The sequence below is a fragment of the Suricata suricatta genome, chromosome 2, assembly GCF_006229205.1.
Source record: "Suricata suricatta isolate VVHF042 chromosome 2, meerkat_22Aug2017_6uvM2_HiC, whole genome shotgun sequence".
In the NCBI taxonomy this organism is placed as follows: Eukaryota; Metazoa; Chordata; class Mammalia; order Carnivora; family Herpestidae; genus Suricata; species Suricata suricatta.
The window spans coordinates 21,599,265-21,740,911 of record NC_043701.1 but is presented as its reverse complement, the minus strand read 5'-3'; the positions used below and the strand labels follow the sequence as shown (position 1 = coordinate 21,740,911).

Genomic DNA, 141,647 nt, shown 5'->3' with positions numbered 1-141,647 from the left:
AGTCATTTATTCATAATGATGGTAATAATCACCACTGAAATTTATTTAGTTATTTTTTAAATGTTTTAGTTATTTTTGAGAGAGAGAGAGAGAGAGAGAGAGAGAGAGAGAGAGAGAGAGCGTGAGCAGGGGAGGGTCAGAGAGAGAGGGAGACACAGAATCTGAAGACAGGCTCCAGGCTCTGAGCTAGCTGTCAGCACAGAGTCTGATGTGGGGCTCGAACTCACAAACCACGACAAGACCTGAGCCAAAGTTGGACACTTAACCAACTGAGCCACCCAGGCGCCCCTCCACTGAAATTTATTGAATGCTTATTCTACATACTTTATCCCAGCTCCCTCATTTAATTTCTCAGAAACTCAGTTTCCTCCTTTGTAAAATGGGAATAATACTAGTGTTTACCTTGTGACCCATGTGGGGATTAAATCAACCAATTTGGCATAGTACTTAACACATTTAGTAAGTACTCAATAAGTGTTGGAATCATACATATAATATTCTCCCATTTAATATTCACTGTGAAATAAGTACTGTAGTGTTATGCTTGTTTGACAGATGAAGCCCTTGGGAGTCAGAGAGGTTACTGCCTTAGGTCACGTCTCCGATGATCTGCAGGATCAGAATTCAATTTGCAGCCAGTGTTCTGTCCACTGTGGACCTCTTAGTGGGATAGGCTGTGTCATGTAGCATCAGTTAGTAATTTTGGCACTCAGGAAGATTTAGTTCACATCAACAACCATTTGGGTGAAGGCAAAGACACAAATCACAGGTATTTACAGTGTTAATTCACAATATTAACCACTAATTCTGCTTCTCCCTAGTACAACACCCTGGTCTCCTTCTCTGTCCAGCCCCACTTTTTAAAATATAAAGCAATGTTTTATACATTTATTTTGAGAGAGAGAGAGAGAGAGAGAGAGAGAGAGAGAGAGAGAGACAGAGCGAGCGTGAGCACGAGCGCAAGCGCCTGTGTTCATGAGGAGGGGCAGAGAGAGGGTGAGAGAGAATCCCAGGACGCGTGGCTCGAACCCATGAACTGTGAGATCATGACCTGAGCTGAAAGTAAGAGTTGGACACTTAACCGACTGAGCCACCCTGGAGCCCGTGTCCAGCCCCATTCTTAGGGGCTAGGTGACTTCTTCCATCCCTGTCCCATCCATTTCTTCCATTTGACCTCTACCTACCTTCCCTGGGAGGAGCCTCAGAGCTCATCCATTGCTCCGATCTTCTGAGTCATGACTACCATAAATCTTCCGTAGGCTAATGCCACCTGCCTTCATCATGTGTCACGTCAGCGGCCACACGTCACACAGGTGCACATTACTCTACTGGTGTAACCCGTCACGTACAGGTGCTGGGCATATTATTTGGTATCAGAATAAAACCCACTCCACCCTTATGCTGAAAGTTCCCTGAGGGCAGGGGCCAAATCTCTTGCTCTGTTTGTAATCCTTCCTCTTCTGTAAGAGAAAATAATGTCTACACCTAGGACTCCTCTAAAGAAGGAATGGTGTGGCCTCCGTAATGTAGAAGATGCCAATTAGGAGAGCAGGCAGGATTCCAAATGGGTAGATGAAGCCAGAGGCTCCTACAAATGCCAGAGAAAGGCTAAGTATTGTCCATTTAAATGACACTTTTTGCTTTTCAAATTAATCTTGTAATTTTTCATAAGCGTGAACCCCTACTAAGCTATCTCTGCCCTCAAGGTCCGTGAAGATAGGGGTCTGACTCATCTTTGGTGATGGTGAAACTTTATGTGAAGGTCTCCAGCTGGAGAGGCCAGCGGGAATAGCATAACCAAACTTTATTCTCATTTGCCCTTCAGACCAAGCCAGTGGAGGAAGCATTGACTGGGCATATGACTATGGCATCAAATACTCATTTGCCTTTGAACTGAGGGACACAGGCCGATACGGCTTCCTCCTGCCAGCCAATCAGATCTTGCCTACAGCTGAGGAGACCTGGCTTGGCTTGAAGACAATCATGGAACATGTGCGAGACCACCCCTATTAGGGCTCCAGGGGACCCACACCATTAAAAGTTCTTTGGTTTAAAGCAGAGTTGGGTTGTGATTATTCCTTTTTCTAATCCTGATCTAGGAGCATTAGTTCTTTGATTTATTTTGCCCTGAAACATAGTAAGCCGCTGAAGTTACCCTTTCATAAAAAAAAAAAAAGAAAATCCATCCTGAGTAAAAGGCTCCCAACATCCTTTAAATTTTTTTTAAATTGTAAAATATAAGGATCATAAAATTGACCATTTTCACCATTTTTTAAAAGTTTATTTCTTTTAAGAGAGAGAGAGAGAGAATGAGCGAGAGAGGGGCAGAGAGAGAGGTGGGGAGAGAGAGAATCCCAAGCAGGCTCTGTGCTGACAGTGTGGAGCCCAGTGCGGGGCTCTATCCCACGAACTGCAAGATCGTGACCTGGGCTGAAATGAAGAGTTGGAGGCTTAACTGACTGAGCCACCCAGGCACCCCCATTTTCACCATTTTTTAAGTGTGCAATTCAATGGCATTAAGTACATTCACAAGGTTGTGCAGTCGTAATCACCATCCATCTCCAGAGATTTTTCGTTATCCCAAACTGAAACTCTGTCCCCATTGAGCAATAACTCTCCATTCTCCCTCCCCCCAGCCCCTGATAACCTCCATTCTAGTTTCAGTCTCGATGAATTTGCCTATTCCAGGTACCTTATGTAAATGAAATCATACAGGATCTGCCCTTCTGTGATTGGCTTATTTCACCTGGCATAATGTCCTCAAGGTTCAAGCATGTTGTGGCACGTGTCAGCCCCTTCATCTTAGTAGAGTAGTGTCTTGGAGCTAGCAAGGGACTTTCACGTTCACTTTTTCAATAAAGACTAATTAAACAACTACATTGGGCCTAGCATTATCCTAGGTGCTCTATGCCTTTTCCTTTTTTCCATTTCTAGTGTGCTGCATTATAAAAACACATAGGGTCTCAAATCAATGACACTTATTCTTTCTGGTTGTCCAATCAAACCTGGGTCTCAGATTCTATATACGTTCTTTTTAATTTTTTATGTTTTTTATTTATTTTTGAGAGACAGAGACAGCGTAAGCAGGGGAGGGTCAGAGAGAGGGAGACATAGAATCTGAAGCAAGCTCCATGCTCCAAGCTAGCTGTCAGCACAGAGCCCAATGTGGGGCTCGAACCCACGAACCATGACATCAAGACCTGAGCTGAAGTTGGATGCTTAACCGACTGAGCCCCCCATGTGCCCCTATATATGTTCTTTTTAGACATTCACTTCCATTAGGGATTGGGATTTTCTTGTTGATGGTTTTCTCTGGGAGAAAGGGTAGGAAATGAATTTCAGCTTGCCTAGAATTCTGGGTACTTGATTCTTTAGTTCACATGTCTTGCCTCAGCTTCTCTTTTTACCAATTTCAAAGCTGAAATCTATCTTGGAGCCCAGCGTTTGATATGGACCAGGGTGGGCGTGGGGGTTCAGGTTCAGTCCTGGAAGGACAAGAGTCCTGATGAAGCCCTCAGCTTCCCGACAAAGACTCCTTGACCCAAATTTACTTAGGCTTCTCTGAGCCCTCTTTTTGACTAGGCCTTGTCCTTGGGCCCTATCTAAGTCAGTCTCAGCAAAGAATCCTGCTAAGTCATCCCCCCCGTCCTTGATATCTGATTGAGTGCCTCAGCCTCCGCCTTTGATGACCAAGTCCTTGGTCTGCCTTTGGCAAGAACCCTGCTAGTCCACTTAAAAAAGCAGCCCCCCATCCTTGATGTCTTCCCTTATCAGTTTTCCATCTACTGACCCCCCTCACTCCACTGTCTTTACTGTGCTCGAAGTTGAACACAATTACTGTCTTCTGTGGCATGCGCCCTATTAGAATAATCTTGAATAAAGTCTCCTTATAGTTTTAACAAGTGTCAGAACAATTTTTCTTTAACACTCCCAACCGTGATCTTTGGGTGTAGCCACTCCCCTTGAGCAAGAGCAGAACAAATGATGTAGACCATAGGGAAGGTGGGATGGGGGAGGCGGTGGGTGTGGGGCTCCAAATTTGAGGATTTGGAGCTCCAAGGACAGTCTCGAAGGCCTCAAAATCCCTGAAGAAGTTGTGGAGGTCATGAGTGCCTTTCATATATTCTGACGTGATTTGGTGGAATCACTGAGAGTATAGCAAATGTAAGAAAGTCTTATTATCACTTTTTTAAAAATTGTTTTAATGTTTTTTTATTTATTTTTGAGAGACAGAGACAGCACAAGCAGGGGAGGATCAGAGAGAGAGGGAGACACAGAATCTGAAGCAGGCTCCAGGCTCTGAGCTGTCAGCATAGAGCTCGACATGGGGCTCGAACCCACGAACCGTGAGATCATGACCTGAGCCAAAGCCGGACGCTCAACCAACTGAGCCACCCAGGTGCCCCAAGAAAGTCTTATTATTAACAATACCTTTAAGCCTTACCTTTATTCAGACCCCAAAGAAGACTGACATTTTATCCAGACTGACAACACTTCTTCCTATCCCTGTATTTCCACATTTTTAGGGGAGTCATAAGAATTAGGTGTCAGACTCATAACAGAGGTCACAAATTATCATCATTATGACCTGTTATGGTGAAATTCTCTGACAGGGCTTATCAAGTGTGTGGTCTTGGAGTTGACTGGGGGTTCTTTGATGGTCTTCACTTTCTTTCTTACTCCAGAGGTAACTTCATTTCAGGTTTACAGTTTGGCCTCTCCTATGAGTATAAATTCTTTACAGCACCGTGGGACTTCCCTATTTATTCAAAAACCACTATTTAAATACCAAGTGATGAGCAACATGGCACCCTTGGCACAGACTTTTCCAGCCTGAGGAGCAAGTTCCTGACCTTGTAAGTCAAGAGGCTTGGCCTTTATCACTCGAAAGGAATGGAAGAGGCAGCGGTAGGTGCCCACCTGACCTACTGTCACAGTTGCAAGGGTGATTGGGAATCACATTAGCATTTTTGAGGACATGAGTTCTACCTCAGACTATAAATACAGCTTGACTCAGTCACTCTATGACTGACACCCTTGGGACATGAAGTGGATACTATTCTTTGGGGCCCTTATTGGGCTCAGCATCTGTAGTCGAGAAACATTTTATGGGTAAGTTCCTTTTGGACTTATTATTTGGCTAGTTCAGAGATATAGGAGCCAAGTGGATTTTGAAAATGGCTGATTATATCTCATGCAGAGTGGCATTGGGAAAGAAGACATGAGCTCCTGTCCCAGTCCTGCTCTGTGTCATTCTGGGCAAGTTCCTTCTCTCTCAGGCTCAATTTATTTGTGAAATCAGGACTAGGTGGGCTCCACAGCCCTTCCCCAGCTCCCTAAGCTCCCGTCAGCTCTTTTACTTCCTAGCTCTTATTTGAAAGGTCAGTTCCAGGCATTTCTTACTTTCTTACTTATATATTATGAATTATCGAGAATTATCAGAAAGTGTTTCTAATTTCTGCCATGCTTAGGGGGAAACCATGGTTCTTAGGCTTTTTGGTTTCACCTCTTTGTGAATGGTGAAGGCTTTGTAGAGCTGGTCTTTTCTCATCAGCCTCTGGGACCTGAAGATTGGCTAGGTCTTGCCTAGCCACAGCTGTGAAAATTGACACGGAAGGATACACCTGTATACCGCATGTGTGTGTGTATGTGTGTGCATGTGTACTTGGAGAATGCTTTGCGCTTTGCAGTGGAGGGGACATCTGGAAGGTAGGCGAGGTGAAAGGGTGCCTTGGTCCCCCGCTAGAAGATTGAATTCTAATAACTCATTACTGCATAATGCTTTGCCATTTGCAAAGAGCTTTCGTGTGCATTATCTTTTTGATCACGCAACAACTCTGCCAGGCAGGGGTATTATTTTCCTCAATTTAAACATGAAATAACTCAGCCTTGGAAAGATTAAGGAACCGGCCCAAGGCCACTTAGCTGGTAAGCAGGGGAGCCGGAACTCTGGAGGCCAAACCCATACCCTTTTGCTGTCACACAAGTTAGTCTCCAGACAGAATCCTGTGTCTCCCAGATATATCTTTATGTGTTAGTTTAGTCTCTAATATAGTGGTTGGCTGAAGAGACTTTGGGGTTGTTTATTGAGGTAATTACTTATATGAGAATGAGTAATTTTATGGCGATGATTTCTTTTCACACCTGCTGTCTACTGTCAAGTAGCTCAGAGGGGTTAGGCGTAGCAGGTGGCCACAGAAGGACATATTTCCACAGGCAGCTCAGCAGTAGGTGTGTCATAACTATGCTTGCTGCCGTGCGGGCTGACGCAGAGAGCTGTCAGCCTCACCACCGCTCTTCACGGGGCCAGAACAATCTTCGTTTCTCTGGATACAGACTTCTCTGACGGTGCAGCGGGTCCCTGAGTTGAGACAGCTGGGCCCGGTGCTGAGCTAATGGCAGATGTTTTCCACGGCTGGTGTCATCCTCACCCCCAAATCTGTCCTCACCCTGGAGTACAGGGAGCCCAGCAAGGGTGGCGAAATCCTTCCTGGGGTCCGCAGATATGTCCCAGATGCCTGGCTCCGTGAACGTTTCTAGCAAGGGGCAGCTGGCCTCTCTGGGCGTTCATGTGGTAGGAAGCCAGAACCCAGGCTGGCTAGGAGGGTGTGGGGGCAGTACTGGTGGAGATGACGATGATCGTTGCTCTCTCCGCCCCCCCCGCCCCCCCCCTCACCCCCTAGCTTGTGTTTCTTCCACCAACTCCCTACTTCCCCGGTGTGTCTCACTCCGCCAGTGTCTTCTGGCCTGGCCTTCAGTCATCTTAGGGATGGACGGTGGCCAGGATGCCTAGAGGTGCAGGGCAGGCGGAGAACAGGAAGTGGTTGCAGAACCGGTTGTGGCATCAGCAGTAGCTGGCAGGCACTGAAGAGTTCTGTGAAACTGTGTCCTGTGGTGGCTGCTAAGCCTGGCTGGGGATACGGGTGAGAAAGGCACAAGGACCAGGCCTCTTGGCTTGCCCTCATGGGAATGGGGGAGGGAGGGAAGCTCCGTACTAGGGTGTCCAGAACATGGGATGGGCGTGAGGGTGAGGGAGAGGAGGTCACCGGCCACTGTGTTGGTGGCATTGGACAGCCCGAGGTGTGGGAGAGGACCAGGGTTAGCGAGAGCGCAGAGAACACCCGTGGGGAGCAGCAGGGATAAACATGGCGACTTGTAAAGCCCAGTATATCCCATCTCCCGGACCAGTCTTCCCATTTTCAGAAAAAGTTTGAGGCCTTTGCCTGGATTTACGGCAGATCTAGGTTGTGTTCAGCTACCCCCTCTCTCAGGACTGGGAAGGAGGACTTTGTAAATAGAGACAAGGACACTTAGGGCAAGAAAATGGCCGCCCTCCACCTGGCACCTGCTTATGTTCTCTCTGCTTCTTGGTACTGACGGACTTACGCTCATGAGAATGAGATTAGGTCCCCCCAGCCCCCCACTTTTTAGCACCATCTGAGACCATCCCTAACATTGCCCCTGGGTTAGAGAGAACCTCATGGGTGATGACCTTTGGTTCTTCAAGCCTGGGTGTGAGATTGCCAGGCAAGGAACAGGGCCAAGCAGCCAGGTAGAGGGAACAGCATGTGCAAAGGCAAGGAAGGGCAAAGTACATGGCGAATTTGGGATTTCTGTGAGGCTGGTGCTGAGAGCGTGTACGAGGGGAGGTGGAGGAGAGACAGACGGGGAAGGGCTCCGCTCCGCACCAGCCCTTCCGCTCTCCCTCTGCACTCTTCAGCTGAGCCTTTACCCTTTGTAGCTTGGCCCAGAGGGTATGAAGAAATGTGCTGTGCATTTACTCCGCTCAGGGCCAGTTTGATTCGCTGTGTTCCACTGTTGTGGACTATGCCCAGGAATGTGGAAGTTCTGTTGTGATGTTACCACTCCAGAAAAGTAAAACACACGTTCTGGGTGCATGTGTAACAGGACTTTCATACTCCTGAGAGTGCCTTGTTCCTGTGTTCTTCCTTTTTTTTCCCCCTCTTCCTGTTCCTTCTCTCTCTACTCTTTTTTTATGATTGTTCTCATCGTGTTGTGTTGTACAGGATGCCAGATTTTGCCACTAGAGATGTCAGTGCACAGGTGCTTTCTAGAACACTCATTTTAAAGACTCCTCTGTTTCTGGAATGTTGGGGGTGGATTGTGATAGAGCATAAGTTCAGCAGATGGGTCCTGGTACTTAGCCAGGAGTAAGGATTTCCCTTCTGTCTTAAACCTGTTCTTTTTTTTTTTTTTTGCAAGGCTGCTTGCCTGCATCAGAGAAATGGTAGTCTGATTCCCCATCTTCCCAGGGCCACAGTTCAACTCCGAGCAGGCCTGTTGGGCTCAGTCTGAGACCTGCCTGGCCCACCCAGTGGCTTCTCTCCTGTGGCCTCAGCAGCTCCAGGGGTATGTGCTTAGCTGCCCACCTCCAAGGACCCTGTGGGGACTGGATGAGTCTGGAGAAAGTGAGCCCTTGGCACTGGCATTTCCCCCAGACCTCCACCTGCAGCGGAAGCAACTCTTGCCTCCTTGGGGCTGGACTAGACGACCCCCTGGAGATTCTCCAGAACCTCCCAGAACAAAGTCGAACCCTGAGAGCCCCATCTGGATTGAGCCGGTTTTCTGATGAGAAGATGTGGCTCCGCCACGTGAGCCTGCACATTTAGCTCCCTGTGACAGAACCATTTTCTCTGTCAACAGGTCCTTCAGCCCACAGCCCTCTCCAGCAGCTCTTCCCGCATTCATTCGTGTAAAGGGATGACGCATGTGACAGCGTTGAGTGCGGATTCATTCGGGCCGTTCCCTAGCAACGGCCTAATGGCTCCCCTGGCTCCCAGAGCCGGCTGAGGGCACAAAGGCAGCTTTTCAGGCCCGGCCTTCTCCCGCCCACACACAGGACTTCGGGGGGCCTCTGCCCCTGCCGCTGCTGCGGAAGCTAAATGGTGTACACGAAGCGAGTTCAGGACAGACAACAAAGGGGGGCTCGGGACTGGCCGGCTCCCTTCTGGGCGTTCTCAGGGCCCCCGCAGGAGGACTGAATCCCAAGTCCGGCCGCAGCACCCTGGCCCGTATTGTCCTTCGCATTTGTGTAGAGTTCTGGAGCTGGACAGGATTGAGGGACCACCCAGCACATAGCTAACCCTCCAAGGATGGAAGGGCTGTTCTCTTTTCCAACTCTTTCCAGCATGGACCTTCAGCCAGAGTTTCAGCCGTAGCCCTGACATTGAAGAAGTGCTTCTTTATGTCTTGAGTTAGCTTTGCGTGTAACTCAGGAACATTCCTTTCTGCAAAATATATATGTTTTTCATTATAAAGTAATATGACCACATTACAGAAAACAGATACAAGGGGAAAAAAAGTAAGTCATCCATAATCCCACGACCCGGACATAAGCACTGTCAGCATTTGCTATATTTCCGTTGTCTGTTTTTCTTCCAATGCATCTGCTTTTTCCATACTTGTAATCATGGCATACATACAATTTTGTGTCCTGCTCTTTCACTTAATATTTTCCTTCAAGTTATACTATAAGCACTTTTTCATATTTGCCACGTCGTCTTATTTTTAATGGCTATACATTATAACCAAAGACTAGACCATTTCCTCTCATTCGGCCCAGTTATGTCTGGGATAGTAGGGTTGGGGTTTATTTGCCAGCTGAAAGCTGACCATTATCTCTTGCTTTTCTTTTTTTCTTTCTCCTCCACTCCAGGGACCAAGTTTTTAGGATTAACGTCAGAAATGGAGACGAGATCAGCAAGCTAAGGCAGCTAGTGAATTCGGATGCCTTTAAGGTACCTGCTTCTTCTGCATCCTCTGGGGTGTCTCTGGCTTTGGTGAGAGAAGGGTAGCACCACTGGCATTGTTGCTCCTGTAGAGTGTCTGTGCATAGTCCTGTGTCAGTCCACGTGCCTCTGCGTGGCTGGGAGGGCTGTGGGCCACGGCACCTGCCGTCCTGGGAGACGGGAGGCCTTAGCAGTGCGCGCCACCTTTCTATCTGCCATCGACTTTCTTCCTTCTTGGACTTTGCCAGGTATTGCCTTCTGGGTAGGCCTGACCAGATACGGCTGTGAAATGGGCAGTGTTTGCCCTTGGGCGGAGCCCAGCTCCCCAGGGATCACCCTGGCTTTTGGCAGTTGTTCTAGAAGAATGAGCTCATTGTGCCTTTTACCTGAACTGTCCTTTAACCTGGTTTTATTTCTGTTCTCTTCAGCTCAATGTTTGGAAATCTCCCTCCACCTTCAGTCGTCTTGTGGATGTCCTGGTCCCGTCTGTCAGCCTGCAGCCAGTCAAATCCTTCCTGAAGTCCCAGGGCTTAGACTACTCGGTGACAATTGAAGACCTGCAGGTGGGTAGACCAAGGCCCCTAACTGGTCTTGCAGAGGACAAAGCATCCAGAGTGGATCAGAGATCCGTACAAGTCCTGGGCTTATCTTTCTCCATTCTCTAGATGAACTCATTGAGGCCTAGGGAGGTCAAGAGCAATGACTTGTTAGTGGAACATGTTGTAGTAGAAAAGGGCATCTGTAGGTTAGGGGAATGGACAGATCTGGATCCAAATCCTAATTTTGTTAACTACCAGCTGTGTGACTTTGGACATGCTATTAATGTCTCAAGCCTCCATTTCTTCCTCAGTAAAATGGTAACAGTAAGGACCTTCTTCATACAATTTGTTGAGAAAATTAAGGGATTAAGTGTATGTAAAATGCCCAATAGTGCCTGATCTGTCGTAGGTGCCCCACAAGTATTAAGCATCTGTCTCTGTATTTGAAGTCAGGAGGGAAGAAAAGTGTGTGTGTGTTTATGTGTTGTAGAGGGTTTGGGGAGACCAGTTGTAAAAAGCGTCCTTTGAGAAAGAGGGAATGTCACCAACAGTTCTCAGCAGAGGGGACATCACCACCCAAGCCAGACACCAGCCTCATGACCTGTATCTCAGCAGCAGGACAGTGTCTGGCTCATGTTCTCTCTTTCACCGAGGTGGGTTATGGACTAATTGGTGATTTGGCCCGGGAGTTTCCTGATGGCGTGAGCAGCTGTGAGCTTATTAATCATCCTCACATGTCACAGACATCTGCCAGGAGCCTTCAAAGTATGAGTGGTTATAAGAATTTCTTTGTTTCTGAATGGTTTCCCAAGCTGTGTATTTCACAGGCACTGGATACCAGATGCGGGCTGATGTCTAGAGAATTCACAGTGTAGAATCACCAAATAGCACATATGTTGCTTTTGGGGAGTAAGCGGGTTTTGAATGGGGTGACGTACGTTGGGTGCCAAGAAGTAAGCTTTTATAGATATGCAGAAAAAAATCTGACCCCTTTGACACCTTGCCATTTGTGTGACAGGAGTGCTGCCATCTTGGCCAGCTCGTGCCAAAACATGGCAGAAACAACACGAACTTCCATCTCCAGTGGGTCACTTCACACCATTGCCGTGTCTTTTTCAGGCCCTTTTAGATCATGAAGATGAAGAAATGCAACACAATGAAGGGCAAGAGCGAAGCGGTAATAACTTCAACTATGGGGCCTACCATTCCTTGGAAGCGGTAAGTATCTGAGAGCAGGTTAAGATAAAGGTCATGAGCGTCCTGGGGTTTGTAACCCCTTTTCTTACTTCCAGGAGGTAGGTGTTAGTCTTTAGCTTCAATGTCTTTGTAATTCTTGGGTTGTGTATCTCCCACCAGCACCTAAGAGCACAGTGAAACACAACTGAACATTTTCTCCCACATGCTTCCTTCTTTTCTAAGGCAACCCCTTAAAGAAAACCATGAATTAATTACAATCATTTCCGTCCTTGTAATTCAACCTTCTTATACCCCACCATAATTCCTGTATTTTACACACCCAGATTAAAATGTTACTTATTCCAGGCAAGTAGACAAGCGGTTATTTCCAAGGTTGACCAAATATTTCCACTCATTTATCATGATTACTTGTAATGTATATTTGTTCCCTAATGTGTTTTGGTGCTGTGTTCAGTTAAACACCACTTTATATAGATGACTGACTTTCAAGGTAAGCCAATCCTTCCAATATAAAACTTGGAGCAGAAAAATTTAATATGCTGTTAGAACTCAAAGAATCAAGAGGGACTACAGAAGGGACTGCATCACATATAAGAGTTTTCTTATGACTCTCGATGTCTTCTCCATGAGACTGGAAGCGCTCTTCTAGCTCAGAACAACACCTCAAACCAAAATTGTGAATCTCCTTCCTATACCTGTGTGCATGTTGTTCTTTCTATCCAAAGATGGTGTTCCTGGCATGCTTTTCATGAAGCATATACTTTGAGTTGTTTTTCTTCTAGATGAGGGGTTATTTCCAAGGTTGACCAACTGTTTTCACTTCTTTCCCATGATTGTCAGTAGCTTTGTTTATTGTGTACGTTTCCAACCGCACTGGCCCTTGATCCCTCTTGTGACCAATGACATACATCTGCAAATCAGCTGGATAAAGTTAGGAGTTCAGTCCCGGGCCATGGACAAAGGCAGAGCTCAGGGCTCACACAGGGATCAAACCCGTGAGGTTAGCCTCGTGAACGTGGGGCACTCACTTGCCAAGCTAACCGGTTGCAGGTGTCACCCAGAACTCCAGGGGACCCCAGGAACTCCATCCCCTCGCCTGCCTGCTATGGGATCCTCACTTTCTCAAGCACTTGCGTTTGCCCTCTGGCTCTAGGTGTCCCCCTCTGCTGTGCATTGATGTGGCACCTCCCTCTTGACTTGATCCATGCGGTTCTTTCTAAAAACAGCTTTGAAGGGTTCTCATCCTGTAACCACTTAGGCCTTCTTACGTCTCTGGTGGGATTCTCAGGTTTGTCTCGTCCAGGGTTTCCAGTTTCAGTTTTACTGTGTGTTGCAGTGGTTGCCGTTATTTCTGTTAGTTGCTCCGCTGAATTTCCCCTAATGTTGACAGTGTGAACTTGGACCCCTCCCTCCGGATATGGCTAGGTATTTTGACTTTACCTGGGCGACTTTCTTGCCTGTCGTGGCTCAGGGTGGACATCTGGCTTTTGCTTCACTTTCTGGGGTCAGTAGGTAGAGTTTCCAGGTCCTTGTCATGGCTGGCATGGCCAGTTCCTGGCTCTGAAGTTCCTGCACCTTGCCCACACCCGGTCCTATGCCCTCTATTGCTATTCCTGGTTGCAGACGTCTGGTCCCTGTGCTCCGTTTTCTACCTTCCACCCAGCTGGCTAGTTGTTCCCTTTCATTTCTTGCCCCTGCAGTTTCTACTTTCTTGATTTTTAAACTTGGCTGTGGGTTCTTTTCATTGTAGTTTACCTGGCTTGCCGTGATACATCTGGGGGGTGGTTTCTTGCTTCTGCTGTGTCCACCATATTGACTGCAACTGTGATAAACCAGTTAAATGTGATTTTATTCTATAATGATGGCATGTTTTTCTCCTCTATAAAGCTCACCCTTCCATTTTAAGGTCTAAATATAAATTTATTTATTTCCTTCTTTTGACCTTCAAGAGATTTGATCAACTAAGATGGATGAACTCTATTTAGGTTAAATTAAAATAGAAATGGAAAACAAATGGCAGCATCTGTAACCGTGTTTTACAGTGCTTCACTTGTTCTCTTTTTTTAATTTTTAAAAAAAATTTTTGAGACAGAGAGAGACAGAGCGTGAGAGGGGGAGGGACAGAGAGAGAGAGAGAGAGAGAGGAAGGCACAGAATCCAATGCAGGCTCCAGGCTCTGAGCTGTCAGCACAGAGCCCGTCGTGGGGCTTGAACCCACGAATGTGAGATCATGACCTGAGCCAAAGTTGGAGGCTTAACCGACTGAGCCACCCAGGTGCCCCTCACTTGTTCACTTAAGGCCATCAGAGGACTCTCCAAAGTAGGGTGCTTGTAGTACAGGGTGTGAGGAGGATGCCTCACTGGGATGGAGGAAGAAACCTGTTACAACTTCTGTTTACATTCTCCATACATTTATGTTTATAATTAATGCAACCGTGTTTGTTTCTTTTTGTTATTTTATAATGTACATATTTGTGTGGTGCATTATTCCAGTGGCATAACATATATAATATATGGTACACATGTAGTATACATAACATATGTACACTATAAAGCGCACACGCGCACACACACACACACACACACACAGATTGTGTATGGTAATTTTTTTAAAAGAACCTCATGGAGAAAGTGATCAGAAAGTTTGGAGAGGATCGGTTTTCAAGAACCTTGGCTAAATGGGGCAATTGCTGATTTATCCAGACTAGTATGGTACAAGGCACCGAACTGCTGGAGAAGTATCCACACAAGTCTCTCTAGGTGCATGGCCTATAATTTTATGAACAAATAAAATGTGGTATTTTCTAGAATGTTGTTTAAAAGGACCCTTTAGGCAGTTCTTCAACAATAAGTATTCCAGGGCAGCAATATTGCCAACCCCAAGATCACAGGGCTGGAAGAAATCAGTAAGATCAGTAAGATGAAATTCACAGATACCTACCCAGAGCTGAACAAAATTCTTAAAGGCCCCTGAGTTCCCTTTTTCGTGCTTCAGATTTACCGTGAGATGGATAGCATTGCTGGAGATTTTCCAGATTTGGCGAGCAGAGTGAAGATTGGGCATTCGTTTGAAAACCGGTCCATGTATGTACTGAAGGTGAGACCCCAGGCTCTTCAAGGGGCAAGGCTGGACTCAGGCTCCTGGTCCCTTGTGTCCAGGACGCCAGCCCTCAGCCCCCTGAAGAAGGTGGCTTTTTAGGATCTCCTTGACTTCAGGGGTTTGGGGAGATATCTATTGGGGTTCAAAGTTGGTCTGATGGAAAGTCTTCTGCTTTTGCCTAATGTGCAATGAGCTAGAACTTGGAAGGAGTCCATCCCACTGCAAGTTGTGACTGAAAGGCAGGGTCAAGGGGAGTGGGGGTGAGGGGTAGTAGGGGTGGGTGTGGGGTGGGTTTGGTTAGTATTCCAGAGAGCTCTCAGATGGGCCACAATCTTTTGCCTTCATTCCTAACTCTGTAAAGCAAGACAAATGGGGATCGTTCTACAAATTCTATTCTGCTTTTAGGGGTACTTATTGGAAAAGCAATCTAGGAGGCTAATTTTAGGGTTGATGTAATTTTAAGCTCAGCCTATGCTCCTTGGCTGCACAAAGCCTAATTTCTAGATATTTCTAACAGATTCAGGTCTATATTGGCAAAAGAGGTAGAGAATTTATGGCAGGGACATAAATTACATAAATAATCCAGCCAAATGAATAAAAGGAATTTGGAGATAGGAACCACGGAACAACTGATGGTGCTAAAAATTTGTCAAGTCCTGAGCTTTGTGTAAGCCGTGAAGGACCCCAGCCCAGAGCAGTGCTTGAATTACCAGCTGGAGGAGATTTGCCACTGAACTGGTTGCTCTAAAATCATCCACATAAATTTAGATTATTTGCCAACCTGATGGAGACTCTAGCTTCATTAACACCCGCACTCTGACCCAAGGCGGCCCAGCCCCATGCTAAAAGGCAGGAGCCGGAATTCATTTAATGCCATTTACGAAGAGCTATCGTGAACCCCTCTCTCTTCTTCCTTTTAAAATCGAATTCATTTATTGCATCAACTAGGACAGGCTGGTTCATGCACTCTTGTGTCTCTCTCTGTTGGGATACCATTTGAGGTCTTTCAAGAGACATAATATTATCTCTAATCACACTGGCATTATAATTCACAATAGCAATTGTTTCCCCTTCCCATTTGCTTCCAACCCGGGGGCAGCTGAAGCTGCCCAGAGCTGCAGCTGGGCGCTGCCAACCAACCAATTAAGCTCCCTGGTCACGGAGAAGCCTGATAAATAGATGGTGCCCTCAGGAACATTTGGTCTCTGAATTACCTTAAATGGATTAAATGAATAGGGGTGAGCTGGGGAGAGGAGAGGTGAGTGGAGACGTGGGCAGGAGGGTCATTTTCTGGCCTCTCTCTCCTTCCACAGTTCAGCACTGCAGAAGGCAGGCGGCGGCCGGCCATTTGGCTGAACGCAGGCATCCATTCCCGGGAGTGGATCTCGGTGGCCACAGCGATCTGGACTGCGAGGAAGGTCATGTCGCCCGGTATTAGCTGAGAATTCCGGTGGGCTGGGGGTGCCCCTTCAGCACCCCATGAGGCTGGGCCTGGGGGACGAGGTGGGAAGGCACTCTGCATAGACACAGTAGGCTGGGGGCCTTTTCACATCAGGGAAGCAAGAGGTCGAAGCCCCTTGGCCAAGCCACTGTGGTTAAATGACAAAGTCCATTCATGAGCTGCAGAGGTGGCCCCCAAACACTGACCCATAGTCAGCCCCGCAGGAAGGGGACTTCTCAGCAGTGAAGCTCAGCCCCATCCTTGCCCTCCAGACCCTCGAGGACCTCATGTCATCTCCATGTCCTTCTGGAGAGTCTGCTTTAAGGCAGCACTAGGGATAGGAAGGGTGCTGTTTGCAGAGGATTTGTTTTCCCTAACCTTTAGCGTGGGGTCCAGATTTCCCAAACCTATCATGATATGTGGCTCTTCCCTGCCCCCACCCCAAGAAGGAGTGAATAAACCAGGCAGCCCTGGACTCATTGCAAATGTTGATGTCATCCTGAAGCCACGTGCCCCCAGGTTTTGAAGTGCTCCAAGAGCTTTGTAGAGGGCCGTGCCTATGAGGGCGGTAGGGAGGCCGCAGAGGGGCATCCGAGGAAGACACACAGGCTTAGACCTAGCACCTCAGCCTGCCCCGCCATTGCTGACGAGCTTGTCTCTGCTTAGATTGCATCTGATTACGGGAAGGACCCAGCCATCACCTCCATCTTGGAGAAAATGGATATTTTCTTGTTGCCTGTGGCCAATCCTGATGGCTATGTGTACACACAAACTCAAGTGAGTAACACTGAGTGGGCCGGGCTTGGGGTTAAGGCGAATTTGTTGAATTCCTTGCTTTGCCACCTAAATCGTTGTATGAACATGGAGAAAACTTGCACACGTGTGCACATTAGGCGCTTCCTTGGGCTCTCATTTTTCAGTCTCTCTCTGAGCCAAGGGTCACCAGGGAATATTTTTGTTAGAATAGTCTAATGAACTCAACTCCCTATCATGGCTCTTGAATAATTATCTACACTTTACCAATCTTCTTTTCATTTCTTCCCTCCCACACTTTTTCCCCTTTTTATTTAAAAGCAAATCCCAGACATCAGGTTATTTTACCCAAAACTTCTTTAGTATGCATCTCTAGTGGATGATCGTTAGAACAAAACAAAAAAAGAAACCAAACAATACGCCAGTGTCACCTTTTAAAAAATGAATGGAAGTTCTTTCATATCATCTAATTCCCCCAATTATCTTAAAAATGTCTTTTGACTCAATTTAATGAAATCACTACCCAAATAAGGTCTGCACCTGTCTTTGGTTGTTACGGCTTTGCAGGCTTTTTAAATCTACATCAGTTACCCGCCCCCACCCCCACCCCGCACACAGCTTCTAAAATGTCATTCCTTTGTTGGAGAAATCGAGTAAATTGTCCTACAGAATCTCACGTTCTGAAGTTGGCTGATGGCTTCTTAGTTGTGTGTCATTTGTTTCCGGATCCCCCTACTTCTTATTTACTGGCAGTCAGATCTTGAAATTTGATTGGATTCAGGTTAGTTTTTTAGGCAAGAACAAAATAGTTGCCGTGCACTTCCTGTCACTCACACCAGTGATCATTTGGGCATATGATGTCTTGTTTGTCCTACTTTTGCTGAAACCAGTTTTCCGGTGGGTTCAGGTTGGCATCAGGCTGGTTCTTGATTTTTAAAGTTCTTATGAGGACACTTTGGGGGAGTCCTTCGGTCTGAGCCAGAAGGGCTAAGCCTCCTTTCTGGGAGATGAGAGGAGATGGCTCAGCCCGTGAGGACCGGAGCCCCAGGGAAACTCCAGAGCGAGCCACCAGCAGCTTGTCCCCCACTGTGGCGCCCCTCTCCATCACAGACCCCCAGAGAACATCTTTGCTTCCTGTGCCCTGACCCATCTCTGGATGTTTGTTTCTTCTTTGGTGGCCTTTTCAGAACCGATTATGGAGGAAGACACGGTCCATAAATCCTGGGAGCTCTTGCATTGGTACTGATCCAAACAGAAATTGGAATGCTAGTTTTGCAGGTAGGATGGGGACATGGTGTTCAAATCCTGCTGCCCCCCCGGGGTGGAGTGGGGCTGGACCACTAGGGCTCCCAGCTGGCGGTGGGGGAGCCAGCTTCCAGGCTGGCTCCACTCCTGCTTCACTGAGAGACTTGGGCCAGGCCCTTTTGTGGGTTTTTTTTTTTTTAATAATAATTTTGAAAGGGAATGACTCTGCAACTCTTGTTCTCCTAAAAGAACACTAACGTTTGGGGCCCCTGGGTGGCTCAGTTGGTTAAGTGCCAGACTCTTGATTTCAGCTCGGGTCATGATCTCATGGTTTGTGAGTTTGAGCTCCGTGTCGGGCTCTGTGCTGACAGCTCAGAGCCTGGAGCCTGCTTCAGATTCTGTGTCTCCCTCTCTCTTCGCATCTCCTTCTGCCCCTCCCCCACTTAAGTGTGCGCTGTCTCTTTCTGTCTCTCAAAAAAAAACAAAAACAAAAAACCAAACCATTAAAACAGGTAAAAAAATCAAAGAATATTAATGTTTGAGAAACTGTTCTAGTCTTAGACATAGACATCCGTGCCTTATACCCTGGTCACTGCACTTCTCCTGGGCAAGGGACTGGGTGGTGGTAACTCAGAAGAGGGCAGCTTGCCTACCGCATGAACCCTCGGCGGGAAGGAGAATAATGTGGCTGTGGGAAAGAAGCTGATAGAAATGTGGGCTCTGAGGGCCTCAGAGTTAAGTCTGCTCTTCCCACCACTGGGCTGGTTTTGCACGCAGGCCTGATACCTCAGGGAGCAATGATGTGAAGGAGTACAGAAGGCAGTATTTCTAAATACCTGTCAAATACGAGACTGTCGCCACAACAATAGATTATTTTTGGCAGCGCTTGGCCATTATGAGCTGAACCAAGAGAATGAGTTGACACCAGAATAAATGGAGTCATTTTCATTATTAATTGGTCTTCATATTAATTATCTCAGATTCTTATTAATTACAACTCATTGTCAAGTATGATATTAATTATTCATGACAACTGTTAGTGATACAATACAAGGTCAACTCTATCCATTTAAAGGAGTCCTCCCAGTTTTCCTCCTCAGGAGGCACATCCAATACCATAACCTCCCACTCCTGTGTCCTCTCTGCAGGGGACCCAAAGCGTGCACTAGGCTCTTGGGTGGGGGGAAGTTCTAGCATTGACCTAGCCACAGCCAGCACCTTCTGCCCCTCCTCTGGGTTGAGTGCCCTGCATTTCTGTTTTCTCGCCTGCCGGCTAATGTTTCTGCTTGGGCCACCTCCTCACCCCTACAGGAGAGGGAGCCAGTGGTAACCCTTGCTCCGAAATATACCACGGACCCCATGCCAATTCAGAAGTGGAGGTGAAATCGGTGGTAGATTTCATCCAAGAACATGGGAATTTCAAATGCTTTGTCGACCTGCACAGCTACTCCCAGCTGCTGATGTATCCGTATGGATACACGGTCAAAAAGGCCCCGGATGCTGATGAGCTGGTGAGTGATGGGCTGCCCCCCTCGCCCTGGGCCTCCTCAACCCTGGGGTGCTGCCACAGCAGTTCTCCAGCTTCTAGGGAAAGTCCAGGAGCCTGGGCTTGCTTCATCAAGGGCCAGGACTTCTCTCTCTGCCCTTTGGAATGTGCCATCAGATCTACTGGGGGCAGGAAGAAGTCAGTTCTCATTATTTCTGTGTTTGTGGTGACTCTCAAGGACCATACCCTGCACCTGTCCTTTCTTTCTCAATTATTTTCTGAGCAAAATGTGTTATGGACCCACTGTTTGCCAAGAACTGTGGTTGGCGTTGTGGAGGGTTGGGGGTGGGGGTGATTCTCAATCTGGTCAAGGTGTAGTTTAAGCAGGGTGCAGGCTACATCCTAGGGGTGCTGCATGTCACATCCAGTGACTCACCCCAGGATGTGAGCAGGCACTTCTGGTGGACGGACTGGGGCAGGGCTGGTGTCTGCAGGGTGTCTGTGGGCTCCTCCCACTGTGCTGGTCGGCTCGAGAGCACCCCCCCCCCCCACCCAGGACCACAGCCAGCCCACACACCTCCCGGACCATGCAGGGCTCATGCTAGGTGTGGACTAGATCCTGGTCTCAGACTAGATTCTGCATACGGCACATCCATATACGGCAGCCCTGTCTCACTTCCACTCCAGAAACACCCAACTCTTAGACGGTTTTCTCTGGGACATAACTTGGCCTTCTCACATGTTCATGAACATGACATTCTCGTCCCTCAGGAGAGGTGAAGATGCTGGTGTATCTCCTCGATTCCAAATGGGTTGGTGAGCAGCCCTCCACACCTCTGCGTGCCAGGCTTTGGCCCTGGTTGGATGGGAAAGAAGGAGACCAGGAGGGAGACTCAGGGGAGGGGCCGAGAATCTTCCATACCATCACAGTGCAGAGTGGCTGGGGCATGTCGGGCTATGGGATCCATTCTTTCTCATCCCTCCAGTTCCTTCTTCTAGGACAAGGTGGCAAGACGTGCAGCCAAAGCTCTGGCTTCCCTGTCGGGCACGACGTACCAAGTGGGTCCCACCTGCACCACTGTCTGTAAGTACTTGCTGTGTTCATTGATTATTTAGAAAATGCTTTGAGAGGAAACTTCCTCATTGGTACCATCACCACCACTGGGCTATTTGTCACGTGCACACGGTGAGCTGGAGTCTGCGTTCCTCAGTTTCCATGAGAGATCCTGACCTAGGTTATTAAAAATTCTGCAAGCCCATCGTTCTGTTTTCAAAGGAAAGCCACCTTTGGACTGGCAGACCAAGGTGGTGGGCCTGAGGGTGGGGAGGGGGGTTCTCGCACCTTCCCGTCAGCAGTGAGCATGTGTTGGAGCACAGCATGCTGGGATCTGGGGTCTTCTTTGCAACAGTGAACATCAAGCCGATCCCTTCCCCAACCCCCCACAAAAACAAACAAAAACAAAACAAAACAACTCTACCAAGACTCCAAACCTAAAGATGGTCTTGAGGCTCATCACCTACAGCTTCAACCTTTGTTTTGGTTTCTCACTGAAGTGGTTCATCTGAGCATTTCAGTCTGTTCCTTCTGAGAACTGAAAACCTTCTGGTCCCCTTATTCTGTGAGCCTGATCTTTAAAGATCAAACTGAAGAATATTATCATTCTCTAAGAGTCTAGCTATCAATGGGCAATAAAAAATTTTTTTTGAGCATTTATTTATTTTTGAGAGACAGAGAGATCGGGGAGGAGCAGAGAGAGAGAGGGAGACACAGAATCTGAAGCAGGCTCCAGGCTCTGAGCTAGCTGTCAGCACAGAGCCCAACGTGGGGCTCGAACCCATAAACTGTGAGATCATGACCTGAGCCGAAGCCGGATGCTCAACCGATTGAGCCACCCAGGCGCCCCTATCAATGGGCAAGAAAAACACAAATACAAGGAGCTGAATTCTGACACCTTTTAAGCTAGTACCATTCTTTCCCCTCCTCGTGTCTCCTCTGTAAGTAACTTTCCAACAGTTGGTCCACCCTCAGAGCGCCTGGACACTTGCCAATGTTTCTGTCCTTTTCCATACCATAACTCTGCCATCCAACTGCTTCACCCTCAGCCAGCGGTTCCCTTCAGCCTTCTTCTTCTGGGACGATACTCCATCCCCCCTGCTGGGCCCTCAAGACTCTGGTCTCAGCCTCTTTTCTGTCTTTCAAACGCCACTGCCATGGCTACCGCGCTGTATTAAGCAATTAGCCTGATGTTGTCATTGTGCGTCTAATTGCGGCAACCATCCATCAATTATTCATGGTTTATTATTATTAGTGTTGTTAAATGGGGACTTCTCAGAGGAGGAGCACATCAGGCGAGTTTCTCCATCCTCTGCATTTCATTAGTGAGAACTGAGTTCAGGACTACAGAGAGCAGAGAGACTAGGTGGGCGTCCTCTGACAGGGCCCTTCTCAAAGAGCTTCGTGGGTCACCACAGTCGGGGCTTTTGGGTCACACTGCAGCTTAAAGGATGGCTGTGGTCCCACATCAAATACGTTTTTCCTCCAGCTTAAGTTCTGCCCAAAGCCGAGACACTCATGAGACCCCCGCAGAAGAGGAAGAAGGGCTCTCCTGCGTGTTGTCGGGGGCACGGTATTTCCGAGTCTTTCAAGAGTCATCTTCTGTATTCTTTAAAGACTTGGTCTGCCCCCACCCCTGGCTTTCCAAAAACGTAATCAACTTTGGTAAAACAACATTACAATTCTATGGGTTGTTATTGCATGTGCTACACGAATAGTGGACATTTGTCCCTTCAAGTGCTGGACCTTTTCTTTGATTAACCATTTTAGCTGAAAACAGTTATCACACGAATCTCACACTTTCTTGCCTTCTTTTTCTTTTTTCTTTTTTCTGTTTTTGAGAGAGAGCTAGAGCACTCGAGCGTGAGCAGGGGAGGAGCTGAGAGGGAGGGAAGGACCAAGAGAAGGAGAGACAAAGGATCCAAAGCAGGCTCTGTGCACCCAGCAGCAGGCCTGATGTAGGGCTCGACCTACCTTGAGATCATGACCTGAGCCAAAGCCAGAGCCACAACTGACTGGGTGCCCTGCTTTCTTGCCTTCTTAAACAGAACATGGACAAGAGATTTAAGCTCCTTTTTTGATGACGGAGTGGCCTTCTGAACGTCATTTGTTATGTCCTGAAGGCTTTCTGTGCCACACTGCGTGTTCAGTCCCTGTGTTGGACAGCCCCAGCCTGCTTTGCTTCTTTCATTCTTGTGTCTGCCTTTATAGAGTTTTCATGCTCCTTCTTCTGGTCACACTGTGCTGCTCTCAGGCCACCTGCCTCTAGCAACCCTGTCCCCTTCCCTTCGCCGATTCTGGTCTTCTCAGGGCTTGGACACAAGTTCTCTGGGCTCCTGTGATTCGTGGAGAGATTGTGAGGATGAAGGATGTTCATGACAGCATTGTTTATAGTCACGGAAGCCTGGTGAGCACCTAAATGTCTGAGTGCAGTACTGAATAAGAACACATTTGGTGCATTCACATGGTGAGACGGTATGCCCCCCTTAATTGAATGAGGTGCATTTATATGTGCTAACAGGGAACAATCTTCCAATGTTAATGAAAAAATAGTGTTTTTTTAAAAAAAATGTTTATTTACTTTGAGAGAGAGAGAACAAGTCGGGGAGAAGCAGAGAGGGAGAGGGAGAGAGAGAATCCCAGGCAGGCTCTGCACTGTTTGTGCAGATCCCGTAAAATGTGAGATCATGACCTGTGCCGAAATTAAGAGTCAGACGCTTAACCGGATGAGCCACCCAGGTGCCTCTGCATTGTGTTTTTAATAGTATGTTAGTAGTGTGTTCCCATTCTTGTGTTAAAAGAGTGGGTACACTTTGAGCAGAGACTCAAATAAAGCAAAGTACATGCACTTGATCACTTTGCTCAGCAGACATCTTCTTGGCCCCTTGCTGAATTCAAAATGTGTTCTGAAATACTTGAGTTTTCCATATACATAACCTCTAGAAATTTCTGCTGCCATTGTCTGTTTTTTATTCAGCATTTTCTCAGGGTAGAGAAGGGTGCGGTAACCGCACAAGGATTTCAGAGAATATAGGAGGGCCTGTTTCATAACCTCAGGGAGCATGTCATCACAGTAGAAGTAGCATCTCTAGAAAAATCACTAATAGTATCATGAGAAACAGCCCTCAGGAATGGTGGGAAAACAAAAGGACCCATGTTTTCATTTAACAGACGTGTACGGTACTAAGTGGGCTGGGAGGAGGCTGAAGCAAGCATGGGCTTTTATCAGCAGAGGGGCTTCAGTTTCAATTCCAGTCCTGCCATTTTCCATCTGTATCTCCATAGATAAATTACCCACCCTGAGCCTCTGAAAAACAAGGACAGTGACACCCACCTTACTGGGGTTTTTAAAGATTAATGAGGTCATATGTGTAAACTTTCCAATATAATGAGGGCTCGTGGTAGATGTCCAGTAAATGACAGCTGTTATTGACATCATTATTCGGTGATTCGGTGTCCTCCACACCTTGTGCTCTTAGCCACTTTCTGCTCCAGTGGAGTTTGGCTTGGAAGATGCAGGAAGGGAGCCTTTCCCCAGCCTTTCGGCAAAGGGAAGTCCCAAGGGCTGTGCTTCTTCTTCTCTGTGTATCACATCTCTTGCTATGTAAAACGTTATCCTAAAATGTAGCAGCTTAAAATAATCAACACTTATTTTCTTCCACTATTTCCCTGGGTTCGGAATTCAGGAATGGCTTAGCTGGGTGGCTCTGGCTCAGGGCCTCTCCCTCGCAGTCAAGATGTTTTCCAAGGCTGGAGTCATTTAAAGGCCCGACGGGGCTGGACAGGTCTGCTTCTAAAGTGGCTCACTCAGGTGCTTCCCAAGTGAGTGTTGCATATTGGCAGGACGCCTCAGTTCTTTGCTACACAGACCTCATCGCAGTAGGACACTTTCTGACTGTCCATGCACCCGGGCGCTCGGCTTTCCCCAGAGCAAATGATCAAGAAAGCACGGTGGGAGCCTCAGTGTTGCGGATCTAGCCTTGAAGGCCACACGCCATCGTTTCTGTAGTCTCCTGTCAGTTACCCAGGTCAGGTCAGCCCTACTCACTGTCAGAGCGCACTATACACGGATGTGAAGACCAGGAGATAAGAATCACTGGGGCCATCTAGGAGCCTGCCTGTCATACTCTGTGAAGGTTGGTTTTGAGTGACCTAAAGGAGTCAACACAATGAATTAGTGACAAGATGGGAATAAGGATTTAAAATCTCTTGGTTTGAGACTAATAAAGATATTCATCAGGCCAGTGTTCATGTGTTGTAGGCCTGATGACCTACATACAAAGGACTCTGGGTCCCTAAGGAATCACAAGCAAGCAGAACTCCTAGCTCCTTCCCTCCCAACTCTGAAAGAACCTGGGCTTCAAAGGCGTTTTCTTTTCTGACTTACAGACCCAGCTAGTGGGAGCAGCATTGACTGGGCCTATGATAACGGCATCAAGTATGCATTCACGTTTGAGTTGAGAGACACTGGGCACTATGGCTTCCTCCTACCAGCTGACCAGATCATCCCCACCGCCGAGGAGACCTGGCTGGGACTGAAGACCATCATGAAGCACGTGCGGGACCACCTCTATTAGATGAAGACCCCCGCTGTGTCTCCAGTTGTTTATCCCCGTGTCTGCATGTCTGCTGAAGCTACTGTTACAGGGCGCTTCTTCTCACACGTGTGAACCAGAGCCCTCTAGCTTTGTGAGGAGTGCACGGCAGCCCCTTCCCGGACCTCATCCTCGAAGTTCATGCGTTCTGACGGTGCACTGTGGAGAAGCGCTGCCGCCACCCTGCTGTGTTCTGATCCTGCTGTTTCACTGGGCCCTCTGTATGCCCTTCCTCTCACATGGTTGGGCAGGCCACACTTAGGGTCACTCCTCGCTGGGTGGCATGCCTTTAACTCATTTTTAGAACATAAAGACATTTAAGATGGTTCTCTAGCCTTATCCAATCTAGCCTAGCTGGTGACCTTGCTCTGCTGGAGCCCCCGAGAGGCCCCATGGGAGAGACAGTGCTTGTCTTTGAGATCAGTCTGTAAGATGACACAGAACTTCCTTTAATTTATCTCACTGCTTCTTGAATATATTTGTCTTTGAAAAATAAATCTTGTGGGGTTATCAGTAGAGGTTATCAGTTATCCTCCTTTTTGTTTTGTTTTTTTTGTTGTTGTTGTTTGGTTTTGGTTTTGTTTGGTTTGGGTCTGAATACAAAGTAATGGATCACTTCTCATCACTGGGCCCCAAATTCCCAGAATCAACAGTTCTGATCATGTTCTTCTCTTTGTTACGCAGTGGAACTGGAATCACAGGAACCCTTAATGAAGTGGTGATCTGACAGCAGGATTGCTAAATTACCCCCATCTGTCCTAATGGGCTCACCTCTACTTTGCCTTTTGAACTTACTTCAAAGATCTTGCCCTCACCCTACAGGTCCTAAATCACTCCTCTGGCCTGGATAATCTCACCGCCCTGGCACATTCCTGTTCGTGTTCTGGTGTACCTTGTATTTCCTTCTCGTGGCTTTTCTTTTGGTCTTTAAAGTCAACTTCTTCTATTCTGCATCCTGGGCCATGAGCATCAAGGTGGAGCAAGGATTCATCAGTCAGGCTTCTCTTGTTCCCTTCCTCCTCAGCACATACCATCTGTCCCTTTCTCCCCCTTTTTTCAAACATGTCTGTAAATCTTATCCTTCTGCCTAGGATTTGTGCAGCATCTGGTGTGTGCTCATAGGCCAATAAATATTCAGTACGGGTCTCATGATCATCTCCTATTCTTCGCCTTCACCTGAATGGAACCAAGCCATGGTTTTGAATATGCAGCTCTTTAAAATGTCAAAAGTCAATTTTAATCCCTGCCCGTATCGCATGACATGTAGGAAGGCCTTCTCCATCAGGCCAAGAGGCCTCCAGGGCAGTGTTACCTTGGTGATTTCACTCTGGTCCTGGGTCTCGTTCTTCGTTTTTCAGCTCAGAAGCTTGCTATTCTCAGTGTCCGTGTTGATTAGACTTGGGGATGCTGACTCACGCCCACAGAGCTCAGATGAAGCAGATGATAAAATCAGAATACGAATCTATTAATTTACATCATGGCATGTAACTGTTCAGTGGATTGAATCCTCACGTCGGTCTGAACAGTACATTCTCTCCCTGTAGGCAAGATACATGGGAAGCCAAATTATAATCAGAAGGTTGTTTAGTGAACGGGGTGTCAGAGCAAGGAAAGTTAATTACAGTCTATGATTAGAATTTTTAATGGTATCCAATGCTAATAGCATGATATATCCAATTCTATAACCAGAACACACCTGCCAGCCAGCCAGCTGGTCGCTTGTGCTGGCTGGTCAGGGCTGCCTTGGACTAGACAATGCCCCAGTGGGCATAGCAGTGCTTGCCTCTGTGACTCGCCTACAGCCTGGCTCTATCTGTGGACCTCCTCACCCCCAAGACTGAGATTATCCTTTGGATTCCTTGAGGGAAAAATTTCTCACACAATACATAAAAGGTCATAAAAAGAATACTTGTGACTATAATAAAATTAAGAGCTTCCATTCCTTAGAAGACACCATAAAGAAAGTGTGAAGTAAGGTTATAAACTAGAAGGTATCCACTGTATTTCTAATACACACAACAGAGGGCATATGAAGAATCCCTACAGATCAATAAGAAAAGCACAAATAACCAATAGAAAAATGGACAAAAGCTCTGAGCAAGCATTTCACAGAAGAGGACGTAGATATATCTGATAAACATATGAAGAGAAGAGGGGCACCTGGATGGCTCATTCTTTGAGTGTCTGACTCTTGGTTTCGGCTCAGGTCGTGTTCTCACGGTTCATGGGATGGAGCCCCACATCGGGCTCTGCACTGACAATGTGGAGCCTGCTTAGGGTTCTCTCTCTCTCCCTCTCTGCCCCTATTCCACTCACTCTTCTGTCTGTCTCTCTCAAAATTAATAAGTAAACTTAAAAAAAAATACGAAGAGATGGTTACTGATTGAGAACATACAAGTTAAGACCTCAATGAGATGCTATTCTACACTCCTTCAGTTCAGTTTACAAAACTCACAACGTTGGCGAGGAGCTGGATGATAGGATTATTGGTGGGCATGTGGATTCATAAAACCGCTTTGGAAAATAGTTTGGCATTATCTTCTAAAGTTCACACGTCATGGTCTAGCTGTCCCACCCCAGGCATAAACCCAAGGAATTCTTGTACACATACAACAGGAGGCACATAGGAGAATGTTCACTGCAGCACTGTTCATAATAGCAAACCCCTAAAAACAACTCAAAAGTCCACCAGTGGGAGAATGGGGGAATAAAGTATGGTATTTTCATGTACTGAAATATTATACAACAGTCAAAACAAAATTTAGTATGATTTCCTTTCTAGAAAGGAAGGGAACAAAATAGAAATAATTCCTTTTAAGGAAGACATGTAAACTTTGACAGAACAGTATAAAAAGGGAAGAAAGACAGGAGACATGCTCAGACCTCTGTTCCTTGGGTTCCCAGCTGCTATGAGTGTTGGCTGCCAACTCTCTATTCCTCCCTGGAGAATTGCCATTAGCCAACTGGGGGCTGACTCACCCAGGAAGCTGTGCACTTGTTTTTTTCTAGATCACCTCCCCAAGTGTAAGCCAATGACTGACTAACTGTGGGGTACAAACATCTAATCTTTTGCCTCAGTGTAGGGTGACGCTGTGGTCCACGCAGTGTGTGCACCAGAGCTCTGACTGCCATTTCCAGCTGATTCCACATCCTTGCTTGGCTTTTTCACTCTGTCCTGTCCTGCTTTCCAAACTCCCCTTTCCCTGAGAACTCCCTCAACAAACCACCTAAACAGCAATCCCATCTCAAGCTCCATTTCCAGGGAAATAGATGTAAGACAACAGGAAATGAAGAGCCTGGGTTCTGAATGATGTACCTTAGATAGGGAGGGGCAGGAGGAGGAGTTAGAGGTCGGAGCCTTACGGTTAAATGCAGGGCCTTAGTTTTTGTTTCAGGTTCTGTTTTCTCCCCCCAGGTATTTATTACCTGATTAAAAAAAAAAAACGAGTTCAATAGTGAAATAAATCAGAAAAGAGGGCCATGCATGGATCAATGATAAACATGCCATTAGCCAAGGATTATAATTCATCTATTTCTGCGGCACCAAAATCCGGTTTTAAAAATGTTTATAAAGATACAGATTTTCACAAAGAAATGTTTGTGTTACAGTCCATCAATATGCATTTATTGAGTGTCTAGTGTGTGCCAGGGACGGTTTTAGATGCTGGCAACGCACTGGCAAACAAGACGAAATCCCTTCTTGCGTGGAATTTCATTGTAGTTGGAGAGACAGAGAGTACTCAAAAAAACGAATTGAAGATTTTAATTTGGCTACTGAGAGCTGTCACAAATGAAAGAAAACTGGCTGCAGTGAGGAGAGAGATGTATAGTGTTGGGGCCTTTAGACTGGGAAAGTTAGAGAAGATGGTTTTGGGCTTGTGTTATAAAGTTATTCTTAACTCTTTTCTTTGTATTCTTTTTGTACTCCCCAAGCCATATAAAAAATGTGGGCTAGATGTTATTATTATCCACATTCTGCAGGTATGTACTCAAGAGAAGTAGGTTTCTAGCCTAAGGTGAATAATATTTTCTGTTCTCTAAGTGAAGACCCCATTGAAAAAGAGAAACCGTAAGCCATTAAACAGTCATGGGCACAACTTAAATTTCTGGAACACACTTATGCTTGAAAGGCTTTCATACCTCATCCAATCAGTCTCAATGGAATTTTCCACTATGAAGGACACCAGTGGGGATGGAAAAGAGATCATCTATGGCTAATGGAAAAAAGTATTTTGAGGTCTCTCTTTTTTTTTTCTTCCTGTACTGGGGTGGGGTGGGGTGTGCCGAGTGAATCCTAAATCTTACACCCAGTCTTGCTGGGGTCCAAAGAAAGACCTCTGTGAAGTAGCTGACAGGGTGAGGGATACAGTTTGTGGCCGTCGATGAGAGTAGCTATTATCCCTGTGCTGCCGGCTTGACCCCAGCACCCCCCATTGAGCATCAGCCCCCTGGGGACTGACAAGCAGACCACATCCGCTTCCGTCTTCGGGGTTGTAGGTGGGGAGGACCAGCAGAGTAGGCCAGCTCCTTCTCCTGGCATCGCGGTCCTGGGGCCTTAGTGTAGTCTCTGTGAGTTGCAGTCTCCTGATCTTTTTTTTTTTAAGATTATTTATTTATTTTGAGAGAGAGAGAGAGAGCGTACTCATGAGTTGGGGAGAGATGCAGAGAGAGAGAGAGAGAATCCCAAGCAGGGCCCACATTTGCAGGCTCAATCTCATGACCCTGGGATCATGACCTGAGCTGAAATCAGGAGTTGGAAGCCAACGACTGAGCCCCCAGACGCCGCCGTTTCTTCATTTTTACAATGAGAATAATGGTAGTATTTACAATAGTGTATCAAGAGATTTCCATAAGCTCACGTATCAAAGTATGGAGAACCTTACCCGGCAGAAGTTCTCAGGCTGTGTTAGCGTGGATGATTATTCTCACTAAGTGGTGGAAATTCATTGATGAATCAGGTCATTGGCATTTCCCCTGACATCCTTTAGATTTTTCATGAGGCTCAAAGACAAAGACCTCAACAGTTCACAGAAAGGCACTAGTTGGATGCTAGGTCATTGTTAGTATTCTATGGGTTTTGTAATACTGGACTTTTTCCTCTGGGAGCTGATTTCTCATGTTAAATAGACATGGATGCCCCTTTATGGGGTTACTACGAAGGATTATTGCTCGAAGCCTTTACAGGTCCAGCTTCCAAGCATAACCATGTCAAGTCTGTGGGGCCACCTTCGATTTTTACAAGTGCTGGGAAGACCCTGTTGTAGCATAAGTCAGTTGCAAGCAAAGCTGAGGGTAGGTTCTGGCTCTGGAATGTCCTATGTAGGCTGCCTATCTTTTAGGTCACTAAACTAGGACTGACTGTGAAGAATCAATTGTATTGTTGTCATCATCATCCTTATCTTTCTGTTTGACGGCTTCTGGAATTTTGCCAAACCAGACAGCTTGTAAAGTAAATTCTCTCTACTGTTTGTATGGGGCCGTAAGTCCTGAACACCAGCTGTTTCTGGTATTTGAAGTAAGGTTCCAGGGGCACAGAGGGCACCCAGAGAGCACAGTCTTTTCCTCCTCTACAATGTATGGGTGCTGTGGTGCAGCTGGGCGGTTTGCTCCTTTAGTCCCCAAAGCAAATCTCATAGTTGTGGGTTTTTGGGTTTTTTTTTAATCTCCTACAAGGTCAAGCTCAGCAGCTAGTAAATATTTGTGGATATGATTTGCTGCAGCAGCAGTGAGTTAACAACTGCATAAGCCACACTCTCCACAGGTTAGGGCAGCAGGAAGGGAGTATTTCTCAAACCAATATTAATCCGTGGACTTCTGGAGACTAGTTTGGAATGTAAGTGCCGAGCTCAGTTCTAAGAGAGGGAGCATAAACTAAACCTTTCAGAGATAAGAAAGACTTGATTTTGGTTAAATTGTTTTCATTCTTGGAATGATTTATACTTTTAAAATGCTTTTCTAGATATTGGATAATTAAATTATCACAACTACCTGGTCATATATGCAGGCTGGTTATTACTCTCCCTGTTTGACTGATGAGGAATCCGAGTTTTAAAGAAGCAACAAGCCCAGACACACGCAGATGACAATGATGAAGCAGCTGCTCAAGACCAGCTCTATAGGTTGTTGCTTAGGCACAATTTGAATACCTTTCAAACACACAGAGTTCCTCCAGCCCTTCTGGTCTCGCAACCCTGTATCATCTGCCTGGCTCCTGAAACCTTTGTTTCCAGTTTTGCAGTGATGTAGGGAGGAAACAGGAGCTAGGTCTCCCTCCCTGGTGTCACAGCTGGCTGGGGATGGCCACCTTAGAGGGGCGTTGTGTGAGTCTGCCCTTCTCCTACCTGCACCCGAGATTGCCATCCAGGAAGACCTTGGGGGTACTTTTCTTTCTTTTTTATTAAAAAAATTTTTAATGGTTTTTATTTATTTTTGAGAGACAGAGAGAGACAGTGTGAAGCAGGGGAGGGTCAGAGAGAGAGGGAGACACAGAATCTGAAGCAGGCTCCAGGCTCTGAGCTAGCTGTACACAAAACCCGACATGGGGCTCAAACCCATGAACCATGAGATCATGACCTGAGCCGAAGCTGGACGCTTAACCGACTACGCCACCCAGGCGCCCCTTGGGGGTACTTTTCAAACGATTATGAAACATCCAGAATGGACCCAAAACTCTATTTCTACCCTTCAGGGTCTTTATGCCCTTTCACTGGGATTCCACAATGCATAGAACCACCAAGCCCTATCTTTAACTATTAGCTCTCAAAGTTTGGATGACAAAATGTCCACTTCTCTCAACAAGCAAATAGATATATTCTGTTTGAATATTTCAACAGCTTGGCCTAACCTTAGGAAAATGTTAACCCAGATTTGGGGCCTGTAAATCTCTCAAGGGCAGAGCCAAGGTTTTGTTCATTTTGGATCCCTAGCGCGGAAGCATCTCCTGGTGCATCATATAGATTGAACAGATACCTGCAAGCACAGTCGGTTTCCCATCTGATCCAAAAGAAGCCCTGCATCTTCTTTCCACTTAGCTAACTGAGGCCACCTCCCTCCTTCCGCTCTGAGTTCATTGCCAGGGCCTTGTTCCTTTCTGATGGATGTGGGAAGCAGAGATCAGGGAAAGCAAAGCCCTTCTCCTTCGATTTCAGCAGATCTCCGCTAGAGAACTCAGCGATGCCAGGCCCCGTGGGGCAGGAAGGATGACCTGTCTCATCATTGTGAAGTGGTATTTCTAAAAGTCTTTCGGAGGCGGCTGGTGGTGGACAGGTGTTAACTTGTTAAGGAGGCACAGTCAAAGGAGAGGGCACCAGGTCTCCCTCCCTCCCTGCCTCTTGCCCCAGGGCCATCAGTAGGATCAATATTTAACAGGGCATGTTTCTCTGTGTCCTCAGGCTCCCTGGTTCCTGGTAGGTCTGGGCCCTCCCATTTGCACTGGAAAAGAAGTGAGAGACTTGTGTAGCCAGAAGGATGTTTGATCAAAGTGGAAAGTGGACAAATTGTTAGATTGGGGAAGGCCAGGTAATGAGTAGCACTGGGCCTGGAGAGGGTGTTTTCCCTCCTTGCCAAGGCTTTAGGATGGCAGAAGGGTTTTGGTGCCTGCTCGGAGGCCTCAGAGGCCAATGCCATCATGACCTTTAGAAATGAAATGAGAGGGGCGCCTGGGTGGCTCAGTTGGTTGGGCATCCGACTTCAGCTCAGGTCATGATCTCGCAGTTTGTGGGTTCGAGTCCCGCATCAGGCTCTGTGCTGACAGCTCAGAGCCTGGAACCTGCTTCCGATTCTGTGTCTCCCCTTCTCTTTGGCCCTCCCCTCCTCATGCTCTCTTTTTCTCTCTGTTTCTCAATAATAAATGTTAGAAAAAAAAAAAAGAAATGAAATGAGATTAGGAAAGGTCAGTCCAGAAATATTTCCTTTGTTCCCAATAGAAGGAGAAACAATAACAAGTTGACCCATGTTTTCCTGAGTTACTCAAACCTGGTATCGCTTTTGCTTCAGCAATATCAGGATTTAAAAAAAAATCTTTTTTAATTTTTAATTTTTATTAAGTAATCTCTGTACCCAAGGTGAGGCTAGAACTTAGAATCCTGAGATCAAGAGTCATGCATCCTATTGACTGAGCCAGCCAGGGAACCCCAGGATTTTACTTTTTATTTCCCTGACACTTGGATCCAAATTTGCGGACCCTGCCCTTTCTGTTACCTTCATCGATATCTGAACAACATAAGGTTCAGAGTAAAACTGTTGCTTAGGATTTAGTGGCCCTGTGTTCTCTGTTTCTCAACACCCTGAGGTATCTGTCAAATAGTTTCTCATGATCTCAACACCCAGGGTATTTCCATGGTCCCGAGAAAGCATAGCCCTTGCTCTAATTTCAAGAACAATATCTAGAGTCAGGCTGCCTTCTTCTTTCATACAGGATAAATTCCTGAACACAGATGTATATACAGTTTAAAAAGTATGAAAGTCTAGTAGGAGACCCAGACTATAATGAGAAGTATATGCCCAGTGAGCCAAAATTTTTCTACTCCAAGTTGAATGCCAACCTCAGGCTGTACCAGGGAGAATGTCAGAATTGTGACTTTGCTCTGACTTACTGAATCAGAATCTGCATTGGACAGGATTCCCAGGTACATATACCTATACCATATACCCAGCAAAGTTTGGGAGGCCCTGAGCGAAAAATAAGTATCACTAATTACTTCTTGCTTCATAATCTTTTGGACAGAGGGGCTCCACCCTGTTTATACGTTTAAATCACTCAAGGGCTTTTGTAAACTACTGATGTTTGGGTTCCGTCCTAGATCGGTTAACACAATCTCTGGACGTTAAAATCTGCCCAGGTGATACTAATGGACAGCCAAGGCAGAAAACTACTGTTTTTGGGGTTTTTTCCCTTAACATTTTATTAATTTTTGAGAGACAGAGAGAGACAGTGTGATCAGGGGAGGGGCATAGAGAGAGACAGGGAGACACAGAAGCCGAAGCAGGCTCCAGGCTCCAAGCTGTCAGCATAGAGCCCGATGTGGGATTCGAACCCACGAACTGTGAGATCATGACCTGAGCAGAAGCTGGACACCCAACCGAAGGACCACCCAGGTGCCCCCTGAGAACTGTTTTAAGCCCGGTTTCCAGTGCCCTTTCCCTAGTGTTTTATACATCAGTTGGGAGACCATTCTCCATGTTTCCACATGCCCGGATCATACCAGATTAAAAAAATAGAAATCATAAAAGGTTTCAGGCTACCCTTCACTCACGGTTTCTCTTCTGTAATTCTGCCCTACTGTGTGTGCAGGCCCCCCTTTGTGGAAAACGAGACAAATACTGGCGCATACTGGCACTCATACTGATATTGCCGTGAATAACAAAGTCCTTTGTCCCTAGCCCCGGGAGTTCATTTCTGCAGCCAGCATCCATGAAATTGTGGCAAGCTAACGTCTTAGCTTGAAGGCAGGGCAGAATCTTCTAGCTTTCACAGCCCTTGACAACATCTTTTATCATTTAGTACTTCTGCCCAAGTCAATACCTCGCTACCCGGGTTAATCCAAAGATTGTCTGACAAGGCTATTTCCTTTGAGAATGTTAATCTCCATCTTCAGTTCGTTGCGCGAGGTTTACCTCCATTGTTTCATCGCGGGCACATTTCCCACTAATTTTTACAGAATATGGGCAAAATGCACAAACGCTGCTGTTTAGATGAAATCCAATAAGTTGAGAAGCTACACTGACAAGCAGTCTCCCAACCACCCGCTTGCAGTCCTATTACTGCACAGAAGTCTGCTGTCGTAGAAGAGACTATTCCGCACACACAGGGAATGTTAGTATATCGTTGGTGTCAGTCAGAGAGAGCCTGAAGTTAACCTGGAGCCAGCAGTAGTTTTAAAATTCTTGACCCCAACGGCCTGCCAGGGGAGGATGGTTCTCACTCTACGTGACAAAAAGAGCAGCAAAGATTAAAATCCCCACCATACGTCAGGTTCCAAAAACCTTGATCATAGCAGTGCTCAAAACATTGTTCCCCCCACCCCCGCCATAATACACTGATTTCAAGGAGAGTGAAATTCTTCAAGATTTGTCCACATTGATTTAAAGAAATTTTAATTACAAAATCAGACTTTGCCATCCAACATAATGTGAAAGGAGAGCTACTTATAGAAACAAAAGCATGATGGAAATAAATGGGTTCCTGATCATTAGGCCAGCATTCTCCAGATGTTTCTCATCCTGCACCCCCATAAAGAAAATTTTTTAGAGGTGCCTGGGTGGCTCATTTGGTTGTGTCGACTTCGGCTCAGGTCATGATCTCAAGGCTCATGGGTTTGAGCCCCATGTCAGGCTCTGTGCTGACAGCTCGGAGCCTGGAGCCTGCTCCTGATTCTGTCTCTCTGGCTCTCTCTTCCTCCCCCACTCGCGCTCTGTCTCTGTCTCTCAAAAATAAATAAACATTAAAAAAATCTTTTAAAAAATTTTTAGTATGTCACACCCCACATACGTAATTACATAGAAATCCAGTGCAAATACTGTTGTACTCACTATGCATTTTACAAAACACAAACAAAAACTGAAATAAAATAGATGAGATAAAAATACACAGAAGTCTTAATAATTTCTTCCTTTCCCCCCAGTAGGAGCAAATGCCTCACTTTAGAGATCATTGGGTTTGATGGGAACACTTCTTTTTTAAAAAAATTTTTTAATGTTTATTTAATTTTGAGAGAGAGAGAGAGAGACAGAGTGTGAGCAGGGGAGGGGCAGAGAAAGAGGGAGACACAGAATCCGAAGTAGGATCCAGGCTCTGAGCTGTCAGCACAGAACCCAACTCAGGGCTTGAACCCACAGACTATGAGATCGTGACCTGAGCTGAAGTCGGACGCTCAACAGACTGGGCTACCCAGGCGCCCCTGATGTGAACACTTGTAACACATGTCTCTGATTTCCCTTGAGCTCCCTCACAGTTTCTCATAGTCTTATAAATGAAGAGCTGTCTCTTTAGTTAGACCAAGGGCAAGCAAACGATAGCCTGCAGGCTAAATCTAGTCTCTACCTATTTTTATATAGCCCCAAACTAAGACTGGTTTTATATTTTTAAATTGTATTTTATATATATATATATAAATTGGATTATATTTTAAATTTAAAATATTTTAAATCTTTTTAAAAAAGACAGTTCAATGAAAACACTTGCTCGCTCATACCTTGTGGTCCCCCCAAACCTATTATTGTTTATTTTGCACCCTTTCTGGAAAGTTTGCTACCCTTTGACAGGAAAGGTGTCTGGGGCACATTCGCCTTCCTTCCACACGGCAGGGTCTTCCTGAACTCCTCACAGGGCCGTAGAGGTGGCTCTCTAGCCCGAGGGGCTGGCCCTGGCTGTAGCCATACCCCTTGGCCTGTAGGCACCCTTCCTCCAAAGAGCAGGAAGTGGCTTCCTCAGTGGTTGCTTCCAACCCTCTGTTGGCTCTTGGGCTGTGGTCCTGGGCACATCACAGTGACCATTAGCTGGGTTCTGGGTGGCCAGACCCTCAGCCACAGGGCAGCCAGGACCGCGGGCTGGGAGCCAGAGCTCGTCACTGGGCACACCCTCTGCTCTGCAGAGACTAGGTAGAAGGAGGCAGGCGCCGGGTGGCTGGACCAGTGGGGAAGACACTGGACGTAGTGCAGTTGGGAGGTGGCCAGCTGGGTGCCCAAATGAAGGCAGCCACGTGGCAGAGGGTGACCTAAGAGCCCGTCACGAACTCCTTGGCCTAGGTTGAGGGATGGACACCGACCCTAGGGGAGGAGAAGGCAAGACCCTGGTATTGGAGGGCTGCCCTTAAGGTGACTCCAGGTGAGGCCTCTGGCTGTGGGTGGTAGGAATGGGGTCCAGGAACTAAAACTGGGGAGCAGAACAGAGCAAAGGTTGGGGAGCTCTGAGTGGATGGAGACGGAACTGGTGGGAGAGTCAGAGGTGAAGGCCTAGGAGACAAGTGTTGGTTCCCCAAGTTTGGGGCAGTGCTCGCTGGGATGAGGGAGTCGGCAGATCAGTCAGTAGGTGGGTCATGGGCAGTGGCCTGGGCTGTATGTAGAACTCCAGGGTCACACAGGTGAAGACGACACAAGGAGACTGTTTCGTGTTTAGACTGATGCTTGTAAACAGGTAGAATCAATACCGTGTGTCACGGTGGAGGGGGCATAAGGTGTGATCAGCTAAATTAATAGTGTGGTGAGTTGGCCATGGCTTCCCCTGGGGGGTGACCCCAGTGTGGGATTTTGAACCATGAAGTGGATTTGGAAACCCCAGAGCGGCATTAACTACCCTTTGGGGGGTTATTGTTTTCTTGGTTTTTCATTACTCAATTTCCTTGGAAAGCGCCTGTCTGGCATGTTTCTTGAAGGTGGGATCAGCCTGTTTTTTGTTAATTAAATCACATTTTGAGTGTCCCCAGGGAAGCTGGCTATAGTTAAGAAACGGTGGTAAATCCTCTTGTTAATCAAAGAATCCTTTTGTAATGTGAATGATGACACTCCTGTTTTTCTGTGTTTTAAGATTACATTTGATAGATTTATTTCCATGAAACACCCAAAGGGGACTTTTGGAAATCAAACATAATTTAGTTTGGGAGTTTTATTTGTAAATATTGGAGCACCTCATGCTATCTCTGGAGACCCTCAGGGAGGTCCCCAATCAAAGTGGGAATTATTACGTTTAATGAAGAGGGATTCAGGGCAAAAATCAGATTTCCTGCAGCCCCCACCCCCCCGCTTGGGCTGGTTAACTCCTTCATACCTTTACCCAACTCAGCTCAAGTGCCACCTTCTGTTTAGCTTTTTTTCGGTCGGAAACTAGCCATCCCGTTACATTTACCACTTTAATCATTTTAAGTTTGTTGTGCGACCATCTGTACCATCTGCTTCCGGAACTCTTTCATCTTCCCAACTGAAACCTTGCCCCAGTGAGACATGACTTCCCTGTTACCCCCACCAGCCTTTGGAAACCACCCTTTTATTTTCTGTCTCAGTGCATTTGACTATTCTAGGTATCCAGTGCAGCTTTTTAAATTAATAATAATAATACTTATTATTATTTTATCTTATTGTTTTCCTAAGTTTATTTATTTTGAGAGAGCATAGCAAGAGTGGGGGATGGGCAGAGGGAGAGGTGCCCCTGTAATGCCATTCTTCAAACTTTTACTTTAATCGATTATACAGAACAGTGTTTAAAGAGTCAAATAGTTTTATAAGACTTGTTCTAAAAAGCAACCAAGCCCTCGCTTGGCCTTCCCATGTCTTGCTCTCCAGTGACAGCCATATTGAATGCTTTTAGATTTGACATTAACCTAGGTAAGGTGCTTAATATTGCTACTTCTTGATTTTTCTGTTTTAGGCATTTTCTATTGATTTCTCACTGTGAAAAATAAGAATTTAGCTTTCCCATAATTTCGTTGAAATAGATTTTATTGGGAAGTGTATCATATATACAGGAGCCTGGATAAAACTTCCAGAGCCTGTTAAAAATAAAATACTGTTACTTGTTCAGCTTCACTGCACTCCTTTCTCTCTTCTAGATGATACCACCAATCTGTGCTAATAATTTCCTTTCTTTTCCTTATAATTATCCTGTGTGCACACATTCCTAAACACTTAATGTTTAGTGTTACCTGTTTGCGAATGTATATAAATGGAAACATACGGTATGTTTTCTGATTTTGCTTTTTCACTCAGCTTTAGGGTTCCAAGTTTCAGCCACTGGAAACATGTTGCTATAGCGGGTTTATTTTCTCTATTCTGTTGTGTTCTGTATGAACACAACTACATCCCCATTTGTCCAGTCTTGTCCATATAGCTCATACCCATGAGCAAGAGTTTCTCCAGGCCACGTAGGTGGGAGGGGAACTTTTAGGGCATAGGGTGTGTGGTACTTTTTCAACTTTACCAGATAATAACTGTTTTCCAAAGTAATCTCACCAAAGTTCCACCAGGAGTGAAAGAGATAGTGCTGCCTCCCTCCCCCACCCCAATCCTTGCTAACACTGGGTATTGACTGACTTCTTAATATTTGCCAGTTTGGTTGGTGTGATGTGGTAATTTTAGTGCAGTTTTCATTTGCATTCCCCTATTACAAATTTTCATATTTTGAAACTATCACTTGTGAGTCATCTTCTGTGAAACGGCCTTTCATATGTTTTGCTTGTTAAAAAAATTAATGCACAGATGTTCTTTACATATCATGGATAGCAATAGTTTACTACCAGTTTTATGTGTTGCAAATAGGTCTTCTCAGTTTGAAGTTGACTTTTTTTTTTTTTTTTTTTTAGTTGAGAGAGAGTGCACCCATGCACCTGTGAACTGGGGTAAGGGGCAGAGAGAGAGAGAGAGAGAGAGAGAGAGAGAGAACTTCAAGCAGCCTCCACACTCACTAGGGAGCCTGATGTGGGGCTTGATCCATCACCCTGGATCATGATCTGAGCTAAAATCAAGAATCACATTTTCCTGGGGCATCTGGGTGGCTCCATCAGTTAAGTGTCTCACTTTGGCTCAGGTCATGATGGTCATGATCTCGAAGTTCGTGAGTTTGAGTCCTACATCAGACTCTGTGCTGACAGCTCGGAGCCTGGAGGCTGCATCAGATTCTGTCTCCCTCCCTCTCTGTCCCTCCCTTCCTCATGCTCATACATAAATGTGCTCTCTCTCTCAAATAAACGTTAAAGAGTCAGACACTTAACCAACTGAGCCACCCAGGCAGCCCCCAAGTTGGCTTTCTACTCTGTCAAGGTCTTAAGAACAGAAGTTCTTAAATTTTAATTTAACATTAATTCTGTTGATTTTATATTTTTTAGTAAAGAATTTTTTTTACTGTTTATTTTTTGAGAGAGAGAGGGAGTGTGAGTAGGGGAGGTACAGAGAAAGAGGGAGACACAGAATCTGAAGCAGGCTTCAGGTTCCGAGCTGCCAGCACAGAGCCTGATGGAGAGCTTGAACCCATGAGCTGAGAGACCATGACCTGAGCTGAAGTCGGCCACCCAATCAACTGAGCGACCCAGGCGCCCCTTGTTGATTTTATCCATGCTTCCTTTTATGGGAAGGTTTATGTTCTATTTTTTTCCCCATTTGTGTCTTCTTTAGAAAAATCATTCCCTGTTCCAGTGTCAGAAAACATTCTCTATGTTATCTTTCAAGTGTATTATAGTTTTGCCTTTTACGTGTAGTATTCAAATCTACCTGGAATTGCTTTTTATATGTGGAATGATAGGGATTGAATTCTAGTTTTTCCATCTGTATCTACTATTGTCCCAGTGACATATATTGAATGGTCTGTCTGCTTCACAGTAATCTGCTGTGCTGTATCTGCAAAAAATGAAGTTTCCAAATACACTTCAGTTTGTTTATGTGCTCTGTTCTTTTTGTCTATTTGTGCCAATACTATACTGTCTCAATTACTAGAGCTTTATAATATGTTTCCATGTCTGGCATAGAAAGTCCTTTGTTCTTCAGGATTGTCTTGACTCTTCTTAGGATGTTTGTTTGTGTTTTTGGTGTACATTTTTATCAGCTTGTGACATTTTGTGGAATGTTGAGCTTTTGACTGGAATTACATTGACTCTCTAGATCTGTTTGGGAGAGCTGTAGAATAAATACATGAAGATAAAACGGCATCAAAGACAAGAAGATCTCCAAAGCAACCAGGGGTAAGAAAAGATCATTTACTAAGGAAAAGTGAATAGATGAATTAATTATCTTTTAACAGTAAAAATGGAAGCCAGCAGACTGTGGGAAGATGTTTCCCATGTACTGACAGCAAAATGCAATAATCACCTAGAACTGATACCCAGTTAAACCCTTTCAAATAGAATGGAAGCAAGATAAAAAATTTCAAACAAATTAACTAAAGGAAAGTTTTAAAAGATATACTTCAAGCAGAAGAAAATGGCCCTAGACTCTAGGTATATTCTTCCAGGAGGAAGATCAAGAATGCAGGTTGAGAGAACTCTTCAGAGGGGAGAATTTGCTACTTCTTCTTCTTTTTGGGGTCTGTACAGTCTTACCTTTGTGCCAACTCAGTGATCTGTTTTAAAAGTTGTTGAAAACATCTAATTTTATCCAGCATTTTAGTTGTTTCACGTGGGCAGGGTTGTTTGAGTATCAAAACTGCCCACCTTACAGGAGAGAAAAGTCCTCCAACAAAACTTTCAGGAAACTCTCCCTGTCTCAGCCTGTCCAGAGTCCTTGTTATCTGTCCTCATGGCAGATGGTATTTTCACCTTGTAGCACGTATACCAGCTGCACTTTTACAATTGTTTGCATGCTCTTTAAATTAATTGTCTACTTACCTCATTAGAAATCTAAGGTCCAGGTCTGTATTGTCCTCCATTTTAGTCCCATTCTTTATTCCGGGTAAGCAAGTGCCTGGCACATTGTAGATATTCAGTAGACGTTTATCTAGTAAATGATTAGATGAATAATTAATTTTTGGTTAGAAGCCAGTATTAGGTATTAAGTCAGCACTGCTGTGTGTCTCTGCTTCGTATCTAGTCATTGAAGGCACTGCTTTAGGGCTAGTGAATTCCATGGAACTGTGCTATGTAATCGGATAGACGTTAGCCACTGTGGGTATTTAAATCAGTGACGTTAATTAAAATAAAATTTAAAAAATTCAATCCCTGATTCGCACTGGCACATTTCACGCGGCTAGTGGCTATCCTATTGGACAGTTCAGACATAGAACATTTCCATTGTCACAGAAAGTTCTACAAGAAGTGATGCCATAGAGTTCTCAAGAATTCTGACGTGTTCTTCTCTCTGTCTCTCTCTCTCTCTTTTGCTCTTGCTCTTGGTCTCTCTCTCATCCCACCCCTAAACCAGACACAGGGACAGTTGTCTTCTTATTAGGGACTTAAATGATGCTTTTGAACAAGAAGATGTTGGGTACTTTTGGTGACTAGCACCATCCCACGTTTTTTCTTTAAAATTCCTGAGCTGTTGTTTACTAGTACATTTCTTTTATTCCTGTTTCTACTAAAGCTGAGTGTTACTTGGGTGGAGAGCCTCATTGCTTTCTTTTCTAGGTCCTTCAATCCTTTGCTAATGTTTCTGTCTGAGAGTTCCCGAAGCCAGGGTTCTAGGAGCGTTTGGCATGTCTGAACAGCTGAACCACGAAATAACGGAGTAGGTCCGGCGGGGTGTGGGAGCAGGGCGTCCTGTCAATAAAAGAACTCCCCTGTCTGCACACATGGCCAGTTCATTGGCCATTCTGGGAAAGTATGGATGGGGAGGGGGCTTCTGAGAATCACTGGTGACAGTTAAGTGGCCTTTTGTTGACATCTTCTGCTGAACAACTTTGTTGGATTTTGTCTCTGCCTTTCCCCACCTCCTGTGGATTTTCTGTTCGGTTCATCATTTACCATTCACGCATCATCTTTCCCTCCTTCCAATATGACCGTTTTGTGTGCTGGCCTCCCGGCCCATAAAGGGGGTTGCGTGGGGCTTCAGCAGGACTGAGAAATTGACTTTGCTGTCTGTTGAGAACTATAATGATTGCAATGACCTTCATGTCGGCAGAAAATGCACTACCTATGCTGGCATAATGGCGACCAGCTGAAGACAGAAGGGAGTCTTCACTGAATTTCTCCTCATGCTATATATATTTCCTTTGTTCCCCTCTCCATTCCCTTCTGTCCGCCTTCTCCCCACTGCGACGGACTACTGACTGAAGATGCAGCTGTGACTCAGGGTTAATACTTGGAAATAATAATACATTCTATTTTGCAGGCTTTGCCAAGCCAGTTCACCTACGTTGTCTCATCTAATATTCCCCCAAACCCCTGTGAGGTAGGGAGGGGAGGTATTATTAACCCCATTTTACTGATGAGTAAACTGAGACTTTAGAGAGATTAGGGCAGTTGCCCTAGGTCTTTTAGACAGGAAGTGAGCACACAGTCTGTCTCTAAACCCTCATTCTTTCAATGGCGTCCACACCCTTCTGTGTAAGGAGGACGTGGCCCAGGGCAAGTGTGAGTGGATGGGGAGGGAGAAGGACAGCAAGAAGAAAAGAACTAAATGTGGAGGGAAGAAAGGAGTGGGTTTCTGGGGCCTTCCAACTCCTCTTGGCTCTCTCCAGAGATGGAGGAGTTGATGTTCACCAGAGGCTGGCCCAGCAAACCTCCAGGGAGGAAAGAAAGCTAAGAGGCTCGTCTTCCTCTTTTCCTCTTTCCTCTTCCCAGGAGGGGATTTGCCTCGCTGTGGGGAGGGGTGGCCCTAGCTCTGCCAAGGCCCTGCATGTGGGAGCCACATGCCGGGTCTCCCTGGAGAGAACCTAATGCCCATTCTCAGGCCGGGCCTGCCGGCCTTTAGGTGCCATGCTGTGCTGAGGCCTCAGCCATGCCCATGCACGAGGAAAGCCCCTGAAGCTCACCCGAAGGAAGAAGCATGCAGGGGACCCCTGGAGGAGGCACGGGCCCTGGGCTGTCCCCCGTGGACAGGTGGATGCTCCTGGTCTTCAGCTTTACTCTGGCAGCAGCTTTGGGCCAAATGAATTTCACGGGGTGAGTGGCGGCTCCGTGGTCGGGGGAAGGGCTGTCGAGAGCTTGGGGACCAGGTGTGCGGGCTGCAGATCAAGAACTCATGTTGGTGGGGGGCGGCCCCTGGGGAAGCTTTCAGGGCTTCAAGATTCCTCCTGATTCTTGCTTATATGTAAAATTGTATATCTATTTTTTTCCTGGGGGAATGGTTTCCTCTGATTTTTTAAAAACTTTTTAAAATGTTTATTTTTGAGAGAGAGAGAGAGAAGCAGAGCATGAGCTGGGGAGGAGCAGAGAAAGAGGGAGACACAGACTCCAAAGCAGACTCCAGGCTCCCAGCTGTCAGCACAGAGCCTGATGCAGGGCTCAAACTCAGGAGCCGCAATACCATGATCTGAGCCAAAGTCCAACGGCCCAACTGAGCCACCCAGGTGCCCCTGGCTTCCCGATTCTTAAAGAAGTTAGTAACCCCCAGAAGACCGTGTAGCCCTGCCATATGGATGCAGTAATGTCCTCCTTTGAATACGAATAAGCATTAGGATGTTACACCAGGCCCTCTAGGGACAGGTGTGTCAGCTTCCCAGACATCACCAGAGGGAACGACCCCATGGTATCTCCATAGTAGTGATGACAGAGGGGGCTGGGGAGGTGGGGTTCATCCTCCCTGATATCCAATCCGGTCAGGGAGGGAGCTGCTGCCATCCCAGGTGGCAGACACCAGAGGTCATGCGGCACAGCCTCTAGCGTGAGGCTCATCTCCCCTTCCATGTCCTCTGGCTCTTGAGAGAAGGCTGGGAAGGGCACAGGGTTTGGACAGACCATGGCCTTTGGCCCTTGTAGGCCCTTGGGGCCACTGTTGCTCTCCCCTGCCCTCTGTGTCTGTTCTTTTCTCCCCTTCATTCCTTTTGTTTCCCAGGCTCCTCCATTCTCTCGTATTCCTTTCCCAAACTTCCTCCCCCGTCTTGGTGCTGGGTTCATCAGTAGCTGTGACGGGCTTTATTTAGTGGCTCGGGTGGTCTGTCCTTGGTCTGGAGTGACCACTGCCTCATGCTGAAGGACTCGCGTGCTTCCCAGAGCTGCACGTCCTTCTGCCCAGGCCTCCCAGCCTTCCTGCCAGGTCCCCTCAGCCTGGTCTTCAGGGTCCCCAGCCCAGCTTTCCAAGGAAACCCTCTCGGCATCTCCCTCCCCACTCCCTGTGTCTTTCCAGAGACCAGGTTCTTCGAGTCCTGGCTAAAAATGAGAAGCAACTTTCACTGCTCAGGGATCTGGAGGGCCTGAAGCCCCAGAAGGTGAGGACCCCTCAGGGCTTGGGAACAAGCTCTCCACTCTCATAGGGTGACCTGTGCCTTCAGTCCCCTCTCCTGCTCCCCCGGCCCCAAACCTGCCCCTGGAAAGCTCTGCCAAAGATCACAGCACTGTGGAAAATCAAATGTGGCTCGTCTTCGGGAAAGGCTGGGAACACTCGCCCGCAAAGTTGGGTGGCCCTTCTTGGCTTTCTTCTCTGTCCTAGATCAGGGGCTGTCCAGCAGACCGTGTCAGGGGCCACCTCACTAATGACTGGAATGTCCTGAAGCCAAACGGGAAGTGCATGTCTCTGGGTGGGATGCCTTGCAGTGTGCAGACTGGACACATCTGTTTCCCCACTGAAATGGCTTAGCTTGGCAGACCTGTGTTTCCTTTGGGTTCGTCCCTGTCAGCCTGAACATTTGTTTCCAAGAACATTTGTCCTCTGCAAGTATTCCGCAATGGAAAACATTTTCTTCAACTGTTACAATAGAAGGGTTTTGTTTGAGGGCTGCTGAAACAACCAGATATTTCTGGATGTGACAGCCCAAAGCCCTCACCCCTATTTGCTTGAGGACCCCCATCTACTAGGACTTGTATCCCTTTATAACAATTCTCTACTTTGTACAAGTTGGAAAATGGACTCGGCATTCGGATGGCGTGGGAATCCAGACCGGGTTCCTCGCACCTCCCCAGGGTTCTTGCCCAGGTGGATGTCCCACGTGATGAACTGTCTCACTTTTAGCACCTCTTTAGGGTTCGTGGGGTCCAGGTGAAGTTGCAGTGAGTGAGTGAGCCTGGGAGATGAAGGAAGAAGGAAACTCAGCTCGGGGATTTTGTTTGCCCCGGTCTCTGTGCTCCCCCTTAGGGTTTTCATGTTGAAACCAGGGCCCTTTACACTGTCTAAGAGAAGAAGACCATCTGTCTACCTAAGGTGCCTACAGGGTCACGTATAAGGACACGTGATGAAACACACCCATTTTTCTTTTCTTTGTGGCCAAGGTGGACTTCTGGCGTGGCCCAGCCAGGCCCAGCCTCCCTGTGGATATGAGAGTTCCTTTCTCTGAACTGAAAGACATCAAAGCTTACCTGGAGTCTCACGGCCTTGCTTACAGCATCATGATAAAGGACATTCAGGTGAGTGCCCCAGCACTATGGCTAGGGTGTCATCCTCCACATGCCTTCACATCTGGACCCAACACAGAGGAGAACAACCCGGGGCGAACAGGGGACAGGTTTCTAGAGTTCCGATGCATTCTTGTGGACCTACTGGAGAAGGAATGAAACCTCACACTTCTCAGAGAATATTTAAAATCTAGGACAGAATCCACCGCGGGGGTGGGTGGTGGGGGACGACGTCGTCTTCATGTGGCAATGGCAGTTACTTGTGGACAAGCCCTCTTGTGGAGGGATTCGCGGTGCTCAGCTGAGGAGGAGGGAGACAGGAGGAAGTAGCTCAGGTCTTCCCAAGACACCGAGGGCGGCAGCTCTGGAAGGCTACCTTTGCTTTTCTGACTGTCCCTGCTGTCCCTGCTGCCCACGACACCTGTGCCTCAAGGCGCTTGGTGCTAGGCAGTGCCGGGCATCCCTCCCAGGCAGGTTCTCCCAGGGGAATAGCGTGGGGAGGGCTGCACACCCACTCTTGGGTAGGACAGAGAGAGCCTTCATCCCGGCTGTGCCAGCCTCCCCGCCCCCACTCGTCAGCGCATCTTACAGCGTCTTCTCTGAACATCCTGCCATTTTATTTCTGTTGTTCTGTCTTCAAGGATATCCCAAGGAGCCTCCTTCCTAAAGCTGTTCTTATGGGCACCACGTGCTGGTTGCCGCTGCACACCCAGAGTCGTACCCATAGAGACTCCCCGCCCCCCCCCGCCAGCCATGGTGCGCTGCCGCTTCTCTCCGAGGGCTCTGAGGGTGGGGGGAGCACAGCCTCTGGGAGCACGCACACTTGACACCACATGCCAAGGATAAGCCCATTAGGCATTAGGGGGATTCATTCCCTGAGGAAGCACAGGGCTGGACTGCTTAGATCCGTTCACAGTCCTTTATTCCTCATCAGGCGCAGGTGCTTGCTGCTCAGTGTGTAGGGATGGGCTCTTTCTCTGACGAATCCCCCACACACCAAGATGGGGAAAGTCCCACAGACAAGACAGGGTACCACATCAGAAGGAACAGCACCCAGCTCTCGTTTGCCAGGATCTTGAAGTTTGCATTTCCTTGCTTTGCCTCCCCCACCCCCAGAAAGATATGAAGAGGTCTCTCAAAACGTTCTGTTGATTTCTTCACATCAGGAACGGCCCCCGAGGCCCCTCTGAACCTACCCACTGGCCCCTCTGGAGCTGTCGACTTTCTGTTCCTCAGCCTGTTTTCCCCTGTGGTCCCCAGCCTGAAATCCCTGGTGGGGGGGGGGCACTTTTTACTCCCTTTTAGTAAGATGCCCTGGGCTGTCTGCCCTAACCCAGCCAGGCAGGATTTCCCCCCAGCAACCCCCTCTGTCTGCCGTGCATCAAGCTCTGATTGTCATACTTAAGATCCCATTTTGGCTTAGAGGGAGCTGGGGGTGAGGGTGGGGGAGAGGCTGCCATGCTGACTTGATTTGTGGTGATGAGGGGGAGGGTGTCCAGGACGAGAAAACCTCAGAGGCGCTAACAGGAGGGGAAGGCTTTGCATCACTCAGGTTTTTGGCCTCTAGCCTTATGTTTCAGTTATTGACGCACAGGCCTAATTTCTTCTGACTCTTCCGGATCTCCTCCGCTGTGGTATTTGGCATAGCGTCTCTTACACGGTGGGCCCTCAACCGTCTCAACAGTTAACTCTGTTGGTACGTTAGAAAGAGTGTGCCCAGACAGAGACCTTGCTATTATGTTGGTCTTTGTCTCCAGGGCCCCCTCGCCTGAGCCCCTCAAGGTCCAGGCTCAAGCCCCTTAGCACCTACCATAGCACCTGCCACCCGGGCTTCATGAAAGTTGAATTAATGGATGTGAGGAAAGGAAAGAAGTGAGGATGTGTTTGCTTGGCGGTAGTAGGCTGAGAGCGAGCGTGGAAAACCTTGGTGCTGGCTTTCGCTTTGGCTGGAGGTGCTGGAGATTTTTGAGGAAGGGAAGTGTCCCCTGCTCCCTCACCCCCGCGCTGTGATCAGAGGGATGCTTGAGATGGAAGAGCTGTGTTCCTTCGTTGCATCTACTGATATGGAGATACCTACTGTGTGCAAGGTGCAGGAAATACAAGGATGGGAACTCAGGTTCCGTGTCCAGGGGAGCCGGGCTCGTGGGGGTGGGGAGTGGAGGGGAGTAAATCGGTGATTACAATGGAGTGGATGCATGCGCTGATGGAGTGCAGCAGGTTGCTATGGGAGCGGAGGACAAGAGGCACCACACATAGCGAGGCTCTGAGAAGGCGTAATTACAGGGCGGCTGAAGAGCAGGCGAGGGGGGACATGGAGGGGAAGCCTGCCATTGGTGATGAGGCCCGACCAGATCACAAAGGGCATCCTCTTTTGGGCGAAGAGGTCGAGATTTATCCCGAAAAATCATGGGGGAGCCATTGGAGGGATCTGACATGATCAGATTTGCATTTAAGAAAAATCCCTCTGACAGTGACAATGTTGAGTTGGGGACAGGAGCAGGGAGCGACTGACAGGCAGGAGGGTGCTGAGGAAATTGCAGTGGGCCAGGCAAGAAATTATCTGATTCCGAGTGAGCTCTATTTGCATTTAATTTTTCTTCACCTCCCCCTTTTTTTCTCAGCCCTTTGGTTTTGGTGTGGTTTTTATTTTTTTCTCTAGGATGAGTCACCATGGAAAAGCTTCACTTGAGCAATCAGCTCTGTGGATTTTAATGGCTTTTTTCTGATTACAAAATTAATAAATATTCATGTTAGATAATTTGGAAAATAGGGAAAAGCACAACGGAGAACACAAAAATCACCCATGCTCTTAGCATCTGGAGCAAAATACAATTTAGTGTAAATATCGCCTTGCCAATTTCCCCCTCTCTACTGGATCATTCTCATTAGCATACAGATGTAGAGTTATTTCTCCCACCCTAAAAAATCCTCTCTTGATCCCTTTCCCCACCTGCAGCTATCCCCCCATTTCTCAGGTTCCCCATACAGAAAACTCTCGGGAATATGGGCTATACCTGTCATCTCCCTCCCTCTCCTTGGGTGGACTGTCCACCCCTCACTTCACCAAAACTGCCCTTGATGTTGTCACCCACAGCTCCCACGTCCAACTCAGTGGCCAACTTTGAGTGTCCATTGTTCTTTCACCTTATTTAGCACAACTGGAAGCATGTTCTATCTTGGCTTCAAGACATTGTACTCTCCTGGGTTATCCCATAGAGCTGGCTCTCCTTTCCTGTTTCCCAGCTCTGTCCTTTGACCCCTCCTGGATCCTCTCATCCACGATCATGGCCTTGAATACCTCAGTCTCCTGAATATTCCCATACTTAGACCTCCGCATCCAACCTGAACTCCAGACTCAGATATCCGACCACCTCTTCCCCATTTCCACCGGCCTGCCTAATGCGTGTCTTAAATGTCACCGTTCCAAACCCTCCTCAACTTGCTCCTCCACAGCCCTTTTCTGTCTCAGGAAATGACAATGCCATCCTTCTGGTCACTCAGACAAGAAGCCTGGAGTCATCCTCAACTCCTCTCCCACATCCCACATTCAGCAAATCCCATCAGCTCTCCCTTTCAAATGTATCTTACCAGGGCCCCTGGGTGGCTCAGTCAGTTGAGCATCCAGCTTCATCTCAGGTCATGATCTCACAGTTTGTGAATTCGAGCCTGCCTTCGGGCTCTCTGCTGTCAGCACAGAGCCCTTCTTCAGCTCCTCTGTCCCCCTCTCTCTGCTCCTCCCCTACTCATATTCCCCCTTTCTCAAAACTAAACATTAAAAAAATGTATCTTACCATTTTATGCTACCACCCTGGGCCAGCACGCCATCAGCCACTCGTCTGGATTATTCTAGTTTTTTAACTGTAGTCCCTAATTCCATCCTTGCCTCCTTGTTGCCCAGTCTCTAAACAGCATTCTGAGGGGTCCTTTAAAATTATTATTATTATATATGTTATATCCGATTATATCACTTCTGTACTTAAAACCCTCAACGACTTCCTACCTCAGAGTAAAAGTCAAAGTCCTTCAAATGACTATAAGGTGCCCCACCCCCACATCACCGACTGCTCTGCCCTTGCTCACTCTGCTCCAGAGACCTGGACCTCTTTACTGTTCCTTGAACTTGATTGACCCACTCCTGCCTAAGAGCCTTTGATTATATTTACATCTCAGGGCCTTTGCACTAACTGGTCCTCATGAGTAGAATGCTGTTTCTGCAGATACCTGCATGACTTATTCCCCGGCTGCTTTCAAAACCTTATTCACAGGTCACCTTGCACCTTATTTTAAACCGTACCCTTCTTCTCCTGCTTTCCCCCATTCCCTCCCTCCTTCCATTGCACCCCTTTTCTCCTTAGCGCTTACCACCCTCTTGTATCCTATATAATTTATGTGCTTATCCTGTCTGTTGTCTGTTTCCCCTGCCAGACTGTGCACTCCATGAAAGCAGGACGTTTTGTTGTGTTGGCTGCCGTGTCTCCAGTGCCCAGCGTGTGCCCAACAGACGTTGTTCACCGAACAGAAGAGATTAGAAAGTGGCAGGGATGTTGGCTGGGGTGGGGCTGAGCGGCAGGAGAGGAGGGCAGGCAGGCATGAGCAGAAGAAGGCAGGGGAGGAAAGGAACAGTTGTGAGCGAGGTCCTAAGGGAGAAGCAGAGCCTGGCTGCACCAGCAGGACGGGGAGAGAAGGGCTGGCTCGTCTGTGGGTCCTGGGAGGGGGGCAGTCACTGCCTGACTCGCCCAAATGACCGTTAAGGGGGACAATCTGCCATCCAGGTCCTATAGATAGCACTTCTTCCTGGAAGAATCCAGATTTCCTGGTCACGCCTGGTAGTGATTTGTTCCATCACAGAGTCCTGTAGTCACCTCGAAATTACTGTTGCCTGCCCCTCTTCCTCTTGCCCCTCCTCATGGCTACCTGCTAGGCGATGTTCCAAGCATTTTACATGTATTAACCCCTCTAATCCTCGCGGGAACTTTAAAAGATGCATTGAAGTGTGTGGTAACATGACCCCCATTTTTTGAAGGCACAGAGAGATGAATACTTGGGTAAACCAAGGCACAGAGAGATTAGTGGCTTGCCCATTAGAGATGGCATCAGGATTTAACCAGAGACAGCCTGGCCACAGTCCCTGCACTGTTTGCTCTTGTGCCATCTACTCCCTCCACAGTTGTCACTGTTGTTTGTGGGTGGTTTTAACTCCGCCTTTTGGGCAGTGAAGCCGCCATTCAGCCTCGACCTCTGAGGGGGTCCATGCTGAGAACCCCGGGTCTGAGCCACCCAGCACATAGGCACGGACTGCACTCGCTACCGGCCACGCAGCTGCTCCTGCAAATGTTAGGCCTGGAAGAGAAGGTGAGGGACACAGGAGGGGACATGACTGCTGCTGTCACAGAGCGGGGCTGGGGGCCGGGGGGTGGAGACATGCTCCCCGTCCACCGTCACCTGGAGCCATGTCCATTTTACGTCTGTGGCTGGAGTTCAGCTGCTGAGTGGCACGTCCCTTCAGGCGTCAGCCTCCCTTGGCCTCCTGCCCTCCTCTGTCCTGGAGATGCTGTTCTCTGCTTCATGTTCTCGTCCTTCCTCACCCCTGTCATAAATTAATTCACACCAAGGTATTACTTTCCTTGTCAGGTTATGGCTTCCAGGGAGGCAAATGGCTTACTTCTGAGTTGTTTCTTTTTTTTTCCCCCCTGAGCAGCCTGACAGGGCTGTAATTAGGCTTCCCCGAGCCTGTGGCAAGACCGCGTTCTCCCCTCTCCCCTCTCGGCCTTGTGAAGGGAGCGAACATCTGTGTATTTTTCAGGCCAGGGTAGATTAGTGTTCTTGGGACTGGGGCCCAGCTGGGAGGGCTGAATAGTCCCCATTTGTGAGAGGGTGTCATATCCATTCACAAAGCTGCGAGGGTGTTTGGAAAGTTATTTGCAGTTTGGTGCCCATTTCCCATTTGCCCCTAAGCTGTTCTGTGGAAGGAAGGATGGCCTCATGGGGGCTGTTTGCTCCTGTGGGTGACCCTGGGCTGTGGGAAGAGCTGGGTCATCTGGTGCTTTCTTCCCAGCTTCTCCTCCCCGTTCTGCACCTTTCTCCACCGCCTCACGTCCTCCACCAGGCCCGAGGAGGTTGGATGTGTGGACCCTTCATTCAGGTGGGGCTGGAGGGGGACTTCTGGGTGCACCCGCCCCGGGCTGCTGGCTCCCTGCGGCTGCTCGCCACAGCTGGTAGCGTCCAGCCCGCAGTGATGGGCACACACTGGTCACAGTGGGCTGCTGAGATTTCTGTTGGTTTCCCGGGAGAAGACAAGTCCCTTTTGTTAGAGCGTCCCAGGATGGTGCCTGTGTCAGCAAGGGTCAAGGCTCCCCTGGGCTTCTCTACTTGCCCAGCAATCCCAGCTTCCCCTGAGTGGGAATGTCCCCCACTTAGCTAGTTCAGCCAGAAAACACTGCAATCACAGTTGCCTAATGTGTGGTTGGTGCTAAAAAAAAAAAAAAGGAAGAAAGAAAAGGAGTCCCAAGCAGCGATTTCCAGTCCCAGTTTTAAATCTGCGAACTTAAGCTTCTGGCTTGCATTCAGGTCACGGTCTCACGGTTCGTGGGTTCGAGCCCCGCATCAGGCTCTGTGCTGATAGCTCAGAGCTTGGAGCCTATCTTCAGATTCTGTATCTCCCTCTCTTTCTGACCCTCCCCTGCTCACGCTGTCTCTCTCTGTCTCTCAAAAATAAATTTAAAAACATTTAAAAAAGGGGCACCTGGGTGGCTCAGTTGGTTAAGCCTCCGACTTCAGCTCAGGTCAGATCTCACATTTGTGGGTTTGAGCCCCGCGTCAGGCTCTGTGCTGACAGGTAGCTCAGAGCCTGGAACCTGCTTCTGGTTCTGTGTCTCCTTCTCTCTCTGCCCCTCCCCCTCTCATGCTCTGTCTCCCTCTGAATCAAAAATAAATAAAACATTAAAAAAAAAAAAGTTTAAAAAAAAAAAAGAAAATTTAAAAAAAAATTTAAAAAAATTAAAAAAATTTTTAATCTGTGAATTTGAGGGTTGTGAGCAAGCTGACTGGGGCAGCAGGGTGAGTGGGCGCTGGGCAGCGGCCTCATCTGCAGGGATAGTGGTGATGCCTCCCTTCCAGCCCCAGACTGAAGAGTCCATGGCTGCAACTTTATTTTAGCCATTGGGCGTTTTTGTTTTTGTTTTTGTATTCTTTATTTGTTAGAAGATTTTACTTACTGAAGTAGTGAAAGCATGCTGCCAAAACGTAAAAACAGAGAAAATTTAAAAATTGCTTGAATCATAATCTTTCTATCCTAACAAGGATTGTTTACATTTTGGTATTTTCTGACATTTTACTGTCCTGGTTTTCTATGCTCAGGGTATTGCTTTTTGGTTATTTTTTCAAATAATTTTTTAAAAATGTTTTATTTCTATTTATTTTGAGAGAAAGAGAGAGAGTGAGCATGAGTGGGGAAGGAGCAGAGAGAGAGAGGGAGAGAGAGAATCCCAAGCAGGCGCTGCACTGTGAGCATGCAGCTTGACGTGGGGCTCCATCCCCTGAACCATGAGATCATGACCTGAGCCAAAATTGAGAGTTGGACTCTCAACCCACTGAGCCCCCCAAGCACCGCGCTTTTTTGTTATTCCAGAACATCTTTTAATTGCAAGAATAGTATGATGGATTTTTCACCTGTTGTTAACATTTTACACATTTTCTTGCCCTCTCTGTACACACACACACACACACACACACACAGATAAACATACAGTTGACCCTTGAACAGTCTGGGTTTGAACTGTGTGGATATACATGGATTTTTTTTTATAAATATAGTACAGTACTCTAAATGTACTTTCCTTATGATTTTCTTTTCTGTAATATTTTCTTTTCTGTAGCTTGTTTCATTGTAAGAAAACAATATATAACACATATGTGTTAATTGTTTATGCTATTGGTAAGGCTTCTGGCCAACAACAGGCCGTGAGTAGTTAAGTTTTGGGGAAGTCAAAGGTTATGTGTGGATTTTCAACGGTGGGGGGTTGGTGCCCCTAACCCTCTCATTGTTCAAGGGTCAACTCTATATACCTATAGATATGTATATCTATCTTTGTGTGTATATATATTTTGTACATTATATAATATGCATACATTTATTATTATTATTCACCTTTAGTTTTGATAGCTAGTGATCCCCAAGGCTAGGAATAGGATATCTAGGTTCTTACCTCATCTTTGCCCCTTGTTGGCTTTGCCAACCTCTCCAATCTGTTTTATCTCTAGAACATGAATAGTTAATTCCTGCCCTGTCATTTGGTCATCTGACCAGAGCAACAGAGATATTGAGGATAAGGATGGTAAAGGGAAAGGCTCGGCCTGAAGCAAGATATCATCAAGACTCATTTGCGCAACTTTGGGTTGCGGTCTTCTGCTTTCCCAGCACCCTTTGTGGCAGAGGGGCTGAGGTCTTTCCCATGCTGCTAGTCAGTGCAGAGTCCTAAGGTGCCTCTATCCCTGGGCGCCAATGTAAGGGTATGAGCTTGGGGTCAAGGGCACTTGCCCACCTCCCTGAATCCCAGGCTGGGAAAAGTGTCCCAGAATGATGTGGGAGGTCAGCCCAATCCAACCGTATGGCCTCCCTATGGTCAGCGGGAAATACTGTGTGAGGACGGAATACCGACTCCAAATGATACCCCGGACATTGCTTTTGGCTCACCTACACTTGTGTTTTAGAGGCAGTTAAGATGGGAAGTAAATGATGGTTGGCATATTAATTCTGTAATTATTTGGACCAGACTGGTCCAAAGCTGGCTTTCCAAATGGCCTGGGGGTAGAGCAGATACTGTGGGTTGGGGGAGCCCTCTGCTCCCCCAGGGGGTCCAGTGTACATGGTTCAACTTGGGCCTTGACTCAGCAGTTTTCATAGAGGGCAAAAGCAATGTTGGCAATAGACCATGAGCACTTTTCTAAAGTACTTTCATATCCCTTACTACATTTTATCCTATGATCTGGACAGGCCAGATATTGCTGTCCTAACTTCCATGCTGAGGAAACTAAGGCCAAGGCCAAGGCTCCACAGCAAGTTGGTGGCAGACTTGGAATGTAGCTCTCCCGACTCCTCGCCCTGTGCTCATTTGGGAAATGGCGGCATGGACACCAGCTGGCCAAGCAGAATCATCTAGCAACCAACATCTCCTCCCATGCGCAGCTCACACCTATGGGGGATCCTTCTCCTGTGTCGGTGCTGTCTTTGTGCACAGCCAGCCGGTGCAGGGCTCAGAAGAGACATGTCTGGCCCAGTTCCCCCTTCCCTTCCAGTACGTGCTCTTGTCTCCTAGGTGCTGCTGGATGAGGAGAGAGAAACCATGGCCAAATCCCGCCGGTTGGAGCGCAGCATTAGTAGCTTCAGTTATTCCTCTTACCACACCCTGGAGGAGGTAGGCCTGCTCGGTTGAGATCCAGCCTCTCTTGTCCCTTCGGGCCCTCAGGGTCTCCAGACTCAGGCAGAGACTAATGAAAGACTCTGAGGTCCATGGAAGAGTGTGAACTGACCCTTGGGGAGTCTCTGGAGAGCAGAGCAGACCCTGGGTGAAGGTCTGTTAGACAGTCAGCCTCAAAGAGGTCCAGAAGTCAGGATTCAGATAGAGACAGAGACAGCTGGGGCTCACAGTACAGCCCAAGGCAGATGGGGAACAGAAGAAAGGTCTACTAGGCAGAGCACTGAGGTAGGGATGCGTCACTGGCCGGAGCAGAGCAGGTAGTGGCATCTCCAAATCCAGCACTGTCGCTGGGGGCTCAGGGCTCTTGTGTTCCCCACAAGCATTCCAGGTGTCACATGGGCCCCCAGCTATGGGTACTGGGGTATAGAAGGGGCAGGAAGCCAGGCACACTGGAGAGCCATTTTGTAGAGTAGAACAGAGTTGCCTCCATTGGAGACAATTCTTGGTCCCAGTTACAGCCAGCTAGGGCAGGCGTGACTGACCATGACCTGTTTATAAAGGAGAGTACCCAAGGAGAACATAGAGACACCCAGTCCAGAGAGAAACTCAAGGCACAGGTCCCATTTTCATGTAAAGGATGTGACGATATTGTTATTGTCCCCTCTCGAATCACTGTTTCCCATGGCCTGTAAGAGAAGATCCATTTTCCCCCATAGATTTGGTAAGTCAGTCGTGTACATTGAAAGAGTGAGGGAGGGGATTAATATGGCCTCTCAGTAGTATCTATTGACATCAGAGATAAATAGCCCTGCCTTCAGAGGGCTTAACATCTCAAAGGGCCGAGAAGACCAAAACAGCTGGGTCTGTGAGGTCTGTCCAGTGCACTGAATGGGCCAAGAGAATGGAAGCAAGAGAAGCTTCCGCCCCGAGAGCCTTGCAGGGCTGAGTAGGCTGAGCATACTCCTCTTCCAGACAGAGACTCAGCTCTGCACGGGGCCAGTTGCCTGCAAACCTTGCCTTGACGAATTTGATGCGTGCCATTCTCCCTCTGGGTTCTTTTAGCCCCTCTAGGGAGGTGGGAGGGCATTAAGGAGGGTGGGATGCGGAAAGGAGGAAATCCAGGGACAGCCTGGGCTCTGCCCCTCCCTGCCTGAAGTCTGACCAAACTTCATTCCTTTCAGATATATAGCTGGATCGACAACTTTGTAGCTGAGCACTCAGATATTGTCTCAAAAATCCGGATTGGCCACAGCTTTGAAAATCGGTCCCTTGTTGTCCTGAAGGTAAAAGTGGGCAGCGGTGACCCCTGGACTCGACAGTGAGAGCCTCTGGCATAAGACTGACCTCATGTAGGGTCATGGCAGAGTGGGAGTTTTAGGGACAGAGAAGATGTGTATACTCCTGCCCTGAGGTGATGCACAGCTTTGGGACTGTGATGTTCAGGGACCTCCCTTTGTAGGTATGGAAGGTGACAGTGCAGTGACCTGGCAGGTCCTAGGACAGGAAGTAGGTGGGAGGGTTACAAAGGAGATGGAATTGCAGGGTGGGGGTCATCAGCTGGGTCTTGGGACCTGAATGTGGGTGAGTCAGCATTCTCCCTATTCCCATGGTTGCTTCATTTGGGAAATGGGAAGGGAGGTAAATAGAGGCCTCAGTTACAAATGATTGAGGTCACCTGGCTTGGGCAGCCCCAAAGATAGGCCTGAGTCTGTGGGGAGACCTCCCAGCCCTTCGCAGGGGCCACTGGAAACAGTTTGAGCAAATTCGGTGGTAGCAATGGCCTTGGTTCATGAATAAGGCAGGATAAGGCAGGAAAGGTAGGAATGTGAAGCCAAGCCAACCCAAAAACAATTCGCAGTATGTGCCCTCAAGGGGGCCTACAGGGCACTTGGTGTCCAGCTCTTGACAGCCCTGGGGAACTCTTCCAGAGGGCCAAGTGTTTTCATCGAACTTGGGACTTGACCTCTTCAGTCCCTGCTTTGATTTCCCCCAGGGGCTGTTCGAATTCTTTCTTCAATGTGGTCTAAGACCTTGCTACTCAAAGTGGGGTCCTGGCACCTGCAGGAGCATCCCCAGGAGCCTGTTAGAAATACCCAACCACAGACCCCTCCCCAGACCTACTGACTGAGAATCTGCTTTTTTGTAAGATCCCGGGGGATCCGTGTGCCTTTTAAAGTTTGAGAAAGCCTAGTCTAAGACACTTTCAAACCTGGGAAGCTCTGTGCTTCTGGCTGGGTCACTTTGCTTCCCAGATGCACTGCGCCCCGCACGTGTGTACTTCGTGGACTCTTGCACAAGCACCTGCATGTACAGCCCCCATCTCAGGCACATAGGGCCACCCCGGGCAGTGTGGAAACACCTGGGGCCTCCTCTGGGGGCCTAGGGACAGCTCTGTAGCTGCCTCAGTTCAAACTGGTTTGGGATCTGGTGTTTTTACCCAGTTTAGCACTGGAGGATCTCAGCGCCGGGCCATCTGGATCGACACTGGAATCCATTCCCGGGAGTGGATCACCCATGCCACTGGCATCTGGACCGCCAAGAAGGTCAGCACGGATGATGGGGGTGGGGTTGGGGTAGGGGCTACGTGACTACTTTGGGGCGCCTCTGGCTGCAAGCTTGCACTTGGCTTGTTTAAACTCAGGGGCTCTCTTGGGGTGCCTGGATGGCTCAGTCAGTTAAGTCTCCAACTTTGGCTCAGATCAGATCTCGCATTTGTGGGTTCGAGCCCCGTATCAGGCTCTGGGCTGACAGCTAGCTCAGAGCCTGGACCCTGCTTCCAGTTCTGTGTCTCCTTCTCTCTCTGCCCCTCCCCCCTCTCATGCTCTGTCTCTCTCTGTATCAAAAATAAATAAAACATTAAAAAATTTGTAAAAAATTAATAAACTCAGAGGCTCTCTACTCTCCTGTCCTTTGGAACAGCTGTCCTGTGCTCTGGCTTTTTTTGCAGCACAGCACCCACCTCTATCCTCCACCTTCTAGTTGTTTAACGTCCGGGCCTTTAGTTCTACACAATGAATGTATCTGATGGTCGGATGCCACCCTGCCTATGGCCACTAGCTGCGCCAAAGTCCTGGTCCACCTCAGAGGAGAGCCTGGCAGTGCCTCCCATCCCTCACTGTGTACCCACTCTGCCCTTGCCTGCAGATTGTCACCGAATATGGCAAAGACCATACCCTGACAAACATACTGAATGCCATGGACGTCTTCATGGAGATTGTCACCAACCCTGATGGGTTTGCATTTACCCACAGCATGGTGAGGGCATCTGGGAGGGAGAGGGCCAGGGGTCAGGGTCAGCTCTGGGGGAGTGGGGTGCAGGAAAGGTCACTGCAGCTTTGGGCAGCCAAGCTGAGGTCCCCTGGGGACTGGCCCCGCAGGGGCTCCTGGTGGAGAGTCTCACTGAGGCAGGCAAGTGACTCAGGTCCTGCAGCTGCTGCTCTTGCCCATCAGCCCCTGTCCTGCTACCCAGGGAAGGCCACTGGTGGCAGCCTGTCCTTGTGCCCCTCCCCACACCACGGCTTTAACCACAAGGTGATCTGTAGTCTTGGCCCAGCAGTATCAAGCCCATCCTGCCCTACACATTCCTTCATTTTGCTCCTCTCTGTCCCACCAGACCCCCCCTTCCTAGGACAGGATGTGAGAGACTCCCCCACCCCTGGGAAAGGAGTGAATGTCACCTGCCCTGGGCTTTTTCAGAACCGCCTGTGGCGGAAGAACAAGTCCACCAGACCTGGAATCTCCTGCATCGGTGTGGATCTTAACAGGAACTGGAAGTCAGGTTTTGGAGGTAGGGCAGTCTGCTGGGCCTGGGGGCGGGGCTGGAGAAGGGCCTGGTCCTTGGCGCGTCTCCCACACAGTCAGGTTATGTGGACACCTAACTTGGAAGGCAGTGTAGTTAGTTAATGCGGATGAGTCATGGCCAGGGACAGGCAAGCACCTGCCTAGGATTGGCTGTGCGATATGGGGAGATGTTGCACATGCGTGGTAAATGTATGCATATGCTCCGGCTTCATGGGAAACACGGGAAACCGTTCCTTGCTGCAAGGGTCAAATCCTAAATATGGAAGCAAAAGGTACAAGAGAGTCTTCAGGTACCTTCAGGAAGTACAAGATAGTCTTGCTGGTTGTTCAAAACTTAAGAGCTTTTGTGCTCCCCAAATCTCTCTCACCCTTCCTTATAGGGAGACCACCACGTAAAGAAAATGTCTTCAAATTCATTTCCTGAGAGTCATGATCTGAAATTTGCCCTTTGGGGAGGCCAGAACGGTAGTTTAAATATAGAATAAGCCAAGTTCTTACCATCAACACTGACTTGAGCCTGGATTTTACTTCTGACCCAATTGCTTTGTAATCCTGGGCTGATGGGCTGGTGCATATGTGCAGGGGCCATATTTTTTCCCAGGCAGAGGTGGGCAGCTTCTCCCAAGTTCCTTGGTGTTCTTCCTGATTATCTCCCTTACCACAACGGGGACATAGGGATTAGATGGGGAAACTGAGGTCTCCAGAAAGCCTAGAGACCAGGACGTGCACCCTGGGAACACAGCAGTTTAATGAGTAGGATGCTGGGTCTAGCCAAGCATCAGGCCAACCACAGCCTTCTGCCTCCACTATAATAGTGTGGCACCCACTATTGTGGGGGTGGGTTGGGTTGGGTTGGGTTGGAGTTTGGCTCCACAGGAGACAGTGCTAGTGCTGTTGAAAAGCAGATCCACAGATGGATGGCCAAACCAGAGACAGAACATTATAGATCTGCCCATCACTTTGAAAATCTAGCTTCTTTCAGTCTGTTTCCATTGAAAAATAAGCATCTAAAGCATCCAGAGCAAGGCCTTCAGCCCTTGGTGTGGGGCAGCCTGAGAATCTGGCCCTCTGGGTGCAACCGCTTGTGTAAGGGAACACAACTGTGTAAAAATGAGTGTTTTCACCTTCAAATGACCTGACACTTCCCCCAAGTTGTCATCCACATGGGCCCCTCAGAACCGGCTGAAGTGAGTACCCACTGACCCCAAGACAGACTGGCTGGTAGAAAGACAAATTACCTCTTAAAGAAAATAACTTTTGTGTGTTTCACTGCAGGGGGCTGGGGGAAATCAGTATATATACAATGTAAAAAAAAGTATGGAAAAACTGTATGGGAAAAAAAAAAGCCCAGAGGGGACAAAAAGCTCCCATAATCCCACTACCCAAAGCTTACTGCTTTTAATAATTTACCATGTCCTTCCAGAGATTTCCCCTTGCTACAAATTACATTTTCAGAGAAGGAAAAATAAATAGCTAATGAATCCATTAGCAGGTACTTGTGACACAGGCAGGCTCAGAGGACTTTGACTATGAACGTCAGAGAGAGGCAGGCAGCTAATTCCCATTTGGTCAGGGGAAGATTAGTTTATGCCGCTTAGCTCAAACCAGAACTAATGGCCTGAAGTGTTTCTCCATATTTGGGCAAAGCCACCTGGCCGTTGGCAGGGGAACCGCTTTCCGTGCGTGGGTTGCAAACGCAGACAAAGCTTTCAGCCTCCCCCGCTCTGCTCATCTGTTGCTGTTTGTCATTCATCAAGTGTAGCAGGTGCAGAAGCTCCCGGCAGACACAACAAACAGGGCCACTGTCCAGCCCGTGGGGCCGCTCCTCACCCTTGCTTCCTGCAGGCACATCCCCTTCTCACCAGGGTCCCTGCCCCAGGCGAGGACCCGCAGACCAAGGGGGTCTGCACTCCTCGGTGATAGAATTGCCTCCGGGCCTGCCTGTGGACAGAAATAGTGTGTGTCTGGGTTGGTGACTCAGGCTGGAAGATTTTGTTTATGGTTTTATCATTGCCTTAATTTAATTGCTGCATAATGAGTAATCTGTAGACCATTCCTCCCACTCACACTGCCCTCCCCTGTGCTCGTGGCGGGGCCTGGTTTGCTGCAATCCAGTGCAGCATCCGAACCAGTCCAGGGGCCAGCCCCCCAGTTCTCTGGCTGGTGCACTGCCCTGAGGGTCTGGGGGTTGCTCTGGCACCCTTGGGAGGCTCCAGAAGTTGGGGTGATCCCTGACCTCTGCACTGGGCTTGAGTGCAGTCATTTCAGGAGCAAGAGGAGGAACAAGGCTGGCTCCTTCCAAATAGCCCACAAATCTTGATCAACCCACAGCCCAGCCCCCCATGACATGGCCCCTGGGCAGGGCAGGCAGACAGAAGAGGAGGAAAAGAAATGGAAAGCAAAGAATCTAGGAGATAGGAACAAATGAAATTTGTGAACAGAATAGAAGATCAGTTCCTCTTTGTCTTCGCCCACACCTGAGGTCCCCAAGAAGAATTGTCAAAGGCTCTTTACATCTGTGGCTCCCAGACCAGCTTCAGGCAGCTATGGGGATCTGTTCTCTCTCCTTTTGGCCCCCAAGTTCATGTTGCTCCTGGGGCCATGAGTGTGGCAAAGCTTGAGCAGATGCTAAGTCTGAGCACTCAAATGACCAAGTTTTCCGTGTGGCAGTGGACAGTTGGCAGAGAAGGGTCAACACAGAGGGGTCGCTGCTCATGGAGGAAGCAAGGGTTGGAGACCTAGAGTTTCTTCTAGGCTCCTGAAGCAGGCGCACTTTTCTAATGGACCAAGTCAGGACTTAACCAAAGGACAAGCCGGGGAAGCTCTCTACAGGCCCACAGAGGTGCTGAGTCATGGTGGAGCTGCCCTCCTCCGATATATTAGACTAGGGTTTGCAGCAGTGATAAATACCAGCCCAACTCTCTGCAGCTTACCACAGCAAACATTTGTTGTTCACGCACATGAAGCTCAGTGTGCGGAGGCGACTCTCCTGGGCAGCTTTTTTCCAGTCGTGACGGAGGGATTCAGGATGTTTCCTCCATCTAGAGGTTTCTGCTTCCAACCATAGAGACTGAAGAGAGAGTGGAGAAGCCATCCCTGCTCTCAACAGCCTCAAACTAGAAGTGACACATCATTACTGCTCACATTCTCATTGGCCAGAAGCAGTCCCATGGCCTCAACCAAACTGCAGAGGAGGCTGGGAAATGTAGAGAAAAAGCTGAGCATGAAGTGTTTTCCCCAAGCTTTGGCATTTGAAGCCTGCGGGTGCTTTTATTTTTCTTCCAGGAAATGGCTCTAATAACAACCCCTGCTCAGAGACTTATCGCGGGCCCTCCCCTCAGTCGGAGCCAGAGGTGGCTGCCGTCGTGGACTTCATCACATCCCACGGGGACATCAAGGCTCTGATCTCCATTCACAGCTACTCTCAGATGCTCATGTACCCTTACGGCCACTCACTGGAGCCTGTTCCAAATCAGGAGGAGTTGGTGAGCTTGGCTGCTTGGGGCGTGGGGGAGAAACCAGGCAGAGTCCCAGAGGGTTGAGGCCCTCCCTCTGAAACAAGGGTCAGTTGACCCCATGGGCCAGTTGACCCCGTGGTAGGAAGGAGAGGAGAGCTTGTTATTCTCACATGTGGTCAAGTTCAAAGCCAGAGGTGCTCTGCTCCCTTCTCATGAGAGTCAGCTCCACATTCAACTCCCAGGACCCTAAGTTCCTGTTTCTCAGCAGCTGGTGAGGGTGTGGGAGCATGGGAGGCCCAGCCTCTCACCCTCTGGATTAATCTCGCAGTACGACCTGGCCAAGGATGCAGTGCAGGCCCTGTATGCGGTCCACGGCATCAAGTATATTTATGGCAGCATCAGCACCACCCTCTGTGAGTGAATGCCCAGCTCCCAATACCTGGCTTCCTGTGATGTTCCTTGTGTGGTGGCCTCAAGGAGCTTTCTCTTTGCCGGGGGGGAGGGGGATGGACGTAGGGGGAGAGGGTGGCCCAGGTTGAGGCCTGGGTCAGGAAGCCTGGTGTGGTCTGGGGTGAGTTGGGGGTTGGCTCCCAGGGCCCACTTACCACTCAGGGGGCCTCTGTACCTTAGAAAAACACCCTATTCTTCCCTTGGGGGACATTTCTTTGCCCTTTTATATCCAGATGTGGCCAGCGGGATCACCGTCGACTGGGCCTATGACAACGGCATCAAGTACTCCTTTACCTTCGAGCTCCGGGACACCGGGCGCTATGGCTTCCTGCTGCCGGCCTCCCAGATCATCCCCACGGCCCAGGAGACGTGGCTGGCACTTCGGACCATCATGGAGCACACCCTGAACCACCCCTACTAGCAACACCACCGAGGGCAGAGCAGGAAGGGTCGTTCCCTTCCCCCAAGGACTGGGGCTCCTCCTGAAACCCAAGGGATGCCTCCTCTTCCCCACGTCCCAACCCTGACCCCTTAGGAAATAAATACAAGTTTCAACAGGCTTGGTGACCTCTGGTGCTGGCCACCAACCCCCTTGGGCTTGCATTGAGGAGGGGAGAGGGGCAGCTCGAAATGCCTCTTCACTCCCCGGGTGTTCGGGAGGATGAGGGGCTGGCAGACCTCCCTCTCGCTCCCCCTCATGCTCTCCAGGCCCGGAACAGACAACTCACCCTCTGGGAGCTCCTAGTACGCACGGTGTCTCCTTGTGTTTACATCCCAAGGTGATCCTTGAGGAGACAACGTTTGACCAAAAGGAGCAGCTCTCCAGTGGTGACATTTCTGGCACCTTGCTGGAGAGGTGGGTACAGGAGGCAGGGTCCTCCTCTTCTGGCTTCATTTCCCATGTTGGCAGGGCTCAGGGGTTCATTTCATGGGATCACTTCGAAGATCCCACTCACCCTCTAAAGGAGCGTGAACAAGTCACCAGTTTGTGACTGGCTCCTCCTGGGCACCCTCACGGTCTCTGCTGGCCGTGGACAGAGTCACAGCCAGGCAGGGCCAGCACAGCGAAGCACCACACATGCAGGGACAGGAAATCCTCGTTCTCCGCCTCTTTACGCGGCCATGACGGTTGTCATGCGCTGAGCGGTTAGTCCTGGCCAGGCATTTACTCAGTAAGCCCTTTATTTAAAGGAAAGAAGGGATAATATTTTGAAGTAGAAACAAGATGCATGCCCCCCATCCTAAGGTTTCCTAATTTTTTAAAATTTTATTTATATATATTATTATGATTTATTTTGAGAGACACAGAGACAGCATGAGCAGGGAAAGGGAGAGAGAGAGAGAGAGAGAAAGAGAGAGAGAGAGAGAGGGAGAGAGAGAGGGAGAGCAAGCATCCCAAGCAGGCTCTCTGCCTGGCAATGCAGAGCCTGACATGGGGCTCAAACTTACAAAACCATGAGATCATGACCTGAGCCAAAACCAAGAGTCAGATGCTGAACTGACTGAGCCCCCGGGCATCCCTCCTGATGTTTCCTATACCTTTTGCCTTCCTTCCACTGGGGAGCAGAGGTAGTGGATCTGTTTGCCCCGCCCTCTGGGCAAGGCAGGTACTCTGAACAAGCTGGAGGTCAAAAGCAGAGCTGAATGAATGGGTCTGTGCGAGTCTAAGGCAGAAAACAAGACTTTCATTTGCAAGGGCCAGACTCCTGATGTTTTTGTTGCAAAAGAAAAGGATTGGGAGTACCTGTGAGTTGACCCCCACAGGACACAGAGTACAGAGGTTTACTATAAATTGCACACACGTCCCTCTTTCCACCCTAAAAGAAGATGGAGGCTAAATGGGTAGAAGGAGGGGATCCGTAGTGATCAAAACTCTAGGTAAGGCCCATGTCCAATAGGCAACAAAGCAGCAGATTAACAATGGCTGAGCAAGGGGTCTAGACAGGTTATGAGAGGGCGTCCTTGGGTGTGCCCGTGTGGCTGGGTGCACCTGAGCTGTGCAGCTAGTGAGAGTTCTGAGCAAATAAATGGTGAGGGGGCCTGGGGTAGAGGCCAGAAGGCCAAGCCCAGAGGCCATGCGGCCAGGGGCCATGGTGGCACCGTGGCCATCGACTGGGGATGCCTGGACCAGCTATGCCGTGAGGAGCCCTGAGCAAGTCAGGGTAATGGATGCCTGAAGAACCCAGACCATCCCCAGGGGAAGAGCCGGCAGAGGAGGAGTGAGTCCTGATTTGGGCTGCAGTTTCTCACGAGAGACAGATTTTTTTTTCAGCTGGAAGTGATTTGAGTGATCTAGAATCTACAAGCTAAAGTTTTCTGCTATTAGTGGGAATATGAGGCCACGGGCTCAACTAGAAAAAGCTATCGATAGATAAAGCAAATTAAACCTTTACACCTGGATGGGTGTGATTATAACGTTTGTACCCTCTGTGCAAATATTTTTATTTCATCCTCTTGGGGAGGATATTACCAGTATTAATATGTGTGTGTTTCAGGTAAGGAAAGCATGATGATGATTTGGACAGGTTTTTTTTTTTTTTAATGTTTATTTATTTTGGGAGAGAGAGAGAGAGAAGCCCAAGCAGTCTCCATGCGGTCAGTGCAGAGCCTGATGCAGGGCTCAATCTCACAAACCATAAGATAATGACTTGAGTGAAATCAAGAGTCAAATTCTTAACCAACTGAGGCACCCAGGTGCCCCGATTCGGAGAAATTTTAAAGGCCACACAAAGTCACATGGATGGGAAGTCGTTGAAGGAGTTTTGAACTTGGGTCTGTCTAACCCCAAAACCACTACGTCTCCATTTGTCCAACTGTGACCTGTGGCCACATCTGCAGCAGAATCCATGGGGAGTAATTGAATGTGAAGATGTTTGGGTTTCATTCCCAGGGTGAAACAGAATCTCTGGGGTGTACCCCCCAAATGTGTGTTTTTACCATCTGCCCCAAGAGTTGGGGCCCCTTAAAGGCTGAGAACCACCTGCTCTCCTGTCTCCCAGAAGAACACATTTGAGTCTTCCTGGGGGAGCAGAGGCTTTGGGCTCCCACCTTCTGCCATTATCTGTCAGGGCTGAGGGTGGTTACCCAGCAGGATGCCGGTCATCCTTTCCAGAATATTCCCAAGGGCTGCCTTAGCCTCACTTAAAGCAATGTGTCTGCCAGCCACAGCACCGGCATCACCTAGGAGCTTGCTGGAAATCAAGCCCTCGGGCCACCCAGAGATCAGGATGGCTCTCTAGGCATGGGACCAGGTGATGCCAATGCCATGCTGCAGAGCACGGCCCCAGAGGGGGGCGTATCTGGACCCTGATGAGCTGCTCAGTAACAGCAGTGAAAATAATGAACGTTTCTAGCACGTACCACGTGCCGGTCATGATTCCGAGTGCATGGCAGGTTTCAGCGCACTGCCTCCTCACGGCGTCAAGAAGTCGGACGGAGTGGCAGCCGAGTCTTGCCCAGAGCTCCTCAGGGCCAGGGGCCAGGAGCTTTGTTCTCACAGCCATGTTGGAAAGACCTCTGTGAAGCCAACAGGCTCACAAAAGTTGGGGCTGAAACTGCTTTACAGATGGGGGTTTTCTTGAAAGGGAACTTTCTCTTGAAAATCCTTCAATGACTGAACCCCACCCCCATCCCCACCCCCGCCCTGTCCAAGGGGCCATGTGGCCCCTGCACACTTCCCCCACTTTGCCCGAACACCTTGCTTATCAGCCCCAAGCTCTCTGACTTCCTCGCAGTTCCTTCAGCTCCTTCCCAACTGGAAGCTCTTGTGTGCTGCTCCTCCTTGACTGGAACATTCTTTCCTCTCACTCTTCCTCCAAATTGGCCCATTCCTCAAATTTTCCCCTTCAGTATACTTTCCTCATGAGTCCTTCTAGAACCCTCCATGAGAAGTAGATCTATTATTCTCTTTCGCAAGGCTTTATGTATTTCCCCAATTACAACAATAATAATTAGTTGACTTCTTTATTGCTTTGTCCCTGCCACAGGTTCAACTGCTCTGTAAGGGTAGGGCCCATGCTTGCGTTGTTCACCCTCAGTTCCTGTCAGGCACACAGTAGGTACTCAACATTTGTCAGAAGAGTGCTTTTCCTCCTCTGTCTAGTACAGTTTAGTACCCGGTTTAGCATTATGTGACAGAAACCCACCTTACTAAGGCTCAATCAGATTGGGATTTTTATTATTCTTATTTTTTTCATGTAACAAGTTGTCTGAGGTGGGCAGACCAGCCCACCTGGCTGAACCCAACTCCTTGGTGCACTGGGGACCCAGACCCTTCAGGCCTGTTCTGCTTTGCCACTCTGCCATCACTTTGACCCCCCGTCTATCTCCATCATGTGCCTGAATTCCAGGCATGAAGGAGGGCAAGGGCAACAAATGTGAGCCAGCAGCTGAGTTGGCCCGTCCACGGACTTCAACTTCTACTTTGTTGGCTGGGACTGTGTCCCTGGCCCTGCTCAGCTGCAAGGAGGCTGGGAAATCGCTTTATCGCTGAGCGCATTCCTGCTCCCAATAAAATTAGAGTTCTATGGGGAAGGAGAAAGGGGAGAATGGGTATTGGAAACACAGCCAGCAGTCTGCTGCAGCTTCTCTGAAGGGGGAGAAGATCTGAAGGGGGTCTCTGAATCCGTTTCTTTGCTCTAGTTAATCAAGTGACCGACTAAGTCATCAAGCCATAGAACTTTCCAGGACCCTTCAGAAGCTTCTAGTCCAACCCCCTCATTCTTCCAGTTATGAAGGCTGGGGGTCTCTGGACTCCCAAGGCCCTACATGAACCTAACATCTGAGAGAAGACTGAGGGGAGGCATCTTCTTCTTACGACCGAGTGGTCTTCTCAGCAAACCCAGGGACGTGATGGCTGGAGGAGGGTCATTTATCAAATAAGAGCTGGAGACTTAACCACGCGAGGTTTAGCGCTATTACAGAGCACTCTCTTTCTCATAAAATCTGAACTTTTTTGTTTTTCATGTCTTAGGTATATAATGCTAAACAGGAGTTTCGTCTTTTGACATGCTGCCTTTTTTTTTTTTTTTTTTTTTTTGCCGTCCACCCCTTCCAACAAACTGCTCTTTTTGGGTATGTTTTTTCACCAGTGAAATTTATGAGCATTGATTTAAAAGAAAAAAACACTGGAAAAACTGAAGAGAGAAAGAGTGATTATACATATGGAAAGCTATAAAGAACCACAGTGAATGTGCTGCGGTTATTGCTTTCTTAAAAAAACAAACCGGGCCGGCAGTTTGGAAGCTGAAAGAGCCCTGTGTGAGGGCAGGCGGGCGGCAGGGGCGGAGAGTGGCGGGCCAGTGGCCGCCGTCCAGGGAGCCCAGTGAGGAGCCTTCAGCGCCTGAGCCCTCCGCCTCCCCTCTGCCATCTCCCCCTGACGGGCCCAGAGAGAAAATGACTGCACCGAAAACATAAAATTAAATTTAAAAAAAATTTTTTTAAATGTCTTTTTTATTTTTGAGAGACAGAGATAGCACGAGCAGGGGAGGGTCAGAGAGAGAGGGAGACACAGAATCCGAAGCAGGCTCCAGGCTCTGAGCATGCTGTCAGCACAGAGCCCGACGCGGGGCTTGAACTCACAAACCGTGAGATCATGACCTGAACCGAAGTGGGACACTTAACCGACTAAGCCACCCAGGCGCCCCTAAAATTAAATTTTAAAACGCTTCTTCAGAAAAATAAGCAGGCCCAGACGGCCACTTGCTACCGGCTGAGAGAATCCAGTGACCGTCGGCCTCTCAGTGCTCCCTCCACGCACAGGTGCGGTCACGCCACGTCTCGAGCTTGGGGGGCAAAGCATGTTCTTCGGGGGGGGGGTCCTGAAGGACAATTTTAGCCTGTTCTGCCTTCGAATGTTCTCCTTCCCCAAGTATGTGGGACAGTCCTGGGAACGACAGAGTGTCTGCAAATCCCTTCGGCCGGCCTGCTCCTCGTTCGCCCCTTGCTGTCCCCTAACCGGCCTGGCCAAGCTCTGCGGCTCCCCGCCCGCCCTCGCGCCTCCCCTCCCTCCTCTCTCAATTCCCCAGAGCAGAGTTCAGACCGCAGGGTAACACGTCTCAAAATATGACTTGGGAATATAGGGAAGTACGAGGTAGAAAGTAAAACTGTGACTCTGACTTTGGAGCTGGTTCGTGTCCCTTTGTGAGACAACCCCTCCTCCTCCTCTGGACCCTGTTCTCACGTTGCTTCTCCCCTCCCCCATTTTCTTTTCTTTTCTTTCTTTTTTTTTTTACACGGTGGGACTTCCCTGCTTAGGCCTTCTCTCTGCCACCTCTCTGTTCAGAGATTTGGGCTCTGACTTGACGCTTCCTGAAAACCCGCTGAGTGCTTCTCTCTTTGGGACACGGATTCTGCCTCCCTTTTGGAGACAAGCACCACTCGCCACTTGGAAGTGAGTTCTGCGGCTTCCAAGCAAACAGATAGGTTCTACTGGGCGCTCTGTTATGAAAGCGAAACTCAAGGAGGCTGCTGCCAGAGCCTTGTCCTCCCCGCCTTCCATGAAGCCCCTGAGCCTCCCCCTGCAGCCTCAGCAGGACGTGACCCCTCTCCACCCACACCGTCCTGGGAACACTCACCCATCTCGAGCCCCAGGGCCCCTGTGGCTCTGCTCTGCTCACAAACCGAGAGAGCCTCTCTCTACCCTACCCAGACCTGTCCTCATGGCTGTGATTTGCTTGGGGGCACCAAATATAAATGTCCTAGAACCATGAAGCGTTACAGCTAGAAGGGACCAAGATCATTCCGTCCTATTCTCTCAATACATCGATGAGGAACCTGAGGCTGAGGGATGTGCAAGAGATCTCCCCAAATCATGTCGTGGGTTTGTGGCAATTTACTTTTGGAAGGCATTCCCTGTGCCATTTTGCTCTCTTCTGAAGTTACAGAATGTGTTAGCTGTGCACTTTTTTTCAGGTACGTGTGACAGAAAGCCAACGTGATAAAGCTGGAGGGGGGGAAATGGAAGTCGTTGGCTCTTTCCTAGAGCTGGGGTGGGGGTGGGGTGGCCAGAACCACCTGAATCTGCTGGTCTCAGAGTTGGGAAGGGCGGTCCTTCGGAAAGAGAAGGATGCTGGGCAGGGAATATGAGACATGTCCATTACAGGCCGCCACTTACCTGCCTCAAATTCTCAGACTTCTCTCCCCATAGGCACAAGTGTACCACATACAGCCTTAAACACATGTGCCGAACAGAGACAGCTGAAGTCACATCCAGCTACTGCATCCAGTCATTTTACCTGTGTCCATTTGTGCTCTCCGCAAGGATCTCTCTTGTCCACTGTCTCCTTTGATCCCCAATATGGACATGAGGGACTGATTCTCCTGCCTTTATAACAACACATTTTCTGGGTTTTAGTTTGGGGGTCTTTAAGCATTGTCTTAGAGCCACTGTTTACCATGCTTGGGCACTCTCTGGCAACAGGGTTGCCATGGATAGTTGTCCAGTTTGTGCACTGCATAAAAACATTCTTCTGAGAGGATGAGGGACTATGTCTGCCCAGAGGGAGAGGGATGCCTTTTCCCATGTCACATAAAGTCTCCCCTAGGCTAAAATTGTATTGTCTTCTGACAACACAAGCACTTTAAAACCTTATTAGGTGCATTATTTAGCAATAAACAAAAAGCAACAATGCTTTTTATACTTAATAAGGAGGAAATGTATATTCTTTCATATTATATTGTCCAAAGGTGGGGCAACAGACTTGTTAATATCCAGAGAAAGGTGATTCCTTCTCGAGAGAGGAGAAATATTTCTAGAAGCTTCCTTACTGGCTTTTCTTTACCTTTTGTTGGCCCAACGGGGTCACATGCTTACCCTCAAACCAATCACTTGAAAAAGACAATGGGATTCCTCAATTGCCTTTCTTTTCTTTAACGTTTATTTATTTTTGAGAGAGAGAGAGAGAGAGCCTGAGAGAGAGAGAGAAAGCACGAGAGAGAGAGAGAGAGAGAGAGAGAGAGAGAGAGAGCGAGCGCACACGAGCGAGCAGGACAGGGGTAGAGAGAGACAGAGACAGAATCCAAAGCAGGCTCCAGGCTCCAAGCCATCAGCACAGAGCTGTCAGCACAGAGCCTGATGGGGGGCCCAAACCCGCCAACTGTGAGTTCAAGACCTGGGATGAGGTTGGATGCCTAACCCACTGAGCCACCCAGGTGCCCCTCTTCCTCCATTGTCTTAAATCAATCTTAACATTGACCCCTGAGCTGGGAATGGGGTGATACCTGCATCCAAGGAACTAGATTTGTTCGGTGAGGAAGAAGGGAGGGACACTGGACTCTGCTCCTTGTGGCCACAGCTGTCCCTCCTCGGTTCGTTAGCATTCAGGCCTCAGCCTTGTGACCTGTCCACGAATCTGCATGCCTGGCTGGTGGCTTCTTTCTCATGCTAATAGGTCTCCCTTGGCCTCTGCTTCTACCCCCAGCTTTCTGCTTACTGGCCTTCCTCTTTGCCCATCTTTGGACCAATGTGAAGCAAGCCCCTGGAGAAGGGCAGCCTGTGGTCCTCTGCCCCAAGTTTCGTTCTAGCAAACTGGTCTTTACCAAGAGGCAATTTTCAGCTTCCTGGGGTGCTTTGGAGGGGCCCAAGGAATTAGGGCTAGCCTCCACCTGAGACCCAAAGTCCTCTCCCATTGTGTTTTCGGCTTCCTGCCAGAGCTGGCCCTAATTTTAGCTCGCAGCGTTGAATTAATCTTTTCCAACCTTGCAAGAAAAGAGATTACATGACTCTTGGACACCTTAGCTTGCTGGCTGGAGGCTTCAAGAGGCCGGCTTGGCAGGGTATGCCCTTCCCCCACCCCTCCTCTTTTCTGCAATGGGTTTGTCTTTTCTAGAAGGAATTCACAGAAGGCCCAAGAATTAACCAACAACCCCCCCCGCAAACTCCCCATCAATATGTGTAGTGTGCATGAAACAAATTATAGGACAGCTTTAGATTTAGAAATACAAAAAGAGATATTGTTTTCATAATGCAAATTGAAGAAAGGCTCTACAAAACCTTTTTTTTCCTGCTAGGGGCCAGATTTGGAAGCTTGAGAATGCTACAGGGTCCTAAGAGCTGAGGGAGAAGATGAGGCAAGGCTAGGAGACTGTTCCTGGTCGGAGGAAACTTCTAGTCTCACTGAGAGACATACATTAAACAGGTGTAAATGTGAGTTTGTGTTTAAGCACTGAATACTGTAATGAACACCCTAGCAAAATCCTGTCATTCAGACCCAGGTCAAATGTCACCTTCTTGGGAAAGTCTTCCATGGACCCTCCTGTGCGGGCCAATAGTGCAGAGTCCATAGCCTTGCTGGTACTTCTCATGCCCGTCAGAGGAAACGCACCACTTGGGGCTCCTGCAGTGAGGAAAGCAGGCCAGTGAGACTTTTTGCTCATCTACTCGGGTCTTGGGGACAGCTTCTTGTAAGATCTCTTGGAGAACCAACATGTTGGTTGGTTCTATATTTCACACTAGACCGTGGGCTCTCTGAGATCAGGGACAGGTCAGTGGGGAGCTGAATCGACCGAGGGCCCCACCACCAGGTTGTGATGAGGCCACACTTCCCATAAGCTGTTTCCAGTTGGTGACTGGGCACAACACAGCACTAGGGCCCCTGTTCCTGACCTGCAGTGCTCCCTCAAAGATTCTATGCTCCTGTCTGAGCATAGAATCCCCCTCTTATCTCCTCCCTTCACCCCCTCCTCCTCTCCTGTCCTTCCCCTTCTGTTTTCCCAGGGGACAGACCCACAGCTTGGTTTGAAGGTTCTCCTGTCTTCTCTTCCCTCTTCCTGATCCTTCCTGGGTACGTCCCCCCATGAATCTCCTGCATGGCCAGTCCTGTCTTGGTGACAGCTTCTTGGAGGACCCGAGAGAACACCAGTGAGTTGGTTACTTCTGTTGTTCCCACTAGACCATGAACTTCCTGCGATCAGGGACCAGAGCGACTTGGGCATCATCCCAGAGCGGAGCACGGTACCTGGGCCAGAAGAACGAACAAGACGAGGGGTGAACATTCGGAGAAGGGGTAGCTACTTTAAAAAGAAGCCACAGGAAGCTCCGGGGAGAAAGACAGTCTTCTCTGGGGCCCGGAGGTCAGGCACGGCTGCTGGAGTGGAGAGGGACAGTCTTCAGGAAGGTGCAGCGTCTGTGCGGATGGAATCAGAGTTGTGCTGTCTTCTCAGAGCTAGGCTCAGGAGAGAGTGGGGGGCAAATCCAGTGGGGTCACTCTGCCCCAGCTATAGGAGGGGAGGCCAGGTAGGGGGTGGGATAGGGAGGTGGAGGGAACAGATGGAAACCAGAAAAGGACTCCTTGGCTGTTGTCAGTGTCCAAGCCTGAGGCTCTGACACAGAACAGGGCCCCCAGATGGTGCTGGGTACCCGCTGGGGGCCCCTGTGGATTAGGGCGGGTTTGTGTTAGATGTTTCTACAATGAGATCAGCATCTAGAGCCCCAGTGAATTCCCCTTAGTGAGTTCCAGTTTCTCCTGTACACTGTGCAGTCCCAACAGGGGTCCGGCCCCACTTCCCACCACCACACTTTCTATTCAGATGACATCTGGTTACAGTTGCCATCGAGGGCAGCCCCGATCCTGAGCCCCGTGGTGGCAGGGGTGGAGGGAAACCCTGGTGAGAGTCGAGCTCCTGCCACAGCTGCTGCTGCTGGGGCTGGACTCCCACAAGGCCACCGAGGGTGGGGGGCGGGGGGAGAGGGGCTAGGAAGTGCCCTTTGGGGGGCTGTAGCCCACAGGGGCATGTGCCTTGCGCAGGGGAGGGGCATCCCTGGACAGGCTGGTGTGGTGAGGAGCCAGCGGGCACAGGAGCTGGAACAGGAACAGAAAAGCTGACCCTCTGGGGCGTGGGAGAAGGGAATGCCCCACATGACGCTCCAGCTGCTCTGGCCGCCCTGGAGTTCTGGCTCCCCCACTCCTGGTCAGCAAATGGGTCCCGGTGCAGATGCCCGCAGCTGTGAGCGAGCAGGCTCCCAGCTGGAGGCCTCGGGCACCCTGGCTGACCCTCAGGCTCAGGCTGGCACTTCATGGCCAAGGGCTGGAGGCCTGGCTTATCTCCCCAGCTGCCCTGTTCCCTGCCACTTTATCAGGGAGGGTGAGAAGGTATCAGAGCTCAGGACTCTCGTCCTCCCTCCCCGTGGGACGGGGCCCAGGTGTAAGGCGGAGGGAGGGGAACAACCCTTGGGCCCAGTCAGAAGGACCAGGGAGACCTGGGAGAGTTTAAAAGGCCCCAGGGCCTTCTCTCGGCCTCAGTTGATGTTCCCAACGGGCGCCAGCATGAGGGGGCTGCTGATTTGGAGTGTGCTGCTAGGGGCTGTCCTTGGCAAAGAGACCTTTGTGGGGTAAGAGTATGGAGAGAAGGGGTGCTCAGACAGGAAAGGGGAGCACTCAGCCCCCAGCCAGCATCTGGAGGAGACCGACGCCCGAGATGACTCCGGAGAGTAGCAGAAGAGCACACCCTGGGAGCCAGACTGACCAGCGACTGGGGCTGCGAAGGGGGCTGGTCCCTCCGGCCAGCTTCCTGAGCCCCGAGAAATCTGACCTTGAAGGAGGAGTTTTCAGGAGAGGAGGTGGGGGGAGGCCGGCTTTCGAGAAAGAGAAATAGAGTCTGTTTATTTTTGAGAGACAGAGACAGAGCATGAGTTGGGGAGGGGCAGAGAGAGAGGGAGACACAGAATCCAAAGCAGGCTCCAGGCTCTGAGCTGTCAGCACAGAGCCCAATGCTGGGCCTGAACCCACGAATTGAGCTGAAGTCAGACGCTTAACTGACTGAGCCACCCAGGTGCCCCCTAGAGAGAAATAGAGTCTAAACCGGGATGGGATAACTCCAAGGAGCCTGGGCCTCCCATTGCTAAGAGCCCTCAGGCTTCCCCCTGCTCGGCCCGGAGGCTCTGGGGCTTCCAAGCCCCTTGATGCCATCCTCCTCCCACCTGGGGAGTGTAGCTGCCCAGTCAGGGTTGCTCAGGCCCCCGGTCTCCCCTCTCTCTCTGCCCAGGCACCAGGTGCTCCGAATCTCTGCAGACGATGAAGCCCAAGTACAGAAGGTGAAGGAGCTCGAGGATCTGGAGCACCTGCAGGTCAGATGAAGTGAGGAGTCCTCCAGGAGGCCCCAGGGGTCCGCTCAAGCCAGCTGGGCCCACCCCAGGCCCCCAACATCCCCGGGGGCCACCTGGGTCCTGGGCCTGCTCTCCTCAACCATCCAGAAGGGACCCACGGGGCTGATCCTGTTAGGAAATGATTTAACCTCCTAGTTCCAGAATCTGGCTGCCCTTGCCCATCTGAGCAAAGGGAGGGCCTTCTTTCTAGCACTTCTCTTTGCTGGCTGTCTTGAGGCTCCTCCATGACGCTTCCTGGACCATTTCCCTGACCACAGCGGACACTGTCCAGGGCCCACGGTCTCCCCTTTGTCCCCTGCCCCTGACACCCATGCCCCAGCCCCAGCTGTACGGGACACTCTGGTGCCAGCACGCCTCCTGGCTGGCCCTTGCCCAACCCACTGTGACAGTGCCCACTCTCGTCCTCCCCAGCTGGACTTCTGGCGGGGCCCTGCCCAGCCTGGCTCTCCCATCGACGTCCGAGTGCCCTTTCCCAGCATCCAGGCTGTCAAAGCCTTCCTGGAGACCCACGGCCTCGAGTACACGATCATGATTGAGGATGTGCAGTCATTGCTGGACGCAGAGCAGGAGCAGATGTTCGCCTTCCAGGCCCGGACCCGCTCCACCGACACCTTTAACTATGCCACCTACCACACCCTGGAGGAGGTGAGGGACCCCTGGGGCCACTCCGCACAGGCACTGAGCTCTGCAGGAGGCTGGCAGAATGCGGCCCACCTGGGTGTGCAAGCACCTGTTCGTTGTCTGGGGGGCCCGGCTGGTCTGGGCTGCGGCCCCCCTACACTGCAGGGCTTGTGGCAGGCTGGCTGAAGAGGCTGCCAAGGGAAGCACCCCAGGTATCTGGCAGCCAATACAGGCAGCCTCCCCTCCTCTCCCTTCTCAGATCCATGGCTTCATGGATATGCTGGTGGCCGAGCACCCACAGCTTGTCAGCAAGCTCCAGATCGGCAACACCTACGAAGGTCGTCCCATCTATGTGTTGAAGGTAATGGGCACCTGTGTGTGAATGCGCTTGGGCACCCACATCTGTGGGTGGGGTCCCATGGGTGAGCCCCGGAGTCACCGAGAATGCTCTGCTGTATGAATTCCCCATGCTGACATTTGGGGAGGTCAGAATTTCTGTGCTGGTCTAGCCATAAGCATATACCAGTACACACATAATTGTTAAACTTTGAAGTGGCCCAGGTGTTTTCAATCAAGTGTCACATTGTGGAAAGAATCCGAGAGTCAGGGTCGTCCAGATCAAATATTTTATTTGCAGCCCCCCGCAGAGAACTGTGTAGGGGCAGCAGAAAAGGGGAGGGCCCAGAGTTCTGGCTGAGTCATATTTGCCCCAAGGCCAACGTGAAGGCTGGAGGCCAAGTTCTGCAGGATTCCTGTGCAGACCCCACCGCCACCCCTCACCTGAATGATGGCTCCACAAATAAAGCCTTAACCTGAGATACCCAGGGAGCAGGTGGCCCCTGGCCTGGGGTGTGCTCTCCTGCAAGGAGGCGAGACAGGACACTGGCTGGATCTCCTTGCTTTTCTTGTTCAGTTCAGCACCGGGGGAAACAACCGTCCGGCCATCTGGATCGACACGGGCATCCATTCCCGGGAGTGGGTTACCCAGGCCAGCGGCATCTGGTTTGCGAAAAAGGTAAGCCCAGGGAGGTAAGGAGGGTTCTCGCCTGGTGGGCTGGTGTTCAAGGCCCACGGGAGCCTGGGCCTCCCCTCCCCATCCAGATGCAGAAGGCGCAGGTGGCTGCTTTAGCATGGCAGATGCCTGGCCTGACCCACCTGCCCGTGTGCCCCCCAACTCCCTGCCAGATCACACAAGACTACGGCCAGGACCTCACTCTCACTGCCGTTCTCGATTCCATGGACATCTTCCTGGAGATTGTCACTAACCCTGATGGTTTTGCCTTTACCCACACCAAGGTACAGCTTTCCTCTCGTTCTTGGGGAAAACACGGTGGGCTTCTGGCCTCTGAGCCCCGCAAGCTGCTCTCCCCTAATCTCAACCCCTAGAAGTCCAGGGAGGGGCAAGTCGACCTGTTCTTCTAGGCCAGGGTTCTTGTCCTTGGCCTTCTTGACATTTGGGGCAGGTGAGTCTTTGTGTGGGGGGTGTTTAGTGGCATCCTGACCTGATACTCAGTAGATGCCAGTTCCAAGCCCTGCATTGAGAGAATCAAATGTCTGGGGGATGCGGGGACAAAATCCCCCGGACCCACTGCCCTGGACCTTATTTTCTAGCTTTATTTTACTTTTATGGCAGGTACAGGGGGAGGGGGACCTCAGGCCTTCTTGATTCCCAACCTCTGGCCAAGTGCCGTCCACTGTTGCCTCTGTTCTCCTTCAACCAAGAGCCCCCTTTGCAGACCTTCCTGACTCCCAGTTGAACGTGGCTTCTGACCCACACCGATGCTCCAGATCAGAGCCCTTGGTGTCGGCCCAGTCTGCTCTCTGGGGGCTCTGGCCCCCAGCCCAGCAGAGTGACAGACAGGTGTCCATTTCTTTCCTCAGAATCGCATGTGGCGCAAGACCCGATCCCTCACGCCGGGGTCCTCCTGTGTTGGGGTGGACCCCAACCGGAACTGGGATGCTGGCTTTGGGAGTAAGGCCCAGTGTGATCTGGGGGCAGGGATGGGAAACCCAGATGGCTTCTTACCCTTGTCCTGTTGCCCTGCCCCTTTCCTGCCCCAGCAGGGAGGGCAGAGTTGGTGGGGGGTGTCAGCCTCTCCGCTGAGGCTCCCTGTGAGGGAGGAGGCGCTCTATATTTCCGTGTGTCTTGTCTGTAGAAACAAACTTCCCCTCATTGGAACTAAGGTCTGAGACCTATGTAGGGGTTTTCTAGAGTAACTTCAGCTCCTTCTCTCTGTGGTCCCTTCACTGCAAGAATGGCTCTGGCTTGGGGAGCCCGCCTTCCCTCTCTGAGTGTGTCCGGCAGCCCTGCCTCCACCTGGCTGGGGAGGGAGGCAGGACCCCCAGGTTATAAAAGGCCTTGGCCTTCATTCCAGGGTGGGGGTGAGCCCTTCTGCATTCCACCCCTATTTCCACGCAAAGAACTCGAAGGTGTGGGAGCCACACGGCTCAGCTGTAAGGAACGCCAGCTACCCTCCACCCCTCTCCTCCCATAGTGGCAGGAGCCAGCAACAACCCCTGCACGGAAACTTACCATGGCAAGTTTGCAAATTCCGAAGTGGAGGTCAAGTCCATCGTGGACTTTGTGAAGAGCCACGGGAACATCAAGGCCTTCATCTCCATCCACAGCTACTCCCAGCTCCTCCTGTATCCCTATGGCTACAAAGCAGATCCAGCCCCCGACCAGGATGAGCTGGTATGCGCTGACCCCTCCCTGCTTGCCGGGCTGAGCCTGGCACCCCTTTCTCCCACGGACACCTGGTGGCTTGGGAAAACCAGCAAAGCAGACTAGTCTCACTTTGTGTCTGGGAAACTGAGGTACGGTGTGGCCAAGTCACTTCTGTTCCATGACAGAGCAAGAGGCAGGGCTAGGCTTTGAACTTGTACCACCAAGTTCGATCTGGAGCCGCGATGTGATCAAAGGACAGCGACTTAAGCGCCAGCCAGACATCCTGGGGGGTTAGAGGATCGTGGGGCCGCTGAGCTCCTGCTCTGCCCTGGGCTTCTTCCCAGCAAGAAGCTGGGCTTCCCTAGCCCTGCTGTTGCTGGCCATCAACAGGTGGTATCACTTGGCATTTTCTCCAGGATCAGCTGGCCAAGTCTGCTGTGACAGCCCTGGCCTCTCTGTATGGGACCAAGTTCAAGTATGGCAGCATCATCAAAACAATTTGTAAGTGGGTGCATGGTCTCTGGGGTGACACTGGGAGGAAACTCAGCTGTTTTTTCCCGCCTGGCGCGGTGCCCTCCTGGAGGAAGCAGACAAGGGAGCCTAGATCTGGGAGAATGGGGGAGGACAACAGCCCTCAGTCGTGCCTTGGGGGGCAGTGGGGCCCTTTCCTAAATGAACTCTGCCTTCATTGGTCCCTCTGAGAACTTTTGTCTCCTTGTCTTGGGTTAAGTCCAGCTTCCGGAGGGGAATAGAGGGTGCTGCTGGCCTTTGTAGATCGCCAAGAAATTCCACTTAGAAAAATACTCTTCCTCCAGTGCCTTCCCACTAGAGAATACATCCTGTCTTTCCCCAGCGAGGAGCATGGTTACGTCAAAATGGACTTCAGTCAGCAAATGTTTACTGAGCACCTGCTCGGTACCAGGCCTTGTTTTCTGGGCTTGGGACGTAGTTGGAAATAAGCAAAGATGAGGAAATGTATGTCCCAGTCAGGGAGAGTGACAACAAACATGAATGAGTAAACGATACAGTGCGTCAGGTGATGAATGCTAGGGAGAAAAAAACTAGAACATGGTGAGGGGAATCAGGAATATTGGGCATGGGTGTTGGCATGGATGGGTGGAAGGGTGGGCCTCATTGAGATGGTAAAATGCGGGCCAGTGTTGGAGATGAGGAAGGGAGCCATGAGGCTATCTATCTGGGGAAGAGCCTTCCAGGCAGAGGAACCTTCTAGAACAAAGGTCCTGCCATGTGATCTGGACTGGCGTGTTGGGGGGATAGCAGGAGCTGCAGATGAGAGCACATGGGGGTTGTTGGGGACAGGTGCGGTGGGGGCAGATCCTGCCGGGCCCTGAGGAATGCAGCAGGTTTGCTGGCTGGCGAGAGACAGAGGCACTGAGTCAGAGGACACCCCTCACGAACCTCCGGCCCCAAGCGCCCAGGGCTTGGTAGGTGAGTGGGCCACAGTCTTACCTAGGGCTGGCCTTGCTTTTGGACCTCAGGCCACGTTTGGAAATGGTTTCAAACCACATCGGAGGTTTTTGCTTCAATCAATGTCAGGTTAAATTTGGGCATGCAGCCCACCTTCCACACCCCTACCCAATTCAAAAGCCACTTCGTTACCCACTGTTACTTGCAAATCTGGGCAAAGTTTCCTCCCAAAAGACAGACAAGGGGCCTCTACTTTGCCTCTGGCCTTCTGCACTCTCTCCTGCAGACCAGAGCCCCAGGGGACAGATCCTGGTTACTCAAGTGGGTAACTCTGGTATATTTGGAGGTTTGACCAAAGCAGTGTTGGAGGGAGATGGTTTTCAGTGGGGCTTTTGCAATTGCAAGAACTTTCTTGCATTTCCCTGTGACAGGAGATCCATTGCTGGTCCTCCTCTCTGGGCCTCTTGAGCTGAGACCCCTTGGGGAACTTCCTTGGGAGGAATCCAGGCTGCTCGGTCAACTGCGCGCACTTAGTAGAGGCCGCCTCCAGTCAACCCTGCATGAGCCTCCCGGGTTAGGACCACTGGCCCAGCCCATAGCAGTGTTTCTAAGTGATTGACCTTTGCTTTCTGGCCTCTGCTCCTGCCCCAGACCAAGCCAGTGGGAGCACCATTGACTGGACTTATAGCCAGGGCATCAAGTACTCCTTCACCTTCGAGCTCCGGGACACCGGGCGCTATGGCTTCCTGCTGCCGGCCTCCCAGATCATCCCCACGGCCCAGGAGACGTGGCTGGCGCTTCGGACCATCATGGAGCACACCCTGAACCACCCCTACTGAACTGGCCCTTTGACACTCTTCTTCCTCCTCTCTGGCCCCACCCACGCAACCAAATAAAATTTGAGTGTACGTGGAAAGGAATCTTGGGGCCTACATGTGGGAATGGACGTGGCACGTCTGCCTTTGCAAGCTAGGGCAGAAGTGATTTAGTTCCTGCAGGCCTCGCTGGAAACGCGTGGGTGGCGGGACTAGATGACCCCTGCATTCCCCTGCATTCCGAGGTCCTCTGAAGTTGTATCCAAGTGGTGTCTGTTTTAATTAGACCACCCTGAGCTTAGCTCATCAGTGGGGTGATTCGTTCATAACTCAGTAGCAAGCAGCAGCCACAGCTGCTAACCAAATGCCTGGCGCCCTGCAGTGGTCAGGAATTCAGCTCGTGCAAGAGTATTGCCAGTTGGATCCGTTTGTCTACAAAGGCAATAACTCTTGAGTATGAAATAGCATAATCCTGGTGGCCACTGCTGTCCCAAATAGACATCGCAGCCAGGCAAAGCCCATTTCTGAAAAGCAAGATCCGGTCTCCTGCTCCTGAATTAAATCGGAGGAAAACAATTAGGTTTTAGGAGGAAATAATTTTACTGAAGATAAAGAACAAACACCAATCCCAGAACCTTTTATTAAAGGTAGTACATCATGAAGACTTCGCTTTTAGGGACGGAAGTGGCTTTATTTTCATACATCACCTCCTTTCTAGCATCCTTCGGGTCTCTGCTTCCTTTTCTAGTTCACCCACAGCTACTCGTTATCATTTGCAAAATTTCTCAGCCATAAGACCCTCCTTCTTGATGCTCTCCAGAGGTGCTAAAACTCAGTGGGTTTCCTCCTGTGGCAGGGTGATTCTGCCGGCAAGGATATCACCCTTAGTGCCTAGTGCCACAATACCTAGGGCATCTCAACTTTGTTCACAGCAAGAATCTAATTTCTGTCCTTCCAAATCTTTTTTTTAAATGTTTATTTATTTTTGATACAGAGAGAGACAGAGCATGAGAGGGGGAGGGGCAGAGAGAGAAGGAGACACAGAACCGAAAGCAGGCTCCAGGCCCTGAGCTAGCTGTCAGCACAGAGCCTGACGCGGGGCTCAAACCCACGAACGTGAGCTCTGACCTGAGCCAAAGTCGGAGGCTTAACCGACTGAGCCACCCAGGCGCCCCTTTCCAAATCTCTTCTGATGTGAACGTGGAGCAGGGGGTGACTCCCACGGAAGTCACTGGGGAGCGGGGGAGGGTGGATTGGTAGCTCCCCAAAGACGGAAGCTGGGGGTGAAGATGGCCACCTTGTCCTGCAACAGCCATTTGAGGTGTCACAGTGCATCCAGTTCTAAGATCTTAAAAGTCTTGTCTTTTCCACAGAAAATGGCTTGTAGGTAAAATGCCTTTTTTTTTGCTACCAAATATTCTGAAAAGCAAAATGTATGAGGCAGAATGGATATTTATATATCATACATAAACTTATACCCATGTAAGTTTATGAGGCAAGGTAAAATGGTGTTTTAGTCTTTACAGAAAAATGATCTAAAGATTTTATAACACTTCCTTCAAGTTACCTTTTGGGAAACATTTCCATTCAACCTGTGTAGATAAGCTGAAACCCATTTTAGTGGGTTTGGGCAACGAGAAAGCCAATCTTGTTTTTTGCTTAATAAAGATGGAGAGGCCCCCCAAAAATACTAAGTTAGCAAGGACAGTAAATCTACAAAATTGGATTTTTTAGACTTCAAAGATAGAATTGTTTAAGATAATTGTGCTTTCTTGTAGCAGGCACCACTTTAGCATTCAGTCTCCAAAGCCACCAGTAATAGCTGATGTACAGATGCCCAATAACTCTGTTTTGTGTGAATGTTCTCTACTCTTACTAAGGAATGAACTTATGAGTTTTATAAACTGTATAGTGTAGGCTCATGAGTTATTTTGAATTCCCCGAGTTGTAGTTTAGAAAGTGAGGCTCTAAGCAAGAAGTCTTAGGAAACTTGATAAGGCAAGGAATGAAGCACCAGAAAATTCCATTGAGGGGAGAGAGTGCACTGGTTTGCTCAACACATAATCCCTACTGGTTTGCCAAATGCAATGGCACGGAGCCGGCACTTAATATACTTGTTAAATGGAGATAGGGAAATTGTTAATACTTTATTTTTCATATTTTCAAGTATAGGAGGAGGTTTACATTTTGTTTACAGATACACAGTTTACAAATTTGTGGGTAAAAAATTTATTTCTAAATAAAAGCATGAAGCTAAAAGAGAAATAATTCTTTTAGAAAATATTGCAGCATCTATGAAAAAGTTTTAATAACCTTGAAGGGAAAAGAGTTCTTATAAGTAAAAGGGGTTAAAGAAAAAAAGGACTAACACTTCAAAAGAAAAATAAACAATTCCCAAAAGAAGCAACACAAAAAGCCAATACACATATGAGAGATACTGATCCTCTGAGTGATTTTTTTGTACATTAAAGAAAAGCAAATAAATCATTTTTCTTCCATCAGATTGACAAAGAATAAAAGACTGACAACTCAGTGCTATCAAGGGTATGAAGAAATAAGACCTGTCATATCCTACTGGTGTGAAGATAGATGTCCACCTTCCTGGGGGCAGAAGGTGGGGTACAATATAAATCAAAATTTCACGTGTATTGTTGCTTTAACCCCGAAAGTCCACTTGGAGAAATTTATTTCATAAAAATATTCAGACAAATTCAGATGCGTGCATGTACAAGGCTGTAATAATAAAAAATTAATACAAAGGAAAAGAGCCTAAATAGAAACCAGTATTGATACCCACATGACATGTTTAAACAATGGAGTCTTGGGAAGCCATTGCAGTCCGTGTAGATGTCGGGAAATGGGTCACACAATACTAAGGGAAAGAAGCCAGTTACACGATGGAGAGGTTAAAAAATAGGGTTGTGGTAATGGTTGCACAACTCTGTGAATTTGCTGAACATCACTGAATTGTATGCTTAAAGTGCGTGGATTTTATTGTGATTTATACAGTTGCTTTAAGAAAGTAGCTACAAAATATCTTTTGTATGAGTTTCATTTTTGAAACACACACACACACACACACACACACACACACACACACACACATACACACACACACTATCCCTGGAAAGATATACTCTTCAATGATAATTGAGGTTGCCATGAATAGTGATGATGGTTTTCCTCTTTATACCTTTTTGGATTTCTTGCAGTAAACTTCTATAATCAGGAAAAAAACCCAAACTAGTTCAAACGCACCAAATAACCTGTGGATAAAGTCATCTAAAACCAATTTAATGTCAACATTAAGCATCTACGTGGTCATCTTAATTTGGGCCCAGATTCTTTTTTATAATCTGCCTACACTCATTTCTTCTGCTCCGCAGCCTACTTCACCACCTTGCCCAGACAGAAGTATCCTATCATTGGAGACACTTGCACCGCCGGTAGAGCTGGGAGCAGCTGCGCTTCCACCAATGGCAGGGTTTTCTCCCGCCCCCAGTTGGGAGCTGTTCCCTCAAGCGCTCTGCCATAGCTCAGATGAAAATCCCCAGGAGTCCTTTTTGCTCACATTTAGTTCCTGTAGCAATCCAGGGAATTGATCACACTAATGCCTATTCTCCAGGGCTTTTCAAAAATCTTTATTTTTCAAAGAACTCATCTGACTTTTTTCTGAGACCCTTATATATGGTTCTCAGTGTGGCCTGGGGGAGCCATTGGAGGTCCATGAGAATTCTTCGAGTGCTCTCTTGAATTAACACTCAGATGTGCATGTGGAGCTTCCTGGGTTTGGCTTGAAGTTAAAATAGAAATGTCACTGAATACAATCCAGATATGACCTCACTGGTCCTTCATCCAGTGCAGGGCCATTCATCATCTCCGCAAGTGTTTTGGAAGGGCAAGTGGGGGTCGGGGGGCTTGAGGCTGCAGAAGGACTCTTGCTCTAAGGACTCTAAGGACAGAACCATCCTTCTGCGAACATACTCGGACCCAGATGCTACTTACAGGAAACTGATATGACCAGCCATAGCGTTCGGATTGGCCACACGAAGAACTCAGAAAAAAGGCACGAGTGCCCGTCAAATCTGAAAAACCGTCAACGGGTAATGAATTTTCCCCAGAGCTTTCAAGATCTGCATTAATTTGGCAACTCAAATTGCGAGCATCATCTAACAGCCCCAGAGACTGAGACTGCCAAGTGTTTATTGCCAACCACAAGGAAGAAAATTGAAAGTCTCTTGCTTACCCATGGCAGTGGGATTCTGCTGCAGTTTCAGAAGAGTGCGGTGTAAAAAGCACCCCAGGGAGGACTGAGGCAGAGGCTTACCAGGCAGCCTCCCGGGAGGCCCCGGCCTGTGGCCATGAGCGAATTCATGCACCCTGTGTCTCCACCCAAATCTGAGACATCCCCACAAAAGAAAGAGAAGATCAGACACGAAGTCCTACCAGGTTGGTTTATTACATGAATAGTTCAAGTTACGAAAACAGCCGACTTCTTTTCCAACGGTCTGGTTAAAAGTTTTTAAGTCCCGTTCCTTAAGTGAGACCTCCTTAGTGTTCATTCAGGAACAAAACAAATCTCAGGACAGCACCTCTCCTCAAGATCGGTCACTCGATGCAGACAGTGGATGTATGGAGACACATATTCCAGGAGCAGATGTGCCGTCTCTGAATTCCTGTCTCCTTTTGTGTGGACGGTGTGTGGGGGGGGGGGGGGGGGGAAACAACTTTTGGGGGAGGGAATCTCTGGTGACCAAGAGGGAAGGGAGGCCAACAGCCAGAGGAAAGTTGTGTTTGCGTGGGGAAATTGGGAGGCATCGCGGAGGGACCGCGTGGCCGTGTCTACCCGGAGTGAGAAGCAGAGCGGAGTGGACGAGCGAGAACATGGCCTGAAGCCACCGTTCTCAAGCTGGCTCCTGGTGGCTCAGTGACTCAGGGCCTCAAGGTGAGTTGCTTAATTTGCACCTATTCCTCAGTCTCCTCTCCTGACGCTGGGGCACCCATCTCACGGGACTGATGTGACAATAGTCAGAACACGTAGAATTCTGGGAACACTGCCTCACAGAGTGGGCACTCCATGCGTTTGCTGGGATTATGATCCCATGAGCTTCAAGGTTTTGAAAGAAAAAAGAAAAAGGACCCACTGTCAGATGGGGATGGTATGCACCTGTATGTGATGAACTCTGGAGGCTACGCTGAGCCTAAGGGACCGTGCAAACAGGCCTGGCCGGCTGCAGACAGCCAGGGTAAGAGCAGCACCCCCAACAGCTCCCAGGGTGCCCCCTGCAGTAGGTCATCCACAAATCTCAGGATCGTGAATGCCTCGCCTACAAAAGCAGGACATACACAGAGACCAAAGACAATGACCTTTCTGGGTCTCCAGAACGGCAGACCGGCATTGAGCGGTCACCACCATGGGCACTGCATCCCAGATTTCAGTCTTGACGGGTTCAATTCATTTATTCGTGGATGCTGACTAAGGGTCATTTTCATATCATTGGTGATTCTCACCCTCTGGGAGCTTACAGTCAAAATAATTTCGAATAGAAGACCTATTTGCGTCCTTTAAATAATGCAGTCTATCCGTCAACAGCACTTAATAAGTGGCTTCTGTCTGCCACACGTTTTTACCAGGTGTCTCAAGATGTGACACTGGCAAAGAGAATTTGCTTCCGTATTCCGAACAAAAAGAGGATCAGCTTCAGAGAGGGAGACCATGAGGGGATCGCGGGGTGACAAATATTGTTTTGTAAACACACATAAAATCAGGCACTGAATCCTGTTTTTTGTCAGAATTCAGTGCTGACAAATTTCCACCATTACCTGTCTTTGTGCTGTAACTGACCTATGTATCAATTTAAGGATACCACGATAACAATTTCAATAAAAATTACTACACTTTTAGGAAAGTATTAATAACCAAATGTATTCTGAATGCTTTGGAATCACAGTGTGTTATATTTCCTGTTTGTACAGAAGACACGTGTTTGTTAATAAAAAAATTAATTGAATGGCATATCAGCATATCATCCTGCCCACATGATTGAATTGATGAATTGTAATCTATGTTTCTGAGATTTCTTGTAAAGAAAGAAAGGTATTATGGGAATCATACCTTTGAAAGAATTGTGAAGAAAATAAACGCATGTGAAAGACACAGAGAACATTTTGCCAGCGGGGAAAGAAAGTTTCTCACTGATAATCATCAGAGTTGGGCAAGAAGGGGAGTTATGAATGCAAATCCAGGTGGACAGAAATTAATTACCTCCCCCGCCAAAATGTCGGATAACGTAAAGATGAAATCTATAACCAATATGTAACATGACAGAACCCAAAACCAACACAAGAAAAATTACCTACATCTTTCTTCCTAGCCTCAGATTCTGATTTCACTGATATTCCACCAGGGAATTAGGGAAAAGAAGGTTTTTGTTTTGTTCTGTTTTCTCGGTGAGTGGCCTAGAGTCTTAAGAATTTTTGTATAACCTTGATAGCACCACAGGTAAAATCCCTCAGCAACTAATGAACACTGTTTGTTCTCTTAACAATTCTGATTTACGCTGAGTCCAATGTGACTGTGTTGACTCTGGTTTTCTACTAAAGGTAAAAAAACAAAAAAGACTTTAAGCCGTTTGCATCATTCTATACCTTTCAATAGATTAAACCTGACATATTTACAGCCCAAGATGTTCTGTTTGTTTTCAAATGAGTAATGCAGGTTTCCTTTCCAGTCCTCCCTCCTCCTTTTCTTGCTCCCTTGCTTCTCTCCTTTCTTCCTTAAATACACACCCCTTTAATGCACGACCATCACCGTTGCTCAGGTGAAGCAGTGGTTACACATCAATAAAGCACCCGCCATCATGTAGGGGGGTCGCAGGTTCCCAGGTTGGGGCCGCCTGTCAACCCTTGAAACACTGACCAGGAAGTCCTGCTGTGATGGGCTTAAGGGACAATGGGTCCCTGCCAAAGCATGAGGCCTTCTGCCTAGAGAGCTAAGTACCCTAATTGGAATGACTTCCTGATTTTCTACACAAAGAGTATGTGCCTTCTTGGGAGTTGCAATGAGAGGAGGTATGCTTTCAAATCCCCTCCGTCTCGCGTGGCTCCCCCAGATCATCACCACAGAGAGTCAGAGAGAAGTGGGCAGATCTCAGCATATTAATAGCAAACAACAAATTAATAACTATGCACTTTAATCTTCAGCATTCATAATTGCACAAAGTGTCACTGATCACTTAAATAATACATGTCCGTTCATCTAATGAAGAAACCGGTAAAGCGGAACATTTGGAACAGTCACTGGAGCATGTTAAAACTGCGAGTGACACTTAACACACAAAAAGCAGAATCAGAACAGGTCGTTGAGGGGTCGTTATTTAGAATCCTTACCAACAGGTAAAGCACCATGGAGAAACACATGTAAATATATTCAACCGCCAGACGCCTCAGCTAAACGCACAGCGATTCTAATAGGTTTGGCTACTGTGACTTTCCACATGTATACAGTAGGTTCTAAAACGCTAGGGGGGTCGGGGATGGGAATGCAGAGTAGGAACAAAGGGAAACTACCGTCACTTTCCAAACAGAATTGAGTGGGGAAATCAAAACTCCTGACCAGTTAACTTTCAAACGGCATAAACAGAACTTTGTTACGGAGAGAGACGGTACCCCCCCCCCCCGTTGAAAACGTATATGTGCCATAAAGGGCTGAAAATCCTGTCCATGCTAGGGGAAAGTTGAGGGTGGAAAAACTGGCATTTAAAAAAAATCTATGCTGTAAAGAAAATAAAAAGCCAGAGCATTCTGGCATTAGCAAAAGGCTGAACTAAGTTCTCAGGCAATAAATTTATGGGGAAACATGACAGGCTCCTCATTAAAGCTATGTGTATGTTGGCTGAATTTTATACAAGATTCTTGAATCTTGTGGAAAATTGGGCACGGCTTGACATTTGAACAATGTCCCCGGTTTGTTTGATTTCTAAAGTATCGGAATATGTTGCACTTTGGAAATCAAGTAGAGAAGAATAAACACACTAAAACAGAACTGGGCTGAATCTGAAAGTTATTTTTCCATATGTCTCTATGAGATATTTATTACCTTTATGTCTCTTACAAACTACGCCCGGCCCACCCCCCCACCCCCACACTAGAAATACTGCAGTACGTTCTCTTTTTCCTGGGGTTTTTTTTTTGGTGGCGAGAAAATAGTCCCGTTAAGACAAATCTTACCCGGCAGCAGTAACCACCTAAGGATAGGCAATTTTCAGTTGGCTTTTCAGAAGCTGGTTGCCATGACAAAGAGGACAATTTATTCCTTGGTCCCTTATCACAGCTACAGATCACAGACCATAAAAATTAACAAGGCTCTTTCCCCTTTTCTGATGATTTCGGAGTTCCTCATCCTTACCTGAGGTCTTTTGTTCCCCCAATTAAATGGAATGAATGTCAGTCATCTACCAATTCAATTAATGCTGATTCAAAATTCTGGCCCAAACCAGAATCTATAATCACAACCTCCTAATCACAGCTCAGTCCGTGAGAATGAAAAGTAAGCAGGAAATTGCACTAATTACTCAATTAGACGAATACTGTATTTTTAAGCTGGGGCTTAGAGGGGCTGTAGGCTCTGACAAAGGACCGCAGAGTCGTCCTCACCATGTGTGCCTGCAGTGGCCGAACTGAGGCTGATGTTTTCAAGTGGCCACAATTTCTATCCATCTAAGACGGATGGGCCCGAGCCGGGGAATGGAAATTTACAACCAATACACCAACCGCGAATGAGGGACGGGTCAGGGTGGGCAGGGGGGGGTTGGACGGCTCTTCACACAGGCCGGGACAATGGACGAGGCTCTCCTGGAGGAAGGCGGTGACCCCGTGCGAAGGTGGCTGGGCACACGTTATCACAGCGCTGGTTCCAGGAAAACATCTAGTGGGGCGGGAGCACTCAGGAAGTGTGAGGGTTGTTCTAATAACCTTAGGGTTGAACAATGCTCCAGGTGCCAGCCCCCGAATCAGCACGGAGCAGACAGCTCCTTGGGGCCCACCCGTGGCTGGCTGAAAGCTAAGAATCATCCCCCCCCTCCCGCTCCCCATCCAGGGACAGCTTCTGGGGCTGCAAAGCCCACCTGGACAACCTTCATGAGGCCAAGAACAGCGAGTGGTTGGGAAGAACATGCCAGAGGTGCCCAAAGAATTTACAAAAACCATGCAGGAAATGAACTGATACAAGCTGGGCCTTATTAAAAAAAAAAAAAAAAGCCTACAAAGTTAGACACTTTTTACCTACTCAGTTTCAGGAACTTAAATGTTCTGTAAACAACAGGGAAGATGCTAGAGCCTGTCATGCCTCTGGGTTTTGTAAAACTCCTTCCGAGTTGGATGCAGGGCGGGAGCCGGACGCAGGGAGAGGAAGGAGGGCCCATCACACATGGTGTCGTCTCTCCTCTGCAGCAGTTGCTGACAATGACCACCTTGGGAACTGCTCAGGGGTTCCGGACGGAGACGAAGTATTTATTTGACTGAGACAGACAAAGTCTTTACTTCCAGGGTTTGCCTTGCAGGTGGCCACTGCTGAGCGAGCGGGGGTTCGGGGGGCCGCTAGGGCCCCCGGCGGGCAGGCTCTGGCTGCTGCGGGCTCCTGAACCCTTGGAGTCTCTTCCGGAGGCGTTAGCTTGGCTCAGGCGGCCTGAAGGGGGCAAGCAAGCAGGGAGCAGAGCTGCGAGAATGACTCCAGGACAATCTGCCAAGGATCTTTTAAGCTAATGGAGTCCTTGGGTACAATCACTCTCAAGCTAATGCAGCCCTCTTCAGCATCTCCTCTAGGCTAAAACCTTCATCCTAGAGATCAGCCTGTAAGTAGGGAAGGGGCAGGGATGAAAGGAAGCCCAGAGAGCTTTCTTTTTTTGTCCCCTTCCTCTCCATTATCCCAACCAACCTAGTCTGGCCTCCATTTCTTCCTGGTAGAGACGGTACAGGAGTGATTAGGGGAAAGACAAGAGAAAGTAGAGTGCTTAAGGGAAGGTTGGACATGGTTTTAAGGTGACCAGAAGCTACAGAGGAAACAAAATCCGTGGGAGAGGAAATCCAAGTGCCTCAGCTTAACCTCTCAACTCAGCCTGAAACACACACCTTACTTGAGTGGTAAATCCTTTCTCTGTCTATATTCGGATGCCTCATTCTTCCCACAACCTCCCCTTGGCCCCACCCATTCCCACACGCTACCCGCACACTCCCCGTGCCCTGCAAATATTGTAAGCATCTGAATATAAGAGAGCAAGCTTTTCATATGATGAGGTGATACTCAAACCCGCAAATCTCAAAGTTTTACACGCCACGTTATCTCTAAAGGTCAAAATATCTTACTAGGATTGTCCGTAGGACCCTGCTCCTCTTCCAGGTAATATTCTATCTTTTTTAAGTCTTCCGGGGTAAATCTCCATTTATTCTCAGCTGGTGGAGGCGGCACCTTGGGGCTGGATCGTTTCCGGGCAGAGCCAGAAGGAAGGGCCTGCTGGCAAGACGCTGGCAGGGAACCTGTAACCAGTCCTTCTGGGAATTTCTGAGCTAAGACTTTTAGACCTAGGTGTGGAAGAGCATCAGAAAAAGCAGCGTTAACACAGTGAGGCTAAGGCAAAAACCTGGAAGGTAGCTTGCACGGCTCCTAGTCTTTGGTCTTCTAGTCTAAGCCAACACAAGGACGTGAAATCGTAACCTGCTTCACCACGAAGCAAATTACACGAGAAAAATGGTGGTGGTTAGGTGGAATTCTGTGAATTCCACCAGAAACCCTTTTGCTCCCGTCTCTAGCATCAAGGCTTTCTTTCCGAGCCCTAAAGCAAAAGCATTATTTCAAGAATTAAAAACATGTACTGATGGGGGCACCTGGGTGGCTCAGTCAGTTGAGCGTCCGACTTCGGCTCAGGTCATGATCTCACGGTTCGTGGGTTCGAGCCCCGCATCGGCTCTGTGCTGACAGCTCAGAGCCTGGAGCCTGCTTCGGATTCTGTGTCTCCCTCTCTCTCACCCTCCCCTGCTCATGCTGTCTCTCTCTCTCTCTCTCTCTCTCAAAAATAAATAAAACATTAAAAAACCAACAACAGCATGTGTTGATAGAGCTAACGGAAGTTTCACAGAACTCCTGACCCCCTGCAGCCGACGTGGTGGTCTTTCTCTCCAGAATTCTTAATTCCGAGCATGGAGAGGAAAAGGGTGACAAGAGAGGAATTGAAGGACTTTAAGTCCAACTACCTTGGCTTTTCAGTCCCCAGCAGCACACAGCCCCCTCACCTCCGGAAAGCATGAAGAGGTTTTCAAACCCCCGCTCGCACATGGTGGTGGCCGCCTGGCTGGCCAGCCTCTCGTCCTCATCGTACAGAATGATGATCTTGCCGTGAGCGTTTTTCTAAGAGTCACATGAGTCAAGGTTCCACCACACTGAGCTAGTGCTCTTAGACTACAAAGAAACCCCCAAGGAACAAAGACCTGTCAAGGTTCGCCTTTCTGAGTTCAGAGAACTTCGAAGGATCCTGTCACACCAGAAGTTACTGGATTTTCTCCTCTCGTGGAAACCACACAAGCTGGGATTCTTGTCTTTTATAAACTAATATTACCACGGTCCAAGGCAGCACTAGCTTCCTGCTTTATACCGTTTGATTCTTGTATCCTCACAACCTTGAAAAGTACTACAAACTCCGCCCCATAGGTGTGGAAATAGAAAAAAACTTGTGTGTGGGGAGCCTGGGCGGCTCACTCGGTTAAGCATCTGGCTTCGGCTCAGGTCATGATCTCAGGGTTCTTGGGTTCGAGCCCCGCATCGGGCTCTGTGCTGACAGCGAGTTCAGAGCCTGGAGACTGCTTCAGATTCTGTATCTCCCTCTCTCTCCGACCCTCCCCTGCTTGCGCTGTTTCTCTCTCTCTCTCTCAAAAATAAATAAAAACGTTAAAAAGAAAAAACCTGTGTGCCCCATGTGTCCACCGCGGCCTTATTTATAAGAGTAAGACAATGGGACCACAGAAAGCCCACTAGAGAGGAACAGTTTAGTAAATCAGAGTGTAGGATATAGGAAGATGAGATCCTGTGGTACAGCCCAAAGGGCGTTTACAGAGAGCCTGTGTTAGCATGGGAAAAGATGCTGCACTACGTTGAGAGGAAGAGTCAAAATACTAAATTATAGATACCGTATGATTGCTGCTTTGTTAAGAAAAGAACGCATAGAGGGCAATCTGAAATAAAATATGCAAAAAACGTAATCAGAGTCGGTCAGTTGTGATTATCAATATTCCTTTTTAGATCTTTCTGTGGTTACATTATTTTCTATTGTTATAACTTTTATAAGCAAAAATAAAAGTAAAATTTTAAGAAGGGAAAAATTTTAAACAGAAGGAAAAAAATTTACTTAAGTTTTCCTTGGGAAAGTTTTCTGGGATTAAAAAAAAAAAAGTCTTAGGCCTAAATTTCAGTAGATCACAGCCTTTAACCTAATGTTTTTTTGGCCCACGGCAGGATGGCCTGGAAATGTCTGCCAGGACAGTCAGGATACTGGGAAAGAGCTAAGAACCCACATTCTAAAATATGCTAAGTAAGCTAATTAATATCAAAGGTCCTTCACAGAGGGTTTTTTTTTCCCTAGGAGTGAGATTCAGGATAAGTTCAACTCTAAAAGTCCCCAAACCACCCAACTCCATAAAATGCAACAAAGGATACGTATTCAAGAATGTCATTTGAATAAGGGTTCATTGTTCTAGACAGCGTTGCAATTGGGTAACTGTAAGCTGTAGAGAGAAGAAAAAACGGATTCAGGGGCGCCTGGGCGGGGGGCTCAGTCAGTTAAGCGTCTGACTTCGGCTCAGGTCATGATCTCACGGTTTGTGGGCTTGAGCCCTGCGTCGGATTCTGTGCTGACAGCTCAGAGCCTGGAGCCTGCATCAGATGCTGTATCTCCCTCTCTCTGACCCTCCCCTGCTCACGCTCTCTCCTCTTAAAAATTAAAAAAAAATTAAAAAAAATTTAAAGTCTAAGAGTTCAAAGAAATATAGTTTCAAAATCAACAAGCCTGGATACGTTTCGAGAGAAAAGAAACAGGACGCTATGAACAAAATACGAAGCTTCATGTCACTGTTTCTGACATTTAGCACTGGCCCCCAGAGTCCCCAGAGCCATCCAAGAATGTCCCAAGACCCTTTCAGAGCATTGTGGTAGGGCCAACTTACAGATTCCCATGATGGATTTGGTTAACACGTCATTTCTGCAACTGCGGAGCCTGGGATGCGGCTCAGGCTGGCCTGGACTAAAGAAGGGGCTCTGTTCTTGGCAGTGAGACACGAGAACGCCCTCTCTCTCTCTTACCTCCGACGATGTGGCACTGCTGGTAAGAATCTCTGTCTCGCACGTCTAGTAGCAGGAAGGGGCAGTCGGGATAAGGTCGGTCTTTGGTGTTGGGCTCTGCTTTCTTTACCAGCCCTTTGTCTAGATCCAGTTCCCCAACACCACTGATGACGCTGCAAGTGAAAAGTAGGTCGGCAGAAACCAGTCAGGGGTGAGTGGCTTCAAGGTCAAATGCCATTCTTCAGAATGGAAAGATGAGTGCTCAATGTCCTTTCAAAGGGCATGTCCAAGAAAAAGGAAAATGGATATGGTCTCAGTTCTGCCTCTGAATGCATGACCCCCTGGATTCCTACTCTATCACGCTGGACCCTGAGGAAGGGAGCCATGTGCCCATACTCGCTTTCGGAGAACGCATTTTAGGTCATTAGAGGGGACAGAGACTGTAGGGCGCACACTGCCTCCAGCAATAAGGGCAGCATTCAAAGAAAGAAAGAGGTTAACAGTTAATCTGATGGGATTGTGAGGAGTGTAAGAAAGCAGAGCAAAAGGGGAAAAAATAAGGTTGATCGGGCAGGAAACACAATATAAACCAACAACAACATTTTAATGTGTTTCATCTACTTATACGGTGACCTATCCAATACGTATCTTGAACCTTAATGTTTTCAGTAGTTATCTGTACTTAGTTCCAGTTTATAGGTTACAAGTGTTGAGGTTGAAGAGGCTTTCAGATTTGGCGGCACTCATATAATGAAATAGAGGAAAAACTAGGATTGAAATGAGAGAGTTCACTACTCATAGCTGTTTCTAAGGTCCTAAGATTGATTGCCCTATTAAAATGATAGGAAATATGTAGGAAAAACCCGAATCAAAGGAATAAGGGGAGTTGGGGTTACGCATGAGCTGGCAGGTGTATTAGAATGAGGAGGGGACTCCTTTTCCCGGCAAATCTGAAGGCCCGTATGCCGGACCACACACCAGTCCGCCTTGACGGCTCCTCTCCCGGCACAGCACATCAAATTCTGCATTTAAACCTGACAGATGCTCTAACTAGATGCCACAGAGCGCGTGTTTTGTTGAACTGAAGGAGAAGAAAATCTATTTCACACGACACTGCATCCTCAACGGAAGTCTTGGTCTATCTCGTAAATGCAATTTTCGAGTTCTTGCCTGAAGGTAGTTCTAGAAAAATAACGGCGGTACTGATGACAGCCATTCTTTCTCTAGCAGACTTAGTTTCTAGATGACAGTTGTTTTGCCTGTGCAAGGGAGGGCTCTGTGCGGACAATCAGCACCGTCTTATAATCAACACCTAATGTTTATGAGAAAGTGTTGCGTCACAGTAAGAGGGACTCGTCACACGCAGCTTGCAAATGGACCCCGAGGGCTGCTTTCCAGCTCCTGTGCACCTGTGTAAGAGCGGACCACAGTGCATGGCACTCGGGGTTTCTTCTGATCCCAGAGAGGGTAATTATAAGTTGCAGCAGACAGAAAAGGGGGTGGTGAAAGTGGGAATTGAAAGAGTGGATGCAAAGCTGAGTCCTGATAGCAAACCTGCATGCAGGAAGGCTGAGAAGAATGGAATTAACGAGTGAAAATTCATGCTCTCCTATCAATACAGTCTTATCTGAATGCATCCGAGATGCTGTGAAAAGATTTGGGCGATGGCATTTGTATCAAGAGAAAATAGGGGGGCAGGGGCGAAAATGTGGGACTTGCCTACTGCCAGTCTGTTTCTAAGGTGACTGGATCACTGAAATTGGCATCCGGGTGAGTACAAAGTAAAATGCAGTGACAACAAGAATCTGAGGAGCGCACCTCTGCAGAGTCGAGCGGCTGGAGTCCCCGGCTCCCAGGCTGTTTACCAACTGGACAGGACTTGGCGACTGCTCTCCGGGGCGCCCCTTCCCGTTGGTCCTGGCACTGACTTCCCCGTCGGGCTCCGAAGTCGAAGTCGCAGAATCATTGTCTGAAATTTGCAAATGAATAGGTATATTGGACCTCAGAGTTCATTCACTTGTCCGGCAGTCCCCGCTGCAATTAGGTCAAGGAAAGGAAATCCTATCACAGCGATTAGATTGTCCCCTAACATGAAAGTTCTCAGAATGTAGTCCTCGGGTCCCAGGTGTCCCCAAGACCCTTTCAGGGGGACCTGTGAGGTCTCTTTCATCATGTTGATATTTGCCCTAATGGTGCAACAAAAACAGTGGCTAAAACTGTGAGCGTCCTAGCAACAATCCGGGCAGAGGCACCAAGTTTTATTAGTAATTATTGTATTTTTTTCACCAACCCGAATGCACTCAGTGAATAAATATGGCAGTCACGTTTTAAGCAGTCCCTGATGGAGCTGTGATAATAATTCTATTAAATTTCATGTTTAAGTACACATCTTTTTAAGACTCTGTGTGATGACATCGTGGGTCCACATCCAGCAGGTTTGCCACATACCGAGTTACCACCACCGTCTCCAGGGAAAGTGTTAGTGGGATTATTGCTGCGTTTGCCCTGAGCACCATTTTTACTTGGAAGAAAGACTGACAGAAAAATTATAGTTCCTTATACTCGTGCATGTGGCAGGCATTTTCTCAAAAATGATGTAAGCGAACATGTCATTTTGAGGACAAAGAAACAACTGATGGGATCTGTTGTTAACGACTGAACTGTATACAAAAATCAGAATTTTGGAAACTCTTTGCCATTAGGAGCTTGACTGCCTCCTGGTGCGTAATGACTTCTCTGTTAAGGCAGGTGACGACATTAATAAATACGATTTTTTTAGATACTGTGTAATGAATGAAACTTGTCAATGTTTGGAAGATCTTCATCACTCGGTGAATCAGAGTTTTCCAAGCGACCAACAATGTTATAAAATTATGCACGGGTAAAAAGGGTCACTCAAAGTACAGGACAGACCAATGGGCTTAATGTAATGGAGTCCAGAACATGCATTGATCTGGATTCAGATTCCACATTACAACTAACCTTGAAGAAGTTACCAGTTGTCAAGTTTCAGTATAGTATCAAAGATAGGTATCCGTAATTATCTGAAAGAGCTATTAAAAGATTCCCTCTTTACACAGGTCTGTGTGAAGCCAACTTTCCTTCTGATACTTCATTCAACCCAAAGAGCATATATGCAACAAAATAAATGCAGAAGACACGAGAATCAGCTGTCCACTCACAAATCAGATGTGGAGATTTCCAAGAAAATGGGAAACAATGCCATGCTCAGAAAACTTTTTTTGTTTTGAAAATAGAGCTATTTTGTATAAAAATGCTAGTTACGCGTGTCGTGGGTTCGGTATCACTATTTCTAAGTAAAGTAGTAAATACATATTTTTAAGTTCTCAGTTAAAAAATTTTAATGCCCTAAATATTAATAGATATAATGCACATTCACCAAAACTCTCTGAGGTCCTCAGTAATTTTTAAGAGAGCAGAGGGACACTGCATCAAAAAGTTTGAGAATTTGCTGTTCTAACCCATATAACGAGCGAAGGAGATAAGAGGTCTAGTTATTAAAGAGGACACTAAAATGTACTTTGCATAGCTTATAATGTACCTAGAATTTTCAGGAGAATCCTATGAGAATAAAGGAAATAAGCTTGTATTTAGATAAAGAAATACTAACAGGGATATAATTTTTCCCATATGCCCATTAGAAAGGAACATGAAGAAACATGTCATTTATAGTAACAACTGCAGATGTAAGATACGCTTTCCTAGAAAAATAAGCCTATTATGAAATGTAAAGGGCCCCGTAAAAACTTACAGCCTTTAGGTCTTGAACAAATTTTACTTAAGAGACGTTACAGAAAACCTGAATGAAGACAGTGATACATCTTCACATTCTTGACCGGGTGACAAAAGTGAAATGATGTTAATCCTTTCCAAATTTAATTTTTAGCCTTAAGACAATCCCAATTGGATTTCTGAAAAGCTTAAAGGGATTTTACAGAAGAGAAGGAAAAAATATATACATATATGTACATATGGGTAATCTGGAGAATATGCCTTATCGAATAGTAACATATATAGCAAAGATAAATGATCAAAACAATGCTGATCCTTATGAAAACATTAAAAAAAAAGGGGAGGGGCACCTGGGTGGTTCAGTCTATTAAGCGACTGACTTCAGCTCAGGTCATGATCTTGTGGTTCGTGAGTTCGAGCCCCACGTCGGGCTCTGTGCTGACAGTTTGGAGCCTGGAGCCTGCTTCGGATTCTGTATCTCCCTCCCTCTCTGTCCCTTCCCTGCTTGCACTGTCTCTGTCTCTCAAAAATGAATAAAAACATTTAAAAAACAAAATAAAACAAAACAATGCTGACCGAAAGAGCAGAGCGATGGGCTATAAGAGAGGACACAGAAACAAATCCCAGAATATACATAAAAAGCTAACATATGTTAAAGATAACATCACAAACGAGTGGGTAAAGGGAGAACCCTTGAATAAATGGTGGTGGGGTAACGCGTCAACTCTCCAGAAAAATCAAATGTAGACAACCCCTTCACATCATATACCAAAATATATAACAAGCGGATTGATGTAGGGAAAAACCCAAAGAAAATACAGGTGAATAATTTATCTTAGCTTAGATTTTATGAATCTTCAGCAATAAAAGAAAACACAACATGAAAAGCTAATAGACTTAACCACATAAAAATGCAAATCCGGTGTATGTCAAAACCGGACACAAAGAAAATTAAAAGGTGAGTAACAAATTAGGAAAAATATCTCTGACATATATGCATGAGAAAAGTTTGATACACTTAATTTATATTGTTTTTTTATTTAGTTTTTAAATTTTTAAACATGTGTTTGTTTATTTTTGAGACAGAGAGAGACAGAGCATGAGTGGGGAGGGGCAGAGAGAGAGGGAGACACAGAATCCAAAGCAGGCTCCAGGCTCTGAGCTGTCAGCACAGAGCCCGATGCAGGGCTCGAACCCACGAATATGAGATCATGACCTGAGCCAAAGTCGGAGGCTTAACTGACTGAGCCACTCAGGCGCCCCTTGTTTTTGTTTTTGTTTTTAATTAACTAGTGCTTTAATTGAATAAAAGATCATGTGCATCATGTAAAAATTGTAAACAATTGTACAAACAAGATAAAATTGTTAATATGGAAAGGAAGCTCCCTTCTCACTCCAGACCCCTACTCACAAGAGTATTCACGTATTGATGTCTCCTTCCAGAAATACAACTACGTACTTTTGCATATATTTTATTTCCTCCCCTTTTTACATATCAGGAGAATGCCACCCATACTGCTCTACCCTTAGGTGCTTGGTTTTGTCGTTTTATTTTTACTGAACGATGAAGATTTGGATTTGGAAATTGCTCCAAATCGTCAAGTAAATCCTTTTCTCATTTTCGAGGCTGTACCTGTTTCCAATGTTTCAAGATACCCTAATATACAGAGCTTTTCCAAATCAGTAAAAGGTGAGCGTTCCATGAGAAGAAAACGGGAAAGGACATGTAATGTTCTCAGAAGAAGAAATCTGTGTGGCCCACAATCGCACGCACACACACACACACACACACACACACACACACACACAAGGCTCTTTTCGCAACTGGAGAGTCAAAAGAAAATGATCAGATGCTACTTTTCGTCTGTCAAGTTGGCAAGCATGTGCAGAAATGATAATTCCTCAGCGCTGCCTGGGATGGGGAGGAACAGGTCTTCTCATTTATTTGCTGGGGATGCAAAAAGGAAGCACCCATCCTGAGATAGTGTGGAATCAGCACCGAGCATTTTAAAATGGTTCCGCCCTTTGACCATCTGCAGCAAAATTTATCTTCAGGGAATCATCAAAACCACACACACGTTTACGTATTTACACTCCGGCATTATTTTAGAAAAGTGAAAAACTAGAAAACCTATCCTGTCCGGTAGGAGAACAGTTAAATCGATTATGGTGTAGCCAAAGGACAGACATTATATGACGACACAACTTTAAGCTTTTGAAATCTATTCAATGACAGGACAGTAGGCATGATAAAATGCTAATCTGAAACAGCACAAGTCAAAAGTGCACAAAAAATACAGATTCGGGTGGGCAGTTAGGAGGAAAGTAGAGCAAACTGTTAACAGGATTATCTTAATTTTCTTCTTTATGTATTTTTTCACAATTTTCTAATTTTCTAGAAATATACTTTAAAGTCAGGAAAAAAAAAACAATAAACATCACAAAAGGAGGCTTTTTTGTTCCATCAAAAACAGCCAATATGCATACAATCTGTTCTACAGGCATTCCTGAGTGAGTTATTATTCTGTGTAGAGCACTAGAAAAACACTAATATTACTCACACATTATGGTGTCCTACTTTATAAGAGCCTATTTTGCTGTGCAAATTTATCTCAGAAGAGAAAATTGCATGTGCCCATATGTTCTGATGCTGTAATCTCCATGAATTCAAGGACCAAATCCAGGTACTTATATAACCAGGTTAAAATTGGGAGTACTTGTATGAGGAGACTCAATTATCTCTGTTACAAAGAGCCCTTATTTCTCTGCCGTGTGAGAGGCATCTGTCAAAGATAAATTCCTGTCTTTGTCAGAGGCTCTTTATCCTCCCTAACAAAAAAAAAAAAAAAAGCCCAGGGAAATGACAGTTAAGTTGCACAAAACCAGTGTTCGGACTTCCTGAGAAACTGGTCTTGAAATCCGAAGTCAAGTTCCTGGCCTACATCAACCTTAACAAAACACATTCCCCTTCAATAAACAGCGACAGGTTGATGGTTGAGGGCCCCAGGATAAAATAAAGACCTTAACTCGGCATATCCTCTTCACGATAATGCAACTGAGAGGTTTTATTTTCGATTTAGCATTTAAGAAAGGAAACCTGAAGCTGGAAACCTATCTTCCCTGTCGCCAACTTAGCACCTACGCCTCCCCACGTCATCGCCAGGCTAGATGACGGGATTCTCCAAACACGTTTGGAGTTTTCATTCTCTCCATGCCTTTGCTCAGATTGCAAAACACCTGTTAAGATTCTACCCTCCATTATGGTTCAGCTCAAAGACTTTACGAAAGCCTGCCTCGGTTTTCTAACTGGAAAGTACTCTTTCTTCTTCAGAACTCCCAGAGCAAAGACACTGGTTGTTACCGGAGACTCACAGATGTGTGTCCCACGCCCACCCCTTACCGGATGTATGACCTTGAGCAAGTAACTGAACCTCCGAGGCTCGGGCTTCTCATCTCTAAGCATACTTTTCTTCTGGAGTTTTTGGCAAGATTAAATAAGGAAACCTGTGTGAAGTGCTTAGCAATAGATAGTCAACAAATGATGGCTTCTTTCGAGTCCTCCATTATGAATTTCTGCCACATTCATGATTTTGGGCTTCTGCTATCATTTCCCTCACCCGAAACGCGCACAGGCGAGCACAGGCGCACACGAGACCAACTCCATGTGAGCAGGGCTGTGTCGTCTCTGCAGCCTCATAGCACCTAAATCTCTGACCTGTGTGTGGATAGAAGGCACTAAAAATATTTGTAGGAAAAAGTAATTAGTACATCAAACACGTATAAAACATTTAAAATTACAAAAACACACCAACCAACCAACCAAAAAAACATTAAAAACTGGAGCCAGAAAACTAGGTGGCTTTTTAAAAGAAATAAGAATTAACAACTAAAGCACCAAATAGCAAGTCTCAGACGGGAACAGTCTAATGACAAATAGATGTATCAAAGTCCTAATTCCCTGCGGACTCAAGGGCAAATGTGGACGGGGTGAGAACTTCAGTCAATCAGTCATTTTCCCCACATTCTCAATTCTCATTACCTTCTAGCCTTTGAATCTCTTCAGCTGTCACTTCCAGTGTTTGATCAGATAGGGAAGCAACTTGAATGACCTGGTAGAAAAAAGAATGAAATGTGTAGATGTGTTTATGTCTGTGTGTCTTTAAACAGAGGCAATTCTGTCTTTAACAAAAGACGAGGAAACATCAAAGATCTCTTGTTTTAAGAACCTGTCAGTCTCCATTGGAGACTAAATCTCAGGCCTCCTTACTTTTGGGGAGCGGTAATTACACTGCGGACGATCATTCCAGAATCAAAGATTCGTTTAAAACATCACACAATAAAATTAAAAGCCCAAAGGATAATTTAGGACAAAAAATATGCATAAATGATCATATATATTCCGGTCCCGACATAACGCACAGAACGTAACCATGACAGAATTGAATCAGCAATTCTACATGCAATGAAGAAATCAGTGTCATTATGAATATATTTATCACAACATGGCATACCTACACACACACACAGTTTTTAAAGCACTTTTCACAGCGTAGCTCATAAGACCCATGATCCACCTTGAGGTATGTCACTGTAATCCAGAGACCAGAATTCTAGATTCTAAATAAAGTGTGCAAGAAAAAAACAGCCTAAACCATAAATGCAATGATTTAAAAGTAGAATGCACATTTTACTTTATAAAATTCTTATCAAAGAGGACAGTTCACACCATCCTCAAATAAGCACACACACTACACACCTCTTACGCTCCCAGAGGTGAAATGCACAGAATCAGAAGAAACCGTTCTGCAAACACTACCCAGAGCGGAAGTTAGAAATATTCACATGAACCAGTACTTGATCGTTGGACTTACCAGCTGGGCAAAAGTTGTAACTTTCAGTCTCTTGAAAAGCTCATCTTTCTTATATCTATAATCTGAAAAGTAGGACAGGACAAATGATTTTGTAAGTATATTTTTCTTTCTTAGAGGTACTCATTCTTTCTAGACATCAAGTTACATGGTATAATTTTCAAGTTATTTATATGCTTTTACATACATTATCTAATAGTTGATCCTCATCCTCAGAATTAAGTGTGGCAGGTATGATTATCATCTCTTCATTTTTTACCCCTTTTGCTTTAGCTGGTAGGAAGCCTAAAGTTGAGTTGATAAGCCATCCTTTTGTGTCTAGTGACTTTACCTTTTATGTTTGTTTTATCCATTTGCCATTTTCCTTTCGCTCTGCTCTCTCTCCTTTATGTTGTCTCACGTGCATGTTGTAACCACCCTAAATCCTTTTCAGAACAAAGCAGGGAATAAACATCTGCATCTTACAGATGAGGACAGAGACCCAGAGAAGCTGAGTTGCCCTAGGTCAAACAGCTGGTGAGACATTTACACCCTACTATTCTAACTCTGCCTGGAAGAGAGAACAATTCTGTTCCTGAGGTTACAAATTATGCTGGACACACAAGACAACCTTTTTTTTTTCCCGGGGTACAACACTGGGCACAGAGGTATTACGCCTGGTCCTGATAATCTTCTCTATCAGTTTCTCTGCAATTCCACCTTCAGTAAAAATCCACCTACTCAGCTGCGTAAGATGAAAAAGTTCCCGAGATCTATCATGCAGCTGTGTGAATGTACTTAAAGCACTACTGCACCGAATGCTTAAAAATGGTGAAGATGGTAAATTTTATGTTATTTTTTTACCACAATTAATTTTTAAAAATCACCCTAAATATCCATATTTATTTAGCGCTATCTCTACAGGTCAGAGATATAACTCAAAAGGGGGTACCTTCTGCACTTGTCTGTATTTACAGTTTTCCGTACCGTGTTTGAATGGTCTTTTTAAAATTTAGCCAGTCCCAGTTGATCTTATACCTGTCCCTGGAGGCACACTAAAAGTTAGCTTCCTTGCAATTTTCTGAAGATGACTGCCAATTCTAAAGAATTTTCGGCATTAAACGCCCCCCTGCCCCTACGCTCCGCTGCTCTTCTCTGTTTTCATATTGGCACCCACGACTCCTCAAATATTGTCACATTATTTCAGAATCATTAAAGGTTAGGTGGATAACTACTCTGGCCTTCACAAAAAAAAAAAAAAAAAAAAGTCTCTTAAACTGAGCCTCCTAGCAACAGAGGAAAGGATTAAAAGTATTTAAACTGATTTATTGGTGTTACTAATCATTTCCATGAATTTTCTAAAAACCACCAGACAATGGACTCTTTGGAGGATAACGTTAGCTTGGTTTACCAAACACCTTACAACTCAGGGTCAGGAAATAATAGTACTTTAAAAACTAGCCTTCTGTAAATATATCAAGACTCTTAGTTGCAACGAATGAAAGCTTCTCTGTTCTAAGATGTCTCAAAGAGAGTGATGTGGCTAACAACAAACCATTACTTCTAGAAAATTCTCAGAATAGCTGCTTCTGGATACAACAAGGTAACACACCTAGTTGCAAAGGACCTTCTAAGACTCACCAGGATGCAGCCCCAATGGGCTGGGCAGAAGCTCGAGTAACTACAGTATTCCTCTCAGTTGCCACCAATTTGCCCACCAAAAGCCATTTATGTAAATCAAAATGGCAATAAATCGGCCAATAAAAAGAGTCAACAGCTTTCAAGGAGTCTGCACTGAGGCATCCGTCCACTGCTATTCTTTTCGTCTAGTTACAAAGTCTGAAACACTTCCATTCTTCACATGCGCAGTGCAAGAGGCACCCATTCAAATCCCCTTTGACTAAGCAGAAATTATCTCAAACCAAAACCAGGTTCTACCACGTTCTACTGATTGGCATTTCCAGTACACTCCAGGCACCAGACACCGCACTGCACATTTGCGCCTGAACTCTACATACCTGGTTCTTGTTTAGAAGGACAGCCGTCATTGGGACTTTCTGACATTATTACTCGGAGATAAAAGATCAAACTAGACGTTTTATAGTAAGTTTTAAATTTTATGAAAAAGGATGACTTGGAAAGCTGTCAGTCCGTCCTTGCAAGGGCGAACAGAGCTTTAAGAACGGAGCCTCTGCTACTGTCGCCGCTCCCAAACTCCAGGATGGAGACAAAAGGCCCGAGTTTCAGATACGCTATCAAGTTCTGCTTCTCCAGTAGGTCTGCAGTCCAAGTCTGACTCTCTCGAGTTACGGGCAGGACAGAGACCTGACTATCTAGGATGCCTCACACCGGGTCCAGCTAGTGTCATCTAACCACCAGAAGCCAGGAATAGGCTTTGTCGGTGGTCAATAGACACAGAGTGTCTATTTTCCCGAGATAGAGTTGAAAGAATATTCAGATTACAAAGGAATTCTGCGTTTTCAGGGTTCTGTTAAAACGCGTTATTAGCAAAGGGAAGTTGGGCTCACAGTGGAAGACAAATCAAAGGAAGTAACAGAACAAGGTTTGTGATTTCACAGAAAGACACCGCATCGAAGGTAACCTGAGAAAAGTGACGGGTTTAGGGTGTCATGAAACAAGGCAATGTTCTCCTCCCTTTGATCCAAAAGAACATCTATAGCAGAAAATGGGAAAAGAGAAGGAAATAGCCTCCAAAATGCAGATCTCAAACGAGAATCTGAAGTAATTCTAGTCAGGGAATCAGCACAACCTGTGTGTGAAACAAGGTGAGAGGGGCCTCCTGGCTTTCTAAAAGGAAGTCCAAAACTTCTAAAGAGGGAAGCAAACATTTGTAAGGACTCTATTCTAGAGGCATTTGGGGGCGGGGCTGGGGTGGGGGAGAGACGCTCCCTTTAAAGTGCAGATATTAAAGAAATCAGATTGCGCTTTTAAGAAATGTTTTAAACAGGGTTTGGCGATCTGGGCGGAATGGGGCGTTGTTAGGGGACACAGTTTGGTGTGGACACGTGAGCTTACACTAAGTTACGAATGGATGGAGGAGGAAAAGGGACCACAAACCCTAACAGAACCAGGCCGGCTGAATTCTACCTGCTGTGGACGAATTAGGGGCGACAATGATGAATCATGGGTGAGTAAATGAGACTTTTTTCGTAGTTTCAAATGTATACTACATACTTAAAAAAATATATACTTATGTAATGTAAAATGGGATAAAACTCTAACATCTAATATAAAGGGTCAAAGAAGAAAAGGATACTGTGATAGACACGTTAAAAACCAAGCGTCTATGACATTACAGCTGAACATGGCAAATAACAGAGTCAGCGTGAAGCTGGTCTGGAGTCCACACTGGTGGCTGGGATTTCTCGAGCCCACAGTGATCCCAAAGAGGCAGAAACATTATCATTTAAATGAGAAGGTCTGCTGCATAAAAACAGACGTTCTGGTGAATTCTGGATTTGTAATATTCTCTTCCCAACAGATGCATATTGCCAGAGGGGAGTCCTGAACCGTTAACCATCAGAGTGCTTCCTTACTACATCAGCAAAATATTCCCCTGGCACTGGGTTCTTCTACGGAGGATATGAACAAACCCATCTTAGAAAATAGATGTTTCTCCTTTAATTCTGGCCTCGATGTGTACACTTTACATCTATTTTGGACACAGAACGAAAAATTATGCTTTTGTGCACGGGTAATGCATGAAATGACAAGTAGCGTATCTTTGCAGATGATTAGTTTTTAAAAAGAAATGCATGAAATATGATTTTTAATTAAGAGAAAGCAGAGACTGCAATGAATTTATAAGGCAGAGCACTGCTTACAGCTTTCTCCCTCCCTCCTCTGTGTCTTTCATGGATACTGACTAATTTATATACAAAAGGATGTTATAAAATAAGAGATGATATTATTCCCATCTCAGGTATGGGGAAAACTAAGAAGACGGGAAAAGATCATGACCATGGAAAAGGAAGAGACTGCAGCACAATGAAACCAGAACCCGGACTTCTCGCTGCTTAAGTAGAGCTCATTCTACATTCCAGCACTAACATCTCCTTTGGGCTGGAAGTCGGGCAGAACTTGGCCCTCAGGCAACAACCTTAGCAGCTGGCCGGGCTGGTACACAGTTTCCCACATCCTTCTAGGCACTCGCCTCCCGCAGCTCTCCGTGCGTGTCAGCTGTGGGGAAGGGGTAAGGTGGCTAATAACCAACTTCTAGAACTACAGGGCTCCATTATCCCAAACCAGCAATAGGGTTACTCACTTTTTTTGATCTCTTCTAGCTTCTCAGTGTATTTAGTCATGCTGTTACCTAAAAAGAGAATAAGGCAGGCTTTTTAATAGAAGAAAATGAGTGACACTATAGAAACAGAAGGGAGTGCCAAGTGTTTCCGAAGCCTCCCTACCCTGTTCTTACAGAACTATAGTCGGCAAGTGGGCTACACATAATGAATAGTCTTTTGGATTAGACAGCATCATTAAGTGATAGGGAATCCAGGAAAAAGTTTTGGCCAAATAAACACTAGGCAGTACAGATGATCGCTTTATATTTAAAAAACTTTTTTAAACATTTATTTTTATTATTTTTTAATGTTTATTTATTTTTAAGAGAGACAGAGCAGGGGAAGGACAGAGAGAGAGGGAGACACAGAATCCGAAGCAGGCTCCAGGTTCCGAGCTGTCAGCACAGATCCCAACAGAGCCCAACGTGGGGCTTGAACTCACCAACCTCGAGATCATGACCTAGGCCGAAGTGAGATGCCTAACCGACTGAGCCACCCAGCCACTCCTATAATTTCTGAGTCAAGGCATTCTTCCTTTTTTTTTTATTCCCCCACAACCTTTTCGTGAGGAAGATGTGCAGAGGAGACAGAAAGAAGCAACGATCTTTGAATGTCTAAAATGTGTCACTGTGGCTACCCAAGCAATCCCTTGTGCTCCACTTAGTCTTTGTGGTTTCCCTTGCTTTCCTGAACTTGGGTCAGCCCCTATTCATGCTGACGGTGCAGCCTGAGCCAGACCACACAGTCTGTGCAGCAGTATTCACCACAGACCTGACCTGCTGAGAACTAGCAGCAGATTCCCACCACTGCGGACAGCATCCAGCCCTTGTGTTCTGCAGCCTGCTTCTATGATACCAGGCTCTCGCCAAGGTGGTTTGGAGAGTTTCCATATGCTAAAACTGGGCCAGGATCGTTCTGGTTTCCGAAAGAACGAAGGTCTAGTTCCCAAGCCGGGGGCTATTATTTTTTACTGGGCATGGTTCAATTTAATTCCACTCAACACAGCAAGCTCTGCCTGGCATTTGAAAGGTACAGCAAGAAGGGAAAACTTGTCACAAATAGTTCCTCATGTCTAAAACCGTGCTCCTAACTTTTAAGCCTCTAGAGGGGCTCGTCGGGATTCGGCCCCAACTTCAGATAAAAGAAACACTTCCACTTAAGGGCATGGACTGGTGCTTTTAAGGACCATCCTGAACTTTCCTGCACGGTTGAGGCCAGGAGAGAAAAACAATTCTTGCTCTGAAACCCAAAATATGTTTTTCAAACAACAACTTATATCACATTAGTATTAAATCTTCACTTATGAATTCATCCAGGAATAAAATTCCTCTGGGTTAAAAAAATTTTTTTTTCCTTCCATCTGAAGACACACACTCAGGACCAAACAGCAGGACTCGGTGTTGTCCCGGAGTCAGGCTGTTGTGGCCTTCCAAAACCTCAGAGAGACAAGAGGTAGGACTGCGGGAAGGCCTGAGCCTTCACAAGAGAGACAGTAAAAATGCCTATGAGGTCCAATGGCGCCACAAACCAAGATTAGAACCAAATATCTTTTCTATGTTCTTCAGACTGGAATTGATCTGTGATAGGAGCAGATCTCGAATGGGAACCAGGAATTCTTCCTGGATGCATCTCCCTTGCCCCTGCAATTTAAAACAATTTTTAAATGTTTTTTATTTATTTTTGAGAGGCAGAGATAGCACGAGCAGGGGAGGGTCAGAGAGAGAGAGAGAGGGAGACACAGAATCTGAAGCCGGCTCCAGGCTCTGAGCTGTCAGCACAGAGTCCGACGCGGGGCTCGAACCCATGAACCGTGAGATCATGACCTGAGCTGAAGCTGGACGCTTAACTGACCGAGCCACCCAGGCGGCCCGCCCCTGCAATTTTGAACCGAGGCGGGAGCCCACTGGTCAACAGGGTGAGCGAAGAAGTACCCTCTTCAGCGATCCGCCATCTTGCTCTTCAGCTATTTTACATAATAGCTTCAGGTTCCGCGCTGCTGAGATCCCTACATTTGTGCGTTGTTGGTGTGGCAGTTAGTTTCTTTTGGCTGGGGCAGCTTCAGGCAGTCTCCTCACAGAAGGCTGAGCTACAGATGAGATGACTGACTTGCTCAATGACACAGCAAATTAGAAGCCAAGCCAGGATTAATATTCCCAACCTCCTTGTTTGTTATACGGCTCACAAAAACACCCTGCTTCTCTCCTTGGGCTGTTTTAAAAACACGATTTCACTGTGAGGTAAATATGTAGGAAGTGTTACTTCCCTAATAGTAGCAGGTGGGAACCATTTTATGCTCTAAATTCCCCCGAGGCATACTACGCATGGAAAACAATAGCCAGCCTTATTATATAGTCTTGATTCTTAGAACATTGCATTTCCAATCTATAGCGGGTTCTACTAACAAGAGTGTCTAAAGTCCATTTCTGTATCAATTATCGACATTTTCAGACCGTTCACACAACACTTCATCTTTGTACCAGCAGAGCCTCACAACAACCCTGTGAGGTGGGCTGTCACTCCTACTGTTTGGTTTTCCCACCGAAGCAGAAGGCAGGGAAACAGGCTTTTGCAGAGGTGTACAAATATTTGGCAACATTAGGAACAGATCTGAGAGGGCTACTGATAAGAAGGTCTTTTCATTCTAGACACTCATTCTATCCAAGTAGAGGGAAAAAAGAAAATGGAGGATTTCTGCATTGTTTCAGCTGGAGAAAGACACTCAGATGACTGACTCATTGATGCAAAAGAATCCTTAAAAACGATTTTAGAAAGGATGCAATCCAGTATTTTACCCAACTTCATATACTGCTTGTATCTTAACTAAGCAGCTTATCTTACTGCATCTAATTGCATCTGAACATAGGTTTCTGACTACCTTTTAAAAAGGCTAGATGTGAATCAATTCTATAATTGGCTTATTTATAAATGCAGCTTTGTTTTCTACAAGAGGAGTCTAAAAGACTACCAGCAAACCAGTTCTTTTTTAACTGAAATTACACGTTACCGCCAGATAAATTTTCCTAGACACGACTTTGATTAAAAAAAAAATGTCAGCAGCTCCCCATTGCTTCGTGACTGAAGTTTAAACTCCGTGCTCCAGAGCTGAAGGCGCCAACGTCTTACCTGCCTCTTCAATCTTGCCTTAATTAGTAAACTTGACAAACTCTCCGTTAGTCTTCTGTTCTCTAACATGTCATCTTGTCCATATAATCATAATAGCTCACCCAGCTGGAAGTGACCTTTCCCTTCTCTGAACTTCTCCGGCACTCAGCTCACCACTCACAAGGCATTTATCACCGTACCGCCTGATTTGTGTGCAAGCCTTATCTACCTTCTGATACTGAGAGCCCAAGACTATTTACGCTTGCACACAGACGCACACACAGAATCTTTATCCCTTCCGCTGTCCGGCATGAAAGACACTTGGAATTATTTGCTAAGTGAAATTCGCTATGAACACCTACTGTCTGAAGAATCCTTATAATAAATTATTTTAGAACACAAATAATCATGCCCCAATTTGGCTTGGGTTTTTGTACACCTGATTTGCTTTAAGCTCCGTACAACTTGATTTATTACCACGTGTGTTGTGTACGATCTGGGTGACATCCATATTGTTTCAAGACTCAGGTAGCCTCGAAATGCATATGAGGGTGTTTAGCTTCCACTTAGCTTATAATTTAACTTGCAACAAAAGATATATATATATAAAAGTTTTGCAGTTAGAATCAAGAAAAAGAGACAACCCAACTCTATCAATAGTGCTATGCAAAGACAGAGTACAATCGATACACTGAGTGACTCATTCATTAGATTTTTTTCCCTTTGTTTCCCTATAATTTAATAACATTATTTGTACCGAGCCAGTATGAAAAGCAAGTAATTTTGAGCAGCAGTAATCTAAAGTGGGCAAGATTTATAAGGCACGAACTCAGTTGCTAAGAGACAACTCCATTGCTTTATTTTTCTTCAATATTTCCCTCCTCTCCGGAGAAGTTCTTTTGGCTCAGAAGGAGCAGAAAGCATGAAAAGAGGCACAGAGGTCCTTTGTTAATCTCAATAAGTTATATGACTGTATAGTGCTCTCTGGTTTGTAAGAGGCGTTCACATACATTTCTTCCTTTGACATAAAAAAAAAAAGGACAGAATTATATACCAAATAAAAATGAAGAGTACCTAGCCTGTAATGAGTTTGAGTCCTTAAGACCAAGGCTATTAGCAAATACTCAGGAAGAGCAAAGACTAACGAAGAAAAAAGGAAACGACTAGCTTGTTTGTAGATAACAAGAATAATGTGAATTTACAAGAAGAAAATTAAAAATAAGTCTAGAAAAGACTAAGTGGCGGAAATCTATAGAATTTTAGAAAACTGAAGACCGTTTGAAATATGAGATCGCATACAGACTGAAATGAGGGGATAACGCAGGCGACAAAAGAGTGTGGGACACTGACAAAGGGAGGGCCCTGTGGTTTGGAAAGTGTCCCTTAATCAGCCTTCAGGGCTGCAGAGCGGAAACCCACAGAGGGTGCCGGAGAGTACACAAGAGCCCTGCCCTGGAGACTGAACAAAACGCCGGCAGGGATTTCATCGGGAGCATAGTCCACTCACGGCACAGCCGGGCAATGCTGGGGAGCTGGTAAGATACACCCAGGCACCTATGGAACAAAAGAAACATTTCAAATTCAAAACAATTCTGCTATTTCTAGCCGTGCCTATACAGCAGTGTTTGAGTTTGTAGAAGTGGAGTCAGAAGCATAGAAATCAAAAATAATCTTTACCCAGGAGGAAGACGGCGGTCTTTGAAGAGCTGGGGAGGTGATGTGGGCGAAGACTGCAGATACCACGCAATTCTTGATTTCTTGTGATTAACTCTGAATTGCTCACTGTTTGGTAAGAAAAGATTAAAGACCCATCTATTTAGCCTAGAAATGAGGAATGCTCACTCATACCTGTGCCTATCTCTACTGCTCTGACTGCAGAGCTTAAAAACTTATACCATAGACTCCTTGGCCTCACTTGGGCTGTAAAGTTGCTCTTGTGCTCTCTTCACCAACACTCCTCACCCTTTACACCTCGTGGCACACATCTAAGTGATACTATTTGGATAAAAGGCTGGCATAAACGCTGGCTGCCCCAGGCCCGGAGGGCTACTCAGAGAGCTAAAGGGACACAGACAGGCACGGAATAGGCCACGGCACATCAGGTGGCTACTTTCTCTGAATACGCAGGGAGGTAAGTCATAAAAATGCACAGAAAAAAACCCCATTAAAATAAAATCCTCCCCTGAAATTGACTTTAAAATAATTTCTAAATTCAAAACAACAACAACAACAACAAAATCGAATACTAGAATAAGATTTCTCTCCCACACTGACTTTAAAATACTTCTTTGAGTTTTAAGCAACGAAGTACACTTTGGCCCTTCCAAAAGCTATTATAAAACTAGTTTGGGAGACTTCAGCCTCCAGGAAGATGAGGGAGGTGTGCTTTTCTCTACTCCTCTAGCTAAGCACAACAAAAATACTAGATGAGTCACAAAATGAGAGACCGTATTTGATTGTTGATCATATTTCTGATAAGGGCCTAGTACCCAGAATATACAAAAGAACTCTTATAACACAACAACGACAACAACAAAAAACAATTACAAACTGGGCCAATGATTTGAATAGATACTTCTTTATGGGAGATGCACAAATGCCAATAAGCACATAAAAAGGTGCTCGACATCATTAGTCATTAGGAAAATGCAAATCGAAACCACAATGCGATACCACTTCATATCCACAAAGATGACTATAATCAAAATGATGGACAGTAACAAGCATCATCAAGGACGTGGAGAAAATAGAGCCCTCTGACATCACTAGTGGGGATGCAAAGTGGTGCAGCTGCTTTGGAAAAGAGTTTGGCAGTTCCTCAAAAAATTAAACACAGAGTTACCACATACGGTCACACATGACTCCTAGGTATATCACCAAGAGAATGAAAAACATATGCTCACACAAAAATTTGTACATTAATGTTTACAGCAGCATTATGGCCAAAAAGTATAAATGATCCAACTGTCCATCAACTGACGACTGGATAAACAAATGGGGAATATCTGTACAATAGAATATTATTTGGCAGTAAAAAAAGACTGCAGTGTTGATAGATGTTGCAACATAGACAGACCTTGAAAACATCTGCTAAGCGAAGCCAGACACAAAAAAGGCCACATATTACACAATTCCATTTATATGAAATGTTCAGTATAGGCAAACTCATAGATACTGAAAGCAAGTTAGTGGTTAACAGGGACTGGAAGAAGGAGGGAATGAGAAGTGATTGCTATTGAATATGGGCTTTCTTTCTGGGGTGACAAAAATGTTCTGCAATTAGACAGTGATGATGGTGTCACAACCTTGGGGACGTACTAAAAACCTCTGAATTGCTTAAAAGGTTAAAAGGGTGAATTTTGTGGGATGTAAATTATATCTCAATAACATATCAATGTGCCTGGGTGCCTCAGTTGGTTAGGCATCTGACTCTTGATTTTGGCGTAGGCCATGATCTTACTGTTGTGAGATGGAGCCCCGGGTCAGGCTCTGAACTCAGTGTGGAGGCTGCTTAAGATTCTCTTCTCCCTCTCCCTCTGCCCTTCCCTCCCGCTAAAAAAGTTACAAAAGAAAAGAAAAGAAAAGAGAATATTAATTATAAAAAAGATTGAATAAACCCCCCCCCCAAACTCTGGACATTATGTATAAAATATAAAAGAAGACTGGTAGGTTGCAAAGAGTAAGACAAACTGGCTAGAAACCACAGGACCCAAGAAATGGCACAATGGTTGAGTTACTTAGCTTTGTGCTTTGTCTGTCTGTCTGTCTGCTTGCCTCATATATTTAGACCTGAAGCTAAAGAAGCCAGCAATCCAGAAACACCAATGGACAGACAAGAAAAAGAAAATTCCCATCAAAAGCCTGCTGTTCATGTCCACAGGACTGGGAAAGGGGCAGGCCTAGCAAGCCAGAAAACTGTCAGATAATAACTGCTTTTACTCCAGCCAAACACGACCCTCACCTGGCAGCGAAGATCAAGTGGAGAGCCCTGATTCCCATCCTTGCTGGGCTAGGATGCAGTGCCATCAGAGAGCCAGAAAGAGGATCAAGAAGGTGGGGCTGGAAAAGTGCTCAAAGATATAATGGCTGAAACCTCCTCAGATCCGACAAGAGACACAAAACTACAGATGTACATAGAAGTCAAGCAAATGACAAACAGGATAACCCAAAGAAACCCACATCAAGATACATCATAATTGAACTTCTGAAAACTACATAGAACAGAATCTTGAAAGCAGCAAAGAAAAAAAAAGGACACACCATTACCTATATAGGAAATACAGTTCAAATAACAGCAGATTTCTCATCAGAAATCGTGGCAGCCAGAAAGAAGTGGCACAATATTTTTCAAGTGCTGAAAGAAAGAAATCGTCAACCTAGGCTCTCACACCCAGAGAAAATGCCCTTTAGGAATGAAAGGAAATCAGGGCATTGTGCAGATAAAAGAAAATGAAGAGAGGCTGTCACCAAAAGTCCCTAAAGAATGGCTAAAAAAGTTCTCTAATCAGAAAGCAAAAGTAAAAGAAGGAACCTTGGAACCTCAGGAAAGAAGAAAGACTACAGAAAGTAAAAGTATGGGTCTATACATTTTTTTTCAAGTGCCTATGAAACATACACCAAGATAGACAATATCCTGAGCAATAAAATGAACAACAATGCATTAAAAAAATCAAAACATAGAGTTTGTCCTCCAACTACAATGGAATCAAATTGGAAATCAAAATAAAAAGAAAACTTCCAAACACTTGTAAACTAAACAACACTCTTCTAAATAATCCACGAATCAAAAAAAGGAAGTCTCAAAGGAAATGAAAAGGTACATTGAACTGAATGAAAATGAAAACACAACACACCAAAATTTGTGTGACAGCTAAAGCAGTGTTGAGAAATTCACAGCACTAACTGTATACATTAAAAAAAGAGGAAGTCTTAAATAAATAAGCTGAGCTCCCACCCCAAGAATCTAGAAATAGAAGAAGAATCTAGAAATGCAAAGCAGAAGAAAGGAATAATAATAAATATGAGAGCAAAAAAATAATCAGTGAAATTTTAAACAGAAAAACCATAGGGAAAACTGATGAAACCAAGAGTTTGCTCTTTGAAGGGATCAGTAAAATGGACAAATGTATAGCAAAGAACAAAGGGGACAGACACAAAGTAGCAGTGTCAAGAGTGAAAAAGGGGCTAGGACTTCAGAGATCAGAAGGATAAGAAGTGAAGATGACAAACAGTCCTCACATATATATTAAAACTCAGATGAAATGTACTAATTCCTCAAAAAACACAAATTACCACAACTCACCCAGAAGGAAACAAATGACTTGAATATTCCCCGTAACCATAAAAAACATTGAATTCAAAATTTAAAAACTGTCAGAAATTTCCTGGTTCAGATGGTTTTACTAGAGAATTCTACCAAATGCTTAAGAAAGAATGACCACGGGGGTGCCTAGGTGGTCAGTTGGTTAAGTGTCTGACTTTGGCTCAGGTCATGATTTCACAGCTTGTGAGCTCAAGCCCCGCACTGGGCTCTGTGCTAACAGCTCAGAGCCTGGAGCCTCCTTCTGATTCTGTGTGTGTCTCTCTCTCTGCCCCTCCCCTGCTCATACTCTGTCTTTGTGTCTCAATAATAAATAATTGTTTAAAAAAACTAAAAAAAAAAAGAATGAACACCAATTAACCAATTACAACAATTAACACTAAGGTTTTGTTTTGTTTCCTACTCAATCTTTTTCCTAATGGGTATGTTATTTCCTTAAATTGAGGCATCACGTATATACAATAAATGTCACTTTTTTAAAGTGTATAATTCATAGTATACAATCTCTTCCAGAGAACAGAACAAGTGAAAATACTTCCCCACACATGTGATGATGCTGATGTTATCCTGCTACTAAAACTAGGAAAAGACAGGAGTGCCTGGGTGGCTTAGTCAGTTAAGTGTCCGACTTCGGCTCAGGTCATGATCTCAGTCCAGGAGTTTGAGCCCCATGACGGGCTCTGTGAGGACAGCTCAGAGCCTGGAGTCTGTTTCTGGAATCTGTCTCCCTCTCTCCTCCCTCTCCCCCACTCATGCTCTGTCTCTCTCTAGCTCAAAAATAAACAAACATTAAAAAAAAAAAAAAAACTAGGGGCACCTGGGTGGCTCAGTTGGTTAAGCATCCAACTTCAGCTCAGGTCATGATCTCATGGCTGATGAATTAGAGCCCCACATCAGGCTCTGTGCCAACAGCACAAAGCCTGGAGCCTGCTTCGGATTCTGTGTCTCCCTCTTTTTCTGCCCCTTCCTGACTCATGTTCTATCTCATTCTCTCCAAAATAAATAAACATTAAAACAAAATAGACAAAGACAGTCCCCCAAAAATAGAATCACAAACCAATGTACCTTATTAACATAGACACAAAAATCTTTAACAAAATCATAGAATTGAGCAATATGTAACAAGAATTATACACCTTGACTAAGTGGGGTTTAGTCCACAGATGCAGTAATAGTACAATATTTGCAAACCAAGGTAATCTACCCTATTAACAAGCTAAAGCCCAAATCATATGATTCTATCAATAGATGCAGTAAAAACATTTGATAGAATGCAACAGTCATACGTGATGGAAAATTCTCACAAAAATAGGAGTAGGAGAAAACTTCCTCAGTCAGATACGGCTCACGTTGAACCTGATGATATAAGACTAAATGCTTTCCCCCCAAGATCAGGAAAAAGACAAGGATGTTCACTCTTCACATTCTTGTTTGACATAATTCTGGAAGTCCTAGCCAGTGCAATAAAGCAATAAAAGGTAATAAAAGACATGTACAGGCTGGCAAGGAGAAATAAAACTATTCTGTTTTGTAGATGACATTATCATCCACATAGGAAAGCCCTAGGAATCTACCAAAGACAACAAGCAAACAAACAAAACTCCTTTTGTCCCAATAAGTGAATTTAGCAAGTCCCAGATTCAAGAGAAACATACAAAAATCAGCTGTATTTATGGAAGTTAGCAATGAACACAGTAACATCAAACTTAGAAATACAATATACCATTTACAATTGCTCCAGAAAAATGAAATACTTAGGTGTAAATCTAACAAAATCTGTACAGGACCCTTATGCTGAAAACTATACAGTGTTGATGAAAGAAACCAAAGCAGATCTAAATAAACAGAGAGACACATAGTCGTCCCCCCTTATCCTCAGGGGGTGTATTCCAAGACCCTTCCCCTCAGCAGACCCCTGAACCACAGATAGTACTGACCCTACATATACTGTTTTTCCTATACATACATACATACCTATAATAATGTTTAATTTATACATTAGGCACAGTAAGAGATTCACAACAATAACTAATAATAAAATAGAACAATTATAATACATACTATGATAAAAGTTATGTGAAAGTGGTATCTCTCTCTCTCTCTCTCAAAATATCTTATATCCTTGGGCGCCTGGGCGGCTCAGTTGGTTATGTGCCCGACTCTGGCTCAGGTCATGATCTCAGAGTTCGTGAGTCTGAGTCGTGCGTTGTCAGGCTCTGCGCTAGTTCAGAGTCTGGAGTCTGCTTCGGATTCTATGTCTCCCCTCTCTCTTTTCCTCTCCCTCACTTATGCTCGCCCACTCTCTCTCTCTCAAAAATAAAATAAAATAAACAGGAAGAAATATCTTCTACCCTTCTTCTTGTGATGATATGAGATAATAAAATGCATAATAAGAAGTGAGGGGAATGACATCGGGCCTGTGATGTGGCAGGAAACTGCTATGACCTTCTGAGATACATCAGAAGGAGGCGCATCTTCCTGACCGCGGATGAGTCTAGGTAACCGAAACTGTGGAAAATGAACTCTCAGAGAAGTGGGGGAGCTCCTGTCGTATAGTAATTGATTGGAAGACTCAACATAGCAAAGGTGTCAATTCATCCCAAATTGATATATTTGTTTAACGCAACTCCTATCAAAGTCAGAGCAATGCTTTTTTGTACATGTAGTTAAGATCATTCTAAAATTTACCTGGAAAGGCGAAGGAATTAGAATAGCTAAAATAATTTGTAAAGAAAAATAACACGGGAGTCATCAATCTAACCCATTAGAAAAATTTTTTTAATGTTTACTTATTTTGAAGGTGAGAGACAGAGCACAAGTAGGGAAGGACAGAGAGGGAGGGAGAGAGTGAGAGAGAGAGAGAGAGAGAGAGAGAGAGAGAGAGAATCTGAAGCAGGCTTGGGCTTGAACTCACAAACTGCGAGATCATGACCTGATCCAAAGTTGGACACTTAGCCTACTGAGCCACCCAGCGCCCCAGCCTAACCAATTTTAAGCATCGAATTTATCATATAGCTACAGTAATCGAGACAGTGAGACACTGGCAGAAGAACAGACACACAGACAATGGAACAGAATAGAGAACCCAGAAATAGATCCACGCAAACAGGCCAAACTGGCTTTTGACAAAGGTGAACGTACGATTCAATGGGGGAAAGGCAGCCTTTTAACACACGGTGCTAGAGCCCCTGGACATCCATAAGCAAACAGTTAATCCTGATCTAAGGGGCACATCTGATACAGAAATTACCTTGAGGTGTATCACAGACTTAACTATGAACTGAAAACTTATAAAACTTTTAGAAAAAAAAAGCATGATAGAAAATCTCTGGGATCTAGTCTCGGCAAAGAGTTCTTGGAGTTGACAGCAAAAGCATGATCCAAAACGGGAAACACTGATAAATTAGACTTCGCCACAATTACAAACTTCTACGCGTCAGAAGGCCCTGTTGGGGAAATGACAAGACAAATTGCAGCCTGGAAGAAAATATTTGCCAGGCATCCAACAAAGGCCTGGGAGCTAGAATACACAAGGAATACTCAACACTCAAGTTAAAAAGCAAACAATCTAATTAGAATACGGGCAAAAGACATGAACAGACACTTCACTGAAGAAGATGTACAGATGGCAAATGCAAATCAAAACCGCAACGAGATGCCACTCCTCGTCGATAAGAACAGCTACAATTAAAAATGGCACCACCACCAAATGCTGGTGAGGATGAGGAGCTGGAGCACTCATTCGCCGCTGGTAAGAATGTAAAATGGTCTAGCTATTCTGGGAAACGGCTTGGCAGTTTCTTAGAAACCTGCAAGTGCACTACCGTACGACCAAGGAATGGCACCTCTGGGCATTTACCCCAGAGAAATGAAGATGTAAATTCAGACAAAAACCAAAACGTGAATGTTTATAGCACTTTTATTTGTAATAGTCAAAAAGTTGGAAGCAATCCAGATGTCCTTCAACAAGTAAATGATTAAACTGTGGCACATCTGTACCAGGGAAGACTACTCAGTAATAAAAAAGGTGTAAATCAATAAATGCAACAACCTGGATCTCTAGAGAATTATGCTACGGGCAAAGCCAATTAAAAAAAGTTTCATATTGTATGATTCCATATATATAGCATCTGTGAAATGTCAAAATCATAGAAATGGAGAACAGATCAGTGGTTATCAGAGTTTATGGAGGGGATGAGGGTAGAAAGTGGCTATGCCTTTAAAAGGGCAACCTGAGGGACCCTTATGGTGATGGAAATGTTCTGTATCTAGACTTGTATGTATCAATGTCACTATCAGGGTTGTGATACTGCAGTATAGTTTCCAAGATGTTACTATGGGAAACAGGGTAAAGGGTACATGGAATTTCTCTGTATTGTTTCTTAAAACGCCATCTGAATCCATAATCACTTCAAAATAAAAGGCTTAATTAGCAAAAACTCCAGTTTAAAAACCCGAGGACACAAAAGGATATAGGCAATTACTATGTATTATAAAAAGCACACTTGAGTATCTCAAGTCCAAAAAAATTGAAATTACTATCAGGTACTACTATTAAGTCAAATTTTGATTATGAATTGAGGAATTGAAGGTAAAGAAATGAGTTTTCATTTCTTTCAATTTCCAGGAGGAAAAAAGAAACCTACGAAGATACAGAAAAATCTATATATCTGAAATAAACCTCAGCTCTTAATAATTTTAATTTTAATAAGGTTCCAAAAGAAATGCATTCCTTTATAGTTGTCTTTAAAATTTTTAATCAAAGTGCTTCCTTCACAGACTAGCTTATTCCAGAAGGGTGGGTCACAGTTAAAGGGGAGACAGGAAGAGATGGAGGAGGTGAAGGCGTTTGTAGTAGAAGGAAGGAGACTGGGGGGTGGGGGGCGGGGACAGCTGGCCAAGGAGACACTGGCCAGGGCTTCACACCTGATCTGGGGTGCCATCGACTTCCTCACCCCGCACTCCAATCCCAGTTCCATCTCCTTTAATGAACTTCAAGTAAATCACTCTCTGTGCCTCAATTTCCTCCTCCTCAAAAGTAGAGATAAAAGTTTCTATCTCCCGTCAAACAGGATATTTGCAAGGATAAGTATGGGTACAGCTTGGAAATGTTTGAAAGAAAGGTCCCAAGAAATAGTATCTATAAATGGGGCTCATTTAGAACATTCAATTGAAAGTCCATGTTATATGAGGAAATATGCATAATGGAAGACACTAATTTTGAAGAAGACTGGTGAAAAGGAAAGACAAAATGAATGAGATTTAAACCAAGTCAGTGGCTCATGTGTATTTCCTTAGTTGTCCTCAGGTCACTGATGGCAAATTCAGCCCTGCCCAAGCCCCACGGTGCCCCAATCCACCAGCAAAACCATCGTCCTAGAATGGATTTTCCATAGCAGACGTTAACGGATTGGAAAACTAAACAACTGAGAAGCCCAAGTCTCACAAGACTGCAAATCCACTAGGGACCTGGGAGTGGTCTTCCTCATGACGCTGAAAAATGTTAAGAGCGTGGAAGTCAGCAGCAACGTGACTCTTAAATCTCATTTTACCTGAAGCACTAATTGAATTTCGTCTGGTATTTTGTGACTCACTCAGGTCTGTCTGCCTGCATTTGGATCTAAGCTCTCTGATTACAAAAGTCGCAAGTGGCACTCCGCGTTCTGTGTTCCATAGTCCATGACTTTGCAGGTAGTGGGCATTCTGCAAGTACTGAATTGAACACCTGTTCACAAATATTATCTATTACACCTAGCTTGAAGGAATTAAGTTGTTCCAAACTAGAGGCTGAACGCTGATATTCATTTAGCCTCAGCCTTGTAACTTTCTGAACAATGTTTTTATCAGTTTCTCAAATTATCATAAGCTAGTAAATGGAAATTTTTACTGATGATCTGGAAGAAATAAAAAAGATTTCAAAGATAAATTCTGAGTCCAGAAGGACATGGGGCAAGAAAATGAGAAACTTTGAGCTTTGATTGGTATCGGGCATAACAGCCTGCCTCTTGTCAATAATTAACTGGATTTTTTAAAAAAAGTTAATTTTCTAATATTTACTCACCAGTATCCAGTCTTGATTTGATATGCTGATACCTTGGGTTTTGTGGTATTCTTCTGGTTAGATACTAAAAAATAAGAAAGTTCTCAAATTAATCAGGTTAATGTAAAAGTAAGGGTGACAGAGGTGGGAAAGAGTCAGGTATTAAAAAAAATAGAACAGATGCTAAAATTTTATCAAGTTTAATGATTTTTTAATGTTTATTTATTCTGAGAGAGATGGATAAAGGAGGGGTGAGTGTGAGAGAGAGAGAGAGAGAGAGAGAGAGTGAGAGAGAGAGAGAATCCCAAGCAGATTCTGCACCTTCAGCCCAGAGGCCGATGTGGGGCTCGAACTCAGGAGATCGTGACCTAAGCTGAACCAAGAGTTGGATGTTTAATCAACTGAGACACCTAGTGCCCCAAATTTTATCAGATTTAAAGACAGAAGGAGCCCTAGAGGTCCAACTGTCCATTCACTCTAGGACTCTTCACCATAGTATTTCCATAGGTGAGGATGGTTATCTTGTTTCTGTCAAAATATTTTCATTTTTGTCATAATAATCTCATATAATTAGAAAAAAAATGCTTAAAAATTATTTCTGACATTGAGCAAAAACTAGTCTCCTTCTAAGTTCGGTCTAGTCCACTGTCACAGCCCTGAACGAGACAACCTCCACACATGCCTGAACAGAAATTTGTTCAAATAACTAAAGGCAGCTCTCTGGTCCTTCTTTTACTCTTGGTATGATTAGGCCATCTCCTCTGGACACCCTCTAGATGTTCTCCCCATCTCCCCTAAAAAGTAGCACTTGGACCCAGACCTGAGCACTGTGCCCAGTTGCTGCTAGGCCAGGACCTGGTTTGGCAGTCCTCCCCCGCTGCCTAGCTGGGTCTGAGGTCCCACAGGTATCACTAAGATGGCATCTGCTCTCGGGGCCACCAAGGCTCATCACGGGCCCAGGGTTAAGTTTGTGGTCATCAAAGAATGCCTATGTCAGGTCGCCCTTGTCCTGTGCTCTGGGAGGGAACTCTAAATCCAAGTACAAGGCATTCACCCATATTGTTTCAGTGGCATTTGTGAAAGCCATCCAAGTGAGGGAAGGCTAGTGAGACAACACTTCAAGATCTAGCTTTCCTGGGACACCAGGGTGGCTCAGTCAGTAAGGTGTCTGACTCTTGGTTTCGCTCAGGTCATGATCTCACAGATTGTGGGCTTGAGCCACACATCAGGCTCTGTGCTGACAGTAGGGAGCCTGCTTGGGATTCTCTGTCTCTCCCTCTCTCTGCACCTCCCCTGCTTGTTTGCTCTCTCTGTCTCTCTCAAAATAAATAGGGGCACCTGGGGGGCTCAGGCTGTTGGGCATCCAACTTTGGCTCAGGTCATGATCTCACTGTTCCCGAGTTCGAGCCCCGTGTTGGGCTCTACGCTGACAGCTCAGAGCCTGGAGCCTGCTTCAGATTCTGTGTCTGCTCCTCCCCTGCTCATGTTCTGTCACTCTCATGAAAATGAATAAACATTTTAAAAAGTTTTTTAAAAAGTAAATAAACAACAACAAAAAAAGATCTAGCTTTCTTGTTTGATCTAGTTTGCTCGCTTTTCTGGCCTACAAGTATGAAAATCATATGTTTAGTCACAGGTAGCTGCAGGATATGAAACTAAAACTGGGTGACACCTTACTGGCTTCATCTTTGGCCACTCTCACATATGGCCCCATGTTGATGTGGCCCGAGAGTTCCCCTCAGGTCTCCAGGCTTAGCAAATGTCTGCCTAGAATGCCTTTCCTTGACTTGTCCTTGGGCAAAACCTTACTTCAAAACCTTACTTCCTTTGTAAGGTGTCCAAGGTAGAAGTGGGCATTTCTTCTCCCAGGCTTCCAGAGTACCCTGTACCATTGTTCACACCCCAAGCTTCTCTAGATTTTCTTGGAGGCAGGGATGAGGACTTACTCATATCTGTGTATGCCCAGGACCTAGTACATGGTAAGCACATTTACTGATCTGCAGTCAACAAATAAATATCTAGAATGCAGAGTATATTACAGTAACTACCTGGGTTGGAACACCAAACTTTATTATTATTTTTTGAAATTGCTTTTATGCATTTATCTTTTTAAGCAATCTCTACACCCAGTGTGGGGCTTAACCTCATGACCCCAAGATTAAGAGTTGCATGCTCTACCGACTCAGTGGGAAAAATCAGGTGGAGAACTAAAATTTAACACCCCTCTCATATGCTCTTGAAAACAGTTAACGACAGCACGTCCTGCTGGCCAGAGTTTTAGATTTCAGAGACCAGGAAGAATTTCAAATAACTGGGGGTACCTATAGAGAATTATCAACTTCTAATCTTGCCAAGAAAGGGCATTTTATGCATTTTTAAAATGTTTGCTTATTTTGAGAGAGCACATACATGTGTGTGCAGAACAGGAACAGAGGGAGAGAGGGAGAAAGAGAATCCTGCACTGTCAGCACAGGGCCCAACATGGGGCTCGAACCCATGAACCATTGCATCATCACCTGAGCCAAAATCAAGAGTCAGATGCTTAACCAACTGAGCCACCCAGGTGCCCCTAGAAAGGACATTAAAAAAAGTTTCTGGGGGTTCCTGGGTGGCTCAGTCAGTTGAGCATCCAGCTTCGGCTCAGGCCATGACCTCATGGTTAGTGGGTTTGAGCCTCACATCAGGCTCTGTGCCGACGGCTAGCTCAGAGCCTGGAGCCTGTCTTCAGATTCTGTGTCTTCCTCTCTCTCTCTGATCCTCCCCTGCTCACGCTGTCTCTTTCTCTCTCAAAAATAAATAAAACATTAAAAAAAGTTTCTTTAAGTATATTTATTTTGAGAGAGAGTGAGAGGTGAAAAAGCATGAGTGGGGGAGGGGCAGAGACAGAGGAAAAGAGAGAATCCCAAGCAGGCTCCACGTTGCCACCGCTGAACTGATGTGGGGCTCAAACCCACAAAACCAGGAGGTCATGACCTGAACCAAAACCAAGATTTGGATGCTCAACAGACTGAACCACCCAGTTGCCCTCCAAGAAAGGGTATTTTATACAAATGTGCAAACTGTCATAACAATCATCTTCCATTTCAATACCTAAAAAATAAGAAAGGGAAAAGAAATACCAGAATAAAAAGATTGGTCCTTTATTGTTATAAAAAACCCAGCTCATGACATTGTCTCTGGTTTTCATTTCACTCCAGGCAAGTAAAACCTTTGTCCTGAACATTTAGCATTGGGCCTCAGATGTGTGTGTGTGGAACCCCTAAGTAAGGCTTTTCATCCTTAGAGAAAGGCTGGAGAGCTCCTGTCTCCCATGTGATCAGTAACCTGCTGTCTTTAAGAGAAACTGCCTCTAATACCAATTTAACACCTTTCTAGACAAAGATGGAGAAGATTCTTAAGTGAGAGGAGGGGAATACTTAAAGACTAAAAAAGGGGAACTTTAGGATAAGATCCCTCAGAAGACAATATCATAGCAAAACAAAACACCAACAAAGCAAACCAAAAAAGCAGGGAAAACATGTGCCCGGTAAACCGACTCAAGAAAAGCTAATAGTAGAGTTCAGTTATCTTAGGCTAAGGGATTTTCTTTTTTCATTTTTTTTGTGCTCTGTATTTTTATAATTTCTATATGCTATATCCTGTTTTTACTTTTGTTTTGCTTTGTTTTCCACTAGTTTCCTAGCAAAGTGTCTTTTGAAAAACTCCAGGCTAGTCTCTGCTGATCCAAAGGGATTTGTCCATACCTAAGCCAACATAGCTAAGAAGTGAGGGTGTCTCTGGGGACCAGGTGTGGTGGCAGCAGAATGATGGGGGGGGTAGTTTAGACAGCTGCAGGCGCTGGGCCCCTCCTGCCCCTGGTTTTCCCTTACACAGACTAATGAGAAATCCATATGCTGCAGTAGAAAAATGTAGTGTCTCTTTTCCATTTTCCCAGTTTGGTCCAACTTCTCGTTCCTGGCTTTCGAGTGCCAACCACAACGTAAAACTTTGTGCTTCACTCAAATTCCAGTTCCACTGTAGATTTTATGGAACTGCCATACTTTTATCCTTAAAATTCTTGCTTTGGGGGTGACTGTTTCGTGACCTACTTTTGGCTTTTTGTTGTTTTCCCCAGTCACATAAACAGGATGAAATGGTGGAAAGAGAAAGAGCTGAGGAAAGAAGCTCTTTCAAGGACTCTTCATTCATTCAACAAAGACTTATTGAGCACCAACCCTGCCGTAGACATTTCCTGGGTGTCTACTAGGCGTGAGCCACTGTGCTGAGGACACAGAGCCCTCTAGCTCTCAGTGGTGCTGGAGAAAGACCAGCCAACAAACAGATGCCATGCTGCGTGGCAAACAAGGAGAGGGCGCATGTAAGAGTGCCACGAAATCCTGACTAAAAGAGTCAAGAACTGCGCCCTGAGCCATGACTTCCCTGAAATCTGAGGGCCAAGAAAATTGGTCAAGCTAAAGGAGTAGTAGGTGGAAACCGCAGGGTTTCTGGTAACTGGTAGACCAGGAGCATAGCGGGCAATATGGGATCAGAAGAACCAGGGAGGGACAGTTCATAAAGGGCCTTGTATCCACCCATGCCAAGGGTCCCAGATTTTCTTTTCCTTGCAGATGACTATCCTTAAGTGGGCAATTTTGCTCCCCCCTGCTCCTGGGGACAACTGTCAATGTCTGAACACCTTTTAGGTGGGTGGTGGCTGTGGTGGGGATGCTACTGGTATCCACTGAGTAGAAGCCAGGGATGCTGTGAAACATCCTACAATGACAGTCGTCCACGGCAAAGAATTAACTGGCACAAAATGCCAATAGTGCTACAGTTGAGAAACACTAGTGGAGACGATTGGGGAGTTACTGAAGAAAGTAAGGAGTGATGGGATTATACTTCCATTTTAGAAAGTTTGTTCTTGGCAGAATCATAGTCAAGGGTGGAGGCACAAAGATCAATTAAGAGGTAGTTGTGCTAAGAAGATCTATGACGCTAAGACAGTGGCAGTAGAGATGAGGAAGAGGAGATGGCTTCAAGATGTAAAATCAGTAAGATGGAAAACTGCCTAGTATAACAGGGGGAGGACGGTGTTACATTCTCCAAAGAAGGGAATTAAAGAGGAAGCATACATTGAAAAACATCATGTTTTTCACATTGAGGCATGCGGATTGTGAGGTATCTGTGGGTTATCCAAAATGGAAATGGTGAGCTGGCTATTTGGGTCTGGAGATCAGGAGATCTGGGGTTGCAGAAACAAGGTTTGGGGATTGTCAGCATAAAGGCTGCAGGGGAAGCCATAGGAATGGACAAAATCACCATCAGAGATTGTCTGAGAAGAAAAACCCCAGCCCTCAAGTTCGGGTAGAGAAAAGCACCATGTTTGAGACTGACGAGAAGCCAGAAGAAAGGGGGGTCACGAAAATGAAAGAAGAGTTTCAGGAAGAAGGGAGTGGTCAATAGTGATCAATGCTGTCAAGTCTGAGAACAAGAGGTCAAACATGAACAAGAATGAAGGTCAAGTAAGAGAATAACAAAGTAAATTTGGATTGAACAAACCAGAACATTGTTGACGGCCCTGGTGGATGAGGTTACAGTAAATTGACAGAAGCAGAAGCAAAAACAGCAGGTTGTGTGAGACAGGGCTGGAGGAAAGCAGAGGATAGTAGCCAGATGGCCTTTTTTTCCCCTTGAGAGTTGCTAAGGAATAAGTTTTTGTTGTTGATTTGTTTTGTTTTGGAAGAAAGGAGAGCTTTGAGGATGTTTAGAGGCTGGATAATAGCGGTTGGAAATGTAGCAGGAAGGTATGGAATGAGGGAATAGGAGAGCATGAGGCCCAGAGCCCAGGCAGAAGGCTCAGCTCTGGATACTGGATATGGATTTAAGATAAAGGTATCAGCTAGGCGATCACGATGAAGTTCCTCGGGAGGAGGGAGGAAGCTAAGAAAAGTTCATGTTTGTGATATGATTAGGGGCTCTTGGAGAACAATCAAAAATGTCAAAGACTCTTTGAGGGCTTACAACCCTAGAAAGGTCCAAAGATAATGTCCCCCCTGTGTGGCCACGCCTTCCCAGCTATTTCGCTTCCACCCCCCTTTCAAGATCCAGCACAAATGTATCTTCCAATGAGACTCCTCTGAAGGCCCCGGTAGGATGGACATCTCTTCCCTGTCTGGACTGCCATGGCTTTTTGTACTAATCACGCACCTCACTTCTGGCCCTTGGGATGTGGTTCTACCTCCTAGATCTCTGCACCTGCTGTGAGGCCTCGCACCAGCATGAGCAGTCAGGACTGCCTAACGGATGGAGGGGACGCGACACCTGAGGGACACGCAGCGTGCATGTCAGCACCACGCAATGGCCCTGGGAGTCTGAGGCAAGGGGAGCACCCACACACAGGTGGATGATATGGGAGACTTTGCGGAAGAAATGGCACTGGAGCTGTGTCTCAAGGGTTGAATTCTATGGATAAAATGAGAGGGGAAACAGGTGGAAAAAATGTTCTAAGTGAAGACAATTCTAATAGGAAAGACACTTTAAAAGCATGTTTAAAGAACGGCGTGGTGTTCTATTTGCTAGAGAAGGTACAACAACTCTAATGAAGGTAATCGATGCTAACATTTGTTGAATGGTTAACTATGTTGTCACTCGACCAAGCATTTTACCTATATTATCTCATTTCATCCTCACAACCACCTGTAGATACCAGTATTATCTTCATCCTACATATTAGGAAATGAGCACAAGATGGAGTGGCTTCCTGAGGTTACTCAGTGGGTGAGAAGGGTGGCACCTGGATCGAAACTGGGTAGTCTGGCTCTAGAGCCTCCACCCTCCACCCTCACTCCAGGGGTTTGAACAATTGGATCCACTGTTGGGTTTTTGATAGTCCATAAGTCCTGTGAAACTCTGTAAAATGTTATGTCTATAAAATTTTTATGGAGAAGAGGTCCTTGTTTTCACCAACTTTTCAAAGAGGCTTATGACCTAACAGGTGTTAAGAACCACAGGTATATGAAATCCTGTGCTGTATGGTGGCACACGGATAGGTAGGCTCCCATGAGAGAACCCTGAACGTAGGCTGAGGGTCTGGAGTAGGCCCTGAAGACACAGGAACGTACCAAAAATACTGAGCTATGGCCACATAATTGCAAGAGTATTTTGGCAGATGACTAACACGCAAAGTAAGACTCGGCTTTATGAATCCATGGATGTTGCAGAGGAAGGGAGAAGTAGGAGAAGTCAATAGTGGGATTTTTCTGAAGGAAAATCACCAAAAAATGAGTGGCATTGCCCGAATCTCAAATCATTCAAACATGGATGAGCTTTTCTGACTTCCACCTCTCTCAAAATGGAACTCACAAAGTTAGGTGTATTTCAATGGCAACACATGTGATAAGATTTATATTTAAAGGATTTTTTAAAATACCATTATACGTTTTGTTCAGAAGTTCTCTGTTTATCTCCTGTTTACCTTCTTCCATCAAATGAAGGAAATGAATCCAATCTTGAAAAGAGCCTCATTTAAGGCAATCTTACATTTAACATAGGTCTTTTAAATAATTTTTTTAAAAAGGAGTTTTGATATGGCCCAATTCTACTGATCTCAAACACAAACCTTGACCCTGTATGCACATGCAGCAGCCTCTACTCTGCTAGCAGCTACTGCCTATGGCTGACTGTATTTTTCAAGATGTTTGCAACAGAATTTCCCATCTCACTTAGACTGTGATGTTGAGACTCCTCCCACGGTGGGGTGGGGCCAAAGGCTCCGCTCCCAGCCCCACTGGAATCTGGACGGGCTGGTGAGTGGGATGGAAGTGCTGCCGGGTGACTTCTGAGGCTACATCATAGAAGGGAGTACAGCGTCCACTTAGTTCTCCTGGGACATGTGTTCTTGGAATTCAGCTACCATGTTGTGAGAAAGGCCAAGCCACAGGAAAAAGGCCATGTGTAGGTAGTAAGACTGACAGCCCCAACTGAGAGCCTAGCCAACAGACTGTGTCAATGGCTTTGAAGAAGACTTCAAGATAGCTCTAGCCCCAGCTTCTGTCTACTGGCAAAACTACATAAGATCCCAAATGAGAAGTGCCTAGCTGAGCCTGGTCAACCTCTGGGACCGGAAGAGAGCATAATAAAATGACTATTATTTTAAGCCAGTAAACATAGGGTGATTCATGAGGAATCAATCTATAATTGGAACATATATTCCAATATGTAATTGGAACACCCTCCCCTCACCCATTCCTTTCTAGCTAAGCCCCTCGTGGTGGGGGGGGGGGCGGCTTGAAGGGGGACCTACAGTGGGTATCTGCATTTTACTCCTCAATCCATTGGACTGCAACATGGCTTCTGTCCCCACTATTCTACTATGGCTCCTATGGCAGCTGGCCAACATCAGAGATCCACCAATTGCTGAACAGAATGGCTCCTTTTCGTTCTTTAACTCACTTGACCTTTCTGTACCATTTGACACTGTTATACAGCCCTAGCGTCTCCAGTTTCCTCTCCCTTGGTTTCAGTGATATCTCTTTCTCCTGATTCTCCAATGACACACAGATCGTGTCTGTCAGCCACTTAACCACTATGTTCCCCAAGCTTCCATCTTCTCAATCTATAGCTTCTCTGTGGGCCAAACACTTAGGTTTAATTCCATTTATATGCTTCTGATATCCAAATAGGGAACTGTGGCCTGACTTCTCCTCCCAGCTCAGCCATATATTCATGTACTCATTCAACAAATGTTTATTGCATGCCAGGCAGTGGGACAATGCATACGAGTTTATGTTCTTGTAAGTATGCCAGAAATAAACAAGTAAATAATTACAGATTACAAATTACAAATAAAATAATTACAGATCATGATCTACTGGGTGAAGATAGCATATTGAACACATGCATTTAATTCCACTTCCTTCTGAAACCTCAATTTTGTCTCTATTTTAAGGACATAAATCTCAAAAAACCAGAGAGAGTGGGAGAAGTGACAGTAATAGATTTTTGAAGTCTAGAAAGCAGATCAACAGAGAAAAGGACTTCACTGATTCAAGAAAGTCAAAGGGAAGGCCAAGACCAATCTTTAAAAGGCTTAGGAAGTGACAGCTCCAGGCACCTTCAGAAGTGGGGAGTAAAAGGAATGGCTGAAATAAGATTATTTGAAGGCTGCTTGAGAAGCAACTGGATCCCCAAATCCCTGTCCACTGTGTGCTACTGAGTGACCTCCCCTCCCCCACCATGGCGGATCTCTGTAGATTTATCTCCTGAAAAGGGTTTCTTGACTGGGACATATCCAGACAGAGAAAGGCAGAGATACCATTACTGAAAATAGGGGCATGAAGTGAATGATGCATACTAATGTCGAAATTTAGCTCCTAGCTCTAATTCCTCCAGGAATTCGGTTAGGCTTTTACTCTCAGAAGAGTGGAGGAATTCTCTGAGCAAAATAACCAGCCTAAGAGGAAAGAGCTGAACCTACAAATGTGGGAGGACAGTCCCCCAAATCATGGCCCAGTGAGATCTTCCTGTAGTTAGGTTCACCATCAGCAAGTCCCTCTCAAAAATACAGCTTCAAATCACCTGTTTAAGTTTCCTTCTCCAAAACATAAATTAATGATTTAGAACTAAAAGAGGCCTGAGAACATTGCTATGAAGTGAATTGTGTCCCCCCGAAATCCATAGTAATGTTCTCAGGCTTCTTTTAATCCTAACTTTTTATGGTTTGGGGTTACATAGAAGCCCTAAACCCCAATGTAACTGTATCTAGAGACAGCGCCTTTTGGAGGTAAGTAAGGTTAAATGAGGGCATAAGGGTGGGGCACCAGTGTAATAGGTGTCCTTATAAACAAAGACACCAGAGAGCTCTCTCCCCTCTGCACAAAGACATACAGAAAGAAATCTAGTGAACACACAGCGAGAAGGCAGTTCTCTACAGGGCAGGAGAGACCTCTCACCAGAAACTGAACTGGCCAGCACCTTGACTCTGAACTTCCCAGTACTCCCAAACTGCCAGAAATAAACTTCTGTTGTTTAAGCAACCCAGTCTGTGACACTTTGTTAAGGTGGCTTGAGTTGATTAATACAAACATCTCCAACAAAACAAAAAGAAAAATTGCAATAGGAAGGAAATACACTATGCAGGGGAAAAAAAGTTCAAAAAACTATCATTAGAGAAATGAAAACATATATCCACACAAAAAACTTGTACATGAATATTCATGTAGCATCATTCATAATAGCTCCCAAGTAAAAACAACCAAATGTCTATCAAAAAGAACAAATAAAAGAAGTATGTCTACGCAAAGCACTATTATCCAGTAATAAAAAGGAATGAAGTACTAATACACGATATAACACGGATGAACCTTTAAAACATTATGCTAAGTGAAAGAATCCAGTCACAAAAGACCACATTTAGCATGACTCCATTTATATGAAATGTAGACAATAGGCAAATCTATGCAGAGTAGATTAGTGATTGTCAAGACTGGATGGGGAAGACAATGGGAAAACTGGAGAGTGATAACTAAAGGTTATAGGATTTCTTTTCAGTGAAATGAAAATGTTCTGATCAGTGATGATCGCACAACTCTGAATATATTAAAACCGCACTGAATTGTATACTTTAAATAGGTAAATTACAGCTCATAATGCTTTTACTAAAAAAATTAAAATTTAACAAGTAAAAAAAATAAAAACTTTTGCTCTACAGTCATACCAAGTACTTATGTAAGAGTTAAAAGAAAATAATTAAGTTAGGCTATATTTGTCTGACATGGAAAGATCCCCAAGACTTATTGTTAAGTGCAAAAACTATGTATATAACATTGTAACATTCGGGTAAAACAAAACCATAAAATAAAATTCTCTCTACATACACACAAGTGCATGTGCATACACACAAACACAAATGCAGAACAAAAGTTTTGGAGAAAAAAATCACTGGAAAAAAGCTATCAGTAGTGATGTAAGAAAACTTTTCTACATATTTCCAAAAATTGATAAATAGTACAGAATAAAAATAAAGGCAGAATGAAACTCCAGGAAAAACAAAAAGTGGCTAAGAAAGAAAATGTAACTGTAATGATCACTGGTTTGGCAATCATCAACATTTACACAGTAACAAACAAACACACAAAACAGCAGTAAAAAAAAAAATCCAATTCGAAATTACGCAAAGACAAAAAGATATTTTCTTAAAGATACATAAATGCACATGAAAAAATATGAGATGTTCAAATCAGAATCCATTGGGGAAATGCAAATTGAGACCATTATGAGATGTCATAGTGCACCTATAAAAACAACTAACATAAAAAATATTGACAATATGGGATGTTGCCAAGAATGTGCCAAAACTGAATCTCTCATACACTGGTGATGAGGACGTAAAATGGTACAGTCACTCTGGAAAACAGTTTCTAAAAAACTAAATATATGCTCACATACAACCCAGCAACTACATTCCCAGGTCTCTATCACAGAGAAATGAAAGTTAACATCCATCGCAATGAAAATTAACATTCATACAAACGGTTTGTATCTTCATTTATAATAGCCTCAAACTGAAAACAACCAAAATATCCTATAATAACTGAATGGTTAAACAAACTGTTACACATTCATGGCCCAGAATACTAATCAGCAATAAAAAGGAACACACTATTGCTATAAGCAACAACTTGGATGTGTCTCAAGGACATTAAGTGAAAAAAGCCAATCTCAAAAGGTCACATACCATATGATTCCATTTATGTAACATTTTCAAAGAACAAAATTACAAAAATGGAGAACACATTAGTGATTGCCAGTGGTTAGGATGATGAGGGGAGGAAAGCGGATGGGACTAGGAAGAGACAGTATGAGGGAGATACTTGTGGTGACAGAATAGTTCTGTATTTTGATGACAAATATAAACCCATGCAAATTGATTATATCTACACAAGTGATAAAACAGCCTAGCCTAGAACTATAAACATACTATATAAATGTCAACTTTATGGTTTTGATATTATACTATACTTACATAAAATATAATCAGTGAGGGAAACTGTGTAAATGCATATGGGACTGTACTGTTTTTGCAACTTCCTGTGAATCTATAGTTATTTCAAAATAAAAGTTTTACAGATTTTATTTATTTTTTAATGTTTATTTTTGAGAGTGAGAGAGAGAGTACATACATACACGTGCATGAGCAGGGAGCAGGGGAGGGGTAGAGAGACAGGGAGAAAGAGGATCCAAAGCGGGCTCTGCGCTGACAGCGGAGAGTCTGACAAAGGGCTCAAGCCCACAAACTGTGAGATCATGATCTGAATCAAAATCAAGAGTCGGATGCTAAACCAAATGAGCCGCTGAGGCACCTCAAAATAAAGTTTTTTAAAAGGACACATCAAAGTCCAAAACAGAGCTCTTAAGAATTAAAAACATGATGGTGGAAATTAACTAGACGGATTAGAAGATAAACTTAAATAAACAATCTCCAAGACAGGGAAAAGACAAAGATGTGGAATACAGGAAATAAGTTTTAAGAAAATTAGGGAATCAGACTTATAGAAGCAATATGAGAATAATGAATTCAAGAAAGAGAGTGAATTCAAGAAACAAAATAATTCAACAAAATTTTACAGAATAGAAAGACGTGAATTTCTGGTTCCCACCAAAATGAGTGAAAACAGACCCACAGCAAGGCATATCTTTGGGACACATAACACTGGTAACAGAGAGAAGATTCTACAAGCTTACAGAAAGGAAAAATCAAGTCACATACAAAGGAAGAGCATGCTTTGGACTTCTCCACAGCCAACACGGGATGCTAGAAGACCACAATGCAATGTTTTCAAAACGCTGATGGTCTCCAACCAAGAATTCTATACTCAACCAAACTTGCAGGCAAATAAATGTGAAGGTAGAATAACATTTTCAGACATGTCTAACATTTTAGACATAAATAAGAAATATTTATTCCTCATGCACTCTTTTTCAAGAAACTTCTGGAAATTGTGCTCCACTAAAACAAGGAAGTTGGACATCTTCCAGTACACAAATGTATGACCACACAGGACATCCCTGCTTCTCTCCCCCTACACTCCTCTGATCTCACTCACGGCATCAGCACCAATGAGTAGCCCAAGCTAGGAAACTAAGTCATCCAGTCCACTCTCATTTTCCAAAGCTAATCACGAAGTCTTAACAACCTAATTCCCTAAATATTTCGCATTCCTTAGTTCGATGACCTTACTTTAAGTCTGTGTCATAAATACTACCTAACCAATCTGTCTCTCTCCAGTCCTATCCGTCTCAAAATCCTTTTACCACAATGCAGCTATAGCCATTGGCTTAAAATGCAAATCTGACCACATCACTCAGTTACTTACAACTTCTCAAAAGCTTCTCAAATTCAGACCAGCAAGCAAGATAAATATGTGGCAAACTGCCACTCTCCATACCGACCTCCCTCACCTCCGTGGCAGAGATTAGATTTGATCCTGGCATTCTCCTGCAGAGTCTAAACTTAACCTCACAACTTTCTCAACACAGCTCCTAGACATCCACCACGAAATGAAGTTGCAACTCCTGTTCAGTATAAAGGCCAAGTACTTTAGCAAGGTACAGAGGGCCCTTCCAGAATTTACTCCTGCTTCTCTACAGGGAACTGTCCACTGCCCCGTTTTATCTCTGCTTACGCTGGTCTCTCTGGGATGCTTCCTCACCTGGCTCATCACCTTGCCATTTCAGGCCATATCCAGGACCTCTACTCACTTCCTTAAATGAGTCCAATCCTTCCTCTGTGCTCTTTTAACTTGTTCCCAAACCACACTGTACGCAAATTCTGTTTACAAGTCATTCACTAGACTGAACTTACTAAAGGACAAATGCCTTGTCTTATTCTCTGTATTTCTGGCACCCACTGCAATGTAGGAGTCCAATAATTTGTTGAAATTAAACGAGCACAAATGCAGCAGGGCACTAGGGGTGAAACAGACAAGAAAGTAAAAAGTCCTATCGGGAAGAGGGTAAACTAATGGCATATTTTGCTTCCTTTACAAATGGCTTGATCTGCTTGTTCCTGATCTTCAGGTATCCCCAGAGTCAGAAATGATGGCTCCTTTAGGGTTCAGGGCGTTCATGTGTATGTTCATTATATTGTGGAATTGCCACACCTAGACTGTAAGCCCTCTGAGGGAAGGGACTGTGTCTTCGTGCACTTCGCTCCTCTGGGTGACAAATGGCAGGGTACAGTGAACGTGCGGGAGGGTGGTCTCTCACCACCTCAAAACGAACTTGGCTCGGAATCCCCCAGGCCCGCCCCGCCTCCCTCCGCTCTCCAGACCCCTCCTCACGCCGGCCGCTTCCCGCCTTCCGGCCGGCGGAAGTCACCAGCTGCTCTTCCCTGCCCACGTGGAGCCTTTTCCGGTGCGCCCGCCCCCTCCGGCTCTCCGATCGAGACCTGGCCCTCACCTCAGGATTCCCAATGTGCCTCCGGACAGACATATCTGCTCCAACCGACCACGCTGGGATTCTAGCCTCGCCGGTAGCCTCTAACCCTAACTCCCTACCCTCACAATCTCTCTCGGCCGCCTCCTTACAACCTCTACTCCGATTGGCCTCCCTGCCCCGGCTAGCCAATGGAGGCTCTGTTTACTCTCTCCTTGCGGGGTCAAGGGGGAGCGAGGCGCCGCTCAATGGTTGCCAGGGGCAACGGGGGGACGCCAGCTGCAGAGGCCTTTTGTGCTCTCGGCAAGGCCCCGCCAGCTGCAGCCTGAGCGCGGGAAGAGGGGCGCGGGGGAGGGGCAGGCTGGCGCCTGCGCTGAGCGGCAATGCGGAGCTCAGGCGGGGCGGGGCGGGTGGCGAGGTCTGGAGTTGGTGGAGGGGGCTTTGAGGGGGAAACAAGGAGTTAATGTGCAAGCCCATACATGACACAGGGCACGCTCCCCTCTCAAGGCCATCTTAAGCAAACATCTGGGCCACTTCTACAATAGGGAAAAGACATGAGACAGGGTTGTTCCGCAGGAATGGGAATCTGTAGTTTATTATTTTCAGGTTAAGTTAATATGCAAATTATGCAACAGATCATGCGTAAATACAGTAATTATTGTTGCTTTAAAAGCCTTTTAGCTAGCTAGAGAATGGCAGCCATAATTGCAAAGCGCACACACCATTCTGTGATTCATCAGTCACTTAACAAATATTTAATAAGCACCTTAGGAGAAAAGCTGCAGTAGGTTTTGTGGAGGATGGGAGGATGACTAAGAACCAATCCCGTTGTCATGGAAACCATTGTGACTCCCGCCATCAGCTGCCACCTGTTCTTATTCCAGATCTGAAAATTAAGTCCCAGCACCTTTACAAAACAATCACACACACAGTTTGACTTTGGCTCCAAAATGTCCCACCAAATCCATCAAAATTACTATTTACTTTTACATGAGAGAACAACACAATAACCCTTTGTCCCTTGCTCCAAGTTGTTTTTCCAGGAATGGAGAAAGGTTACCCTGAACTGTTCATGTTCACTGGCTCTCTCTGCTTGTGAATAATAGCATGCAGCTGAGGCCTTTCAGGGTCGGTGCAGATGACCCATTCAGCAACATGGCCTCACAGGCCCTTGTCCCCTCAGACACTTCAGACGGCCTTAGGTCCACACCTTAAATCGTGTAGTCACAACTGCTTGACCTCTAGGATCTTAGGCTGGCCACTGCTGTCTCGCCCATTCGTGCCTGCTGAGTTTGTCTGAATGTCCCTAGTGTTCTCCAGTCCTTTAGCCCCTCTAAAATTCCCAGTTTCTCGCCCCTCTGCTAGAATAAGGAAGACTTTAGAGGCTGCAAAAAAAAAAAATGGGAAGGGGACAGCAGGGAAGATATCTTACTATGCAGAGGCCTCTGGACACATTGCTACTTTGAATGTTTAGCGGTGCTGTGTGGAGGCACCGTGATGATGGAGATTATGGGTAGGATAAGGAGAAGAAAGGGAAGAGAGTGATCATAAGAGACTAAACTAAAAGACGGTGAGAAAGGAAACGAGTTTTAAGGACATTTGTTGGTCAAACGAACAGCTATTATATACGTGGGAAGTAATGAATGCAAAGAACAGGAAGGCATCAAGGATGGCTATCATTTTTCCAACTTGGGGGACTGAGCAGATGAGTGATAATCATTCATCCAGTTAAAGAGCAGTGGAGGTCAGTAAATCAAAAGAACAGAACAGCCTTTTGGAGTTGGAAGCCCACCTCCCGTTCTTCAGTGTTTGGGCTCGCTTCTCTATATGATCATCTCCGTTTTTTCCCCAGAGGGTATGGGAATATCAGGTTTATTTGCCTCAGTACTCATTTTGGTTGTCAAATTTGGGCTGCCAATAGAGCCTGCCCAGAGATGATAGAATGTGGGGTCTTGGGTCTAGCCATCAGAGATGCGGACTCTGTGTTTAGGGTGAGGGTTTAGGATTTTGTAATTTAAAAAAGTTGTTTTAGTGTTTATTCATTTTTGAGAGCGAGGTGAGAGAATGCGAGCTGGGGAGGGGCAGAGAGACGGAGAGAGAATCGGAAGCAGGCTCCAGGCTCCAATCTGTCAGCACAGAGCCCAATGCGGGGCTTGAACTCACAAACTGCAAGATCATGGCCTGAGTCGAAGTTGGACACCTAACCAACTAAGACTCCCAGGTGCCCCTAGGATTTTGCAGTTTAAATACATGTTCCCCGACTCTCCTATTCCTTGATTCTGATGCAGGGACTCTCTGGACCACACCTTGAGAGGCTCAGCTGTAGAACTTCTCATTTTACCTCAGTGGAATCCTTCGAAAGCTTAAAACTATAAATCAAAAAGCGTTAACATCATAAATTTCCTTTTAGGATTCCTTTTGGATACAGAACAAAACTGCATCCTAATTAAACAAGATGCTTACTGCTAATATGAAAAATAGGTAAATGTCAAAACAAAATAATTTGTAGAAGAAAAGCATTTAATAAGCATAGGAAGAAGTATCCAACTAATAATGAAAGAAATACAAAACCGTACAGCTAGACCTCATTTTTCAACTAACAAATGGACAAAAGTTTGTGTTTTCTTCTCTCTTTTTTTTGACAATAATGCTCAGTGCTGGCTAATGGTTCAAGAAACAAGCATGCTCATACATTGTTAGTGTGACTATAAAAAACTGTGACCATTTCAAAGAGTAACTTGAGAGTGAGTATCGAGAAGCCCTCAAATCTTAATATTCTAAGAATTTCTTCTAAGGAAACAATCAGAGAGATACGCAGGGATTATACCCACAGATGTTCACTGGAATCTTCTTTAAAATGATGAAAATTGAAACAATTGATCGTCAGTTAAAAAAGAATTCAAATAAGTGACGGCATATCTGTAAAAAGTAATATTGTGTAACCATTAAAAAGTATGTTTCAAGGAATAAAGCATTGGAGAACGGTTCCTGATGTAGTGAAAAAGAAGAGCTGGAAACAGGGTTTTACTTTCTAGAATCCTGATTTGTGTGGAGAGTCATAGAGGTATCCACAGGGGAAAAAAAACTGAAAAAAAAATTCAATGTAAGCCATTTCTGGATTATAGAATGGGGATTTTGAAAATTCTTTATACTTTTGTGTATTTTGCAGATTTTCTTCGGTGACTATGAATTACTTGTAAACTTTAATAAAAGCCTTCTCCTTCTAAGAAACAAAAAGCCTGATTCTGGTTTCAGCCAGAAAGTGGTCTATGGCCTTTGTCTGAGCCGACTGAGACCCGAGCTGAATTCTGCGTAATTCTGCTTTCTGAAGTGCTGCTGCTTTGCCAATCTTGGCAGTAAAAGACCTTCTAGGCACTTGAGCAAGATCCTTGCAATCAGAGTCCTGATTGCTAAGAGGCTGAAGCTTTGTTTGTAAGAGAAGAAGTTCTGATTCTTTTCTTTAAAAGTTCCTACTCCCACTGATTAATCTTATTTTTCATGAAGTTAGAAGTGCTCTTGTGAACTTCCATTTGTTTGATATCTTCTTTTTTTTAACCCTGTAGGTGTTCCGAGAAGCTTTTAGTCTACAGAGTTGGTGCGATCCCTAGACAGGTTAAGTGTGGCTGGTGGAAGCGTAGTTCATGTTTTAGGTGCCGCTGCGCTTGATCAAAGCACTCTTCCCCTCAGCCTCCCTTTGGGTGGAACTACACGGGCATTCAGGTGTTGTAGTCTGATTCTCTCCTGCATCTAAAACCCTTTGGACCCATCTTCAGCCTGACTCCGTGGAGCCTGAATCCAGCCTCCTGTCATCCAACTAGCTCTCCATCCCTCTCGCCCTCAGCTCTCAGCCTCGTTTGCTGGTCAGAGCCCAGGGTGCTTCCCTCAGACCTGTCCCACGACATTGCTTCTCAGATATGGGCCTCAGCTCCCTTCCTTGGCTTCATTTACCTTGATTCCCTAAATATCAGGCTTCTAGGTGCTTAGGGAAAGAGTTCTGCCCAATCTAGCCCTCTCCCGGGCTTCTCTCCCACTCCCGGGCTTCTCTCCCTCTACTCAAGAAATGGATCTGCAACCTGTGGCAGTGAACCCACAGATCCACAGGCCCCACCCTATGGCAAAGTCTTTGAAGTTCTGGTTACGATTTAGTGTCACTCTACCTGGTGGTAGAATGTGCCCAAGAGAGTAGCACACCAGCCTCTGAGTGGAGGGCGGCCCCTTGCCCGGGTTCAGCGTAGGCCAGAGTTGAAGTGCTTGGCCCGGCCATTCCTGCAGCCCCTCCCCAGGGGAGTCATACCCACCTCCCAGGATTCCTTTGGGATCCCCACTGGCTGTGCTGCTTTCTGGTGAAACAAAAGCTTGGGCATCCTGGCTCCTTACATAATGGGGTTGGCATTCCCACACATGCAATTCTGTAGCCCCTTATGAGAGGCTCATAGGATATCTAGCTGTGGGCCAAAGGATATATGATGTCCCTTCCCAGGGGAGAGCCAATACTTCCTTTACCCACTGTGATCCCACCCCAGGGCATTCAGCTGTCACACGCCATGTTCTGCTTCTGTTGTGGCATTTACATAGAACGAGGCTCTGCCACAGATCCAGGTCCAAGAACCCCAAGAAGAGCCAACCTGAATCTCAGAATGGCCTGCCCCTGGAGGAGTCAGTGCCAGGAGGCACCCGTGTCACTCTGGGCACAAGGGACAGCTAGGGCCCCTATGTGCTGTGAAAAGGTCAGTAAATGTGGATCAAGTGTGTCACATATTCACTGTTTTCCCCCCCGAATAATCTAGAAACCTAGGTTTTCATGTGAAATCTGTAGGCCACCAGCATGCAAGCCCTGTGCTAGACTCTGCAAATATAACTGCTGTCCTTCATTTAAATAATCAAGGTCATACCCGCAGGAGACACAGACAATCACTGGGAGTTCTGCTTTTATTTAAGCTGTAGAAAGCTGCTGGGAACATTGCTTCTTTCCTATCAGTAAGAGAGAATGACTACATCTACAAAATCATACACTGCCTTGAATGTATGAGCTGAGATGTAGGCAGCCACATGACCAAATGCCAAAAAGTGGCACGCCCTACTGAGGAGAAAGGGGACACACAAACTGTTTCTCATTTGGCAGAGCCCCAGAGAAAAGGTAACTGCCATAGATGTGAATATGGAGAAATCAAGCTAAAATTTTCACTAATTCCTAAAGGCTGAGTCTGGGCTGTTGGATCAATTTAGAATAACTGAGAGCCTGTGATGATTAATTTTATATGTCAAGTTGGCTAGGCACAGTACCCAGATATGTGGTCAAGCACTCTTCTACATGTTTCTATGGGAACTTTTTAAATGAGATTAACATTTAAATCAATAAGCTTTGAATAAAGCATTTTACTCTTTCATCATGTGGTGGGCCTTATGTAATCAGTTGAAGACGTTAAAGAAAAAGACTGAATTTCTCTGAAGAAGAGGGAATTCTGCCAGCAGATTGCCTTTAGACTGTCGCTATGTTTTCTGCAGCCTGCTGGCCTACTCTGAAGATTTTGGACTTGCCAGCCTCCATGACTGCATGAACCAATTCCTTAAAATAAATCTGTTTACCTCTAGCTCTCAGATAGATAGATGTGAATAAACATTTATATCTATATATCTCTCTATATATTTATGTTGGTTCTGTTTCTCTGGAGAATCCTGACAAACACAGAGTCAGACACAAGGAAGGCTGTGTTCACTTGCAAGGT

The 141,647-nt window shown here is 46.3% G+C and overlaps 5 protein-coding genes and 2 long non-coding RNA genes across 7 annotated transcripts in view; 4 read left to right on the top strand and 3 right to left on the bottom strand.

The window, feature by feature from the left end:
- Window positions 1-2,060, top strand: part of CPA2 (carboxypeptidase A2) — a 20,717-nt gene extending 18,657 nt beyond the window's left edge. Inside the window, exon 11 of the mRNA XM_029923454.1 lies at window positions 1,826-2,060. Within this exon, the coding sequence (XP_029779314.1) occupies window positions 1,826-2,013 (188 nt within the window). The 3' untranslated portion in view covers window positions 2,014-2,060. The remainder of the gene's footprint in view (window positions 1-1,825) is intronic.
- Window positions 2,061-6,505: 4,445 nt separating this feature from the next.
- CPA4 (carboxypeptidase A4) lies at window positions 6,506-25,675 on the top strand. Its single transcript, XM_029918042.1, has 12 exons — window positions 6,506-6,606; window positions 6,849-6,923; window positions 9,677-9,758; window positions 10,178-10,312; window positions 11,408-11,506; window positions 14,481-14,582; window positions 15,899-16,003; window positions 16,693-16,803; window positions 17,967-18,057; window positions 19,336-19,535; window positions 20,510-20,594; window positions 24,954-25,675. The coding sequence occupies exons 1-12, from the start codon at window positions 6,506-6,508 to the stop codon at window positions 25,139-25,141; spliced, it is 1,374 nt and encodes a 457-aa protein (XP_029773902.1). The 3' UTR covers window positions 25,142-25,675.
- Window positions 25,676-26,373: 698 nt separating this feature from the next.
- Window positions 26,374-41,585, bottom strand: LOC115278956. Its single transcript, XR_003903133.1, has 2 exons — window positions 41,464-41,585; window positions 26,374-26,697 (listed from the first exon to the last, which is right to left on the bottom strand). It is a non-coding gene; the product is annotated as an uncharacterized LOC115278956 (long non-coding RNA).
- Window positions 41,586-42,039: 454 nt separating this feature from the next.
- Window positions 42,040-63,744, top strand: CPA5 (carboxypeptidase A5). Its single transcript, XM_029923444.1, has 13 exons — window positions 42,040-42,298; window positions 42,902-42,961; window positions 43,463-43,674; window positions 44,858-44,939; window positions 45,937-46,071; window positions 55,374-55,472; window positions 56,657-56,758; window positions 57,917-58,018; window positions 58,620-58,730; window positions 59,172-59,262; window positions 62,562-62,761; window positions 63,063-63,147; window positions 63,418-63,744. The coding sequence occupies exons 3-13, from the start codon at window positions 43,559-43,561 to the stop codon at window positions 63,603-63,605; spliced, it is 1,311 nt and encodes a 436-aa protein (XP_029779304.1). The 5' UTR covers window positions 42,040-42,298; window positions 42,902-42,961; window positions 43,463-43,558; the 3' UTR covers window positions 63,606-63,744.
- A 10,664-nt stretch (window positions 63,745-74,408) lies between these two features.
- Window positions 74,409-80,924, top strand: CPA1 (carboxypeptidase A1). The gene is made up of 10 exons (XM_029923431.1): window positions 74,409-74,513; window positions 75,167-75,248; window positions 75,699-75,932; window positions 76,168-76,269; window positions 76,822-76,923; window positions 77,094-77,204; window positions 77,790-77,880; window positions 78,404-78,603; window positions 78,993-79,077; window positions 80,656-80,924. The coding sequence occupies exons 1-10, from the start codon at window positions 74,428-74,430 to the stop codon at window positions 80,841-80,843; spliced, it is 1,281 nt and encodes a 426-aa protein (XP_029779291.1). The 5' UTR covers window positions 74,409-74,427; the 3' UTR covers window positions 80,844-80,924.
- An 8,468-nt stretch (window positions 80,925-89,392) lies between these two features.
- On the bottom strand, window positions 89,393-136,100 carry CEP41 (centrosomal protein 41). The gene is made up of 11 exons (XM_029923419.1): window positions 135,946-136,100; window positions 121,531-121,594; window positions 107,029-107,076; window positions 102,768-102,829; window positions 101,936-102,005; window positions 95,962-96,112; window positions 94,165-94,316; window positions 93,523-93,590; window positions 92,106-92,220; window positions 91,182-91,397; window positions 89,393-90,504 (listed from the first exon to the last, which is right to left on the bottom strand). The coding sequence occupies exons 1-11, from the start codon at window positions 135,976-135,978 to the stop codon at window positions 90,356-90,358; spliced, it is 1,128 nt and encodes a 375-aa protein (XP_029779279.1). The 5' UTR covers window positions 135,979-136,100; the 3' UTR covers window positions 89,393-90,355.
- LOC115278932 lies at window positions 110,987-111,875 on the bottom strand. Its single transcript, XR_003903125.1, has 2 exons — window positions 111,827-111,875; window positions 110,987-111,703 (listed from the first exon to the last, which is right to left on the bottom strand). It is a non-coding gene; the product is annotated as an uncharacterized LOC115278932 (long non-coding RNA).
- Window positions 136,101-141,647: the final 5,547 nt, after the last annotated feature.

Excerpts from the sequence above, each read along its gene's own strand:
- CPA4 (XM_029918042.1), top strand. The coding sequence starts at position 6,506 with ATGTCCCAGATGCCTGGCTCCGTGAACGTTTCTAGCAAGGGGCAGCTG. Across the intron at positions 16,804-17,966 it reads ATGTGTACACACAAACTCAA|AACCGATTATGGAGGAAGAC; the intron begins GTGAGTAACACT and ends TGGCCTTTTCAG. Across the intron at positions 18,058-19,335 it reads TTGGAATGCTAGTTTTGCAG|GAGAGGGAGCCAGTGGTAAC; the intron begins GTAGGATGGGGA and ends TCACCCCTACAG.
- CPA5 (XM_029923444.1), top strand. The coding sequence starts at position 43,559 with ATGCAGGGGACCCCTGGAGGAGGCACGGGCCCTGGGCTGTCCCCCGTG. Across the intron at positions 43,675-44,857 it reads GGCCAAATGAATTTCACGGG|AGACCAGGTTCTTCGAGTCC; the intron begins GTGAGTGGCGGC and ends GTGTCTTTCCAG. Across the intron at positions 56,759-57,916 it reads GGTCCCTTGTTGTCCTGAAG|TTTAGCACTGGAGGATCTCA; the intron begins GTAAAAGTGGGC and ends GTTTTTACCCAG.
- CPA1 (XM_029923431.1), top strand. The coding sequence starts at position 74,428 with ATGTTCCCAACGGGCGCCAGCATGAGGGGGCTGCTGATTTGGAGTGTG. Across the intron at positions 74,514-75,166 it reads GGCAAAGAGACCTTTGTGGG|GCACCAGGTGCTCCGAATCT; the intron begins GTAAGAGTATGG and ends CTCTCTGCCCAG. Across the intron at positions 77,881-78,403 it reads CTGGGATGCTGGCTTTGGGA|TGGCAGGAGCCAGCAACAAC; the intron begins GTAAGGCCCAGT and ends CTCCTCCCATAG.
- CEP41 (XM_029923419.1), bottom strand. The coding sequence starts at position 135,978 with ATGTCTGTCCGGAGGCACATTGGGAATCCTGAG. Across the intron at positions 102,830-107,028 it reads GCTAGAAGAGATCAAAAAAA|ATTATAGATATAAGAAAGAT; the intron begins GTGAGTAACCCT and ends CCTACTTTTCAG. Across the intron at positions 90,505-91,181 it reads GGGTCCTACGGACAATCCTA|GCCGCCTGAGCCAAGCTAAC; the intron begins GTAAGATATTTT and ends TGCCCCCTTCAG.